This window comes from Passer montanus, unplaced genomic scaffold (genome assembly GCF_014805655.1).
Source record: "Passer montanus isolate IOZ18808 unplaced genomic scaffold, ASM1480565v1 scaffold10, whole genome shotgun sequence".
Lineage (NCBI taxonomy): Eukaryota > Metazoa > Chordata > Aves > Passeriformes > Passeridae > Passer > Passer montanus.
The window spans coordinates 14,681,217-14,825,395 of NW_024356505.1; the positions used below are offsets into that span (position 1 = coordinate 14,681,217).

Here is a 144,179-nt window from a genome sequence, read left to right on the forward strand (position 1 = left end):
ATCCTCTCGCTGGTTGCCTGGGAGAAGAGACCCCCACCTGGTTACGGCCACCTTCCAGGGAGGTGTAGAGGGTGATGATAAGGTTACCCTGAATCTCCTTTTCTCCAGGCTGAACAACCCAGCTCCCTCAGCCGCTTCTCAAAGGATTTGTGCTCCAGATAAGACATGCGCCCTTCCTTAGCATCTAGAGCAGGGAAAGCCGCGGAGCGCTGCGTACGTCACTGGTGGATGAGAGATGCGCTGCTGGGTCAGAAATTTAACAAAATATTTCGATTAGCGTCCGCAGCACAGTTGCCTGACACCGAAGAGCTGTAAGACAGGTCACACCGAGGGAGAGAGGGAAAAAACCCCGACCCGCAGTTTCGAGGTCCGTGCCCCGGCCGCACGGCCGGTGCCGGGCAGGCGCAGCGCGGGCCGGGCCGGGCGCGGAGCGGAGCGGAGCGCGGCCCCGGCAGGGGGCGGGCGAGCGCTGAGCGGGGCGGCGGCGGGGGCTGGCGGCGCTCGCCTCGCCTCCCCTCCCCGCGGGGTGCGGGGTAGCTTTCCGCGCGGCCGCCAGGCTTCACCATGCTGCGGGGCTAGAGCCGCCGAGGCGCCGCCGCAGCGCAGCGGGGTAATAATGTTAACAGAGGTAAGAGCGCTGCCGAGGAGGTGCGGGAGCGCGGGGAGCGGCTCGCTGTCCGCCCGAGCGCTCAGCGCTCAGTGCCGTGGCTCAGCCCTCCGCCGGGGCCTCCGAGTTGTCTCGGCGGCTGGCAGTTTTCCCCTTGGCCGCGGAGGGCAGAGCCACCGGCCGGCTCGCCCGGGGCAGCGCCGGGCCCCTCTTATCAGCCTCCGTCCTCTCCCGGCAGGGCGGGACGGGAGCGGGGCGCTCCGGCTCCGCGGCGGAGCCCGGCCCGCCGTGCCCGCTCCGTGCGGCGGCTGGGCCCGGTCCCTGTTCCGACGCGGTCCGCTGACGGCCGGGCTGCGCTGCCCGCTGAGGGCCCGTGGGGCCGCGCCCGGGCCCGTGTGTGGAGGAGCGGAGCGCACCTGGTGAGGGGAGCCCGCCTCGGCCCTGGGCCGCGCCGGGGAGATGTCCCCGCCTGGGCCCCGCTCCGGCTTCAGCGCCGCTGGCCTCCTTCTGCGCGGTGGTTTCGTAAAGGCTCCGTGTTTGTTTTCTAGGAGGGCTTAAGCGGAGCGGTTCGGCTGTGCTTGCAGGAGTTTGTGTCACTAGGTAATCATTAGAAGTTGGCTGCCCCGGTTCACCTCTGCCTGGTGGAGGGAGGGTTTCTGTCCCGGAGCAGCTTGACTGTGAGGCAGGCAGGTATTTGAGGATCAGCGTGGGCTATAAATGTCTGCTGTGTCCAAAGGCATTCTAAAAGGTGGAATCTGGCAGTGCTTTCCCATTGCTGGAAATTAGACTTTAGCCTGTATTCTGTTTTGTGTACAAAGAGCCATTGATTTTCTATTTTTATTGTCAGCAAGGTGTCCTGAGTGCAGATACTTCTGCAACACAATGACTGTGTTACCCATGTTTTATAATTTGTCATATTATTCTACAGTGGAGGTGATTAATCCAAAAGTGAGTTGTCTTAAGTCTTGCAGGGTAAAGGCTTTCCAACACCTGAACATTTCAGCTTTACTTTCCTGAATGATATTAAACAGTATCTTCCACGTTTTAATTTGCATCATTTCAAAGTTTTGGAAAGCAGTTCTGTGGAGCCATGAGCTCTCAGATTTCCCCAGGAGGGTAAAATTTTCAGAATTAGTTAAACCTGTAAAAATATATGACCTATTTTTGAATTGAGGGTATTTGGTGGGTGGTCAGGATTAATAAGCTGCATTAAAGAGAGTTGGTGTGATGGCTATGACTATTAGCCATAGTAATTTAGATTATTTTAAGGGCAGCATAGAATGTTCTGGGTCGGTGCCTCCTACTGGACTGTTTGTTCCTTTTGGTGGTGGCTGTGTGTGCCCATCCAAGACATGTTATCTTGGAGCTGAATTTTCTTTTTTTAACAGTGTTGAAATTCTGTGAATAGCAGTGTGGATGACAATCCACTGGCTTTTTGAGATAAAGCTTAATGATTTCATCTGATGACCAGTTATGACACTTATCCTTGATGTCAGGAGGAGAGGGTTCTGACGTTCCCTACTTCTAGTTCCTGTACATATGTTATTTGTAGACAAGATGCTTCAAGGTGAAGTGTTCCAGCCTTGACATGAATTGAAATTTTAAGGGAGTCTAGCAAAACTTCAGGCCTTGCCTGCCTGAAAAGCAGTTGTGGGGATTTCTTCAGGCTGTCAGGAACATCCCCCTGAGGTGGACTGGAGGAGTCCTTTCTCAGTGCCCTTTTCTGGGCGTTCTGATGGTGACTTGGTAGCTACAACAACCTGGGAAAACTGGACACGGTCGCACCCATGAACCCTTACCACACTTTGGAGGAATAGGCATATTGTTTCAAGTCTTCTGATATGTGATTTCTTTGTATATGAAAATTGAGATTGATTGTATGGTGAACTGATATTAGAAGCAAAAACTGTGCTAGTTTTTGGTGCTGTATATTTATGGCCTTGTCAAGTTTCCTATTGTCTAGAGTGGCCAGAATCACTGTAATTTTGTTTTTATCCATTAAAAATTTGAATAGACTTCCCCTACTATAGCTGCTAGTTTTATTACTTAGATACTTAGATACTTAGTTTTATAACTTAGATAAATATGTTAAAATTTTTTTCTTCAATATGTTTAAGAATGAAGGAAGGGCAGATCGATCAGGTTTAATATGTACTGTTGTCATGCAGTAACATAGTGTTGAGTTTTTCAAGGTCAGTTTCCTACATCCTATGACTGTATTGGTATATGCAGACCCAAGCAGATTTGTTTCAGTTTTGTGTGAATGCAGTTAGGATTAGGACTTTGTAATCAGTAATTTCAGGGGAAGATCACACTTCCTGTCAGGAAAAAATACTCTGCGTTTTTTTTATTTGGTCCTTTCTGCCCATCTTATTTTAGTTGCATTCAAAACCCATGCTGTTGGATGCCAAGCACATACACTTGCTTACCTAATTAGAAAATGCTATTTCCAAATTTTTCACCATAAAACTCATTTCTGCAGTAGTGTTGACTACATTGTCGGCATGTGTTTAGAGTCCTGCTGTGGTGATTGTTTCCCTAGTCTGTTGTGTTGGCCATTCCGTGCCTTTTCACTTGTTCCCCTTTTCTTGTTCATCAGATGTGTCCTCTGCTTTCCAGGCCTGTGTGGCCTGTTCCTGTGTGACTTACTGCCTCAGCACTTTCTCATCTGGCGAGGCCATGATGAACACAAATTGCAATGGTCTTTCTCTTGTCTTTTTGGACAACTGGCTTTGTCTTGCTTGCCTCTTTTGCTGTGGTAACAGCACTGCACAGACTGCGAGGAAGCAGTTGGTGTTGTACAGCTCTGGCTCTTGGTGGTCAGTAGTGTCTTAAATTCTGATGGACCAAACATTCAGTAGGATTGTGGCTTAATTTACAAGAAGTTTTAGATGTCTTTCAAATTGGTGGTCTGTGCTGTCTGCATTTGCAGCCTGTGTTGTCTCTGAAGAGGGTACTTCATCTCAGCTGAGAAGTAGGTTCCTTTTTTTTCTTCCCCAGATACTCATTAAACTACTTTGAGATGCTTAGGGAGGACTTCAGAATTTATCAGCAGCTAAATTTTTCAATACTTAATTCTCAGCCTTGCAAGAGTAACTTGTTGCAGTACTAGTGGCATTTGAGAATATTTTTGAAATTTGACTTTTTTTTTTCTTATCCGCAACTAAAAATGAGCCATACTAAATGAGCTCTGACATGTTGGTATTTCTTGTTATTGCAACTGATGATGATAATTCACTAACTACATGTAGTATTTCCTTTCCATTAAACAATCTACATTTTTTTTCTATAAGAGAGTTTTAACAAACTTTTCTTTTTTTGGTTAAATTTTGTTAACTACTAGCCATTGAGAACTGTTTCTGAGCAAAACCAAGCCAATTAGCCTGATTTCTAAGAATAAAGGTTGACTCAGCAGTTTAACTTGCTCTAGAATAATAGTGAATTAGCCTTTCTGCAACAGTAGCACATTGTAAAATATATTAGTACAGCTCTGAAAGACGCAGAACACAGTTAACTGCTTGATGTACTGTAGCATTAACTTTTTCTTTTCCTTGATATATGTCAGTGGCAGATTGCTCTGGTGCTTTATATGTCTGAACTGTGTTCTGGTGGTAGAGCCATTTTCAAATGTGTAGACATTTACCAGGGTGCTGAAATAAAAAAGTTTTCTGTCCTTTTGTGAAACTTGTGTGCTGGGGCTTTCTTTAGTGCCAGTGTTTTGCTAGATGAGATCTAGTTGGAGCATTAGCTGCAAGCCCTTGGGAGGTAAAAAGCCTCTTTCTCCTTCAGTGTTTTCTGTGAGTGAGGTTTTCCCTACTGCTGGTCTGTGTTGTGTCCCTAATTGTTCCTATTACAGCCCTTATAATAACTCTATAATTTATGAAGTGTCAGTTGAAAGTAAGTGAGAAATGATAAAATTAAGAAAACTAACCTTTTGCAGTTATCATATATTTTTAAGTACTTGCTTTTAAATACTTTGCTAGTAAAACAGTGTCTAAACACTCAGGACTATTCTTAGAGTGTACAGTCGGGCCTAAACTGCTAAGACTGAATGCAGAGTTCTGCAACAACTAAAATGTCAGTCTGGACCATTCCCCAAAACATCATGGAAGTAGAAAAGCATGAAGTTCCTTACTGCAACAAAAATAGTAATAGCTTGTTGGGTTAGATAGCTGAAGGAGCTTCAAATTATGATTTCCTCTGTCTGGTTGCACTCCAGGGAGTTATCTCTCTTTTAAATATGTTTGTTGTCTTCTCCCCACCCTTACAAAGATGACAAAGCATGTTTTCTTTGAGCTAGCACTGGGAGAATTGCTATTATTAGAAAAGAGAAGTCATTGATATTGTATCTGAGTTATTTGCAATGGTGAAAGGATTAATATTTAGCAGTCTCACTAGCAGTTTTCCCCATTGCTTGGTTGAGAATACCAAGGCTGGAATGATAGCAGAATCAATTGCAGTTATGTGAACAAGAACCTTCAAGAAGTGCAAGGCATTGTAAGCTTAGGCCTGATACTCTGATTTCTGAATTAATAGAACAAGGCATTATTTCATGATGTAAACATATTGACAAGTTTGAACAAGAGCACTCTAACCTTGTTTACATAATTTCTGTGGGATCACACCTCAAAATGATGATGGCATGATGGTGATTTATGAGTTTGAGGTGAAGTGTGTGTTTGTTCGTACTGTGAGTAAGCACAGATAATTGATATGTTCAGCCAGGGGGACTCCTTTTATAACTACCATTTGTTTTGGACAAGAGGTCAGTTCCTACTCTGTCACAGTTTGAGACGATCTGTTAAAGATTATTATTGCTCTAAAACGGGAGTGGCTGTAAAATCCTGAGAGAGTGGAGATGGATTTCTGAAGAAGTTGCAATGTTGATTGACTTTGTGTTCTCTGTGGAATGAGATGTGATCTCAGTGTTGCAATTAAAATAGTGTGAGTCAAATTTGTTACTGCATTCCAACACTGACATTTTACAAACATTTAAGAAGTCCCACCAATTTTTAACTAGTTTTTTTTCAAGTGGGATGTTATGAAAGATTCGTGATTTCCTAGCATGCAATATAGAATTTGACTGTAGTGGTTAGTACAGTAGTTTATTTTGAAGCTGTTCTACCAGTGATGCTGAAATCTTTTCAGTCCTGCTGTTTTGCCTATTTTCTCAGACAGTGAACACAAGACTAATTTGATTTGAACCTCACCAGTTTGTCAGTCCACTAGTTGCCAGCAGGAGACAGAAATAAAATCATCTCTGCTGGCTTGAATCCCATTAAATCCCTTCATGCATCAGATGGCTTGTGTGATGTCCTTTCTTCAACTTCACATGGAAGGATTTTTTGATAATTAGAAATACTAAATTTCAAGAACTTTTTCTTTATTTCACAGGTGGAAATGGCACTGTGTTTGTTCATTTGAGGGCTCATATGGCCTAATCAAAAGTTCACAGGTACCATTAATGTCTGAAATGCTTAATTCAGTATCCCATTGTGGTTGGAGTTCTGAGTAGGAGGACAAGCTTTGCATGCATTTTCTTTCCAAGAGCATTCATAAGTTTGGGAACATTTTTTGAAGAGTATTAACTGCTTAAATGCAGTTTTGCTTTTGTTACAATGTTATTTTTTAAATTCTTTATGTCTGTTCCTTTTCAGTTCTTCCCTTAATCTCATGCCTCTTGGAGGAAGGGGGTGATCGTGGTTCTATTTTAATCACATCTGTTTGTGTCAGAATGTTTTGATTTCAGAACTGTCACTATTGTAAGATTCTCGTTCATCAGTATATTTTTGCAATTCTAGGGAATGACTACTCAGCACTTCTGCTGGTGCCTCTAAGCCAGTGCACGTTAGGCTATCTCTTGTGATGTAAGGGAATGAACTTGAGCAGGAAGTTTGAATTGCTACATATCCTGTAGGGCACCCTGCATTTCCACTCTTCCAGTCAACGCTGTTATACAAGGCCAAGTAGAAAGTAATCTAGAATAGCAAAATTCTCGCAGCAGCTGTCCAGCTGGTTATGCAATAGTGCCTCAGACTTGGAATGATTTCTCACATACCTCTTAAGTAATACTAAAAGCAGTGGGGAATAAATGTGTATGGTGTTCTCAGTCACCCCTTATTCAGGATTTGGCATTGCAGACTGCACAGATGAATTGAAAATCTGGTGATGTACATGCCTTGGGAAACAAGTGTTCAACCTGTGTTACTGTAGAAAGAGTGATCGCTTTGAAGTCTCGCTGGTTGTCAGAATGGTCTTGGAACTGTCTGACTTGGAGAGATGAGGGAGCCTTGTTGTCCTGCTGCTGTTCTAGCAGTGGCTGATGCAGGCTGAGATATCTCTGAGTCTTGAGTCTTTTCTCCTTTGTGAGGCCTGCTTAAAGCTTTACATTCCATGTCCATTATAATAAATCAAAACTTTGTTTAGGCTGGGTTTCCCCAGAGGTTGTGGTGTTTCATACTGTTGTATCAGCTTACTTTTCTGAAGCCTATGTAATGATTTTTTGTGATACCTTGAAAATAATGGGATCAGCAAAAATTATATATATATTCCTTATTCACTGAAGAACCTCTTTGTGCTTCAAATCACATCTGTGTTTATATGTATTTGTGTGCTTTTTTTTTTTTTTCTAAAAATCTATGCAAGTGGTTGTACTTCTGTTCCCCTCTCCCCTGGTGTAGCTTGGTATATTTGTTACTGAAAAATACCTTAATTTTTAATGCAACCTATTGGAGATTGAGGTAACCAACCTCTTTTAATATGCTCGGAAGAAAAATACTAATTTTTATAGCTTATATACCCAAATTAGTATTTTTGATCATAATGCTATCAAATGGAAATTTCATTAATTTTGTAAAGCAAAATCATACACTGTGAAAGTTTAAATCCTGTAATTTAATGCCTGAATTACAAATTTAATTTGATGGTACATATAATAAAACGGTAATTACTTTTTGTGCTTGTTTATTTCTTCTATAAAATTTAAAGAGTCTTGTGGAGAACAAAGATGTTTCTGTGAATATAATTTTTATTGTTTTGATAAATATTTATTTATAACATTAGGCTAGGAGGATAAGGTTTTATTTAAAATTTTCACATTTACCAAAGCTTTTTCTCTTCAGAGTCAGCATTTTTTCTGAATTGAATAGAGTGCAGTAGGTGTGTTAAAAATAATTTGTCCTTACTGTGTGTATACGAGCACTTAATACTGGTACCTTGCTTTATGGTCTTACAACTATGTACTTAATTTCTTCTTTAGTGCTTCATGCTTGACTTGCATGTGTGCTTAAAACTTTGAAATAAATTTTATGTTCATTTCTTTAAGTTGTTTTTAATGTCTGGACTTCAGATGGTAGTGGTCTGTCTTTCAGTTGGCAGTTGCTCTACTGCAGCTTCTTAAAATTTCTTATTAAGATTGTGAGTTAGCAGTAGTGACACCAAAAGCAAACAGTATGTCTATGAATCTAAGCTCTTACATGACTTTATTGGTGATTTCCCTTTATTGAAGTCTCCAGTTAATGATGGTTGGTTGTTGCCAATCACTGTTTCTATTAATTTTGCTTTATTTTACTGGCACCTTTTTTTGTTTGAAATATTTTTTCTCTCTAGATTTCTAGAGAATTGCACACAACTCTAATTTCCCTTTTTTCTGTGTTTTTTTGATGCATTATGCCAAATGTTTTTTTGTTTTCCAGTGATAAAAATAGCTGCATTGTTTCTGTGTAGAGTTGTGTACCTGGGTTGGTCTAGGAATGCTTCCACCCTGCTGGCTGTGTGGTTTTTCTTTTGTTCGTTTTTTTGTTTTTCTTGTGTATTGTCCTCTTCTTTATTATTTTCTTCATATATTTTTGTTTTCCTGCTGCTGTCACTGGGATGGCCATATATTTTTCTTTAGATATTGTCCATGCATAAAGCTATTTAAGATGCTAGGAGTGCCATTTCATGTTTGACTTCACTGGATCTAGTTTGGCTGCTACTAAAGTGGTTTTCTCCCCTCCACCAGATGCAAGCTGGTCTGACAGCTTCTTGTTTCAGGTCTAGCAGCTAAGTAGCAACTGCATGAAGAATTCTTTTGCCTTGGTGAACCAGTCTTGTGGAGGGATATGAGGGTGGGAACCCAGGGTAAGTTGCCAAATCAACAGCTGCATGGTTTGGTGCTTTGGAAGTGCATAGTTTTAGTCTGCATTTCCTTCTGTGTAGATCTAAAACGAGTCAATACCCAAAATAATTCCCGTTCTTTTGAAAACAGGGACTGTCACTATCCCTTCTGTGACTTCTGAATGCATCTCTGCCTCCAGAAAAAATTACAAATAAGGTTTGGTAGTTCTACTTAGGTTTCTTTTTTTGTTCTTGGCCATGTGGCAATGATTGAAGTTTTTAGATATCTTCTCTAAACTTGCCCTAGGAGCTGGATATTCAAATGACTCTATTACTTTAATCTATAATTAGTTTCAGTCTGTAATCTTGAAGTGGCAAGAGTTGATATACCATTTCTGTGGTTTCCTTCCTCTCCAAATTCATTGAAATTTGTTGGAAATTTTCCATGCCCTTATGTATGAGAATGAGGTATTCCAGCAAGTTCAAAAAACTGTCCCTTTATGTAAATGTTATTTGTAGGTATTCACACTTCCTTTCTCTCTTCTGTGTCTTCGTGGGAGAGGTAGTATGCGAACCTGGGAGATATCCAGGAAATAGTTGGCATGCTGATTCTGGGCCCAGATTTTGTACAAGGAAGAAGATGAGTACTTGAGGCGAGAAGATTCTTCTGGGGTACTCTACAGGCGCTTTTCTTCCATGGAGTGGCCGGATGGACAGCGGTCATGGACCAGAGTCTTGGAAGAAGTTGTAGGAGGCTTCTCTCTACTTACACTTACCTGCATGCAATGCAGCAGTGTTCTGTAGCAAACCACTCAATGAAACCTGTGGAATTTCTCAGGGTTGTGCAGGCAGTAAACAGCAGTTTTCTCAGAAGCGGTGTTAAGGGAAAGGCAAAAGTGCAGAGAGGACTGTGAAAGAGATTCATGGAGTGAGCAAGCCTTCCTGAAAGGGATGGGGGGCCAAGCATCTCTGGAAAGCAAGCAGGTAAAGCACACAAACAATAAAGACTGCAGGAGGTATTGGAAAAGGGGAATATTAAATACATGAAGGAGAAAGATTTTATTTGTTTCTGTTACATTCCTATTACATTTGTCCCATTGGAAAAAGACAGTAATATTTAAACAATTTCAGCTTCGCTGATTCAAAGCAAAATCTGAATGCTAATTTTCTGTGTTGGCACTGTCCATTCTGTGAAGAGTTGGGCATCAGCTGCTTATTAAAGAGGTTGCAGATTTTTTGTATACTGTGAACTATTGGAAAACTTGCTGGCACTGAACTGATCTCTTTCTCTTGCTTTACTTTGTCTAACTGGGTGATATTCTGTCCCGAAAAACAGTTGAGAGGAACAGCAAGTTTTCAGGCTTACTCTAGCTTTGTAAGGGTTTGCGTCACTTTGTATAACAGCTGTCTCCATGGTTATTTTGTCTTCATCCAGTAAGCATACTTCATACAAAATTTGGCCATGTAGGAGTTCAGATGTACTCTCAGAGACCACTGGGAATTTGTAGTGAAATAGTGGTTCTATCACAGTTTCTGTATTTTATTTATGTAACTGGAGAAAACCTGTGGCACTCAGAGAACTGCATAAAATTTAAACTTTTGAAGAAAACAGTAGAGTAACATCACAATCTTCAAAGCAAGGTGCTAGTATTCTGTCAGTGGTTTTAAGTTTCATAAAAATGGACTATATTTACACCTTGGAATCCTACTTGTTAATTGTGTACTGACAACAACTTCTTTGTGGTGCATACTCTGATCTTTGGAGTTCTATTTTTAATATCCATTTAATTTTCTAGCTTGTGGATTATGATGCTGATTAAAAAGCACTCTATAGTTTTAAGAACTGTTGTGAAACTATCAGTACATTTTTGACAAAAAATCAGTTACAGTGAAGCGGTGATCATTGCAAGTAGGAGTAGAAGCTGAAACTAGTTCACGATGCTGTCACTGACTGAGCCCTTGGAATTTAAAGAACAAAACAAATCTGCCAAAATAGTAAAATCCGTGAATACAGTTGTTGGTAGCTGTTTCTTCAGAATCCAGTCTTTAGGCAGTAGATGCCCTTTATTATTTTGGTGGTAAGGGTCTAGAGACTACTTGTTTCTGTTTGACAACAAATAGTACCATGGAGAGGAGGAAGGGGGTAATACTTGAAAAATGGGGTTACATCTCAGTCATATAAAAGGGAGTCAGAATGTTAATTGGGAACACCAAAAGCTTTCTAAATCTACCTTTCTCTTGGTGGCAAGTGTAGCCAGTATGTGGCTTGATAATATAGATATATTTTATTTTAGCACAAAATCCTTTGTGGTAGAGTTGGATTTTGTGTATTGGTTTCTAGGTGGATTTGTATTGTAACAGGAAGACCAAAAATGGACACAGGACTCCAGGGATGGAGAGGAATGGTTCCAAATGGAAAGGAAGGTTAACTTTGCTGTCTCTGCTGGTGACACTTCTGCTGACAGAGGGTAGAATACTGTTGGCCACCTTTGCTAACAGGGCATGCTGCTGACTCGTGTTCACCTTAGAGCCCACCTTGGGGTGTCTTTCTGCAGAGCTGCTTCGCAGAGGGTGGCCTCAGACTGTGTTGTGGCCCAGGGTTAGTCCACCCCAGAGCAAACCTATGCTTGTTCTTGTTGAACTCGATGAGGTTCCTGTCAACCCCCTTCTCCAGCAGGATTCTGTGCACCTCTTTTACTGGGAGTTCACAGTGTCACATCACCTAACTTGCTCAGGCATCATCAGTCCTCTTTTCATGCATAAAGGCTCCCACCTAGTCACTGGCTGCACACTGTACTCTGTACCACTGACCATGTGTTTGCCACATCATCTGGCATTTGTCACTCACCTTTTAATGCTCAGGCATCATCAGTCCCCTTTTAATGCATAAAGGCTCCCACCTAGTCACTGGCTGCACACTGTACTCTGTACCACTGACCATGTTTGCCACATCATCTGGCAATTGTCACTCACCTTTTAATATACTCATCCAGCCTGTACCTCAGCAATTTAGTGATAAGGAAGCTGTGGGATACTGTGCTCAAGGCAAAGTGCAAACATCTTCTAAGGCCCCGCCCTTGTCCTCAGCATCGCTTGCCTCATCATAGAAAGCAGTTGGGTTGGTCAGGCATGATTTGCACGTGGTAAATCTTTTGCTTGCTCACATCCTTCTTGGGGACTGTGGTGATGCTGACTGGCACATATTTTTCCTTTCTCCTTGGCCTGGACCCTCTTTCTTGCTGATGGTCTTTGGCTGCCAGTACAGTCTGAGAAATGATTTATGGTGGCTTTCTGTTAAGCTTTGTTTTTTTGGATTCCATGACAGCAATTATAGTACTGTCTTCAGTAAAGGTGATATTTTGCATTACAGATGAGAAACTCAATGTGGTTTTCCTTTATGAACTCTGCTTTATTGCTTACAGCTTTTCTCCTCCTTTTTAGTAAATTAAAAAACAACAAAAAAAAATCAACAAACTTTTTTTTGGGGGTAGTAAAAAGGATAGTAAAGGTGATATTTTGCATTACAGATGAGAAACTCAATGTGGTTTTCCTTTATGAACTCTGCTTTATTGCTTACAGCTTTTCTCCTCCTTTTTAGTAAATTAAAAAACAACAAAAAAAAAAACCCAACAAACTTTTTTTAGGGGTAGTAAAAAGGATGGGGATGTTTTAACCACATTATTTCATTTGCCAAAATAATTCTGCAAGGGTAGGTGGTGTGACTGACTGTGTTTACAGACAACAGCCTTTATGACTAGGGACAATGTGGAAATCAATTTTTAGTCTTGTTGGATATGTCTGTTACTGGAGGATTCCTGGCAATTATGATAGATAATGTGAATTGGCTTCTTCCACTTATATTCTTTCAGATTTGTAACCTGACCTAATAAGGCAAGTAGAGTCAATCTTTATATTTAGTACAGTCCTTGATAAAAATATTCTAAAGTTATGTTTTTAGCTTAGTATTTTTAGAGTAACTTTTTCGTCTAGATGAGGAATGTTGCGTATTTGGGATGTATTAGATTGTGGTATGTACTATCAAAGAATACTGCATCCAAAGCTGTTGCATCTTAACTTTAGTGGAATAGTGCTGAAAAATTTGCTGCAAATAGCAACATAGTATTACCAATGGGTTAAAGAACTTAACAAAACTCTTTGACTAATTTTATAGCCTAACAAAACCAGAGTACTAAAAGGTTGATCAGAAATTAATGACTAAATCTTTCTGCAGTAAACTTACTGCAGTTCTGGATTTTGTGTGTGTGTATGTAATATTTGTGTATATGTGAAATATGTATAAACACATATAAAATGTATAACTCTCAGTAAAAAAAAAATCCCACATCCTGCTGATATGTATTGAAATGTATGGTTTATCAGTCTGTTTAGAAGAAACTACTGATTTTAAGGAATTTGCTTGAAAATAATTTACTTATTGTTATTTTCAAGCAAGTAATCAAGTGATAGAAACAAAAATCATAGTATTTTTGTCAGTACAAAATGTGAAGGTGTTGTCTGCTGTTTACATGTGATGAGTTGTTTAGGAAAAAGCTAAACAGTAAAGCTCAATGACTGCTCCTGCAATGTGCAGTTCCAAAATGTTCCAAATTTTATATAATTTGTCTTATTTTATACTTTCATGTCTTTGACACTTCTCCATTTGCAAAAACTGTGCACTTTTACTTCATTTCACTTTTTGTTATAGTGGAGCTATTGTTTGAAGATAGCAAGATTTTCCAAAGCAGAAACTGTATCATTGTGCATCTTTTTTGTATTTATTCTTTTTTAAGCTGATTCTATCAATTCAAGATTGCACAAACTGTTTTGCACACAGCCACTGCTATGAAATTGCGTGGTATCTCTATAGAAAAAAAAAGAATGGATTTATTTTAGGGAGAAGTAATCATTGTTCATCAGACCTCTTATAACCCATCTTTTCCACTTTGTTCTCCCTGTAAAGATCATAGACAATAATGCATTGCCTTTGAAAAGAAGACTCTGTGCAAAATAGTGTTTATATAAATAATCTTTATATAATTTTTTTATAGAAATGATATAAATTGGGCAAGTGGAATGGAGATTTAAGTTCCAGGAGTAGGCAGATGCTTATTGCTTGGTAGAAGGAATGCTGAGTTGAAATTACCACTACCATGGAAGAACAGCTTAGAACTAAAGAAATTTCTTCTCTACCTTCCAAAAGCTTAGCTTTTAAGGTATGAGGAAACCTTTTTACAAACGTGTCCCATGCAACTCTTTCTGTAGTATCCGTGAGCTCTGCCTGCATGTTTTCATTAGAATCATAAAGAGATGACCACTAGGTCTGATTCTTGTGGAGACTCATTTAATGCATACAGATGAATTTCCATACAGATAAATATTAGAAGCTGGAGTGGTTGAAAGTGTTCTCAAAGCAAAGTTTATGATTCTTAAAGTTCTTTCAGTGGAATCAGGTTTCTTTAGCAGTGAAAAAAAAAAAAAAGATGAAAAGAACTTTTAGATAACTTCTTTCCTTTCCTACAGGAAAGTAAAAAGTTTAAGATGCTGCTTGAGCAGTAGTCACAAATGAAATAGGCAATAACAGTTTCTTGACTTAGCACATGTGACCTCATTTTGAGCCATATAGGAGAACACACCTTTTTTTTTCACCTGCTAAAGATTTTGGAGGCTTCCCCCTCACTCCCCTTTGCCACTATTTTGCACCAGAAAAACTTGAAGTAGATGTAATCTGTTTATCTAGAGGCTGAATGTAGAACAGTCTAGATTATCTCATTGGCTTGCACTCAAGATAGAGTTAGAGGGATTACTTTATTCTCTTACTTTAGATCACCTTAGGCAATCCTGTCAAGCCTGGTCCTGTTTCAGTCACCTGAGGTGATCCAAAATGTTTTTATCTTTTTGTCTTGCTTTCTGTCGAAATAAATAAATTAGCTTGGATACAGTCAATATGGATTGTTACAAAGGAAAAGGATCATTTCCTTGGAATTTGTATTAAAGATGAGTTTGAATATGTCACTTTTATATTCAAGACAGTAGCGGAAATTGAGGCTTGCATCTCTTATTTCCCATTGCTATCCAGGATGCTCACGTGCTTCTTTTAAATTTGACCAAAATTCCATATTCTTAACTAGAACATGATTCAGACTGGGTTTTAATGCAAGGATGTTATCAGAAAGAGTGTGCATCTGTGAGGGTAGCCTCTTTATTTTTCACAGCAAGTTAAGTACTTGGGCCACTCAAGAAAAGGTTACGTGGAATGAAACTTTCTGTCCCTTGCTGATACTTCTATATAATAAAGTATCTGTTAGCACTGGAAATAAAGGGTAGTAAAATGAAGGTTAGTTCAAAATTAAACATTTCGCTTCCTAATTTCATGTAATGATGAGCAGTGGTGGCAAAGCCAGGTGTGGGAGAGGAAGAAAAAATAATGACTCTTGACTGTTCATTTGAGAAGAAAATGTGACACTGAAAATATTTACTATTTCTTATGGAACTGTGTTAAACAGAAGATTGGTCTTTTTCTTGCAAAAAAAACAGTTGTATCAAAATATGGAATGTAACATTTTTATTTTTAATTATATTACAAGTTGTATAGTAATATTCTGATTATTGCAAATAGTAAAGTTTTAGTAAGGGAATGTGTTATTCTCTGGATAAATACTAAAATTGAAGTAATGTGCACAATAACTTTTAATCTTTCTAGTTACACACTGTAATGTTGCATATTTAACGAAAGTGTTAGCATGTATTTTCATTTAAATGTTTGCACTTCTAAAAATGAGCTTCAGCAATAAAACTGCAAAACTGCAGTAATAGTGAATACAGATGAAAAATTGTCACCTATCCATTAGAGCCCTATCTGTTGGCTGACTTAAATAGCTGTAGGGCGGAGTAGGGGAAAGTGATCCCGAGAGCTTTGCTGTTCCATGCAGTGTGAGGAACAGCAGGAAAACCCAAGCTCAGAGCAGTTAGACATGATTTTGTTTGAATTAATGCAACTGTTAAGTAATGAAGCCATTTGACATCCAGAGTGTGCGTTAGCCGAAGGAGAGGAGGTGAGGTGGAGAGGGCACAGATGGACTCTTGCTTGCAACAGAGAGTTTCCAGCCTCTGTAACTGCGAGGAACCAGCGGGAATGCTGCACTTATCTAGAAGAAACTTCATTGGCCAAACTTCTTAACTCGTAACATTCATTAGCATTTCCTTCTTTATTTATTTAAAATATTTTAGAGTATACTTATATGCTTTAGTATTTTAAGCTTTCTTTGGAAAAAAACCCAAAACAATCTAAACTTAGAACGCTAAAAGTAAAATAGACTATGTAAAATCCTTTAATTTTTTTTTTTATCCCAAGAGTTTCCTTGGGAGTACTGAAATAAATTATTACGTAGATTCACCACAATTATTTTTCCATAGTATGAAGTAGGAGCAGAGTTTAGGGTGTTTTTTTCTTTGCCTTTTTGGGCTAAGAAAGGAAAAGGGCAAAAGGAAAGGATAAGAAGAAAGAGGTTAAAAAAGACCTTTAGTGTTGTTAGGAAGTCATGATATGCAGGAGTCAAAACCATGTTGACATATATTTGAGATGATCGCTTTAACTTTGGCAGATAGGAGAATGTAACTAGAAAGTTGTTAATGGTTTATTTCAAAATTGTTAAATATTTCTCTGAGTGGTGTAATGTAACAATTTCATTGCACTGAAATTGGCACGCTGGTTGGTACAGCTTTCCAATTTTACTTGTCATGCTAGTGAAAGAGACAGTAATTTGAAACCTAAAATAATCTTTTTAATCACTTGACAAAAGTGACACTCACCTTAATTATAGAAAGGTTTATATGTGAACATGTTCCATTTGCACTCAAAATGGAAGTCAAATTAAAAGGCAGATGTGTGGAATTAACAAAATTAAACTTGACATCTACTGTAAATGCAATCCCTGACAATTTTTCTAATGTGAGCCCAGAGGAGGCATTAAAAAAAAAAACAAACCCTAATAATTTAAACTACCCAAACAGCAAAAAATAGTTTTATCAGTGTCTGTTAGAAACAGGTCAGCTACTGTTACTTTTTAAATATTAATGGAAAAATGTAATTTGATCAACAAGAGTGAAAGAATTGTGAACAAACATCTTTTTGTTTTTAAATGTTGCTGTTCTTTCAAAGCTCAGATTATTCTGTTGTGACCATAAAATGTGAAAATAATCACAAATTATAATCTTCCAAGGTGGAATCTATTTGGATGCTATTGTAAGATTTAAATTACTCTTCTGTGTCAGCTTTAATAAGATTGACAAGCAGGTGATTCCAGAGCCCTGCCTTCCTGTATGGCATTCAAACTGTGTCTCCAAACTTGAAGCCACAATTCCTACCCAGTGTGTGTGGGAATTGTGAAGAGAGACAAGTGCCTGAAACAGGAGCTTCTCACTGGAGTAGGAGGCTGGTGGCACCCAGAGCCACATGAGTGGAAATACTTGTCCTCTGTTCAGTGGCAGAAGGGGCTGGAAGAACGTGTCATCTGAACTTGTGGAGTAACACTTGTTTTGCCCTAAACCTGAGGTAACACGTGTATTATCTCCCTGCCAGTTGCAAGCTAAAATTGACAGCATAGTTCAAATCCAAACAGCAAACTTATGTTACCTTGGTGAATCATTTCTAGAGAAAGATGTGTCAAGACCAAAGAGCTTGCTTGAAAATGGGTGTGGGGCAAAGGTCTGAAAGATTGTCAGATGGATTAAGCAAATAAGAAACCTGTTGAAGCTACTTTTTAGTAGGCATAATTTTGTTTCTTTCTGGAAGAAACAGTTTCTGTAAACTTCTGTGTGAATGGTTGTGTTAAGTGATGTAATCAGTCATAACTCAGCACTACTAGCCATAATGTCATGTAGCTTTAACCATCAAAACATTGCCTTGATTAGGAAGCAGAAACTAAAGAAAGAAAAAGAAAATATGCATAAGAAACAAATTATTTATGTACTATTTTTAGTACTTGGCTGTATACTGTGGAAAAACCATTCTGTGTGAAAAATGGACAAAACCTAGTAAAAAAACCCCCAAAACAAGCAGGTGTCATTGAGGTGGCAGTTTTGTTAGCTGTAAAAGCTGAATCAAGCACATAAGAATATTCACCTTTTTGTGTCTTCTCACACCTGATGTGCCTCTGCAGTGTACTTTTGGAGCTTACAGGCTCCCTTGTACTTCAACTGCAGTTTGTTTTGCTGAAGCGACTCCAACTGTGGAAAGAAAATTACTGTGTGTGACCGCAATTCTGCATTAACCCGTTATACATGTACGACCTTGGTAATGTTCTGCAGAAGTATTTGCAAAATCTTAAATTTGAAAGCTAAGAAGTGATGATGGTGAGACAAACATGGAGTATCTGTAGTGGTGGTAAGCAAAAGTGGCTAAAACTGATGAAGTGGAGCAGCTGCTGACATGGAATATACATCCTTCACCCATGTGTATGCACACAGTATATACCCAACCATGCCTAACACAGCACTAAGGCCTGTGTATCTCTTAGGCTTTAGGTAACTGTCCCTAATTCCTTGAAAGTCAGTGAACAGCACTGTGTCAGGTCAGCTTGGAAGTTTGCCCTGCCAATATAGGGCAGGTCGGCTTCTTTTAAAGGGTCTGTGACTTAAACACCAGCAATTACACCATTTGTTCAGAAGACTGGTTTGTTCTTTGTGTTAAGGGTGATAAGCATTCATCCTGCACCTGACTTTAGTATAACTAACAGAGCTTCACTAAATCTGTAAATCTTCTAAAAAATTAACATTGTAAATATAATTTGGAAATAAGCTCTTAGTGAGGTTTGAATTTAAATACCTGAACTATTTTCATACTGACCAGCTGTAGAGTCATATTTGTGTATGTTTGGACATTCTATTCAAAAACAGTTGATATTTATGTAGAAAGAACTTGAAGTTTTCATTTGTTTTCCTTGGAGTTTTACTGCTGAAGTCCCTTCAAGAAGTGTGGTGTCAGGGAAAGTTTTGTGTACAGTCAGCAGAAAGGGTACTATCCTGATGATTTAATCCCTTTGAATGTCTCAAAATCCGTAAGACTATAAAGCACTTATAAGAACAGACAAGAATTAGGTCAATATCTGTTGTGCTTCCTGCAGTGTACCAAGTTGTACAATTTTTAAGAAATCCTATTAAAATACCAAATGAGATTTGAATCTCTGCACCCATATACTAAATTGCAAAACTGGAGCATAGGACAAAAGGTCACTGTTTTATTTATTAGAGATATAGAGCTTTCTTTGTTAATTATGCATTCATCCAACTCTGACTATACATCCATCTCGTTTAATTAAGTCATTTAGAGTGCTTATCCCATATTTAGAACTTAAACTTTTTTGAATGATGTGATTAAGCATAATGGGTTTCTGACATAAAAAGGCCATCATTAAATGCTATCTTCTGTGTGCATATCTTCCTTATCATGCTTGTAGTGCTCTGCAGAGGTTTTAAAATGTATTTCTGAGGGTATGAATATGCTGAATTTTCTTTTTGTATTGAAATGTAGATGTGCAATGGGATCTCATGTTTTAGTTAATTCATGCATTTGCCATGGTTTTATGTTTCTTTTTTTTCAGCTGGTGTGTCCTAGAATGGTTTGGGTTGGAAGGGACCTTAAAGATCATCTAGCTCCAGCACCCCTGCCATGGGCAGGAGTGAAAAATTTCCTGCTAAACTGAGTTGCTGAAAGCCCCAACCAGCCTGGCCTTGAACACCTCAGGGTTGAGGCATCCACAGCATCTCTGGGCAGCCTCAGCCCAGAGTGCATTGAGCAGTGCCCACCATCACCTTATATCTAATCCAAACTTAGTCTGTGTTTGAAGCCGTTCCCCCTTGTTCTGTCACTACATGCCCTTGTGAACAGTTTCTCTCTGTCTTTCTTGTGGGCTCTCTTCATGTCCTGGAAGGCCACAATCATCTACTGCATTTACTTATTATGAGTCAACAAAACAAAACCTTCTACTCGGTTGTGATTTTAGTAGTGTGGATTTTGTGGTTTATATTATCTATTGAAGCAATTCCTCAGCTTAAAGAGAATTTAATAACTTGCAATGCATTTTTTTAATTGCTGCACTTTAGTTACACTCATCTACATACTTGTATGTTTAATTTTTCCCAGACTCAAACATTCAGAACAAAGCCAGTACAACTCATATCTCCAGCTAAGAAAGTTCAACTAGGAAGAAAATAGAATTTAATCTCAAGGTTCCATTAAACTTTTAACTAGGAAGAATTAAATAATTCTGATTATTACAGTTTAGATCTGTGGAAGTCTCTCTTCAGAGCTGTGATTTTGCTTTTTGATCTTGCTCTCAAAAAATAATCAAAGTTGCTTTATATAGGAGTCTTAATTTATATTCTTTTTCATCCTCTATAGGGTTTTTAAAACTTTTTTTGAAAAAGTTGATTTTTTTTTAATCCTATGCCTAAAATGAAAAGACAAAATCTAAATAGTTCCTTGAGAGAAATGAGCTGTAGCTCCTTCATATTAGAAGCTAAAAAAGGGCTCTCTGCAAATCTGGTGTTCAATCTCTGTTTGTTTTCTAAATGTCAAACTGCAAGACGAGTTTATTTAAGTACTTTCTTAGTGCTACTTGTTGACACAGTTGTCTGAGTTCCCATCATGGTGTCATTTGATCACTGTTAGGAAAGGTGTAAATTAGACAACAGCAGCAACCAAAAAAAATTGAGAATCTTAGAGCTGGAACAGTTTGGGTGGCCTATAAATACTTGTCATCGTTGTGTTTCACACTCTTGGGACTTGGCTGAAGCATGCTTTCCATATTGAACTAGAGACTAGATTGAATTAAATTTATATAAGCTTTGTTGACTGCATTGCAGCATTGTGATGATCTAAAAACTATTGTAGCTCAGATCAGCCAGGTTTTCACTGCCTTGCTTTTTTAGTTTAGCATGCATGTATGTACAGGCAGGTACAGGCACACATCTGTCTATATAGATAGATGGAGTATGTATGTGCATACATGGAGATACGTAAATGCAATTAGACTATAACCTGTAACTGGAATCTCACTGCTTTTTTTGTACTCCCAGAGTTTTGCCTGCTGCATTTATGCCAGACATCAACCCTCAAAATCCCACCAGTCACATGTGTGTGCTCTTGTGACTGACTTGAACTTCATCATGGGCTTTTTGAACAACCCTTGCCTCCCTTCCACTGCCCAAGTATCAGTTGCTGAAGTTCCCCTCCCTTTTATTTATATGGAAAAGTAAGCTTGTGCCAATTATTTGGTGCACCTGTTGACCCCCCTGTGACTTGACTGGAGAAAGGGATGCCTTTTTAGTCTTGCACCTAGCTTGATCTAGGGAAGAAACAGTATTGCTTGGTTGTAGAAAATAACATGTTTAGATGTGTAAAACAAGGCTGTATTGTCTCTTCCTGTTCTATCACAAAGTCTGCTTTTTCCTAGGAGATGGTGGAGAACTTTTCTCACGGTGGGGGTAGGGGAGGAAGTGAGGAGGAAGTGATCTTAAAAAAAATGCATGAAAGGAGAATAGAAAAAAAAGTGGCACCTTAAAGGATGATAGTTTTATCTGAAATAAGAAATGAGGAGCAGTATTTGAAAGAAAAATGCTCTAATGTTGGCTAAACTGGATTAGTGGCCTACAATATAATGAAGGACATATTAGATAGCAATATTATCTTAAAAACAAGGATAATTTTTTATTTCATCAAGCAGAGCTTATATCTGGTTAAAATGTATCAAACATTATAGAAACTACAAGTATTGCTCTGAGACTTAAAGTTGTATGAATATAATATTAATTATTCCTTTTCTGTATGTTCTTGTTTACAGACCAGTCTTTCCATATGGGGATGGGGAAGTCTTGGCCTTGTGCTTTTTCTAGTAACTTTTGGACCCTTCGCTATATTTTACTTTGCATTTTATATCCTCTGCTTTGTGGGTGGGTAAGTATATTACTTAGTGTTTTGTTTAATTTGTTGTGAAAGTAAAATTTTAATGGGTGTGTTAGCAAAGAGCTTGCTCTGAAAATCTGAAGTGGCCTTTATGTAATTGTTTCGCCATTTGAGCACCTCTTTATGAGCAAAACTTTTGTAATTGAAATCTCAATTTAGCTGGTTTTGGTGGATGTTAGAGGACAAATGCTTGCATTAAAACAGTGGTAATTTCAGTTCATACTTTTTATTAGTGTCCATTCTTTTCCCAGGTACTTCTAATACTTACGTTTCCTTTTCTACCACAATCTCATTTTCCTATCTAAGGCACTTCATTCATGGGAGTGGATTTTGTCCTGTGTGTGTGGAAATAATGATGTCTTTGAACAAGTAGATCAGTTCAGCAGCTGTAGACTTTTCACTTGTTATCTATATAGGCAGGAAGGGAGCAAATGTGAAGTTTAGCACCATTATTACATTGTATATTATGATGTTTGTCTTGTAACCATTAAAACATTTTTAATGGCAAGTTAGAATGTCTTAGTGGTATATTCTTTTTACCTTCTTATTTGATGCCATACAGAATGTATCTATATTCCTGCATATCTCATAAAAAATGTATATAGAATGTAGTAGCTAGAATTAGAGCTGCTATGCTTGGGTTTCAACTGTACTAGGCTTGGTATTTCATCTCTGAGAAATCAGCATAGTCAGCCTGTTAGAAAAGGGATTTAGTTAAGGTATAACTAACTTGAAGTAAATGCTTTTGTCTTGTTAAGTAAATCTTGATACAGGTATGGTTGGCATATTTTGTTATCTGTCCAGGGCATGAGTCAGAGTTTATCCAAAGGGCAAGAGTGCATCTGCTTGCTGTTTTGTCTTACCACTTCCTTAATACTTGCAGTATGGAAAATAACATGGGATATAATAATTTCTTAAGACGTTATCCTTCATTCTTGCACAGTTTCAGTTTGGATTTTCAAAGCTGACAGTCAAAGCAGAGTCTCAGAGCATGTCTGAAGTCAGCTACAGTTTGGCACCATTAAACTGCCTGTGGTGCCTGAGCTCATTCATTCTCAAGTCAGCTCTCATATCTCTTTGCTGTGGTTATCATGCTGCTTTGATTCATTTTTGTAGCTAGTCAGTAAACATTGAATTTGTTAAGGATAAATTCATCTAGTGGTAGTGTATCTGTTGGGGCAGAGTGTTTACTTACATATATAGATGTGAAGTCTCAGCCCTTGCAGTGGAATGTCATCACTTCATTACTTTAACATATACATTTTGGCTGTGTCTGTGATCTGGCCCTTTGTTACTCTGTTAATCTTTTTCAGAGTGATACACTTACTTTAACATTCAGCAGGCAGAACCATGAGTGCTAACTAGGCCAAATGGGTTTATAAATTATTCTTGCCTGCTTTTTTTTTGTTGTTGTTGTTTAATTAATTCCCCTGAAGTTTCACAAAGTGCATGGTCATGCTTCTGTTAGAAACAAACAGAAATTGTTATGAAGTAACTTTTGCATTTATAGTTAGCAATTATATGTTATAACATCATATATATAAATCTAGAAAACAAAAATTGGTCATAGTCGTGTCTATAATATTTACTGTACACTTCTCTGGAGTAAAATGGCTATTTTGGACATGGATTTTTGTGATTGAATTTTTTGTTGAAACTTGGAGTTCTTACCCAATTTCACACAGTTTTCTAGGTCTTTATGTTTCATTCAAAAAAGAAGTGGCCCATGTCAAAGGTTTCTGAGTCCCAGTAGCCAAAAGTCCAGTTTCTGTCCCATTTTGCAGTTTTAACAAAAGAAAATGCTGACTCACAGCTGGTCACACTCTTAGTATTGACCTAAGCATTTAAATAATATATCAGTGAGCTGTGCAGGAAGACAATGGTGATGCCACATCTGTGTGAATGCAATCAATCTGTTTATACTGTTTAACTCCTATTATGTGCTAATAATTTCTGTTTGATGTGCACTCAACTCTGTGATTGCACAAATGCCTCGTAGTAAATGTACTGTTGTTTTTGCTATACATGGAAGAATACTGAAACTACTTGTATATATGAATAAAAGTTCAAATCACAATTTCTCTGTATTTCATTTTGTTTTGTTTCAAGACTGATTTATAAAATGTTAGTCTTTTTCCATTCAGTGATCATTCACTTAGGGAACTGAGCTCAAAAGCAGGAGCCTAAAGATAGATACTGTTTACTTAACATGTGTAGAATATTACAGAGTGGTATTCTTTTTTCCTCTCCCTCAAGTACTGGTGTAGGCCCCTTTACCTGAGTGCTGAGCCTGTCTGTTAACATCTGCCTTTCCTATTAAGAGTGTTTCTTATCTTATTATCTTTCCTTCCCTCTTTCAGCCCATAGGAAGTAAAATAAAAATTATGTGAATTGTGGTTTTGCCAAATATAAAAATCGAAATTCCTTGGAAATTTCAATTGAAATTTCTTGAAATCAATTGCTTTGCCATTTAAAAGTATTTGCTCTGTCATCAAATCCCATCATTATTGATACTCAATTACATCCATGTCTATGTGACTGTCTGGCTCCATTAATGATTGTAACTGCTGACCAAATCAGGAATGGTTCCGTAGCTATTATTTGACTTTCACAAAGCATTCAGCTGAGACATTACTTTTCAGACTTGAAGGGAAAGTGATAAGATGTGGTCTTAATTATTTTATCTTTTACATTTGTTCTGTTGTTAATCTACCCTTGAAAAAGCTGGCCATCCAGTAATCTTTGGAATAATTTTTTTTTAAATGAAGAAAAATACAATCTTTTCATTTTTCTGGTCTTTTAATTTACAGAACACTAATATGATTTCTCATTCATGTATTAAAAATCATCTTGATGAATTAAATAAGCATTTACACTAGAAGATTCAGATTAGCTAACAGATGTCCTGAATGTTCAGACTATGTATCCTTCTCTAATGCTCACAAGATTTCATATTAGAGAATAAAATGTGTTAGTTTCTGCCAGAGAAGAAGCAGTTCCTAGCATTTAAAGCATAAAACTGATAATACTTCAAGGCATCTAATATTAGCCTTTTATTAGACCATATTGGTAGTATTAGTATTTTTGAATGAATCATTACCTTTAAAAGTATCTAAATATTTGAGAGAAAACAGAGATAATCTTTAGGTAGTTATTTCCAAGGCTTTATTTTTTTTTAATAAAAGAAGATAAGCAACTGGCTGATAGATGTTTGAAATTAAAGTTGATTTTAGGCCAAACTTGAGTATACTGTTTTCTTTAAAAGACAACTGAGGTTTCCAATAGCAAAGTGTAGATAATCAAAAGAAAATCCAAACTTAAATAATTAAAAAGAACCCAAAACATTAGTGAAACTAATGTTGTGATTTTTCTAAGCAAGTTCTTGTCTGTGAACTGTGGTAAGTGTTATGATTTTAAAGTTGCAGGGAGCAGGAGGGCAATTAATCCTGCTTTTATTTCTTGGTGTCATATGGCAGGTAAGGATGGCTGCAATGGAGTTGGAGGATCCAGTGAACTCCTCTTATGTGTTGTCAAGTTACTGATAATAATTTGAGTAGCTTTTTTTTTCACCTCTTTCATGGAATTAACCTCACAGCTTCTGAGTTACTGGGCCTCTGGGGGGCTTAAAAAGAAATTTTTTAATTTTGGGAATTAAAACCTTTAAATGGCATATTTTAGCTTGATAGGATTTTTTTCTGTAATCTTGTGAGAGTATCATATATCAACAGCAATCTGTATTAAAAGAACATATTACTTCAGCACATTTCAGGCCTGGAATAGCTTTGTGAGTTCCTGTGGTCACAAATGCTCATCAGCTGGCCTTTAAATGGAATGCTTTGAAATTTGTGTAAAAACTGTGTGTGTTTAGCCATCTCAAGGTTAATCTGTTTTCTTCTGTGCTTGATATTTCAAAGTTTACATCCTCTGCTTATGCTAGAACTAGGAGAGACACTAGGTTTTCATCTATTTCCTAGTAAAGCCAGCTTGATGTTCATGTGTTCTTGTGCCTTAGATTCATAAGCTGTGAATAAATTCTTGCTGTTCTAGAAGGGTAAGCACAATGTCTAAACATATGCAGTGGTTAGTTATGCTTACTGCATCAGTTTATTCCTGGACTGTGATTTTGTGGCTTACAATACAGTGGAGCAGCCTACAGAGTTTATTTCTTCATAGTGTTGGAGACTCTTCATATAAATGCAACCAAAGCAACTTCTGTATGTACCCCTCTTCCCAAGTGCTAATATTTGTGAGCACGGGCAGTGTGCCATCACAGCAGGCACACTGTAGCATAGACAATGCTATATAGATTTTCTGTGTGGTAAAAATATACCAAGACAGACCATACAAGACTGGGAAACTTCATACTTAGGCTTCTGTCAGTTATTTTGAGCAGAATGTTACAGTGTGGAAAAGCACAAAAGTAGACAGTGAGGACTATCATGTATTATCATTTTATAACTTGCTGTTAAATACTTTGTAGAGGTGAGAAAATGTGGCTGTTGTTGTACCTGGTCTTTCTTTTTCCATTTTAGGGGTTTTGTGGTTACTCTTTTATTTGGAAAAAGCAATTCAGAAAAATACCTTGAGCAGTGTGAGCATTCATTTCTCCCTTGTACATCAGTTGGGATCCCTAAGGTAAGGAAAGTTTTCTGGTCTTAACTTGTAGAGCAGATTTTATAACTTGGTAAAAAATAATCAGTTTTAATGTAAGAATTGTGCCCATTTCTCCAGGTAAAAGAGCCTGCTTTTATCTTTTGAGTCAGCTGCAATGTGTAAATGAAATGACATATTTTTCCTTTATGAAATACAAGTTTTTTAATAGGTTATGGAAGGTTTTATTTAAGTATTGTTTCTTCATTGTGAGAAGTGAGTATGATATGACTGGCTAATATCTGTGAGGAAATTACTAAACCATTCCTTTCTAGACTACTTGTGTGTCTTGGTTTGTTTTGGGGTGTAGCTCTTTCTTGCTTTTTTGTGCAAGATTGTCACGACTTCCTGTCACTATTTAGGTGTCGTCCACCACTGGATCTGTAGTCTCTTTACTTTTGATTGTGATCAAAAAGTTGCCTGCCTAACTAAGAAAGTCAAACTGTTACAAAATTTAGATTTGCAGTGCTTCAAGGTTGTAGAGGTCATCTTTCTCTCTCTTCAAGACCAAGCAAAAATTCTGGAAACGCATAGATGAATACAGAGCAGCAGTGAAATCCACTTTTCAGCTCTGTTATTTTCTGAATATCTAACAGGCACATCATTTGGTTGATGGATGCGAGTTCAGAGTTCCTAACTGGATAAATCTGCATCTGTTGAGTTCAGAAAAAGTTGTTAAAAGCCAGGAGGTAGAATTTCTAGCAATTCCTGGTTTATGAACTAATGCCATCTTCTTAGGTCAGAAGTTTAGATATATCTTGGTCTAATACATTTGCACTCATCAGAATAAACACTTCAACCCAAAGAGTGCTAATTATAGTAAATTTAATCTCACAGCTATTCTGACTGAAGCACCTTGATATTTCTTAGCTGTCAGTTCACTACACTTCATGTCTGTCAAAGGGGTTGATTGTTCAGCAGTATCAGTAGCACATAGAAATTTACCTTGTGATTCAGCAGTATGTTTTCTAGTCACAGAACTTTTTCTGTGTCTGGTTCATTGCTTGTTTGGTGTGTGGCCTTTTCACTTAAGTCTTCGAATATTTTAAAATAAATCTGAAAGTGTACCCTAAATTGCAAAGTAAGTTCACTGCTCCAGATGAAAAGTACAAAGTTGAAGGCTGAAAAAGGAAAAGTCAGCAGTCGGCTAATGTTTCTGTTCTGTTAATGAGACCTCATTGTGGATGGCTAAGATTCTTGGTGCTATATAGACTTTAGTGCTTCTGTTTTATAGGTTTTTACTTAATGTCCTGTGTTTTGAGGGCAGATTTAGAGAAGTTTTTCTGTTTTTTAAATTTCCTCTACATGCTGAAACTTTTTTTTATGTTAATGTTCTATTTTGAGTTCAGTATGTTGCTTTATAAAAGAAAAATCTTGTGGAGTTTTTGTGTACTCTTTGCAAATTCAGTAGTTTGACATCTGATTTGAATATGGACTATTGACACAGCGCTTTCCTCAACTGACCTGTCTCAACTAATCTCTGGATTTAAGTTTTGTAATATGAAGGTATTTGTTTTTAGCTGACTTAGGAAATGCTATTTGAAGCTGCTCACCAAATAAAATCTGCTTGTCTTCTATAATAGTGTTTTCTCTTTTGCCACTGCACTAAAGTAGCATTAACAAGGGTAGGTAAGCTTTGCAGTAGCACTGCTAGTAGAGATGAGTCCCAGCCAAAACCAAACATGTTGTTTTGTGATTCCTATTTGCTATTTCTTTATTAAAGTGCTGCTGACTTGTATGGAAAATAATATTTTTAACTTTTTTTTTTTGTGTTTAAAGTAATTTTGGACCTAAGTGGTCTTAAACAATGAATATTCTTTCTAGTGCCTGGTGTGTATAGATTATACTTCTTCCATAAACCGAGTACAAACTGAATTCACCTGAATATGAAATTATTTTGTGGTAGTCTGAGGAGTAATCTGGTTACATTTGTTCTTTAGAAGATGCTCTTTTCGTCAGAGTTTTATTGATAGTTTTGGGGCATTTTTGGTACTTAGTGATTTTTTTTTTATTTTAGGCTAAGATAAATGTTCAAATGCTTGATTTTACAGAAATCAGTAGTAATACAGAGCATCAAAGTTGTGGCTGGATGTAATGTGTAGAATGTACCATACATTACAACACCAGATCTGGTTCTGATAGGTTTCCTTGATTGCTGCAGGTTATACTTGCAAATATATAGTGAATACCTCACATTAAGGAGATAGATATAGAATAGATATAGAATCAAGGTACATTTGATGGAAGATTGTACACCTTTCTACAATTTATTGTAGATGTCAAACTACTTAAAACAGGGAGGCTTAAAAATTAGGCTTAGACTTGCTTTTCTTTTTGCGAGTCATATATAACTTCTGTGTCAGGAACCTACAGAATGATACAGTAATGAACTGGCTCTGCAACATACACAGTTGTCTGCAGGCTTCTATTAAAACAATGTTGAGTGAAAGGTAAGTTTAGAGCCTTCTGAACTGTTAACTTGAATGCTACTTTCAATTGAAATTACAGTTTCACTCCAACAGAAGTATGAAATGTTTGGTCCTGATAGTTGATATCTCTAAGCTTTACCCAAAAGACAAAGAGTAGGCTTGGTACAATATTGTCAAAGGACAGTAAGAAAACAGTGATAACTTAAAAGCAGTAGTTGGATCCCTAAATAGTCTCTGAGTTTCTTTAAGTCAGTGGATCATATCCTATGTCACAGATTTGAGGCAGATTTGTAAACACCCTATGTCTTGTCCACTCAAAATGTGACTGCAATTGACAGTCTAAATGAGCCATATTTCATATTTGGTAGTTACCTAATAGTTTCAAAAGAGGACTTCAAAAATACCCATTAGTGCAGTGAAATAAAAGTCTAAAATAACTCAGTGCAGTTAGATGCTTGTGGAGCCTGGATTTGTTTGTGCTGCATCTCACTTTGTGGAGTCTGTCTTGAATTCCTCCCTGCTTAAAATGAAGCAAGGAGGTGTCAAATGTAATAGTAACAAGTGATACCCATTCTTCCTAACCAATCTTTTAATACTGGTGGAGTGCATCAGCCTAATTGTGAGTGATGTGACAGTCAAATGGGACAGTTGTCATGTGAGTTGGGTCCTTCCTTTAAGTCTGTCTTCTGTGTCAGCATCTGGGAGGCAGAAGTAAAACCAACAGTGCTTTCCAAGTGAGACTAGAGTCAGCTGTTGTGCCTGTAATGGAAAAAAAGCACATACTCTAAATTTTAGATATTTTCAAACATATCAAATTAAATTATACTGCAGGCACAGTATATTTTTCCCACTCTTTAACTGGAGTTAAAGAGTAGGAAAAATGGTCTAACTTTGTAGTTGGCTCTGCTTTGAGCAGAAGGCTGGGCAAGATTAATTCCTGAAATCTGGGTCAAAACCCAGATCATATGAACATTCACATTTTCACCAAGTAGTCTTGCATATTCTCTGTGTCCTGCTCTTTCTTGTGCCTGCTGCTTTTTTTACTGCTGTATTTTCCTCTGTCCAAATGTGGTTTTATGCATGCAGTCCTTCAAAATTATTTTGAAAGTTTTGTCTGGTAATTTGTACTATGCTGTGTTTAGTAAAATGTTTAATTATTTGGTTCCATATAATTTTTACTTTGCAAATTCATTAACCTATAGGTGGAATATGCTGATTTTTGAATGTGACCCAGTCTTACTTATATTAAAGTAGCACTGAAGGTTTGCTTGCCTTGAAAGTTTAAAAAATCCCAGAATTTTGCAACAAAGTATTTCTGTGTTGTGATACAGAGTTGCTTAAATAGGAGGATGATTTTTTTTCTGGCCTCAAGTATTTCACTGCCATTCACTGTTAACTGGTTTCAATGAGAGATACTTAGGGTGAGTTTTATTCACATAGAATAAAAACCTTGGATATATGGTTTATAATTTCTTCATTTATGGTTTTGCAGGTCTTCTTTTTCCAATATGGTCATAACTTTCTCTCTAGATCAAAGAAATTACGGGTTTATTTAAACAATAGTGTGAGTTGTCGAGTTATTATTACTGTGAAAATAGAGGAGTTTGTTGCCACTTTCAATGAAATTTTGTAGAAAGACACTGCATTAGTCCACTTGAGAGAAGCACTGATAGAGGGAGTTCTTTTTCAGTATGTCACTTGCCAAAAGTCAGCTCTGATGAGGTAATTCTTGGAGTTAACTGCTTTGAGATGCAAATCCTTCTATAAAGTAATTTGTTTCCCTCCTCATCAATTACTTTCAAAAAGGCTCATCTGTTGAGTAGCAATGGTACAAAAAAGTAATTTCTCTTCTGGCATATAGAATAAACTGAGGTGGATAAAGAAACCAAGAACCCAACTGAAAACTCTCTGCCTGAGATTGCACAGTCAAGTACACAAACAAGAGGGGAACTGGAGTCTTGCACAAAAACTACCTTGTGCTGTTGTTGTGTCTCTCCCTTCTCTCCTTTTCTATTTGAGTTTTATTTCCTTCTGATTTAGTAATTTAACAAACACTTGCTGATTTATATTAAGCAAAAAGTAGGTTTTCAGGGGTTCCTCATAATTATGTACTATATAGAGAAAAATACAGAAAATATTGGTGCCCAGAGGTGGATGCCTCATCCCTGGAAACATTCCAGGTCAGGTTGAACAGGGCCCTGAGCAACCTGATGTAGCTCAGGATATCCCTGATCATTGCAGGGGGTTGAACTAGACCTGCCAAGCCAAATAGTTCTATGATTGTATCTTCTCTATAAATTATAATAATATAGAAAATATATATAGTCATTACTGGGTGTATACATACATATCATAAGTGGTAGAGCTGTTTTTAATTAGAGCTAAACCCTGCAGTTACATTTCCCAATCTCTTTCAAGTGCGTAGAAGAAATGAAACGTGAAGCCAGACCTATTAAGATTGACAGAAGATTGACAGGTGCAAACATAATTGATGAGCCTTTACAACAGGTAAGTTCTAACCAGGACTATTTATTATTTACTTTTATTATTTTGCAAGTATTGACTATGTAATGCAGGAGTTGTTGAGTGAAAATAGAATTTCAAAATTTTACCATATGTGAGAGTGATAAATGAGAAAACCATGGGAGATGGGCCAGGATATTGGGCAATATTTGAGTATGTTTTCAGTATATTTTATTTTCTCAATGTAGTAGTGATAAAAACAATGTGTGCAAACCAGTCTGAAAAGAAGTTTCAGTGTGTGAATTCTGTTGTTTCACTCCCAGTTTCATAATGGCAAAGGAGTATCATTCACTCTGGTAACCCTTTAGAAAAACTGCTGTTGTGTTACCAGGCACAAAAAACTGTTGTATCTTTTTTTGTTCTTTTTCATTAGTTCTTTTTTTTTTAAATTTTCTTTCCAATTTCAGGTAATCCAGTTTTCCCTGAGAGACTACGTGCAGTATTGGTATTACACACTAAGTGATGATGAATCCTTTCTTCTGGAAATTAGACAGGCTCTTCAGTACGCACTTGTTCAGTTTTCTGCCAGGTAAGATTTGGTTTTATTTACATCAATATACTGTGGGTTGTGTGGTAGTAGGTAAGTGGTTAAGTTTATCTGCTATCCTAGTTCAGTTCATTTTACAGAAAGAATATAAAAATTTAAGATTATAATATAAGAAATATGATCTTTTGCTGATCCCCTAGGGAAATAATGGAGATGACAGTGTTTGAAGTCATAATCTTTTGCAAAATGGCCCTTTCAAAATTTACATTGTCTAAAATCACTGAACTGCTATTTTTTTCTTTTTTACAACTCAAACATTAAGTTTGTGAATCATTGCTTCTTTGTATTCTTCATGTAAGAGTAGGGCAACTCCTAAGGTAAGTCTGAATACAGTCCCAAAGTCTGAATTCAACATATGTATCACCTCAGATGATTTTTAGAAGTGGTATGGCTCTTCCATATGTAAGAACAATGGGTGTTTTCTTAGAAAGAATAGTAGTCCAGGGAGTGAAATAGAATGTCACATAGGCAAGCCTTTTTTTTTTAAACAGGTTTCCTGCTACATGATTAGCAATTTGTCTGGGAAATTAATTTCTTTAGTATGGCTGATTTCTCAGCCCAGTTACTATGTGCCTGTATATCCATATACTTTATTAAGTTTTTATTTCAGGTATTCATCCCACTATGCTTATTGTTGCTTGCTTTCTCTGCAGAAGAGGTTGTGGGTTACCTAAATATAAGTAACTTCTTAGCAATTTTAAGGTGTTATCCCCTTCCTCTGTTGACTTGAAAATGTAGGTTAGTGTGCTTTTCTGACAGTAAGGGTCAAAGATGGAAGGCTGGGTTTCATACTAGGAAAAATTCATTATAATATAATTATAGGTATAATAATATATGATATAGTAAAATAATGAAAAATCCTAGGAAACAGTATTGAAATGGTGAAAACGCAGAAGAGGTTGTGGGTTACCTAAATATAAGTAACTTCTTAGCAATTTTAAGGTGTTATCCTCTTCCTCTGTTGACTTAAAAATGTAGGTTAGTGTTCTTTTCTGACAGTAAGGGTCAAAGATGGAAGGCTGGGTTTAATATTAGGAAAAATTAGTTATAATACAATTATAGGTATAATAATATATGATATAGTAAAATAATGAAAATTCTAGGAAACAGTATTGAAATAGTGAAAATGATGCCAAATAAACAGTTATAGCAACCAAACTTATGCATGAAATGGACCTGGCTACCCAGTTTCAGTGTTTTTGTCTGTTTGGTACTGTCCACTTCATTGGACAGTGTTGAGCACTGAGTTTGTGTCAAAGTAGGTCAAATTCTTCCAAGTTTATTTTTCTTTCCTACAGTACAATAGCTCTTCAAAAATAGGCACATTTCCTGTGCAGTTGTGTTCTGCTGTAGAAAGCAAATCAGTTTCACAGGCCTGCAGCCGTTTTGCAGAAAAAATGATGTAGTGTATTTATAATGCATGTAGTTGGATATAGCTGAAGCAGTTTAGGTTAGTACCATTACCTGTAGTTCCACAGAACCTGTCAGCTTCTGGAGAGAATGAGTACAGTGGGAATTTAGTATTCCCTGAGAGCTGCTGCTTTGGGAGCCTGGGGTAAGGCTGCCATCCAGAGGTTTTGTGCAGTTCTGTCTTGTGCGGATGGGGGATCTGGATTGTTTGATCAATGACCCTTTGGGACAGCTCTGCTTCTAATTTACACATCTAGATTTTGCAGTAGCCTTCCCGTTTTCTTCCAGAGTTCCTTATCTCTTTCTCTCTCCTTGAGAAAAGAAAGAGCAGGTAAGGGAACAAACACAAACAAAGGAAGTGTTGTAAAGGGATTCCTGTTATAACAAAGTGGTCATCTTGAGAGAGTTCATACAGTAAAATACTTAGTGTGGTGTAAGAACTATTACTAGCATCAAGGTTCATTAAACCGATAATGCACAATCATATTTTTAGGTTATATAGTAAGGCACAGATTCGTAAAAATACCTCTATCCTTTTCACACCTCTAAGGAAGTAGTTTTATGTAAATCTAACAGTAACTATTTTCTGGTCTAAACCTGTGTGTGTAGTCAGAAGAGTATGCTAAGAACCTCATATAAGCTGTGGAATCAGTTGTTGATAATATTAGATTGTATTTAGTTTCAGGTGAAGTGTGTGTTTTCTCACTGGTACATATTCTGCAAGTTCAGAAGAAAATTATTTTGATTAGATGCCTTCCAAAATGGTAGAAAGTATGGCTGAAAAAAGACCTGGAGAGTGTTTTAGTTTTATGTTTTGAACTGTTTAAATCGGGACTTCTCACAGATATTTGACAGTGTCACAAATAAGAACACTATTCTAGATTCAAATGTTGACTTTCAACTAAATTAAACATAAATATTAATGTGGTACAAGAGTGGTATTTTACAATATTTGGGTTTACAGTGGATAGGCAATGAAGAGACTGATTTATTTCTTTGCTTTTCCATGTTTACTATCAGTGTGGTTCTTGGCAGGAAGGAATGGGAGGTAGGAATTTATTATTATTCTTTGTGTTCACAATAAAATGATTACTTTCCATGGATGTCCTTTACTAATAGGTCAAAGGAAACAGACTGGCAGCCTTATTTCACTACACGACTTGTTGATGACTTTGGCACTCATCTTCGAGTTTTCAGAAAAGCTCAGCAAAGGATAGCGGAGAAAGGCAATCAGATGAAAGGTAATGTGAAGTATTTTTTTATTTGGGTCTGAGTAGGCTGGTATTTTATGTGTGTGAAGTATAGTTAGCTGTATTTTATAATTCAAGTTCTCTCTCAAGTTTCTGGTCTTGACAAAAACATGCTTTTTTAATTTTCTTTTGCTTAGATCAAGCTGAGGAACTTGTAGATACATTCTTTGAGGTTGAAGTTGAAATGGAAAAAGAAGTTTGTCGTGATCTAGTCTGCACTTCTCCCAAAGATGAAGAAGGTCTCTCAATATTATCTTCTGAGTAAATCTTTTAGTATGGGAAGCTAAATTAAAATACTAATAATTGTGTTCACAATATAAAATGCTTTAACATCTCAGCATATGACTTTCAAAGTGTGGTGATCTACTATGCGCATATATTTCCTCTGATTTGTACATATTAATGTGAAAACTAAAATGAAGTATGTAAACATGACTTACCTATGTAAGTCTTCCTTCTTTCATTGGAAAAATTTTAAGATTAAAATATTTTTTCCTGGGAGGGAGGGGATGGTTTTGCAGATTCTTACTGCTTTTTGGTAGAGGTGCCTTCCTTATCACTATTTTGTAGTTTTCCTGCAAAAAGCACTGTATTTTTAGGGAAAGTGTTGAAAGAGAGGAAAAAAACCTGAATATGTTAAGTGAGGAAAATGCATTTGAGTTAGGTTGTTGTGGTTTTTTTTAATCTTGGCTTTCGTTGTCTGGGATTTGAGGCTGATCTTTTTTATCAGTGCTGCTTATATTCCATCTGAAAGGTATTGCTGTAATGCTTGGAATGTAAGAGATACATGATTGTATGTTGGAACTCTGAATTAAGGATTTATCTATGGCATTTGGTTATATCAGGTAAGATGTGATGTAACATATTGTAAAATTGTGCTGAGGGGTTTTTGTTTTCCTTCTCTAGGATTCCTAAGGGATCTGTGTGAGGTTTTACTGTATATATTGCTACCTCCTGGAGACTTCCAGAACAAGATCATGCGATACTTTGTCAGGGTAAGTACAGATTCTAAAAGCTATCCCAATTCTTTGGTTTAATGTCATAAAAATTTTTTAAACTGCTCATCTTATTTTCTGAAATTGATCTAATTTAATTTTAGTGTATTTAAAAGCAGTAGAGTCTTGATAAGTATTTAATACAGTGAACAGTTTGTTTGAAATGTTTTTAAAGATTTTTTAGCTCCATCATGACAAAAGCATGAGAAAGTGGATGTTGTTTATTTTGAGGTTGTTTATTCTTGAGGAGGCTTTTCTTGTAATTTCTTGTAATTGCAAATTACATTTGTAGTGTTAATTGGAGGAGAATGTGGTAGTGCCTATTAAATGTTTTCTGTAATTACACTTCTGTGTTTTAAGCTCTACACAGTGATGTATAAATTGTTGCAGTTATACTAGCTTTATGAATAAATGTATAAAATGATGATATAAAAATCCTTTGTTTTTTAGGAAATCCTCTCCCGAGGAATTCTTCTTCCATTAATAAACCAGCTCAGTGATCCTGATTATATTAATCAGTATGTCATATGGATGGTAAGATGTAAAATGTTTAAAATCATTTGTATTTTCAGAACATAGGTGTCTGGTATAAACGGTACCACTGGATATACCGGTGACATAATGAATTTAGGGCTGCTATTTTTAGTTTTGTACACACATACACATAGAGTCTATATATCTGCATTCTTCATTTTGATTGTTCAACAGAAGTTGCCTGACTGAGGACTAATGTATCACAAAATGTAAAGTTCAGTCCTCTGACTGTTCTTCTTGGCTGTTTGGGAAGTATGGCAGTACCTGTGGAGGTGTTTTCTGCTGACTGTTTACAGTTTGGCCTTTCAGGCTTAAGAGGTCTCAAGAATGAAATCTAAGAAACATTTATTTCTTCTAAAGAATTTCAGGGCAGTTATTCTAGAACTGTTTGTATTAACCCTAAGTAATTCAATGGAATGGGCAGAAACAATTTTTTTACTTTGATAACTCTCTAATGCACCTGCCAGAAAAGCCCCAAACTTTTAAAAATAGTATTATATAATAAAGCTAACATAAATAAAATATTTGTGCTTTAATTACAATATTTATTCTTTGCAAAGCAAGTTAAAACTTACTCTTATATGTTATTATCCTGTATAGTTCATGAATCAAGTTTAATTTTTTTCCCCCCAAGTCCTCTCTTTTTATCGATATAATTTAGTCTTATAGTGTACATTCAAATTCTACGCTGAAAACACCATTGCATTTCAAAGTTCTTCTTATGTATGGAATTATGGAATAGCTTCAAGTGTATATGTACAATGTTTCCTTCACTCCAGCCTCCTTCATTTAATGTAAAAGTTTGTACGCATTCTAAAGGAACCTAGCTTTAGTAAGAAAAAATATTGCTCATCTGGAGCAGAATTTTAAGTTGACGATTCCCCTTTCCTCCTACGTGTGTTCTTTATTTGTAACTTGGCCTCATTCTTTATTTACTGAACACTGCCCCCGGCTGCATCCAGAGATAGGATTCTGAACTTTTTATAAAGCTTTCTGTTATGATAGTGATGTCCCAAATAACTAATTTTCAAAATTGCTTTCTGAGATGAAGAAGCAAATGTGCTGGGCAAAAGATAAGGAAAAAATTTAGTACAAGTCTTATGAAATGGAGATTGTTTCAGAAATTAAGGTCAGAAGTAGAGATGACTGAAATAAATCCTGGCTCCTTTTGGAACCTTTGACATAAAAGTCACACTTGAATGAAAAGATCCGTTTCTGGAAAAGAGAAGTTTAATTCCAGGCATACCACAGTCCAGTACTAATTCTGGTGCAATAAAATACAAAGCTTCAATAAAAAATCAGAAGTTAATTCAAACTTCTCTCTTCATTGTGAAATTTACAAAATGTTGTAAGTTCAAATACTGCTTGTACTATTACTTTTAAAAGCAGATTTTTAGGGAGATTTTCCCATTAACTTTGATCAATGGTGTCCAGTCTCCATTCTTTCTGCTTCTTGCATCTCATGTCAATGCACTTCTTCGGTACAGACCGAGTATTACATTTCCATATCAAAGTGAGCATTTATAAGAGATGTGGGTGAAGTAGCTTTTTTAGGTTCAGATGATTGAGTTCTAACACTGTCTTTACTCTCAGCACCTGTGTGCACGTGTTGTAAAGCTGCCAACCTTTCCCTGATCTCCATGCTGCATTCACAGCACAGTTTCCAGTGATCTTGGCAGCACAGCAGGCTCCTTTCACTTGCACAAATTCCTTTGAGTCCCTAGAGCAGGTTCATTCTACGCCAATACTGGTAAAATTGTGTGTATTTAAATAGCTAATAGTATTTGTCAGGGTATCTGAATTAGCGTTCCAGAGAGGAGTCATGTAGATTTGTTTTTCCCTCAGTAGGTTATGATTACATGGTAGAATATTTTGCCAATACTGGTAAAATTGTGTGTATTTAAATAGCTAATAGTATTTGTCAGGGTATCTGAATTAGCGTTCCAGAGAGGAGTCATGTAGATTTGTTTTTCCCCATAACCAGTAGGTTATGATTACATGGTAGAATGTTTCAATTCTTTTTGTAATTCTGTATCTTAAGAAGCCATACTCTGGGACCATGTATACTTGCAGGGGATCTTGGTAAAGGTGACCATGAAAGTGGTTTCACCATTTTCTACCTACTTAGCTAAGGAGATAATAGCAGAAGATGGTGGATTGGATTTTGGAGATCTTCATTAAGGAGGTTGATGGACTTTGTTGTGTTGATGTGTCTGTGTTGTACTTCTTGAAAACAGAAAGTGATGGTGTGAAATAGTTTTTGACTATGTATGCTTTTTCTGTTTTAGTCCATGTAAAATTTCAGTACCAAAAGGAAAATTTAGAAGTGTCAAAGAACTTTCAAAATGTCACTTCGCAGTGCTGTATCAAACTAATTCACTTGAAGAAGAATCACATCTTGATGTTGCATTTTGCTGTTTTGCATTACTTACAGTGTAAAACTTTGTGTTTCAGATTCGTGATTCCAACTGTAACTATGAGGCCTTTATGAATATTATTAAATTAAGTGATAATATAGGCGAGTTGGAAGCTGTGAAAGATAAAGCAAGTGAAGAATTGCAATATCTTCGATCTCTAGATACAGCAGGAGATGGTTAGTGCTGCATTGTTTTGCAAAATATGAAATGCATTTAGAAGCATGATCTCTGTAGAACATTGCAACAATTAAAAAATAAAAGCTCTGATGCAGCATAGTATAAAGTATTTTATTTTTTAAAAAATTGCATGAGAAGTGATAAAACTTGAGTTTTCATTTACATAAATGTTTTGTTGGTTGGTATGTGTTTGATTCCTTTTTGTAGGTATAGAGAATTTGGTTAGCTAAGTGTATTTCTGTTAAATCAAAACTGCCTGACTGGTGGTTCTCAATTTCAGTAATATTTAAGGTAGTAATGGTAGTCAGTTAACCATTAATGTGAAAAAGGGAAAAGAAAAATATTTCTTCTTGTTCACTTCCATTAGCAAGGTATTTAAACTCTAAAAAAACCTCAAGACTTTATTTAGTCATCTACATTGCTTAATTCTCTTTGTTTTTGCTTGCAGATATCAACACTATAAAAAATCAAATAAACAGTTTATTATATGTTATTAAAGTATGTGATTCAAGAATTCAGAGGTTGCAGTCAGGAAAAGTAAGTGCTTTAAAATTTTTTTCATTTCAAAAGATTGAGGTTGCAAATGACTGACTGGTTGTTCGTTTTGCTTGTTTTATAATTGAGGGTTGATAGAGCTGGTATGTTTGGCTTTACTTAGTTTCTTGAGTCTCTTAATTTGGCCTAGATGTGGTTCCAAGATAATGTAATATTCTGCATGTATTGAGTATTAAAATAATTAAGCATTCTATAGCTGTACCTGAAGGTATTGCTGTAATAGCAAGAAGTGTCATATAGGCAGAAGAAAATGTGACAGAGATGAATTTAAGTTGTGGCGACCTGTGGCCCATCAAATGGTGACATTAATTCTTGTTAATTAATTTTCTGCTACTGTCACTGCTGATGAGGTATTTGGGGTTAATTTGACCTGCAGAGTATTACATGAACAGCAGTATTAAAATACAACTTACCATGTAGTAGAACAGCTGCAGCTGGTTTTGAAGGCAAATAATTAAGAAAACATAACCTTCTAATCTGGAGTTTAATTTATGAAAGTCTAGATTCATGAAAATAGCTAATCATTGAGCTGCTACTTTATTATATGTATTGTAATTTTTTTTAACCTCTATGCTTTGTAGTAAGTAGAAGTTTTAAACGTCAATTTTAAAAAAAGCCTATGAACACACTGAACTGTGTCTTACAGGAAATAGATACTGTGAAACTGGCAGCAAACTTTGGAAAACTTTGCACAGTCCCTCTGGACCATATTCTGGTAGACAATGTTGCACTACAGTTTTTTATGGGTAAGTGTTAATTTGTCTGATCTGTTTTGTTTATAATGAATATGCTAACTCACAGGACTGTGTACTTGGAATTGTTAAATGTCAGGACTAAGGATATCCATCAGTTTTGTTGGTGACTGTAATCCTTTTAATGCAGGAGATGGGAGCAGTCCAGGAAGTTCCTGCAGTGCGTGGGAGGTACTTCCTGACACAGTTGGTGAGGCAGCCAATCTAGAAAGTCACCTGTCTGAACCTGTCATTTGCAAACAGGGTGATGTGTAATTGGAGGCTGTCTTGGGCATAAAATGAACACCCTCAGTCAGTTTGCAGATGACACTTAAGTTGGGGAGGAGTATTCATCTGCTGGAGGGTAGGAGGGCTCTCTAGATGGAAGAACGCTGAATTTATGGTCTGAGATCTTTGTATGAGATTCAGAAAATTGAAGTGCCAAGTCCTGCCCTTGTGTCAACCCCAGGCAGTGCTGCAGGCTGGGCGCAGAGTGGCTGGAAAACTGCCTGGCAGAAAAGCACCTGGGAGTGCTGATTGACAGCAGCTGAACATGAGCCAGAAGTGAGTCCAGGTGACCAAGAAGGCCAGTGGTATCCGTGTTTGGATTAGGAATAGTATGGCCAGCAGGATTAGGGTGGTGATTGCTCCCCTGTACTCAGCACTGGTAAAGTCACACCTCAAATCCTGACCTTCACTATAAGAAAGACAAAGAGGTGCTGCAGCATGTCCATAGAAGGGCAACGAAGCTGGGGAAGGATCTGGAGCATAAGTCTTGTGTGGGCTGTCCCAGGAAACTGGGGTTTCTTAGGCTGGAGAAAAGTATGCTCAGGGAGGACTTTATCCCTACAACTGCCTGAAAGGAAGCTGTAGTGAGGAGAGCGATGCTCTCTTCTCCGAGGCAGCTAGCAAAAGGGTGAGTGGAAATTGCCTCAAGATATGCCAGATGAGGTTTAGGTTAGGTATTAGGAAATATTTCTTCACCAAAAGGATGAAACACTGGCTTGACAGGCTGCCCAGGGAAGTGGTTGAGTCACCATCTCTGGAGGTATGTAAAAGACATGTAGATGTGGTGCTTAGGAACATGCTTTAGTGGTGGACTGGAAAGTGTTAGATTGGCAGTCTTGAACATCTTTTCCAATATAAATAATCCCATGATCCTGTGAACCTATTTTTTAGAAATTCAGTTTGAACTTCATCTCCATTTGTGTCGTGCTCTACAAGCCTGTCATATTCCCATGGTAATGAAGGATTCACTTTTTACATGTGCGTTTGAAGATTCAGTGCTTAGTTCCTAGACTTTGCTCTCAGATTTTTTTAGTGATTATCACCAATATGTATATATGTATACATATACACACATACATATCACCAGTATGTATATGTATTTTTTTCGTTTACTCTATATGGCAAGTATTCCAGATGTATAACCAGATCCTGGTATTCCATGTGTAGTCAACATCATAGAGAATTCCTATTCCATTTCTAAGATGCACAACAGTAATTATGATCATGTGGTGTCTGTTTTCTGTAGATTACATGCAGCAAACTGGTGGCCAAGCACATCTGTTTTTCTGGATGACAGTGGAAGGATACAGGGTTACAGCACAGCAACAACTGGAGGTACTTCAAAGCCGGCAGAAAGATGGAAAACATCAGACTAATCAGACCAAGGGTCTATTAAGAGCAGCTGCATTTGGAGTTTATGAGCAATATTTATCAGAAAAGGTAGGAATAACCTGATTCTGCAGTTTGTTTATTCTTTGTACTGATACTTCTTTGATATAGTTATGGCTAAGTTAACATGAAATGGTTGTTACGTAGTACAAGTTGCTTACATGTTGACACTTAAGCTATTGTATGTGTATCTTCTCTTTCTCATGTCAAGCAGTAAGGAAGTCTTCCTCTTTTGTGTTCCCCCTCATTTATAGACTCATATTGCCCTCACTGCTCTGACTGCCTTGTTAGATGCACTGTGTTCCTCAGAAGTTGGCTTTCTAGAACACACAATCTAGAGCCAATGTAAAGACAGAATAAAAAAGTCTCTCTACGTATGCTGTCCTTTTCCTTCCTTTTATTCTGCCCTTCGCCCTTGCCTGCCCCCTTAAGAAGTGTTATTTAAAAAATGGAACTGAGTATTTGTCCAAACTTGGATTCAGATTGGATTTTCAAATGAAATAGCTTCCTGTGCTTCTCTATAATTGTCTGTGTAAATCACTCAAATATCACCATTGGGTATCTTTTCAATAGGCAGTAAGGATTCCTCTGAGGAAGAAACCACTCATCAATTTGTATTGACAAAGCATCTTTGTTCTGAATTTGTGTGTGCATAAAAATCACCTCTCACTCAGAAATGGGCAATTGACAAACTGTTAGCCTTTCCTCACATGTTTCAGAACTTCATCCTATTACTTTTTTATTGGCTTGTTCTTGATTTCTGCATCTTAATCTTTTTCATAAATAAATAAAAGCTGTTCATAAGTCTGAGCAAATCTGATTTAGGTACTGCTTCAAAATGTATGTATAAATTGTTTCTGAGGCAATTCCTAGTGAAACTTCCAAGTTTTAACACAAACTCTGTACTTAATTTTGGGGGTGGATGGGACCTGACTCCTATTGTATGTTCTAGACAGTTACAGAGATACTTGTGAAAAAGAAATTTGGTTTACTTAGAGAGTTGCAGCATTGTATTGGATTTTATTTGATAAAGTAGAATTTTCTTATTTTTATGCTGCAAAAGTTGATTTAGATCTCTATGACAGGCATCTCCAAGAGTTAATATTGATGACAACTTAGTAGCAAAACTTGCAGAAACATTGAACCATGAGGATCCAACACCTGAGATCTTTGATGACATTCAGAGAAAGGTATACTCTATTTGTCCTTCATTTCATAAGAACTGTTAATGCTATGGAGTATAAAATATAACTATAGATGCTAGAAAAGAAGTCAAATATCTAAACCCTAAAAGCTGTGTAACCATTTTTCTGTTCTATGAAAATCACAGTCTTTTAAAATAGTCAATTTTTGCTTTTCCATTTGTTAGCTCATGGTTTTCAGAGCAGTAGACAGAAGGAGTAGGTGTCCTTCCTGTATGAATCCTAACTATGAAACACAGTTTAGAATTATCATGTTTTTATTTCTGTTAATGAACCAATTCAAGAAAAATGTCATGAGTACACTAAAACATACAGTATTTGTTCAGTTTTACTTCTCTTTTTCAAAGGTGAATGTAATGGCCCCATCTTAAATCCTATAGCTGTTCCCAGAAATTAGTTTGACTCGTCCATTTCTGCAAACTTGACCAGTGAAGCACTCAGAAGTAGCAAGTGCTGAAGAAAAAAACAGTGTATTTACTACCTGCTTATGTAGACTTTATCATTCAAGTCTAATATATGTGTTTAAAAAGGAAAAGTGAATTATTGATATTCTAGCAATAATTTACATACCCAGTCTGAAATGTTATTTTTGATCCTTACTTCAGTGTTCTCATTCATGCTACAAATTAGTGATACAAGCTGTAGAATTTAGAATCACACTATTGTATTAATTTAAGACTAATTAAAGCACCTTGTGAAATCTGGGCCTTGCTTGTGAATTCTGCTGAAGAGCTTAAATTTCCCATGTTACAAAAGAATTGAACTTCCTCAAACCTGGATGGATTGGTTTTTTTTCTGTTCTTACTAGATAGAGCAATGGTCCATGGGAAAAAAAATAATTAAAATATTCTAGAGTTTACATGAGTATCCAAACATTATGAATTAATTCCTGCTATGTATAGATACTTGTGTATATGCTGTGAAGGTAAATTGTTTGAGGCGGTGTGGTGAAATCTTTTTTGAGGTATGGCTATATTGTATTGACTAAACTAGAAATTTTCAGAAAGGTGGCATATGATGTCTTCCCTCCCCTTCTGTCTGTCTTCTCACCTCTTGCCCTAAGTATTTGCAGGTCTACATTTATAGTTTATCTATAAGGAGGGACTGAAATAACCTTTTATGAAATGGATAAAGACCAAATAGGTTTATACTGCATTTAGAAGGGCTCAGAGCAGAGGACAGAAGCATTTCTGTTGTGCCACTTCCCTTCCTAGATGTGCATGTTTGACTAGTTAGGTATTTTCTGATAACCTTTCCATTAAGAGTAAGTCAGAGACATGTATGCACAGGTACTTGTTTAAGTAGAATTTATGAAAATTAGTCTGATTAATTAAAAAATGCAGTAAGTATTTATGAAGCTGGCATTTTTGTTTCAATAAGGTGTATGAGTTGATGCTGCGAGATGAGAGGTTCTACCCTTCGTTCAAGCAGAACGTCTTGTATGTGCGTATGTTGGCTGAGCTGGATATGCTGAAGGATCCCAGTTTCAGAGGATCAGATGATGGTGAAGGAGGTGAGCTTTGTATCTGTAAGGGGTATTTCCTGGGACTATTCTTTTCTCTGCTTTAAAATGAAAATAAAAAAATTATCCATACTGTTTTTAGGAAATTAAATACTTCTGTGGTGTCTCATACTTAAATTCCTCCTTGTGCTTTTGTGTGTAAACTCACATAGGGATTTCACTGTACTAAGTTTATTAATCTTATATAAATACTTGTCAGTTCTTGGTAATTAGTTTGTCATTAAAATAATGTGCAGTTCTTCCATTCTATATTTTTTGTGAAAATATTTAAAACTCTTCAATGTATTGGGTTCTTTTAATACATAATTATACTCCTCTCTGGAAACAGAAATTGAAAGTGCATAGGAGATATGGCTTCTTAAAGCAAATAAAATCATTGTTCTTGTGAACTGACGTACAAATCCAGTGGAAATTGTTTTCACTGTTTAACCAGCTCCTTAACAAAAGAGTACCATGTGGAGATATAAACTTAAAAAAAAGTCGAAGTATTTATTTAGAACCTTTATAAACTTACATTTCTTAAAGTGTCCTTTCTGGAAATTTGAAACACTTGGATGTTGCATGCAGCATTTTGTCCAGTGCCACAGTTTTCCTTCATTCTCCATGTTTTGTGAATGCATTTTTATTTATGTGTGGCTCTACAACAGAGGAAAATCTTCTAATCTGGTTTTTCCTTCCCTTTTCTTCACTGCTCCCAGAATCTTTTAATGGGTCTCCTACTAGCAGCATAAATCTGGTAAGTGCCTTTTTTTTGTCCTCAACAGTAGAGAAAGTGTGATAAAATAGTTTTAACTTAATGTACATTAGAGGTTTCACTTTGCTGCAGTTGAATTTCTGAAAAAGTTTTTGAGTCAAATTGAAACACACAAGTTACTAATTACTCTGTAAGATAAAACTTCTCCTTTTTGTATTTTCCCATGTTTAATGACATTTTGCATTGTTTCTCACAGAAAGTTAATTTATGGAAAGCATAATTTATTACCCCATTTGCTTTTGTTAAATAGATATAAATTTGGAGTTATGTAATAATAGGTGAAAACAAGTACTTTGAAAAAGAATTCTCAAAGGATTAAATTCAAATAGACTGTAAAACAAGGTATTTAATTACATTTTTGTTAGTTGATTATTTTTTTCATTAGGACTTGATTTGGAAACATTAAAGTATCTGGAGTTTATTCCAACCATGAGTCTTTGGTTTTTTTATCTGTCCAATTTCAAGTTCAATTTTTTAAGTGATTCTTGACCTGTGTCAGTCTGTCAAAACGTTTTCTTTGTTAAATGAGTGTACCTAAACCAAAAATGCAAATACATTTATTTAAAAAGTCAAAATCATAAGAAGTTTGGTATATATCCTTCCCATGTTTCTGCAGACAGTGTGTGGCTGTGCCACAAAGTACATGAGATTCAATTGGGCATATGAGAGTTTCGAAACCTTTTAGTATCATGAAGGTTTTATGTGGAGATTTACAATCTGCATGCAGTTTCCTGGGTTATGTGATGCCCAGGCCCTTCTGTTTTTTTCTTGTAAGTTACTGTAGCTCCTTAGGAGTTCCACTGTCATGCTTGCATCAAAAGGAATGAGTGTTTTCTAAAAGAATACACGTAACATTAATGTTATAGTAGTGTTTCAGTGTGGTGGTTTGTTGTTTATAGAGTTTGTGTTTTTGTAGGTTTTGGATTTTTAATTTAAACTGGGATTTTCGTTCCTATTATTTTCCGGTTGTTGACATTTTGAAATGTAAAGAAAAGGGGAGGTTTTAGCTGATACAATTTATGCAAACTCCTGGTAGATACAGAAAAAAAATAATTAATTTAGCCATATTTTTTCACAAGAGCCTTTTAACTATTTCTTGAAAAGATGTTTCAAATGTCTTTTAAGTACTCTTTCTAATAATGTTGTGACATACGACAGTTATGTTTTATGAATGAGGATTTGTCATTGTGGTGGCTTATCTGGCTAGTGGTTTTCTGCTGCTTCATTTCAAGTGACTTTCCAAGCTAAGTTAGAAAGTCCTAAAGTCTTTACCAAGCACTGTTGCAGTGCTGATAATAGGTATTTGCATGGGACTTTTCAAAGACTTGATTTTTGGTTTTTTTGTGATGAGAGTATTTATAGAATGCTACATTTATTATAAAGAGTTAGGAACGTTCTAGGAGAAATACATAAGTAAATTTCTCTTTATGCAGAACTACTTTTACTTTTCTGTAGTCCATATTGTTCAGGGTGTTCAGTGCTTTTACAGGTGTTTGAATACTGGTAGATCAGTTTTTGCTGGCTGAATTCCATGTCAAGAGTAAGTTTCTGTACACATAGTTTAGCTCCCTTGTGTTAGTCTGTTACATAAGAAAAATAGACCTTGGAAAGGTTACTTCAAAGGTCAGGGAATTTCTGTACTTGCAGCTAATGACAATGTATTAAATAAGATTGAGTTGTGATATTTTTAGGTTTTTAATTAACTTGTGTTCCTGTGAATATATGTAATAGTAGAGATATTAGCTCATATTAAATGACTGCCTGTTATCTGTTCAGGTTTCAACCTTTTAATTTACTTGTATTAATAGTTGCTGTGTATTGCCTTGCCACAGTAGTTGAGTGTTTCCTAAAGTTTCTATTGTAAAATAAACTGTCTGCAATTCATACTTTCACTGGAAGAATTTGGAAGAGAGGTTCAAAACTGTTTTGAAGAAAAGTTGTTTTACAAAAATACATTAATTTTTGCCTTTTGATTTGATACATTAATCTACTATATTAAATCAATGGGTTACATGTTGGGAGTATAAAATTATTGTAAATATTTATAGACTCTTGCAGATTTCCTCTGAATGATCCATGATGGGAGCTTTGCATTGAGTAAATAGAAGGATTTATCCAGGTGTTCCAAGACCTTAAAGGGCAGCAGAAGTGGCTGGGTTGAACTTTTGGCAGTCATTAGCATATGTCAGCTTGAGCCCCACTCAGTAATCACAAAGAAATCTGAACTTGAGTGACAGTGAAGGGAAGCAGGAAAACAAGAACTAATTATGCCTTTAGAAATATAACAGTACCTTAATGCCAGTATTTTGTAGCAAACAAAACATTTGAGCAGTTGACAGTAACTTGTCTTCTCTTAAAACATCACATCACTTCCATCTTACTGATAATAAAATCCTAGAGCTTTCAGAATATCAAGCACTTTATCCAAGTTTCCACAAATGCCTTCTGTTAGCCAGTCTCAGGTGATACTCTGCTCCTAAATAGAACACTGCAGTGTAGAGCAGCACAGCTGACAGGGTCATGGCTGTCCAAGGGACTTGCACAAGAATGGACTAAGTCAGAGTGTTGTGTCCAACAATGTCTGAAAGCAAGCATAAAGATTAAAGGAATAGACCACTTATGGTGACACTTAACCAGAATAACTTTCCAGCATCCAGTAACTTATAGATTCTTGAGGTAAAGATGATGACTGCTGTCAAAATATTTTTGCATAAATTCATCTGTTATACTGTTCAACAGACATAAACTTCTAGCACTATAGCACATTGTGGCAAAACAGATTTTTCCAGAAGGGTTTTTCTTTTTCTACCTTTTCTCAGTCTGGGACCTTGGTATTAAAAGTCTACAGGCATATTATTCAGGAGAATCCCTACTGCAACACGTTATTCAGCCACTTATAAGCTGTGTTTTATTCAGTATCTAGACTTTATAACAGAAATGTTACCTTCAGTAGTAGACATTTAGGCACAGACTGATTGAAGTGACTGAGGCAGATGAGAGCCATTCCTTGAAGAGAACTAGAGGAAAAAAGAATGGAGTATTATGTTGGGATATTGTGAAGTTGATAAAGATTCAGATGAAGAAGGGGCAAGAGCAGAGTCTTTAAATAATTCATGTTTATGTCCAGCCTATCTTTTGATTGTAATCTTGTATATTGTTTTATGTTTAAGGAGACAGAGATTTAGAAACTTAATTGATGTAGGTAGAGATTTTAGTTTGACATGGGCATGGCACTGCTAACCAATAAGTTCTACTGTAGGCAACTTTTCATTGTAAGTCGCTATTAAACTGGCTTGGTTAAATTATAAAAGACAGCAAATAGCTATATTCATTCTGAATGTGTTTCTTTGGATAATTTTAGAATTATGGGGTAAAATACATAAAGTAACTGGGAGCCACCTAAGTAGAATTCAGAGACTCGGATCCAACTCTTTTATTTAATCTGGTAATTTAAGATTAGGTTGCATAGTGGCCCATCCTCTGTTTTTGTCAGTTGCATATGCAAGTCTTTCAAAACTCTTGAAGAGCTTTATTATGTTAAATCTTAGTGATCAGGTGTATTAATTTTAACTAAAATCAAAAGTTGTCTAAAAGACCCATCAGGCTTCTTTTGATCTCAGTTATTATTAAATATGGAGATAGAGCATTAACCAGCTGAAGATGTACCTGTTCATTTTTTTATGACAGAAAATATTCCTGAGAAAAATGTTGGCTGTGGTTTGTTTTTTTTTTATATAAAGCTGACCAAAAGACCTGTTACACATCTGTATCTCCCCAGCTGTTTGAGTCACATGAGTGGTCACAAAACTATGTGTGAAAATGATGGGGGAAGTGAAATGCCTTGTACTGTGCAAAGAATGGCTTTGGAAACCAAGTAATACAAACGCCTGCATTGTTACCGTGCACTAAGCTTTTCAGATAGTGAATTGAAAGTTGGAAAATTAAATAGATAATCAAAACACATCTCAGATATGATGTATTTTTGATCTTATTCTTTTTTTCACATTTTTCCTCCTGCATTATCTCCCACCCTGCAGTCCTTAGATGACCTTTCAAATGTCCCTACTGATGAGACAGTTCAGCTCCATGCATACATCTCCGATACTGGTAAGTGAATCTGTTATGATGTCTGCTAACTTTTTTGCCACCATTTATTTTGAATTTTGTAATATTACAGGCCTTTGAAATCCTGATTGTCTCTTTTTTTTGTCTCATAAAACATTTGAATGCATAGTTTCCATTAAGTCTTTTTTGAAATCTTTATAGTATTTGTTCTGTAGGTCACAGACTATATATATGTATTTAAAAAGTGATTTAATTTTTTTTTGCATGTGGTAGTATTATTATTATTACTACTTCTGTCTCTGAAGAATCATTCATTAAGCTTACTATTGAGTAGGATTTATTTTAGCAATTATTTAAAGAAATTCTGAAAGGTATCTCTCTTTCTAGTCAAAATTACAATTCTTGACTGTTTTTTAATATTTTTCCCTTATTATTTGTGCTTCCTTACTGTCTTAGCTTAAGGAAGCAACTTCTGTCATTATTTTGGTGGCATTTTTGGTTATTTTTTTAAAAACTTTGCCTTGAAAGAAATTATTTTTCTTTATTACATGAGATTAAATAACAAAAAAAAAATCTCAGCTATTATTTGTAAATACTCTAGTTATATGAGATTGTATTGGTCAATTAAATTGTGAAGTGATCTTCAGATACTTTTTTGGTAGATTTTACTGTGCAATATGCTCTTAAATCTATGCATTTATGTAGTGGACACATGCTGTCAGCAAGCACTGAGATACTTTACATTTTAATTAAACCTATTCCAACTCAGTATGGGAGCAGTGTGCAATCCAGGTGTCATGGTAGTCAGCCCTCAGGGAAAGGGGAAAATCAGTTGATCGTTAAGAACCAAATTCTGCTTTTTTATTAAAATGGCACGTGGTACTTTTTTTCTGAATTAAACTTAGAAGTTTCATCGTTCTAACCTAAGAAAGAAAGGTTAACTTAGAACCACATAGATTGTAACATCTATAATCTTGAGGGCAGCATGTATTGATAACTATCAGTCTGAATTTGAATACATAATGCTCCAGTTGTAGCAGGAGATCTGTACAGGTTTGTATTACAGGATAATATTAAACGGCGTCTGTGAGCAGGTCCTTTTCCTCTCCCAGTTACTGTCCTTTCCTCTGTGTGAGGGTTATATACAGACAGGATTATTTCTGTGTGTTTCAGGATTCACACTGTCTTGGGTTGCAAAATTAACACTAATTAAGAGGCTGTGACATAAGGGACAGCAGGACAACTTCCTTCTTTTTCTGCCTGAAGTGGTTCTGAAGATGCCACTTGGCAGTGCCCCTGGGACGTGTTCTGGTGGTGCAGGGCCAAGTGGTCAATGTCCATGGAAAGGACAGGGCTTGTGCAGCATCTGTGGTGCTGGGTGTTCTTGGCTCTGCTCTTTGGGCACCATCCTGGCTGCTGCTTGTTGTCCTAGAGATTCAGCACTCAGCATTCTTCTTTTAGAGATTGGATGGCAAAGACAAGATGCTCTGTGCCCACTCTTCACCTTCCTAGTGTGTAATTCTTGCATTGGCAGCAGCTGCCACTATCCTACAGGTGCTCCCTGAGTGCTTAGACAAAAACAGTATACTTCAGAGAAATCAAGACTGAAAGTACTACAGAGGATGGTATTGATGGTTTCTCAGGAGGATTGTATTTTATGTAGTGTGGCTGCATAGAAAAATTCAGACACCTTGATTAACAATATTTTCATCTAGCCACTGGAAAACTGTATGTACTGGATAGTGGCTCAGTAATTAGAAATGCAACGTGTTGCCAATTTAAATGGTGTACAGTGTAAACAATATTGGTTCTAGGTTATTCTCTAAATAAAATGGAAGGTTTTGAAACAAACTGTACTGGGAAAAATTCTGCGAGGGAGGAATGGCCCGGAAGACTTAAGTATTTAAAGGAGATCAAAAAGATGTTTGCTTGCTGTTTCAGAGAGCTATATGTGTTCTTTTCATGGAATTGACTTTTCCATAGTGTGTGTGTACACACAGAGAATGCATTACATATATATGTACACACGTGTCTGTATGTATAGTTGACTAAAATAGCATGGGGAGTCTTTTTTTATCCTAGAGTTAATAACAAACTATTGTGGCCAATAACAAAACTGAATGCTTGCAGCTTGCAATCATTGTCTTTTCTGATGGGCAGACTTTTGCAATGTGATCAGACTACTTTGCAGACTGGAATTTCTTCTGGTTTCACAGTTGTCTTTCACCCCCATCTTTAGAGTTCTTTAGGTTAAAATATTTTTTTTAAAGTTCTGTTTACTGTTTAAAAGTTGAAAATTTTTCTGTTTATGTTTTGCATGTCATTGAAACCTGTCTAGCTTTAAAGCCGCTTAATCTCTATTTAAGTTTTCATAGTAAGTTTTGGAGGGTATCATACAGTTTAAGGGATAATTTAGTCTTCTGCTTGCATGTCCATTTTTGTCTTTCAAGTCTGTCATTCCAGACATTTCTTCACTTCACATTTGTGTCCTTTCGTCTTCCTTCTTTCTGTTTGTTCCTTTTTTATTTTTGTTTTTAAAACTGCTAGTCTATGCTGACTCTGACCCATATGCTGTGGCAGGAGTGTGTAATGACCACGGCAAGACATACGCCCTGTACGCCATCACCGTCCACCGGCGAAATGCCAACAGTGAGGAGATGTGGAAGACATACCGGCGCTACAGCGACTTCCATGACTTTCACATGAGGATCACTGAGCAGGTAACCAATCTCATGAAAACCTTTACAAGTGCATGTTTCTGTAATTTAATAACTGCTGACTATACAATTGCTCTTTGAAAACAAAATGGGAGCTTAGGAAGTCTCCCCTCCTTTCCCCATACAGCTTAATTTTACTTTAAATCCTTGTATGGAAGTGCTGTTGGTCTCCGAGAGAGTTAGTTATATTTGTCAGAGATTAAGAAATAAAAGCTGAGGTTGGGAAATAGGTATTTAGGTTTTAAATGAATGTTAAGAGTTGGTGGGGTTTCAAAAGGGAGAGCTGGTAGCACTTCACTATACTACTAGCACTCTGCCTTTTACTGCTGTACTTGTATTCTCAGACTCTTAACCCTCCTAAAATGAAAGAAGGAAGAAATAGAGAGTTGTAACTCACCAGCTGGTACAAAGTAGAACCTACTGACATGAAAAAAGGATGAAAACACAGTGCTTTTTAACCAAGCCTTTGGAGAAGTCAGATTTGACTGCATAACCCTTGAACTAGTCAGAAGTGTCAGTTTATATCCCTTTACTCTGTTATTAATTGAGAGTCGTAGAGAACAAATTCTGTGCAGGTAAGTTAGCATTTTAAAGTTACAGCAGTAATAAAAATTAAAAAGGCTTTATTAAAAAAGCAAACATGTTGAATACTTGGATTAATTACAAATTAAGTCCAACTTTTTTTTGAATTTCTGATGGTCTTAGTGTGCTGTCAATAAATTTGAAATACCAATTTTTGTACTCTTTCAAATTGATTTTCTTAAATTAATTCAGTGTTTTGAAGAATGCTGGATCTTAGAGTGAATTAACATTCTGCTGGTATGGGACAACCATTTAAAATGAACATAACTTTAAATTAGTAGAAATAAATGGCAAAAGCAAAGACGTTCAGAATATAAAAGCTCAACATTTCTGGTTGCTAAGTCTGATTGAATTTACAGAGACTAGAAATGCTAACCTAGAGCACTAAGAATGTAAAAAATAAACAGATTTCTGTGATTCACTGTGGCATCTCAGATGTTCCCAGCAGTTCTGCTTAGTCTTGACAAGAAAATAGATGTTCGTACTGTCTTGTGTACTTGTCTAAGACATTTTTATTGACATGTTAAGGGTTAAAGTTAGAATCATTGATTTAAAACTAATAAGAAGGGCAGGGACTGTTTTTCGGAGAAAATAGATAGTTGATCCAAAATGGAATCAGTTAGCAGTTCAAAGTACCTGAGGTTTTTTCCCTTAGAGCACTGAATAGGTTCACACATTAGTCAGCCATGTAATAAATACCATTTGAAGTAGATACTTAGATTTAAAATAGAGGCTGTTAGTTGCTTGTATTGCTTCTGGTTAGATAGAAGAGTCCAAATGAAAACTAGACCATCTTCTGTTCAGTTGCTTTCCCATATGACCTACTTGCAAAGGAAGGGATTTCTAAAGTAGTACAGAACTATTCTTTGGTGCTTCCTACGGACCATAAATTTTATATAAGCCTCATTTATATGGCCTTCCAGAGTTTAATGATGCAAGAAGAGTTCTTGCAGGGACTGAATGGAATCCATATCTTTAAATCTGTAATGCTGTGGTCTTTTCTAAAGAGGAAAAGGATGCAACCTGTTTCCAGATTGTTTCTTAAAACCTATAATGCTGTATGTTTCTCTCTTTACCACCTTAAGGATAATATTTGCAGGGAGTCTGCATTCTGTATGAGGATAGTCCTGATTCTCCAAGTTTTGTTCTTGTCACTTTTTAATTTTTTGTGCATTTTACCAAATATATTCAGCTTTATTAATGTTAAGGCCTCTTCTTTCCTTTCTCCTTCCCTGGGACTGCCATTCTTCCTGCAAAAGTAGATCACAGTATATGCCAACTACATACAGTGTAAAGAGTACAGTGCCAGTTACTGTCATTACCTGGAGAAAAGGCACAGATAATGATATATAGAGCAAGCTGTGATAACCTGTGTGTAAACTGGATGCTGCCATCTCTCCAGGGAGAAAAGCTTAATTACTTCCTTGAGAGGCTTGATCAGGATAGGAAAGGAGAGAGCTTTTAGAAAGATTTACAAGTTGTCTTGAAAATCTTTACTCCTTATGTAGTCTTATAATCGAAATAACTTCATTCCAAATAATAATAATGATAAGTTTTGAGCCTTTTGCACACTCTATTTCAAAAGTGTACTTCAAAAGAGAGTTTGACAAGAAATTAAATTTTACTCTTGATAGTCTCCTGGGAGTTTTCATGCAGATTTTATTGGCAGCGTACCTCTCTCTTTGACTTCTCCAAGAATTCTGAGATCCAGGCACGATGCAGATTCTTCTTGTCAGGTGTTGGATGATACATAAGAATAGGTGAATAGAATGTCCTTGTATGAAGACTTGAAACTCTTGAAAACAGAAAAAAAAAAAATCTTCTCATTTTTTCTAGTTTGAAAACCTTGCAAATATACTAAAACTTCCTGGCAAGAAAACATTTAACAATATGGACAGAGAGTTTTTGGAAAAGAGGAAAAAAGATTTAAATGCTTATTTGCAGGTAAGCTGTTATTGGAGTTTTGTTTTTTTTTAGCTCTGTGCTTGGAATTATTTTTTAGAGGTAGCTTGTCTTTGTGGTTTTTTTCTTTAAAAAAAAAAGCTGTGTTGTAGTTGGTATGCAAAACTAAATAATATGCCATAAGAACTTGATACTGTATCATAAGTTTGCATTTTCTTTGGTGTTTTGGTTTATTCTCAGACAGTTCTGTCACAGCTTTTCTGAGCTGATGAGGTTCCAGGTATGTTGGTTTTAAGCTTTATGCCATTGACCTTCTCCTGCTGACATGTTTGTGTTCATGTTCTCCTGTGCTGCTGTGTAAGGATTTCTCTGGTACCCACTCCAGCAGTGTAGAAAATCACACAGTTCCTCTGTTCAGATAAGGCTTGTACCAGCCCAAACAAAAAAATTCAATTGTCTTCCTTCATAAAGACTTTCTGGTCATTTAGCACTAAAATTTGTTGACCAAGTCAATAAACATGTAAATAGTAAATAATGAAGATTAGTAAAACACTGTGAAATGACTGTTTGATGATAAAGTGTATATTTTTCTGTGAGATGCTATAATTACCATTGTGGTTAACATTATGGTAATTACTAAGAAGCCCATTGTTTCTATCTTGAGACTAGTGTAAGGTTGGAATAAAATTTAGGAATGAAAAAATGCATTGCTACATGTGATGGCTTTGATTGTGTCTTGTTAATTAGGTATTAAAATAACTTTTAAAAATTATTTTACTCAGCTCTTGTTAAATCCTGAAATGATGAAAGCTTCTCCAGCTTTAGCCCATTATGTGTATGACTTCCTGGAGAATAAAGCCTACAGCAAAGGGAAGGGGGATTTTGCACGGAAGGTAAGAATGTTTTGTACAGTCAAAGAGCATTCATTCATGCAATGATTGCATTAAACAGACATGTTGAACTGATTAAAGAGCTATACAGCACTTTAAAAACATCTTGCAAATGAGTTGCTTTAAAACTTTCAGTGGCAAAGTGTCTGAGGACATACAGAATCAAAAAATGACCATTTTTATAATAAGTAAATCTCTTTGTATGACAAGAAAATTAGCTTTTGAAATTGGACACAGTAAATTGCACTGAGACTTCTCTACTAGTCTTAAGTGTGTTTACTGCAAGTTGCTTTCTGTCAGACATCTGTGATTTTTTTTTAATGTTCTTATTCTTTCTGATTCCTTTTTTCAGTTCTTTACTCTGTATTTGTTGCTGTTACCGTGCTTTCCACTCTTCAGCCCCAAACACAATATGCATTTCCCTTCAAAAGCACCTGCTATGTATTTAGGTGTAACCATTCAGAGTCATTGGTCAAATTCAGAGCTCTGGGCTCTGCATCCTTTTTGTTAAGCCACCAGACCTGTCTTCAGACAAGTGGTTCTTTGTTCAGTTGACCAGTCTGTGTGAGCATCTGCTTTGCAAATGTAGCCATTTCTAAAGTTTAAGCAATTTAGATATAAAAAACATCTGTAACTCGATTGTCAGCTCAAGTTACTGTCCTGCCTATATTCCTTAAATAATTAACAGTGAAATAGTTAAATATTTATCAAGGTTTCTATAATGACTAAGATGTGTTTTCCAGCTTACAAGTTTCTTCATAAGCATAATTTTTTTAAAGGGCATTACTCTGGTATTTTTGCTTCTGTTTGGACTGAATTCAGAGTATATGCTGAAAGAAAAATTATAACAGTTTCTGTGAATCTACTTTATATTTTTAATTATACTTGCCATGATACATACTATTCCAGTGCTGTTTAGAAGGGGCATGTTGCAAAGATGAAGAGTTGAAAGCAGAATTGAAACATCTGGAAGTAGAAAGCTTGGAAGGCAGAAATGCTATTGAATGGAGGAGAAAAGGAAAATAAATTTAAGCTAGGAAAAGCCAAGGGATGGGAAATGAAAATTACTCAGGAAAACATCTGTTGAAAGATGTAAATAGCTGCAGTTGGGCTGTAACAAATGAGAAATATAAATGGAAGTAAAAGTAAAGCTGTATTCTGCAGTCTGTAATGAAGTTAAGTAATTTGACTTGTAAGAACAGCTATTATGTTATTGTTCTCTGTGCTGTGCTTCTCATAGTTTATTAACATGCTGGTGTCCTCATAGATTATACAATTCTGGTTAAACATCTTCCCCTTCAGATGGACACGTTTGTAAATCCACTGCGTAACTCTATGAGAAACGTATCAAATGCAGTCAAGTCTATCCCTGACAGCTTGGCAGAGGGAATGACTAAAATGTCAGACAACATGGGTAAAATGTCAGAGAGATTGGGACAAGACATAAAGCAGTCATTTTTCAAGGTAAGAAAATACTGGTGGTTAATACATACTAGTAAATTAACAGAAGAGTCACTATTGGCTTGCTGAAACTAATGTTAGATAGAAGTCAAGTCATTAAACAGAGCCAATCTGTTTTGTACCTGCACCTTTTAATAAGGTTCAGCAGTGATTTTACTGCAAAAAATGGAGGTCTTTGCAATTAAGTAACATGTTTTAAGATGGCATCTACAGATTGTTACAGTTCTCCACTTAATTTGGTGATGTAACTTGAGAAGAACATGAGATTCATGGCTTATTTTTTAACCAACCATTCTCAATCAGTTAATTTCCTGCATCTGCTGTTTTTGTTAGGGAAAAAACCCCATATATTTTGAAACTTAGAATAAGGAGATAGCCTCCTTTCTGCTTTTTCCTTGCTGAATTCTGTTTAAATTAATTTTTTTCTCTCTTTTCTGCCATCTTCCCTCATCTCTTACATTCATAAAATATAATAATTTAGAGGTGAGGAATGGTAGCATGATATGCAATTTGTAGGTCCTATGAAAATAGTTCTGTTCAGAACACATTCATTTTCCCCTTGTTTCTCTGCTCTTCCTCTTTCTGTAGCTGTAAGGTTTGTGGTCAGGCGCTGTTCCATTTTGTGCTATATACGGCAGATGTAGAACAGCAACTGAGATGGGTGAATTAATCCTTAAATCATGAAAGAGAATAATAAATTGGGGCCTGGGGGGATATGTGAACTTTTTTATTACTTCCAGGGTAAAATGACTGTCTCTGGACTTGATCATTGCTAGTAACTTCCCTGGTGTGTGTGTGACTGGCAATAGAGTTGTACTCACTAGGCAGGAGTTAAGATCAGGAAGAAATATCAAAAGAAATATCAGTCTCATAAGAGTTTTTAGGTATTTTTCAGTTGAAGCACTAGGCACTTGATAAATTAGATGTGAATTGTCTTAAAGATGGAATTAATTTTGGTAACTGTACAGAAATGTGTACAGCCTTGATTTTGTAATTTTGCAAGGTGAAGGAGCTGCTGTGTATTTATCCACAGCAGTGTATATATTAGTTTGAAGTTACTTCTTTTAATGAAATGTTTTCTATTTTGATTACCAAACCGCTTATGAAATTTTTTCTTATTTATTTGCATTCTAAAGTATTTTTTTCTTTCATTAACATAGCCCTTTTTATTGTAGGTGCCACCTCTGATGCAGAAAACCTATTCAGATCCTGACCACTGCCGTGTTGCAGCACCAATTGATGATAACGTGAGTCTAACATTTGTCCTTTCAAAGTTGACACCTCTAAAACCAAACAAATGAGTAACTTATTCTGCTTTGAGCTACACTTTTTTCCTTTTCTGACACTATACCAGGCACTTTAAAACAGTTCTAAGCTTTTTACAAAGAAATATGCATACTTCCTTTTAAAATTAACATTTTTGCTATCACTGGAATGATTTGCACAACATTGGAATAACTGTGAAGAGTGCATGTACTAAAGTTTCTGTGTATTATGGCTGAGACTTTCTTTTTTTTTTTTTTGCTCTTCTCCCTCCAACATGTTTTTTGTTGGCCAATCTGTGTAACATTATCTACAAAAAAAGTAAAAATATGATCCTTTTCTTAATCTTGAAGTATAAAAGCACAGGATAGTTATGTAGGTTACAATGATGCCTAAGTAAAAAGTAGTTCATTGCAGCGAAATGCCATTGGTTTTAGTATCCATAAGAAAATTGTACCCAAGAAAAGCTCCTTCCTGAGTTTTTGTGTAAGGCACCTGGAAGCTCAGCAACAAGGAAGAGGTCAGGGATGAGGTCACTCTTTAGGACATACTTACATGTCTTAATTTTATTCAACTTCGGTAATAAATGTTGACTTTTGAAATAGCTGCTTCTTCCTGTCATATTCTAAAAATTCAGCGTATTTGGTTTTATATTTAATTTTCAGTCTTTCTTTGCTACTAATGATTTTATGTAAGATTGAGGGAAGATTTCGTATTACAGTAAAGTGTTTGTCATGGTTGTACTTATACTGAAGTATTTGACAGATAAAGTAGCTTCTAAAACTGTAGCTTTCTTGAACTGAAATAAAAGTTTGCTCTTCATTCTTTTACTTGGTGGTCAGGTGGATGACAATATTCCGCTGAGAGTAATGCTCCTACTTATGGATGAAGTCTTTGATTTAAAGGAGAGAAATCAGTGGTTAAGAAGAAATATAAAAAATCTGCTTCAGCAACTTATCAGAGCAACATATGGTGACACAATTAATAGGTACTGCTTTTCTTATATAGAGCAATGATGTGAGTGATGCTGTATAGTATCTGTATACGTCCTTCTTGGTAATACTAAATTGTCATGCTTTAAATCTGCACGCATTCCTCCTTGGAGAAAATCAATAAACTAAGTTAAAATGTGGTGTAAAATGGGGATAAACACAAAACATTATTGAAAGAAAAATTCTAGTAACTCTTACATGCCAGAGAACTTATAAAAGAGCTTTCACATGTAAAATTTCTTGTTTCTGTGAATTAATATTTATGCTTTTTGCCCTGTTTTAGCACTATACCTTTTTTATTAATATTATTTATTATTTTCTGTACTATTTCTGCTTATATCTCTTTCAAATTATATGAACTGAGTTGCTGTGTTAAGTTTTTGCTCTCACACTTAAAAGATGGAAGTGGGAAAGGAAAAGGACTCCTATGGGGTCTGTTTTGGCCACTCCATGTTCTTTGTAATTTACATGTACTCTTATTCATACCAATGCAAAGCCAGGTAATAGTGCTAATTAAGTCACGTTTCTTGCCCTCAGCTTAGAAAGATACAGTTTCCAGTCTTGCCTTTTAATAATTTGTTTCTGAAACGTGAACAAGTATAAAGAACAACAACAAATTCTAGATACAGGTTTAGAACTCCATTGTTACTTTCGATTTAGTGCCATGAATCAAAAACTTAATTTCTAGATGTGAGAAGTAGCTTCCTATTATTTTTTTCCCACTGTATCATTTCTTTTTACCCTTCACAATTATATATGTGATGTTTTCATAATCATTGTTAAACATCTGGACTTGTGGTAGCAGTAATGAGGTAAACATGTGATAAAATAGCACTGGTATTTTTCAAGTAATTCCTTATGGCCAGTTCATAAGGAATTACTTGAATTCCTTATGAAATGAAGGAATGAAAACTGTCTGGAGAACTGTACTTCTAAGAACATGCTGCCCTGTTGAACAACTCTAAATACTTTTTGCTGTTTCCAGATAGTAATAAGCAGCAGAGTTTCTGCACAGGCTGCTGCTTCCTTATTACAGAAGTGGCTGTAGTGTATTACTGATTTACTTCTGCATTTAGAGCCATTTCAGATACTCATAGCTTCCTCTGGTCAGCCATCACACCTTGCCCTGGCAAGTTCTCTGGATTTAATAGCATTCTGCAGAAAAATCATGTTTTTCTGTTTCTTAGAAAACTAAATTCAAATTGTGGTTAGGGAAACAGTCCTGGGATTGTGGTGATACACAGATGCATGTATCATTTCTCTTAGCATCCTAGATTTGGATTTAGAGCTGTGTGTATGAGTTGGTAAATGAAGGCCTGATGAATTACCAGTCTATATCTCCTGTTAAGGATTGTGAAATAACTGTACACATTGCAACAAGTATTTTGAGATTCTGAGTAAGTCCTTTGCTTACAGAAGCAGAACTTAAGAGTACTCCATAAAGAACCTGAAGAGGTGTGCTCTACAAGCAAACCAGTTATCTAATGCTGACAGGAGATGCAACAGCAGCTTTGAAGATAAGCTTTATCCAAAAAGGAAAAAGCTGTATCTTTGGGGAGTGATCAGTGAACTTAGATATCTGTCTTGAGAATCAGTGTTTGCCTTCCTATTGGGCAATATTATAGAACCTACTTTACAGAGTTGGAGAAAGTTGAAATTATGCTTTGTTTTCCCTAGAATGCTCATTAAAATGCTACACTTATGGGTTCTCTGCTTTAAAAAATAAACAAGAGATTTGTTGTTTTGATTTTAGAAAAATAGTTGATCATGTTGATTGGATGACATCTCCCGAGCAAGTAGCAGATGCAGTGAAACGCTTCAGGTATGTCTTTTATCGCAGATGTTAAATACAAAGCACTCACCAATTGATGTCTAATATCTACGTGTCTTTCTTTTCCTCTTACATGAGGAAATTATTATTCTCCAAAATACAGTTGGATCATACACTGCTTTTTACACATGTTAAGTGAGAGCAATTGTCACATGGAAAAGAGTATTTTTAAGTTTTCTCCTTTGCCTTAAAATTTGTCAACCAGTCTAGAAGAGCTAGCGTACAGGTATACTTAGAATTTCATCATTTATCACTGTAGTAATGTAATGTCTTGTTTGCCTTGATGAAGGCATGTATGTGCCTTGCTTTTAAAGGCAAACAATGTGCTGAAAGAGCCCTAGCTCTGAGATAGTGTTTCACTTTGGATAGATACAAAGGAACTGAAGTCTGAATTTGAAACTATCAATTTCCTAAAAGTTTTAATGGCTTCTACATTGGTGTTGAGAAAGTGTTACACACTTTTTCCTTATAGTTTGAAGTTTTTTTTTTGTTGGGGCAAAAGTCAAAGTAGGGTAATGTATTCTCCAAAGGATCATACTTTACAAGTGTACTGTTATTCTTTGATTAAACTGTAAGAATGTGTACTTTTAATTCAGAAAAAAATTGTCTTTCACTGAGGCAAAACAGCTTATTAGAGGCATGTCTTTTGCATTGGACTTTCTACTACACTGGAACTATTTATTCTCAGCTTTAGCTTCTTGAAAGGCTAACTGCTAGTGTCAAAATTTTGATGAAGCATTTAATAGACCTAGAGTCTCAGTAGCAATAAAGCCTGGTAAAAGCAAGGCTTAGGTTTGTTTTATGTAAGAACTACGTAGTATTTGAATGGTTTTGATTTGCATTATTTTATTAAAATTTCATTTCTTCCAATTCCTGTAATAAAAAAGTATATGGTAGCTACTGATAGGTTGAGTATATTGTGCTACTTGCTTTTGATTTCTTCATCTTCTTCCTCATGCTTCATTTTTTTTCCTCTTCTGATATTTGAAATGTGTGTTAGGTTGTGTGCAAATTACTTCCTTGTATTTATTTTATGAGATAGCCTTGAGAGATTTAAAAGAGCTTTTCATTTGATAAACTGTTAATGTACTTTGACAGATTTGCTTTTGTTACAGAGACGCTTTTTGGCCCAATGGCATTTTAGCAGAATCTGTTCCACGAAGGGACAAAGCTATTAGAATGAGAACAAGAGTGGCAGGGAAAACTAAGTTGCTGGAAGTAATGCCAGGTAAGTGAATCTGGGATTAAAGCCAAATAATCTGTACAACATATTGTTACAAAATTAATGTCAGTATTCTTGTTGATTGTTTTAAGTACTGTAAAGAAACCTTGATATATGAACTGTATTTAAATAAAAAGGTTTCTAAGTATTAAAGCATTGGACATTTTCACGTGGACTTTCAGTAGTTCTCTTAGAGTATTCCAAACCAGTTCAATTTCTTGCAAACATGGTTTCCACATGTGTAGGGCAAGAGTGAAGTAATTTTCAGAAATGCTCACTTATGTAAGAGAACTTTTAGTTTAGTCATGTTGTGTAGGGGCACTGTTACCTCGAATTTCAGGGTACAGATTGAAAGACTTAATATTCAGTTTAAGTTTGTTGTTAACATGGAATTAGAACTTAGCTTAAACTTCTGTGTGACTTCTGTTTTTGTAGATGAACTGAAGCACATCATAGGCGCTGAGACTACGCGGAAAGGCATTCTTCGGGTCTTCGAAATGTTCCAGCATAGTCAGCTGAATAAGAGAATGGTGTATGTGTTTCTGGAGAGATTCCTAGAAACCTTGTTTCCACAAAATAAGTTCCCTGAGCTGTTCCACAAACTGCATTCGAGGTCAAAGCAAATGCAGAGATATAAGCAGAGACTACACTCTACTCAAGCGCCTTCGTTACAGAAAAGGTGACACTTCAAATCCATTAAGCTGGTGTTTGTTTGTCCAGGATTAATTACTTGGGCAGATTCTCTGGGGCTTCAAACTCACATGCCGTCATTTCTGCACCAGTCTTCTAGTGTCACATATTAGATTATTAATGCATCTGTAAGACCTGTGGATCTTCTCATCTTCACTTGTAGTTCAACCACGACCAGAATGGTTTGTGTGTCTTAAATGATTTGGTGCGTCTTCATGCAACATTGGGAAGAAAACTGGCCCAGTATATCAGAATGCTGATCCCTTCCGTTCCTGAGTCGATGTTTTGCCAGCAATGCAAAGTGCCAGACTGTTCAAGTAAAGCACAACTATGGTGATACAATTGAAGAAAAGGGTGTTTTGGCACTGGGAGATAGTGCAATGTGTGAGAGTCAGGTGGAATTGTTCAGCGTTACAAGTGTTGAGGCTCTGTAGGGCTATTTTAACATTCCTGTAAAGGCTGAATTAACCAGAAAAGCAGTCTGTGGAATAGCAGGTTGATAGGAGCAGAGAGAAATAGCTACAGCCCCATAATAAAAGTACATTTAGTGAATAAAAGTGGAGGTAAGGTGGCTTTTATGCCACATTTGCATCACCTTTCATGTTTTGAAAATTAAACTAACCTTATATTTAATGGGGGGCTTAGTAAAAGCAGAGGTGCAGTAGAAAAAAACCCTTTATTCTGATTATTCTGTAGCATTTAAAGGCCATATGCTGCTCTTACAGCACCTGGCATACATTTTGCATGTAACTTCAGTGGAAAAGGAGCATCATATTTATGTTCAATTGGTCTATTGGAACATAAGTCAAGTTGGTAGTTGTAGAAGGAAAGGAGTATATGTTTCAAAGAGGATAGATATTCTGTTAGAAGATGAGGAAGTTGCACTAAGACACAGTTTACACACAACTCCCCACTAAAATCTGGAGCATTTTTGGGATGTGAAAGAACTATGTCCTACTTAATTGAAAGATTCCTTACCTTTTAGTGTGTAAACCTCATATGGAAAAATGTTAGAATTACTTGGTTCCTCACAGGTAAAAGATTTCATTAGTCATATGCAAACACTTGGAAATTTCTGAATGCATCTCAGTGTATATATGAAAATAAAAAGGAATAAAACGACAATATTTTTTTAAATAATTTTTTTATTTTTTGCATAGTGTAAAATTTTAATAAAAATTTGACATCAAGGCCCCACATCCATCTGTTTAGTTTCATGGAAGAAGTTCTGTCTGATTAAAAATACAGTAACATTTTAATAATCCTGTTTGGCCACAGCATATCTCAGTTTGTGTTTTCTTTTTCATAGTCCCAGACTGTTTGAGCACTATCTTGAGTGAATAGAAGGTAATTTTTTAGAGTCCCCTTTTTTTCTGAACACTAAACACAGGGTAAAATACAGTTATGGATCAAGGATCCCAAGGATCCTTATTGTAATTTGTGTCTTAATGGGAGCAAATGGTCCTTTTATGCAAGAGAGAAACATAGATCTTTGATGAAAGCGTTCTGAGACAAAGATAGAAGGCTCTCAAAGGACCTCATTAAATTGACTGACACTTCTATATAGATAATTTTTCTCATGGACTCTATTAATGAAATGTAGCCTTTTATCATACTACTTAATGATGATCATATTGTACTGTTAACATTCTCATACAGTATGCATGGGCTCAAGTGCACTTGTTATTTTCTTTATTGCAGAACTAAATGCTGTAAATTAAATCCCATTATTTTGTAATCCCTAGGAAGACAACTTGGTAAATATAGAAGAGCCCCTCTCCCTTCCTCTCTGCAGGTTCTGTGGAAGTGTGATGGTTAAATGCTTTTGAATTTAACAAAATTCTTGAGTTCTGTATGAAGTAATCAATATAGCCAGCTCCTATTGTTTACATGCCTGTATCTTCCTCTGTCAGGGTGCTCATGCATAACTGATATCTGACTGATGAAAGATCATTCAGCAGTTGTTCTTGGTGATACAGTAAATATCTCATTAATCCTACCAAATCTAATTTATGTCTTTTAAGTCACTAAATTTGTTAAGCAGTATGAAATTGGGAAGTTCAAATACTGTTTTGTCAAATCTGTGGAACCTTTTGTATATCTATAGGTACCATGAAAAATTTCAACAGGATAGTGATGATATATAAATTTGGCTCTTTTTTTTATTTTTTAGTTATCTGGTACATTTCTGTACAAAGGTAAAATAATATTTCTAGGAATGTGAACTAAACATATTACACCATACTTATTAGTCGTTTTACATAATGAAGTTATTACATATACCTATACACACATTTATATCCGCATGTGTGCATATGTATATATGTATTGAAGTTTTATCTTCTGTATTTAATTACAGAATGTGGCTTCCTAATTCAGTGGTGCCTGTTGGCTGGCAAGAACCATCAGAAATGAGCACTTTTTGTTAAAGCGAGTTTGTATGTGTCTTTATTTAAAAGATTTTCCTGTCGACAATTTGAAGTACCCATGCTGTCAACCCATGCAGCCTATTATCCTAGGAAGTCTCCAAAACTGAATGTTAATATACAGCACTTAAGTGTCTGGGTGTATCTTCTGGCCTTTAGGTGCTGTGACTGGCCGCTAAAAATTGTGCCACTGTCAACAAATGCACTTGTTTTAGCCTTAATTATTTTTAAGAGAAAATAAGCAATTGAATTTTTCATTTGGTTCATCCTCAAGCTTGTGCTGCTGGTGTTTGCTAGAACTAAACAGTTAATTTTAAGTGCTACCAGAATGTGTACCAAAATGAAACTATATAAATTCCACAATCTAAATTTTAATTTTGTGCAATATTTTCATTTAATGCATGTGTATTTGAATAGCTGTAAAATAAATGAATTTTTAATGTTCTGAAGTCTAGGTTAAAAATGTCTTCTCAGGTGAACAATTCTGCATTCTGTTGTTACTTTAGTTTATTTAAGGACTTGTTTTAAAAGTCTTACTTGTTACTCCTTTGTTAATTCCTTTGTTCTCAATGATCCTTGCTCTCCTGAGCAAAGCTCACGTGTTACAAGGGAAGAATCTGAAGAACACATCTCATAAACTCATAGAGCTGTTATAAATTACTTGTGCATATCATTGTACAGTAAGTGTCAGCTGTGTGCCTAATTGTTCTATTGATGCTTTCCCCCTCCCCTCCCTCTCCTCTTGTTTCTGTAACAAAGAATGAACATGAAATGGACTGCCATGGTCACTTCTACTGAGTGGCAGAGGACTCTGAATTTTTTTTTTGGAGTTTGCATTTATGTTCTGTCCAATAGAAAGCTAAAAAAATTACACTAATAAAGTATTAACAGGATTAGTATGAGTCTCCATTTGTTTTTTAAATAACTTTCTCCCTAGCAGGTACGAAAGGTCGCTAAAGATAGAACTATTAGTGTTTCAATAAAACAACAATTCTTTGAAGTTTTTATAATGTTTTATCTGGGCTTGCTGTTTTACTGGGTTTTACTGGTTTTGCTTCTAACAAAATAATCTCTACATTAATTTTTGATCAGTGTTTGCAGAGAGTCCTGTGTTTTAAAAAGAAGCAGAAACAATAGGATTGTATGATGTAAGAGGGGTTTATATTGCAGGTTTTTTAAATCTTCAGCTCTTTCCCCCTGGGTTTATTTTTGCAGCAGCTGGGTCTACCATGGGATCACAATTGTTACCCTTGATCTGTTTATTCCAGCTGCTTCACATTCATCAAAAAGATGTCCTGAGCTGGAGAGATGTTAATTCTTTGACCCTTGAGTAAAGTGTTTACCACTTTTGCTGCAGGATATAGACGCATATCAGGAATTTTGCTAGCTGCTTGGAAGTTCTTAATTGTTGAACCTGTTATCCTAGGGTAATTTCATGGCAAAAATACACTCCAATATAAGCTTATTTTTTAAAAAACATCTTAAAATTATCTGCCCTTTGCTAACTGAGGGTTATATGTGTCTGTGGTTTATTTAAATCTTCAGCCTATCAGACTGTTTAATTTTGGTTTTGATGTCTAATGCAATGTGATTGCTAAAGTTTTTGTGTCAGCATCAGTCTTCCTTAATATGACTACAGATTCCATAATTTCTCTCTTGGAAGAAGGCAAATTATGTCATGAAAACAATTAGTTCACTTTTGTTATTATGTATTTCAAAAGAAACTAAGCTTTAGTAAACACTCCCCAAAATATGTCTGCCTACTTTTGTATTCAGATGTCTCAAATAACTGTTTCCCAGTTATTTGAGATATTTGCCATGTCTGAATTACTGTGGCATGATGGGCTTGGTGTAATCTGCATGGGTCAGTTAAATAATTTGATACCTGGTTCAGCAAGGGCTAACTGGAATTCTCATTTGGCACATTAGAATTGGGTTAGTCTGCAAATTAATTCTGAGGTTGGGTTTAAGTAGAGAACAAGATTATATTGAATTTGTTGGCAGTCAACACGTACTAAATGAAAATAAGGAATGTAGATTTCAAAAATTGTATCTTTCTTTCTAACCATAACACTTCCAACATGACTCCAAAGTAGTCTTTAGAGGTTTTTGTGCTGAATTTTCTCAGCTTGAGCTCTGATAACATATTAATTCCGAACTGAATTGAGAGATAATGATGAAATTTTTCTGTTACCAACTTCTAGGAGTTTTAGGTAAGAAATTATAAAAATTATTTTAATTGGGAACATTTCATTTGGAGCATGTCGAATATAGTTCTGCAAGTTCCCGTGTAATTCCCTGCACAGAATAGCCAGAACTTTCACTTCTTTTGTTCTTTTTCTTGAAATAGCCAGCCTGTATTAGGGTAAGTCCAAAACTTTGCAGATGTCACCTCCCCTACAGGTTTGTTATTTTTTCAGTGTGACAGTGAAGTTGGAATTTGATTATCAAAGGCAGTGTTTTTGTTATCAAGAACTTCATACAAAGCATTCCCTATAGTCTGTTTTAAAAAGTTTCACATCTTACTCAATTTTATGTTATCTATGTTGATTTAAAACACTGACTTCCCATTACTCCCAAACATCATTTCTGCAGACAAACAAGACCTGCTTATGTCTAATGTAAAAACATTGGTATCTGGGGGAAAAAAGGGATAGGACCTCCATAAAATGTTCTTCTGTCTTGTATCAGTGCAAAAGTGGAACTGGGATGTCTTGCATTTGGAAATTCACCAATTTTGCTGACTTTGTACAGTGCCATGTAAAGAAAACATGGACTCATGGTTCTCTTGTGGATGTCAAGGAAAAGTATTTTAGTTTTCTTCTTATTGCGTGTGTGTTCTAAGTGTTGCTGAGGCTAGAGGTGAGTAGTTGTGGTAAGTGCCTCTGAATGGGTTGGAGCCTCCCTGTTCTGCTCATGAGGGAAATGCAGCATGTAGAAATCTGTAGAACTGACAGGGGTTCTGTAGAACCAGCACATGGAGCTCTCATCACTGAAAGAGCTTGCTGAAGCACCTGAGTGATACTGAATGATTCCACGCAGAAACATTTACGCTGTTGTACTTGCTATAAAATCCATCATTTTTTATTTTATGTCAATGGTATTGCTATTGCCAAGAATATTCTGGTCTCTAGAGGGTTTGTCATCCTGAGCCTCAGGGGTGTAGCAATACTGGATAGAGGTCTCTGTGTAGGTGGACTTTTGGCTTGACAGTCGTAATACTTTTCTCCTAGGATTGTGGACTACAGCTGAAAAGCATCCATAAGAAGCAATAATAAGAATAAGAGGAATTCTAAATAATGACTCATTATTAAGAATAATAACTTTAAAATTATTTTAACAATACACTTTTTAAATTGATTTATTTGTTCAATGCCAAGTCAAGTGATCCCTTACCCAACAGAAAGATGTGGCTCTCATAGTGGGTCTATTAACCCATTTCTTAGAAAACAAACAGTAAAATTTTGTTCTCATTTAGCAACAGCATGTGAAGTACAATATTCTCAGTTAATTAACTTGAGAGAGAATTGAATAATCTGAAAAGAGAGCACTGCAGAAGAAAGATTGGTAGATCAGAAATATCTCTCAACTTAAGATTTATTTTGAAAACTTAAATCAAACCTCTATTGACATCCCATTCCAATATTTTAATACAATTAACAATACAAATAACAATACTGTTAATAGAAACTAGACAGTAATTTACTGAATAATTGATTTTTTATGCATCCTAATATTATGCATTTGTGCTTCTTACATTTTGTATTTAGTATTTCACATCAGAAAAATACTAGTACACATGCAATACTTGTTTTCTTTCCCATTAGCTGCTTGCAGGTTTTACCAGAGATGAAGGGAAGCACTCTCCAAATTAACTGCCTAGTCTTTGCAAACTGTTTTGGTAGATCACATCAAAATTAGTTGCATTTTGTTAGCTGGAAAATGCTTCTCTTTTGTTAAAAGACAGAAAAGACTTAAGTACCACCATTAGGAATTGCCAGAGATGGTGTTTGTTTCTTCTGATTATTTTTATCAATCAGCAAATCTCATGTTCTTTCTTACAAGGAAACCTAAATCAAGGAAATCTAACATGTAACATTAGTTTATACATATGTACATAAGTGTATGTTGTGTGTTGCCAAGAACTAGGTAGCACCCTCCTGACCATTTTGGGGGAACTGTGCAGTTTTAGAATAAAATACGGAGAAATGAAAAATTATGCTTTTTATTTTATTCAAATATAAAATATGCCAATCTTAATGCCTTTTTTTCTGTATGATTCATTAATTGCTGTATGAGCAATGTTTTGACCAATCCTTTTGCCTTCTACATGGTGGCCATTCCTCTAAGTTAAATAAGAGAGAAACCCCAGTTAGGACTTCTGTTTCTGTGCCTATTTTTATGGACCTACAATAATTTCATTTAAATGAATCTTCTCTCTCCTATTAACAATTCCACATGTGAGCTAAATTCCATTCTTAACAGCCTGCTGCATCTTTTAGGTAATTTCAATTTACAAGTCCTAATAAAAAATATTGCAAGGATTATTACTTGAGATTTTCCATACTTCCACAGTGTATTACCCTAACACATCAAGTTAAAAATATTCTACTCTTGATTTTTTTAATTTAATTATGTTTGAGTAAACCAGACAATTCTAGTATTGTTTGTGCTCAGCAGGTTTTACATCAACAAATGTTTACTCAGTGTAGGAATAAGTTTGAAAGACTGTTTTTTGGGAAACAAATGTAAACTCACAAAAAAAGTCAAATATTTCCAAATGCAATTAAACCTGCTAAAACACTTTTTAAAATTTGGTATTTTTCAACTTTATAGTGAAAAATCACCATTTTTGTTGTTGTTGCTGTTGCTCAAGTTGTTTTGTCATAAAGCACAAGCACTGGATAGTATGTTTCTAAAAGCAGATGTATTTTGAAGGAGACGGCATAGTGCATATGTACAGTTGAGTGATGCATGTGACAAGGTACTTGTGGGCAGGCAGCAAAGTTACTGAGCTCAGTTAAGAAGTGGAGTAGAAGAGCTGAAACCCTCTTGAACTGTAGAGGTTAAAAAGAGGTCAGGCGCTGAAGTTCTTGGATGTATATCCCTTCCTCTTGTTCATCCTTCCCACTCTCTGCAGTGCTTTGGTTATGCTTTATGGCTTCAAAATTCAAGAAGCTTGTCTCCTGGCCTGATATGCTGCTGGCATTTCATAAGAATAATTGGTTGTATGAGACGAAAATAAATACTTCAGAAATATTTATGAATTTTCATCCAAAGCTTCATGGCAGCTCGTTCCAGACCTCTGTTCTCATTTATTCTAACCACGTTCCTGGTCTACATTCCTCTCTTTTCACAAAGTGTTTTATTTCTATGGTTTTTATCAGTGTGTGATGGTCCAATAGTGCCTGAGATCTGCTTGGCATAAAGAAAGTGGTTATGTATGTCAGTGTGATCAGTGCATGCGGTAAGGGAACTCCACTGGGAGAAAACTGACACACAGCAGGTGTGCAAGGAATAAGCAAAAACATTTTACTATGATAAAGATCATGAAACTGAAGGCCAGAGAATGTCAACTATTTCTAAGACCCCTGACATTTTCATAAAGTGGTCTTATGGTACACGCTTGCCATCGTCTGTTCAGCTGTGGAGGGTTTTAGAAAAAAAAATGTTAACTCAATGCTGCTGTCCTTGATAGAGTCCCAAAACTTCATATTATTGCACAAAAGTCTGTAAGCTTTGAAATTAGTGGAAGGTGTAATTAGTAGAAGTATTTTCTTCCAAAGCACTTGATCTTTATGCATTGTAGCACATTTGTGGTTTGTGGGTGGGACCATGCTTTGAACTTCAGTTTGAGGAGCACAGGAGTTTGTGTTTCTGAGCCCCACAGGATAGGGCTGAATACTTGCTACAGCCAGGTGTGATGCAAGATGGGCACCGCCTCACACTGACAGAGGTAATCTCCACCAAAGGCATTCATTCTGAGAATTCTGGTGTTTTTGGGAAGAGGGAAAGGTCTGCTTTGAAAGCTGCACTTCCGAAGTTTTCCACCAAAGGCATTCATTCTGAGAATTCTGGTGCTTTTGGGAAGAAGGAAAGGTCTGCTTTGAAAACCACTTCTGAAGTTCTCTGTTCCCACAGACCTGCCATCCCTTTTGTGTCAGAAGAGGTGTTTCTGAAATTATGTGGGCTGTGGGTGTACAAGGATGTCCTGGATTTAGCAGTTGGATATGGCATATCTTCTATTTAACCTTATCCTGCCAACAGTCATGGATCTCCATAGCATCTGAGTCATCAAGAAGTCAGAAGAGGTGTTTCTGAAATTATGTGGGCTGTGGGTGTACAAGGATGTTGTCCTGGATTTAGCAGTTGGATATAGCATATCTTCTTTTTAACCATATCCTGCCAAAAGTCAGGGATCTCGATAGCATCTGAGTCATCAATAGATGTGTTTGCAGGTCAGTTTGCTGAAAATCTGCCATAGTTTCCCTCCTAGGAAAGAAGATTTGAGTAGGAACAGGTTGTGTGGAACTGGCGCTGAGCAGAAGCCTTGAGGAATATCTGTAGAGTCCCCCCAGCTGAGAGTGGGTCAGGCTCAGCACTGAGCTAATGGGAGCCTCCATGTCTGAACAGGAGAGACTGCCCAGACAGTGGAAGAGTTTTGCACCCCAAAATGTGGTGTGACCAGAGGAATGGCATTCAGATGTAGTGGTATTGGGGTGATCTCCTGAACCCTCACAGGTGCTCCTTTCTTTCACGGAGCCCCAGATTGAGCCTATACAAAATTATGGTTCTGCTTTCAGGGGCACAGAAAGAGCACAAGGTTCTGCAGGGAACAAATTCATCCATTGCTTTTCATTTTAGTCCTTCCCAGGAGCTTTAGGGTGGTGCTCGTGAGTTTCAGCTTATTCTCTGAATGATAACTAGTGGAATAGCCTTGAATGATGCAGATAAATAAATCCATGACTTTTCCAGCCTGGTGCTATTGATGCCTTGAGAGGCATCATGCCTAGAACAGAAGCTAGACAGTGTTAAAGGAATAAAGTAGTAATTTCTTTAAAAGGCTTTCTAAGGATACACCTTGGGCAGTACAAGAACCCGGCCATGGCTATACCCAAGATGGATGACAGGTGACAAGTTTTCACACATCTGTAAGTTTTGCTCCATTTATATATTTAGGTTAATTGTCCAATGACAGTTTCAGGTGATGAAGTCCCCTCCTCTCAGATTGCTCTCCTCAATTTGCTGTTGTTTACACTTTTTGGTAAGCTGCAATGATGTCCTTGGTTCTCAGGATGGAAAAGGATTTGTCTAACTAAACTGTGAAGAGAACTTGTCAACACTTTATATGAAGTTCAGGGTTACATACTAATGTAGTACAGAATTTGGAAAATATGAAAGCTAAAACTTAAGGCATCACTACTTTAAATCCCTGTCTTTAGTGCTCTTTAAAAAAAAATAGAATTTAACTGGTTTCATCACTATATTTTTTGCTTTGCTGTATCAGTCTTGGCCAGTCCAGCTTCACAGTAGTTGACACTTTTACCCTCTTGGAAAAAAACTTTCTTGCTACAGGTGTTTTTCTTTTTCTGTAGGGGGGTTCTAGAAGGTCACAGAAGCATGAAATGTATCCTAATTCAGCTTAGCTGCTAATCACAGAGAGAGAAAGGAAAGTGTGACTGAGTATTGAGTAAATGTCAGTTGGCACCTGTTTTCACAATCTCAATTTGTTTTTCTTCTCACACTATATTACACCTCTTAATTTAATTTGTGACTAGCCTTTTCTCCTTCCAGCTGTCCAGGGCTGCAGGGCACACGTTCCAGCTGGTGTTTTCGGGGGCTTTCCTTAGCCTGAGGACTGAGCTGAGCAAATCACCCAAGTCCCGCAGCCGCCCAGGATCTGGGCGCTCTCTTGCTGCCTTATCTCACTTACAGGCTGGTAACTTGATTCCCTGGACCTGAAATGGAATATGCATATTTCAAATACCTTTAAAAAGTCTTTCCTATCCTAACTATGTTGTTTTGGGATTAAAATGGACTTTAGGTAACAGAGTGGCCCATTCATCAACTTTGCAATAATTATGGTGCTAATGTTGATTTAAGTTTGTTTTTTTGAAGAGGAAGGTTCCTAATGGCATTTGCAGAAGGGTAGGCTGCCTGGCAGTTGTACGCTGAGTGTGTCACGTGTAAGGGCTGCATTCTCTTTCTCTCCCATGTGAAAGCACATGAAAAACAGCAGGGCTGGAGAAATCCAACATCCCACCCCCAAGCCCCAGAAAAGTTTAAGGCAGTCCCAGAGTGACATTCAGAGAAGTAGCAAATTTAATTTCTTGGACCTCAGGCTATGAGAGCTTAATCCTTCCTCTCCAGAACAGCCATCTTCAAAAATAAAATGCATGACTGGCAAAATTAACAGACAGACTGAGAGATGATGAATTTGTAAGATACAGAAGTCAGAGTTATCTCCAGAGCTTGTCTTTGTGTAGATCTTGCATTCCAGGTCAAGAAGGAAGGAAATTGCTCAGCCCTGTTCTCCCTGAGCATTTTTTTCTTGTCCTCTGTCAACTCTGAATTTCTAAAAATTATCCTGTATGTTGTAGTGCATATTGTTAAATAAACTAATTTGTTGTACAGATGCTAATAGGTTAATTTGTTGTACAGATGCTTATCTGTTGCCAGCTCTGACTACCACTGAAATCTGCTGGCTAAGGATACTTCCATCCTGAGAAGTTTGTTTTTTTTTTACAAGAATTGTCATCACAATTTCTCTGACTACTGCTAGCAATTTATCCCATTTTATTTTGGGAAACTCCTGTCTAGTATTGCGGTACCTATATTAAATGATACTGCTTCTTTTTCTCTCCATAAATTGTTCCAGAGTGAATATGTTAGCAGTTGTATTTGAATTTGTATTTGAATAAGTAGTCAGATTGAAAATGTATTTCTGAAAACAGGTTCTAAACAGAAGAGTTGTATGAAGGGTTTTTTGTTGACAGGGTTTTTTTTTGTTTGTTTGTTTAGTTTGTTGATTTTTTTTGTGAGGGAGAGTGGTTGGTGGATTTGCATGGAAAAAAAAAATTGGAAAATCTTTTCTTTAGATGCAGTTTTGGTCAGCACAGGCTGTGGTTGAAGGTGGTATTGGCAGGGCAGGCATCAGAAACGTGGTCTTGGAGGTGGAAAGGGCAAAGACCTTGGTGGGAGTAGCTGTCAGCCCTTCCAGCTCACAGAAGTTGTTTAAGGAGGTTCTAGAAAGTGTTTTTAATTTTCCCAAAACCCAAATAATTGCAACGTTTGTATTAAGGAATATTGAATATTGAATTTCATTTCAGTAGGTCATTCTCTCTTGCCCTTCTCTATCGTTTTCTTGGCTTTATGTAAAAGCTCCTGGTGGGCAAAGGATCTGACATCTATTGAAATGTTACCCCCATTCTGCATGTATTTCATGGATGTGGGATGGATATTTGAGAAGAAACAATCTTTCAGTCTACAGGTTTTGATTTTTAGTAAGTCTCTGCTTGCACATGATGACTAAAGAGGAATTTTTAGAAAAGTCACTCTTGTCACAGCTGGTGACTGCTTGAAGCTTGAAACTTAACACATGTTGAGGCTATCATCATATAGGTTACTGCAGCTTGCTTTGTCCCCCAGCTTTGACAAGGGCAATCTTACCTCTCCAGAGGACTGCCACAAAGACTGTATTTTTAACAGGAGCTATTATAATTTTCTGCTTTTCCTGCTGTAGCTGTTTTCAGAGTACATGATCTTTTAGTCCCCCAGAACTCGTAGGAGCAGAAACAGGAAAAATTAAACTGCAGAGAGATCCCATAACAAAGTCAGAAAAGTAAACGTTGGCAGTTTTTGGCAAATGATCTTTTTAAAAACCACCACATGCTCATTTTGATTTGTAAGAGTCTTTTTTTTCCCAAAAAAAACTGTCCCAGCTGTACTACTTTGTATTTCTCATAGACCTACTTCCTGTGTACAGCAAACACTGAGCAAATGTGGAGAGTCTGGTGCTCAGGCCCAGTATGGTGGCTGCTTCTGCAGCTGGTAGAAAACCTGGGTCTGCTCATAGCATCACCTTCCTAATCACCCTGGGGCAATGCATGAGATAGATACATCCACTGAGTGATAGAGATTAATTTTTTTTTCTGATGTTTGCTCTCCTTATTGTGCCTGATATTCAGCAAAATTATGTCACAGAAATTGGAAGTCTCTCTGTTTTGAATTTCCATATTTTTTTTCAGATCTCCCAGTTTGCAGGTTTGCCATAATAAAATTATTAGGCTCTTCTTTTTTTTGCCTATATTTACTTATATTTTGTGCTGATTGCCACTACTTTGAGTCAAAAATGTGCAGATGGCAACACCTGATTTTCACAGATTTTCAGCTAAACTCAGCAAGTAGGTTTTCATAAAATGTTGGAAGAGATCTCTGACTTTCTGACAGTCTTCCCTCTCTCTTGTCTCATGTTTCCATCTTTATTTTAACCTTACATTGAAACCTGCCCCTTCAAGAAGTTATCATAGGGCTGATATGGCAAATAATTTTAGTTGTGTGCCTATTGCTGATGACAGAAATGTCAGGTTAAACTTGAGCATTTGCAGATTAATCTGTAGAGGCTGCTGAATTTCTCTTCCATTCTCTCTAATGGAGGATTACTGCTGCCTAAAACTGTCACACTGAGATAGGGAAAAGTGAAGCTTGGAAGAGAAGTAAACACTGGGAAATTAATTATGCCTTGTGGGAACAGGCTGGATTGAACTTCCTAAGATCCTTCTGTGTTCTGGTGAACTTTATTTTTCTAAGTGCAGAGAAATTCCTTAACAATAAAGCAAAGACTAAGGCACTTGGCTTTAAAGTAAGACCACTTAAAAATAAGTATTCCATTTTTCCTGCAGTAAAAGTTGCTATTCTGAGTATTTCAGGCCCAGCACACCTTGAAAAGTAATGTGGAACAACATCCACATTACTTACAAGTGACAAAGTCTGTAAGGAGAAATGGTGCATCCTTTTCCTGCAAGGAGAAGAGGCTTCTCTTGAGAGGAGTTGAGAGAAAGAAGAAGGTTTCCTGGTTGAAAGTGCAGCAAGATTCTTTGCAGAAGAAAATAGAGAGATTTATTTTATCAGCTCTGAATAATTGACTCAAATCAATGAAATGAGACTTTTAAAATAATTACCTGGTTTAGAGGGTGCCTGTTATATGGATACTGCAGTGTCTATAGGACTTTTCTGTCATAGACCTGAACAAGTCTTGTCCTGTGTCACTTATATGGCTCACATACAGCTCCACTCCCAGCCCTGCATAATGGGGGAAGAAGGCAGTAAACCTTTTCCTGTGTGGCAAAAGAAGAGCTACAGAGCTGGGGAAGGGTCTGCAGAACAAGTCTTATTAGGAGGGAACATAGGGAAACTATGGGATTGTTTACCCTGGAGGAAAGGAGGCTCAGGGGAGAGAGACCTTATGGCTCTCAACAAATGCCTGAAAAGAGGTTGCAGTGAGGTGAGGGTCAGTCTTTTCTTACAAGTGACAGGACAAGAGGAAATGACCCCAACTTGCACCAGAGGAGGTTCAGATGGATATTAGGAAAAATGTATTATCCGAGCATGTTGTCAAGAACTGGCTCAGGCTGCCCAGGGAAGTCTTGGAGCTGCGATTCCTGTGAGTATTTAAGGGAAGTGTAGATGTGGCACTTAGGGACAAGGTTTAGTGGTGAACTTGGTTAATGGTTGAACTCTGTGATGTTACAGATCTTTTTCAATCTAAATGATTCTATGATTCTCTGAAATTTGTCTGAAGCCTCTGCTGCTGGAGGGACATGGCCTGGGCACTCCCTCATTGGTCTCTGCCTGAAGGACTCCAGTCCTGCAATATTTCACTGATTCAGCCATCTGTGTTCACTTGGTTCTTTTTGCACGGCTGAGAGTTACAATTGGTGTTTAAGGTCTTTAGATGGCAATACCTAATACCTGAGAGCTGCTGTTTGTTCAAGCTACCTTTGTTAATTGTGCCCCCTGCCTCTTTAGGTTTGGGTTTTGTAAACATGCATTTTTAGGTTAGACAAATCTACTCATTAAAGGAAATTTTTCTGCCTCTGTTTTTTATGGCTGACTACCCTGACTTAAACAGAGATTCAGGTTTTCCTGAAAGAACATCTTTTCCAGGGTAATTGTGACTTTGCTTTTGGCTGCTGACTCCTGTGCCAGTATCATAAGTGTTTAACTAAGGCAGGAAATACATGACTATAGTTGTTTCCTGTCTTGTATTTCCCTTGTCACTGGCAAGCTCTCAGACAAATTACATGTTCAGAGCAGTATGTTTCTCCCAATGTTCATTGGCAAAACAGGGTTTATTAACTGGTAATATTTGGGTGCCTATAGACAGAAATCTGTTGAGCTAAAAGTGCAATTAATAACAGGAACTGCATTTATTTAAAAAGTTAATCTTTTATGTAAAAAACTTCTTAAGTAATACTCAAACTGAGGGATATCAACCATTTATTGAAAAGTGACCTAGATTTTTCATGTGCAACTACGCCTAATCTAAGCACACTGAAATATATTAATAATATTGTTATACTATCTAAATTCAAGGGGAGAAATTATATTGGGTTTTTTGTAAGGTTAGCACAGTTGTAGTGCCCTCCCAACATTTCCCCTCACAGAGGGGTTGCTGCAGGGCCTTCTGGCAATGCAGAAAGAAGTATGCTGCTGCTTTTTTCTTTTCTTTTATTTACCAAGAAGGAGGGGTGCTGTCAGCAACCATAACAAACTTGAGCAGAGGGCATTTCCCAATGACCTGATGACTGACTGGTTTTAATGACCCTCAGCTTTTCTCTGGGTCGTTAACTCTCCTAGGTAGTTATTAATCCCCAGGAAACATCCTGGGTCTCAATGTTCACTGTTTATAGACAAGACAGTCTCTTGCAGATATTTTTCCTACAAAGCATCCAAAACACATATTCAACTTTTTTTTTCTTTCCAGATGTTCCAGTGTTTTTCAGTCTCCAGGAGGAATCTTCTCTTATCTTAGTGATTTATTTTAGTCTTATGTTGCATTGGTATGCAGCTAGTGTACATCTGTGAATTGAAGATTTCCACACCCTCTGGTCTTGGTGCCTTTACTCTCATTTCATTAAGTGAACTGCAAACGTCTGTGCACAACATAATGATTGTTGTGCTTTGAAACATGTAATTTATTGACCTAATTCTTGCTTTTTGTCCTTTACAGTCACTATGTTGTACTGGTGCCCAGAACAGCAGCCTGTTGCAGAGAACAGAGGAATTGATGCTGTAACAGGCACAAGCCCATCCATTAACTACAGGAGCCAGGGATGAGAAGCCCTGGACCTCAGCAGCCCCAGCATGGCTTCAATGCATGGTGTCTCAAAGCACCAGAAATTCTTTGGTTCTACTCTTGTGTGCTCTTATTTCCTTTAATATAGGCCTGCTTGGAGTTATAAGGACGGTTCTTTGAAAAAATTTACATTATGATGAAAAAATATCTGCTGCAAGGCATAGCTGAGTCCCAGAGAAAAGAGCCCATTTCAGGTGCTGATCTGGGAGGTGCAGCTCTGCATTGGTGCACCAAACACCTGGCCTGGCAGTGGTGGGGATCCTGACACTGAGCATGCCATGGAACACTGCTGAGAAGCCTCAGCTCCTGGTGCTCTCTGTGAATAAGCTCTTCCCTTAGTGTTGAATGTTTTGGAATCTGCAACATCAGAAATTAAATGGTTTGTTACTAATGGTAGACCTCCGTAGAGGCTGGTCTATTGGTTTTTCACACAGCTTGCAAGATGAAGTTCTTTTCTCCAAACTTAGAACTTCTTGAAACATTTCTGGGGTGAAAAATACCAGGTTATGTCATGTTGGCTGTGTTAGAGTAATCCCTCTGGAGAGCAGAAGCACAGCTGTGATACCTGTGAGATCTCCCAGCCAAGCTGTTCTCTGTGATCACCTCTGTCTCTTGGTGTGTCTCTGTCTACACCCAGGACCTTGGAGAGCCACAATGGCCAAACTTTCCCAAAATGTCCAGAAATGCTGTGGCAGAAGAGTAGGGCTCAGGGAAAAATCATCCCAGACTTGTGTTTCCTCCTGTTTAATAGTGATTACAGAGTTTGTTGTGGTAAATCTTCAATTTCCTTCACTGGGTAAGGTGTTGGTGGGTGGGATCAGGCTCTGTGTAAGAAGTAGCACCTTCCTCTTTATTTATAGGATTTTTTTTCAATTTTTTTTTTTTTTTTCTGCAGACCAGGGCTGAATTTCTTTGTAGTGTATGCATTTTTTTAATATCTATTCAAATATTGTTTGTGTGTGTTCAGACACTTATTATTTTTTTATTTTATTCCAGGTTCTTCCAGGAAGCCAAATTTACAGCATCTTTCCAATACCAAGCTCCTCTGTGCTCATTTTGTGAGGAAGGCAAATCCCACCTCGTGTAAAGAAAGAAGAGCTTTCCATTGAATCTACTTCCACTTTAAAAGTTCTGCCTATGAAATAAGCCCATGGTAAGTTTCTCCACTCTAAATGTAATTATAAATAAAAGACCTGTTGCAAAATAATTCTACCTACCAAGAACAACTTTTTAAAAATGTTATTTCCAGTTGGAATGCTCAACTTTAATATATCTTTATTTCTAGAGATGAGGAGGTTTTTTTCTCTTTTGATGTTGTGCCTGTAATAAGATGTAGCTGCCAATTTAAAATTGAGTTGGTTTTCATTATTTATTCTGCAGGCACACATAGGTCAAAGTTCTGATGCTGCAGTCTGACTGAAAACAGCACAAGTATGAAACAAGATTGCCACCTCCTGGTTGGAAACTGAGCTGAATTGGACGGATTGCAACAAATTTAAACAGATTTTATGCAACAATATTGATGCCTGCTTTTCTGGCTCTGTGCTAGCTAACTGCATTCCTGATCAACGACTGTGGTGAGTCAGGATCCCTGGGAGAGGGCGTCACACAGGGAAACCACCACAGTCCTTTTTATTACCTTTAGTCAGCTCTGCAGCCCCTTTTAAGCTCCAGAATCCAGGGGGAAATATATATTGAAAAATTTAGAGATATTAGGTAATTATAGCTGTGGGAAATCCAACCAGTTAGAGCTGTCTTTTCTGCATTAAAAATGGAAAAATAATTGTAGTGCCTGAGATATTCCTGTGGTGACAAGACAAGGCAAATACTTAAATGCTAGACCTTTTTAAACTATCTTTTGAAAAAACAGTGGTGCGCAACGTAGATCTTTACCAAAGTAGCACTTTGGTTTCAGAATTTTGTACTAATTCCCCAATTTGATATCTGGAAATGAAGCTTAAAAATATTGTTTTAAACACTGTTAAATATCTCTGTATTTAATGTACAGTGGTATGGATAAACATTTGCAGGCCTATTGAGCTCCAAACCAAGGGTGACTTCCCTAACAAGTAGGAACTGCAATATCAAAATGGAATCACTTCACTGATCTGATATTTTTCTAGTGGAACAAGCAACCTTACGTTTACATTCCTACTGCACATACTATTTTTAAAGACATATATTTAACTGTTGGCATAAGTCAGTTTAAAGAAACAGAAGCTCTAGACCTTAAGACACAATATTTTATAAACAAGCTATATCCCTAATGATTTTAAAGGGGGTGTTTTTTCAGAACTGTCTGCTGGGACCACTGTGGGTGCAGAGCCTCTCTGCAGGTCCCCTCTCTTGGCAGGTGCTTTGTCTTGACCCCTGCAGCAGGGGCAGTGGCCAGTCCTCTCCCCAGCTGCCCAGTTATGTGTGTGCTGCTTCTTGGCTACTGGTTCTCCCTGTGACTGATGTCTCCCTCTGGACACTAGTAGCAGAGACAGGCAACACTCTTGGTTCTTTGCACCATTTTCATTAAAATTGTCTTCTTGCCCTTCTTGCCCATGCCCACCATCTCAATGGGCCACACTTACTGTCAGCTCTTTTCTGCCACATAAATGGCATCTGAAATGACACATTTGCTAAAATATCTTAATTAAAAATTATTTATGAAGGCTGAAGTCACTTCCTTGACATTTTCTCAACTGAAGAACAGACAGACTGTATGGAAGTTGTATAGACATACATACAAACTAAGGATAAATCCTCTTATCCAAAATGTATGAGCAGTGGTTAAATGCTTTATTATCTAAACAAAACTAGGTAAACTCCATTTACCTTAACCACCCTCTAAATATGTTTGATATATTGTGCTCTCTTTTAATCTCATGTATTTAATTTGAGCAAGTACAAATATTGATATATGGCTGTAGATTACAATACCTCATTTCAGGTTAACTGAGCTTTTCCCTACTCCCTACAGCCTACTGAAATTATCTTACATTGCTACCTGGCCACAAGGAAAAACTGCAGAAGAAAACTTATCCATGAGAGAAACTTTTCCAGTGTGCACTTTGTTAAATGGGGTCTATAAAATGGATGTAGAACTAATACTGGGGGTGCTAATTACTTATTATTGCTTATTGCTGAAATAAGGAAGAAAAGAATTCCCTAGCTTTTGAAAATTGGGCCCTTCCAGTGCTCAAAGGTGACTCTGTTTTTGTCAACCTTTTTTTTTTTTTTGGAAACTGAAATATCCTCCTGCAATGTGTGAAGTGCCAGGTAATGTGCTATCTGGAAGAACCCTCGGTGTGGAGGAACTGGGCACAATACTCTGAAATGTGTTTAAACTGACGGGTGTTGGAGGCTGCTAATGCTGCTGGGTGGTTTGTGTGGCAGGAACATGCAGTCACAGCGTGGCTGCAAGCTCTCAGCTGCAGGGTTAACCTCACTCTGGCCACTGGGGTACAGCTGGCTGTGTGCAGCTACAGCAGGACAGGGCTCTCATGCCCTGCTTCCTTCCCAAGCCTGGTAAATAGCTGAAGGGAAGATGTGTGGTGTCATTTATCTGCTGGGAGTTGGACTGAGCTGACTGAGTCACTTAGCAGAGGTCATTACTTGGAGATTTGCAGCTGTCTCAGTCACATTGCTGGAAGGAAGACTTTAGACTCTCAGCCATGAAGCACTTGCAAAGTAATGCATTAACTCCTATTAAATTCAGCACTTGTTCTTCCTTTTTCAGGGTTTGCTTGGTGAAAGAGCAAAATGAAAGTGTATGCCTGGAGACAGAGCTGCAGCTCTAAGCATTACTGCTGAAAATTTGAGGAGAGCTGCCAACTAATTAACACATCCAAGCCCCTAAGCTGTCCTGCTGAGTTACAGCTGCCAAGGGACTATTCAAGGAGCTGGCTGGGAGCACAGTGGTGCTCTGTGCCTTTTTCTGAACTTTTGATATGTGAGCAAGTGGCAAACTGGAAGAAGAAAAACATTCAAATAAATACTTTTAAAGTACCCCAGGAATTACTCATAAGCACACGTTCCTGAATAGTAATGTATGATTTTTTTTAAAATATCCTGCTTAGAAACATTGAAGATATGCTCAATACAGAAGGGTTGATTTAGGCAGGAGGGATTTTTTTCTTTCATGTTTATGATTCTGACACCTTCTAAGAGTCAGATTTGCCCCATCTCCTACTTCATCACCTGAGATCCAGATTTTCAGAAGTAGTCAGACTGGTACGTGTATTTGAAAATGTAATTCTAAAGGGCTCTTGGTCTTTTGGAAACCCAGTGTATGATTTACTGTCTGAGCAAGGCTGGAATTTGTCCTGTGGGAAGGCTGGGACACACACATATTATAAATGGGCCTTTCTTTTCTGTGGCACACAAATGAGATAGGAATTGCAGCCTTGCAAGAGGTTGTGCACCTCTGCCCCGTGTCCTGGGTACCTGTCAGACCTGCCCTGGCATCCTGGCTCCTCCTTTTCATGTCCCACACGCAGGTCTGCCATTAGCTCTGCTTTGGAGCTAGATCACAGACCACCCGAAAGTGTTGCTTGTGATGTACATGACCTTTCCATCAGGGAGAAGACCCCAAGGGGAGTGGGCTCTGGTCTTTCATGGGCAACCATTGGGTCTTCATTTTGACAGAGCAGTGCCACAGCTGTTTCTTATTTTGGCTTTACTTTGTGTTTTCTTTGCTTTTCCTCTCCGTGGGCTGGTGCTGGGTACAGACCATGCCAGCTCCTGGCTGCACTCACTGCATCCACAGCTCATGGACAGACAAGCTGGATGGGTCTTCAGGAAAAGTTTCTCACCAAGAGTGCTGGAGAAACAGCACAGGCACACAGCAGGGCCTGCTGCTTTCCTTTGCTGTCAAAACAAAATTGGCTTTTGTTTCCACCTTTCTCTTGGTAACCAGCCTCGTGAATCACTGGCCTGCTGGCCAAAGCAGTGTTGGAGATCAGAGCAGGTTTCAGTGTGTTTTGTTGTACCATCAGTCCTGCTGCAGGCTTTTGTGGCAGACCCTTGGGCTGGCACATCCACTCTCCCTGAAAGTGCATCACCTTCACTGGAAAGCACTGGATGTTGTGTCCCAAGTTATTAGCTCTTCAGGTTAAGAAAAGTCAGGCTCTAACTTCAATTCCCATCATTTTCACTTTTTTTTTCTCAATAAAAAATCAGCAAACCTGCTACATGGACTATTAGTTTAAGTTTTAGTAATCAGTAAGTAAATAAATACAAACAAAATAAGTAGCATCCATTATTACTATTATTGCATCTCAAATTCTCTGTCTAAACATTTAGAAATGTCAAGCTTAAGGCACAAATTTGTTGTTTCTTCCTCCCCCCATGCTGGATCTTTCAGTTTATGAATTTTAAGCACCATTCAGAGCAATATAAATATAAAGTGATTTACATGGTGCACTTTGTGGCTTTAATATCTTATAGAAAAATTACTTTCCTGCTTAACAGGACAAAACATGTCAAGTTAAACCCCAGAAGAACTCTTAAAGAAGGCTTAAAAAGATAATATTGCTTTTTCAGACAGACAATGCAACAACTAAGGTAGAAAATACTGAAGAGCTTTAAATTCACTGGTGGCCTTGTAGTGCCACCTAGTGAATAGGGAAGAATTAGCCACCTTATACAACACTACTAAATGAATTTATTTTTTACAAATACATCATGAGTTTGAAAGAGTGGCTTTGAAAGTCAATATATTTTCATTGGATTTCAAGCTTGTAATGCTTGGACATTAAATACACATATTTAGCTTTGTGAACAGGCTTGTCTACTTGATAAAGTATTGCCACAGGGTGATATATATCATGTAATGGACTTTATTCCCAGAAAGCCTATGCAAGTTATTTTTTGTGGCCTCTTGAAAGTTTTCCCATGCTGTGTCTGGGTAAACTTATTTTATGCTCAATTCTGATCACAGGGGTAGCTTGCACATTTAATATTGTTCCTAAGTGACATTTTCACTAGAGGGATTTAAGGATATGACATCAGGAAATCAAGAGCAGGTGAGCTATTTTTCTGTTTATTTGGTTGTGTGGGTTCGTTTTGTTTTGGACTCAGTTTGTTTGTTTGTTTGTTTTTTGTGCTGCAGGTTTGTTTGTTTCTCTGGATTTTTTTTTTTAAGGGAACTCTTAGATGGTAGACTTTGATTTGCAATATTAATCCATATTTTGTGTCTGTCATTCCCACGGTGACTGCTTTCTGCCTTGTGGAACTTTTCACTGAGATATGTGCCGTAAATATTTGGTCTTACACACAGAGAACACAGGCAAAACACTAAGTATCCTTTCTTGTATATCACTGCTGGGTTGAATGCAAACAGCTTTCAAAAGGTATTTGCTTTAAAATATGCAAAGAAAACGGGGAGCATTTCAAGTAACAGGGAAGGAAAAGCAAGAAAAAATATGGCCTCTTTGTGTTTGTCAGAAGTATTTTCTGTGTTTTTTTTACTTCCATTTAAGCCATCCGAAACACACTGAATTCTTACTGGAAACAAGAACATTTACCATCAATAACCTTGATGTGTCACTGTGTTTGCTTCCCGCTTTCAGCTATTTGTCTTTTGCAAGAAGAGAGAGTCTTAAAAAAGAAATTTTTTTGTAGTTTTCTTTCATTTGTTTGAATTATTCAGGCGAAAAAAAGGTCTGTATTTAATCCCTGCATTTTTTGTTTATTTTGGTAATATTTGCTGGCATTTCCCTCATACTGTTGTCCATATACTGGGAGCTCTCTGCCTGTACTTGATTGCAAGCAAAAGCTCCCTTGTGGCTTCCTTGTATCTCACTCTTGTGGGACAGCTCTAATTTAGTTGTATATTATTTTGGGGGTTTCCCCCAAGGGACTCTGAATAGAGCCCTTTGGTTAATTTTACTGGGATGTAAAATTTTGTGACTGCTCTGCTGTAAGTTCTTTCTCAGCCAGAAAGGATGGAGCAGACCCTGTCCCCAGGTGCCTCAAAGAGCACTTCCAGGTTGGATGAACCCCTTTTTGAATGGGGCCATGGCAAATTGTTGTAGAAAGGAAATGCAATTAGGGAAACATCAGCCCGAGCTCTTAGATATGAGTCTTCAGGAAAACCAACCAACAACAGATGCACAGTCTTTTGCTGACCTCCAAGGTAAAAAACTGGCACATTTAAGAGAAAAATGCTTTGGTGACTAATGGAACCCTTGCAGTAATATCCTTTCCCAGCCCTGGAGAGTGGCCATTTCAGCTTTGTCAGAAAACTGCCTCTGAATTTTACCACAGCCCTGATAACCAACTCTTTCAGAGTAGAAACAAATTCTAAAACATTCAAAAGCATCTCTGGTCTTTTATCTTTATCCATACTGTGGTGAAAAGAGTGTGTGCACTCTGGGTACACTATGAAATGGGATGCAATGAGTGTGCTGGCAGGTACTTTTTTTCAAGGAAGCTATTCTATTTAATACACTGAATCCAACTCCTATGAGGTTAAATTTCAGATATAAAACTAAAAAGTGGGAATTTAGAGGCTTGTTGTTTCTTTAATAACTCCCTTGTGAATAATGTGCATTTGTTTTAACGTCAGAATCTTTCATGGCATAATCATGTAACACTGACTAACCTCACCATTTCTGATTATACTGATCCTCATGTAGTTTTTCTTTTTCAACATGTGTATTTTTAGGGTGTAATAGGAAGACAGTGGGTTAAAGTTCTTAAGATTTTTTGAGTTTCAAAATGAATGTACCATTTTTCTTTAATATTTTAGCAATGCTTTAGCAATGCTGAAATCTGAGGTTCTAGTCCCTAGACAATGCCAGAAAAAAAAGCAAAGTAGAAAATGGTGAGGATCTCAGGCTGGGGAAATGTTCTGGCACTCAATGTTTATACACACAGCATGGAACAGGCAGCTCCAATGGGATGCAGACAGACACCTTTCAAGCCTGTTCTTACTGAGAGACAGCAGAGGCTTTGGTGTGGGATGACACAGCTCAGACACTCAGAGAGGTTGTATTTGTTTGACTGCAAAGTCAGAAAAAGGACATTTGCTTGTGCATTGATGAGTGAAACCAATGGTTTTCCAGGTGTTGTTGAATTAATGGCCGGTTCCCAGAGCTGGGGAGAGAATCTTGTGTTGTATCCCTGTTCCTAAACGCCCCTCGCATGCTCTCATTCCTACCCTGTCAACCATCAAGAAAAGTGGTGTTTGAGCAGTTTCTCATCATGGCTGCATAGAGACCTCACTCAACAAGTACAAGCCCCCTCATGATGCTCCCACCCAAAGTGGTGGCACTTTTTTCTTCCCCTGCTTGCTGGTCTGAGTCCATTCTGAAGGAACAGGTCCACTCGCCAGAACAGCAGCTTGGCTCTTGACATCAGCCCTGCAACCCAGCCCATCAGTCCACTTCACACCAACATAATTGTATCAATCAAATACTAAATGAAGTTAAATTAATGTGTTTGAAATGCTATGCTGTGTTTTGCTAGTTTTGCTACTTTTGGTGTTAGCAATAGTTTCAGAGGCACTTCTGTGTACTCTGTCAGCTTCTGTTTGGTTAGCTGTGTAAGGGCTGTCTTTTTAGAAGACAAAGGACAGAGACTGCCAATAAGATTTCAAGGCCATTTAATTTTTGTCCTTGCCAGCTGAGATAGCTCTCTTTAGTCCTTAACAACTGTAGTCAAGTGGCAACTAGGGACTGAAATAACTTTTACTATGAAAAACATACTGAAGGTCTTGTATATTCACCACTGGTTTCAGGCTACAGTAGGCAGCTTGCTTCAGTACTCTTCAGAGGGTCAAAATCAGAAGCCTAGACTTTCAAATGCAATGCAGATGGATACAGATATTAACTATGCATAGCCACAAACAATCACTAGTGCTGATGGGACTCCAGGGAAAATTAGTCTTGCTTCCTTATCTTTGACTTGTATGCCAACTAGAGCTGAGATTTCTGTATGTCTTTCTTGTTTATATGCATGCACTCTGTGTTTCTGTTCTTAGTGAAGGAAAAGAATTGTATTTTTGTAGTACTGCATTTGTTTGCCCTGCTGAAGCTGGTGCTAATGGTGGAAAGCATGTAAAGATTAGACTGATTTTCCTGAGCTGTTCTTATCAAGCAATGCTTCCGCTTTGGCATCCAGTAAGTGCCTTGATACATACACTTGCACTTCACAATAATTCTCTGTGACTCTTGCTGAGAGGCTCTCAAGAGCTATTCCTACTGGACCAGGATTTGCAGAGAGATGTTGGGAACATCAGCCACTGGCTGATACCATTATCCTGTGGATGCATGTCTGTGCATGCCTACACTAGCTGATGGCTGAAAGATAACTCCTTTTCCCCTGCTAGATAGCATTATGTCTTAGGGCAGAAAATTCTGCACAACTCTATGCTTAGTTTTATCAGCACATCATCTCACTTTGTTTTAGCAGCTGGTTTTGTTGTTGTTGTTGGTTTGGGTTTTCTTTCCAAACTGAAACATGTTGTATTCTGATGCAAAATACCTATTCAGTTAAAGATGTGTTATTGCCGTGATTCACAATATGGGGGAAACTATATCTCAGATGCTTTATTTATAATCACTGCTTTCTAAAGGTAACTTGTAGCCTTAGGCTTGAAACGTGGTTAACTAACAATGTGATGATGGGCAGAGTTGTGCTTTTGGAAAGCTTTCATTCTGTTGCAGAACAATTCAAAAAGTATGACTGTTTGAGAAGTTTACTGGGTGGAAAAGATTACTTGGGTACTTGAAAATGTACCTTCCAATTGAAGTCATCCATTCACACATCTCATATGATTTGGCAGGCTAACATAGAAATGCATCTAGCTCAAAACTAACCTTGCCTCATTGAGGGCTGGGGTGGGGAGAGAAAGGAAAAGTTACACAAGGAGTGCAGCAGAAAATTTATAGCTTCAGCTGACAGAGGTTTGGCATAACAGGCTGACTTCAAAGTGTACTAATACTCTGCAGAGATCAGTAAACATGATTAATATATAGTCTGTGGGATATTATTTTCTCTGTGTGTGAAGTTGTATAAAAACAAAAACAGCTTTTATATTTAATGTCTAATGTGTTCCATATGAGGCAGTGTGTACCAATATGTCCCTACTAAGGGACACATCTGGGACAAAGTGCACATGCTGAGTAGTAACTTAGTCTGCAAATAGTGCAACAGTACTTTTCTAATGAGAAAATAATTAGCATATGAGTTTAAATCTCCCATATCAATATGTTTAGAAAACCAGCAACACGTTTCTCCAAGTTTTCTCCTCTGTGGTCTATTGGTCTCCTATACTGGTTTTCTATGCATTTTCTCCCTGGGGTCTCCTATTGGTCCCCTTTAACAGGCAGCCTGGGGAAACGTGTAACTCTGATATTAATTTTTATTCTGTGGTGGGTCTGCTGTGTCTGACTATGTGGTCTGTGCTACTCATGCAGGGGTGGCTTTACTGGAAATTCTTTCCCAGAACCCACTCTTCCTTTGTGCGTCTTTTTTTAGCTTGGTGAGTGATACATCTTCTCATCAGCGGATGTCATGAGCCTAGAGCAGTGCACTGGTGGGTCTTGTGTCTCACATGGTAATCATGCTCTGATTCAGGTGTCCTGAGTCATCTCTTCACCTTCCTTAGCTTTCTTTAAATGTAAAAATTTATGAATTTTGTGAATTTGTATTTTGTAGACTAAGCAGGGTCTCCTTTAGATATTTTTAGAGGAGTTAAACTCCAGCTGTTCTCCTATCTAGCTAAGGGTATAAACTGTTCTGTTCTGTTATTATTGGTCTTTCAGCTGGTACAGAAATTTGGTGTCTGTAAATGGCCATGTCATTTCCCTGCAACTCTCTTTCTTCTTTTTAAAATGGTGGGGGCAAGGGGGAGAATGTATGTTTAATGTGTTTGCTTTTTTCTTCCATTTCTCCTTGAAATTATTTGTACTGAAGCTATATGCTGTTAAATTGTAAAATTTCCCTGTTTCTCCTCCTTTCCTCAGCAGCTGCTAAACAGTTGGCATCCAGCTGTAGCTTAAAAGGAGAATTTTGATGTCATTTGTGATTTTCTGCTGGCATTGAGGCCAGCTCTGCCTGCAGCCCCACTTGGGTTTGCTGGGCTTTGTGCAGCATATGTGTGCTCCCTGTGCCCTAACTGTTGTAATAACTGTGAGCCTGGAGAACACAGCCTTTTCCTACTGTTATATAAACTCTCCTGGCCAGCCTGTGTCAGCTGTCCTTTCATCTACAGGCATTGCTTGCCATGGCCTGCCAGTGAATGTAGTGAAAGGTGCTGTATTTTATTTCATTCAACTTTTGTAAAAAGCTGCTATCAAATGTAAGCCATTAACTTATAAAAACTAAATACTGAAATACTGTAGATCCCAAACTGAAGCCCACAATATGCTTGTATGCAATGTGCAAAGAGTTGACCAGTTCTGCAGTATGGATTATCCCCTTCTCAAAAGGCAAAGTAAATTTCTGTTCTTTCTAATAGGAATGTGGCACAATGAATGTTTATGACAGCAATAAGCAAAAGATCCTTTCCTTTTTGGGACTATTATTTAAAACAAAGCATTTTAAGGTGTAAATCAGGAGGTGTCCAAGTGAAGCCAAGCAGGTGGGTTTTTTGATGACTTCAGTCCATTCTTCACCTGTACACCACTATGACATGCCAGCTGGCAAGGGTGGCAAGACTGGGATGTGGGTCTTTGTTGTGATCTCCTGCCACTGGAGAAAATATTCCACTCTCTGACCTTCATCTGTCCATTTAGAGATGGGCCATGGCTATCCCGGATGTTGGAGCTCTGACTTCTGACTTTCATACTAACATTGACAAGAGGAAGACATCCAGGGCTGAGTTTCTGGAGAAAGACCCTTCTTTACTAGGCAGAAGGCTGGGATTGCTGTGGAGCATGGCTTTCTTGCAAGATGGAGACAAATGACTTAGGGTGTTTACAATGCTGCAGAACTTCCAGGAATTGTGAGGTTTTAACCAATGCTGGTGAGGCATTATGTGGGGACTTTTATTTCTGATCCATGACATGAAGTTAGAATTACAAAAACAGTAAGCCCTTGCAAGAATTTGGGTTTGCTAGAGTTGTTTTCATTTTTTGTCCATTACTTAAGTTTGTAACTAAATTTTTAAAATATATTTTTATTTTCCTGTAATTTGCCCATGGATCAAAATAATTATACCTATTACACCATGTGCTTGACAGCATGTTTGGACTGGAAACCTGTTTGAGATCCATTCAGCATGCTAAAATCTTATAACAATCAGGTGCTTTTCTCAATAGCAACAGTCAATTAACCCAGAAACTTAATAAAAGTAACTTTTTCAATGGGTTTTCCTTGCTTGTGCAGGCAGTAGCATGCATCATGCTTTGACAAAACACACCATGTAACCAAGATCAGCAGAAAGTGAATATATGAGGTTTCTGCTGAAGACAGTGAGCTCTGGGAGGGAAATATTAACCATATTCCATCAAAACCAAAGTGATTAGACATACAGTATTAGTGTGAGAAATATCTCCTCAGTGGAGTAGTTACTTCTTCAATGGGAATCTTCTTTTGCAGGTGGAATTAAAGTCTCACAGCATTGGATGGACAGAGATCAGGCAGTGAAGTTTTCCACAATCTGCAGGAATCTTAAGGATTGAAATCCATTCCTCTTTGCCACTTGTTATACTAATCTTGATTTGAAAAGCCTTAAATGATCCCAGGTTGCAAAGAGTTAAATATCAAGATGTTTTCATTAAGGATTTCAATGCTCTGGATTTCACAGTACTCTATCAAAGAGAAATACCACAATGAACCAAATATTTTGGAAGAGATTTCTCCTCTGGGACAGAGACATCTACAGAAATTCCGTACATGAAAATGTCAAATGTTACTCATCCTCTCTGCGGCTTTTTTCCCCTTTTTGAAGTATATTTACTTCCACTTGCTAGCTGAGGGTGTCACTGCTTGTTATTTGATATGTGGAACTGGGGCACACAAAAGGATGACTAATCCCATTTACTGGAATTTTACAGTTTTCATCAAGGCCACTGTTTCCATTTCAAGCTTTATAGTAAAAGAAAAATGTCAACTGGCAAACTGACTTCTGGTTATTGTTGCAGTAAATTAACATGGATTACTATTAAAGTAAAAGTGTTCTTTTTGAAGGTTTTTTTCTTGAATTGAAAAGAAACTTACACTTAAATATTTTCTCAGGGGCAGTTTATAGTAGCTACACTGAGAGTACAGAAGGTTCCCTGTCCCGTTACCTGGCAGCATATTGTGTCCTTTTGCAAAAACACAGTCTCTCTCTCTCTGTGTCTCAGTCTCCCTCTCTCTTTCTGTGTCTCAGTCTCCCTCTCTCTTTCTCTCCTTCATTTCATGATTGAAATGTCAAGACCAGTGGTTTGCATCCAGGCTGAAATAAACTTCTTGTTATAGCTATGTGACTGTCATATTCGTCAATGAAAAATGCATACATGCATACCTTGTAATAATTTTTCTTTATAATTCTTGAGGAAAAAGACCTCATGGTCACTGTCTTAAGCTGTTTCTTGCAAAAGTCTTTCCTTCTTTTAGTTTTTCATGCTTCTGTTGCAGTGGTGTTTCTAGAGCCTCAGTGGGGGCAGCCATTGTAAACTGTTCTGAGCTTATTTGACAAATTTGACTCCCCTTTTTAAAAAAAAGAAATCAAATGTTAAGAGCCACCAGTCTGCATTCCAGCTCTAAGCCCCTTTAAATTACACTGCTGTGGTGAAGTCTCTTCATAGGCCTGGATCATACCTGCAGCTTCTCCTTCTTTCCCTTTCTGGTCCCATGAGTTCCAGTGAGTCTGGTTTTTGCTTCCTTCCATCTTGCTCTCTCCATACTACACCTATTGTGCACCACTTTCTGGACTCCTTTGTAGTGGGTTGCTACAAAAGACCACAGACTTTGGAATAACAAGATAGACAATAAGAGATTAGATTTATATAGAAACACAATCAGGGTTGACTCAGTCTTTGCTTTATTGAAAATTCTACAGTACATGGTATTTTCTAAACCCCAGCTACTGCAGGTTTCTCTACCTAAGGACCTGACCTGGTGAAGCTGGAGGATTTAAATAAATAAATTCTAAGGATTGGTAGTCACAAATTTGGAAACTTCATCCAAATTAAACCAAATCTGTTTGGATTGATCAGTCCTGAATATATGACAACTTCTTTTATTCCTCAGTGGATTTTTCTCCTCTTTTCCTCTGGAAACCGGGTCTCCATAGCAAAGTCCCTTTTTTGTGATGTTAAACAGAATTTTTTTTTTTGGGGGGGGGGAAATGGTTAACTGCCCTTTCTGGTGTAATCAAATAAAGAAACTACCAACACACAAAGGAGAACAGAAATCTTTGGAAATAAATGAAAAATTGGGCTAATCTGCACTGGAAAGATCTCTGTTGTAAAGTCCTCCAATTCCTGAAGACTGAATTCCTCTTTTGCTGGCAGCACTGGGAAAATTTTCAGTTTATTGAGACTGAATGCAGGTTTTGGCCACATGCTGGGACTAGACAGATTAATTGTGCAGGCTGAGTTTCTTTGGAAGTGGGAAATGTGGGATGTCCCCCTGTCAGGTACACCAGGTACAGCCTGTGTGGGTGGCAGGTCCCGCCACACTGCCAGCCTGCTCCATCTCTCAGGGCAGAGACCTTGGCAGATGCATCCCCCAGGTGTGTTTTGCTCGGGGCTGTGTCAGTGTCAGTTTACCTGGTGGCTTTGGGCACAAGGGTCAGTCTCCTGTAGGTACAGCCGAGCTCACCTGATTTATTTTGATAATTGTAATGACTCTTTCCCATGTAATACAATTTCCTCTCCCACATGATCCTGTGTCCAAACTAAAGGTCAACCCTCATCTGGTTTAAATCATCAAGGCTGTGCTGATTTCATGCTTGCATATATAACTAATGAGCTGGAAATTTACAGCTAGCACTGTTATACAAATGGATGGAAACTCATGGCACAAGGGTCATCAGTGACAACGTGAGCAAGGATGTTGAGACATTTGGGAGTTGGTTCTTGTGATGTCAGTAGTTGCGAATTTGGAAAATCACCCTGCCATACTTTTTGTGGGGGCCTAACAGCTCTGTTTTCAGTTAGATTTCAGCTTTTCATAATAAACTGTCTATACTCCTACACCATTCTCGCACATGCTGTTCATCAATGTAACTCTGCTAATGAACCAAACATGGCCATCCCCAGATCCCAGCTCTTCCTTGTAAAACTTTCATTTGCTTAAATGGCAGCCAGCCTCAAAGCCTTCCTTTTCTCTAAGTCTGGTGAGACACAACACAGCCACTCTTTTGACAGTGTTTTGAGAGTGGTCTCAGAAACCACTGCTGATGCCAGTGTTACTCCTTTGTGTGTTAAACATTGAGGGAGCCTCCCAGAAACTGGAAGCTCTGCCATGACAGTAGTTGTCAGCAGCTGAACTGTTCTGTAGAAGTGGAAACTGTGTTTTCACATCTTCTGCTAGTCTTCTCTAATGAACTTTGAGGGTTTTTTCCCTGCTTTGCTTGCCTGATCAAGCAAGTTGACTAATCAACTAAACCTGTGTACTACAGCCATTGTTGTCCCTTAAAGACTTGGTATTAATACAAATGTCTCTCTCAGCATATAGAAATATTTTTAGACAGTATTTCAAACAGAATAAATTTTAATCCAGTAAAAGTAACTACTTCTAGTTTTCTTTTTTTTTTAATTTTCTGTGAGATGAATGATTCTATGACTACCCTACACTTTAACACCATTTTATGGAAGAAGACAAACATGACCAGATTAATGACACAGCAATAGATTTGCTTTCTTAGAGAGAGCTGAACTGTAGGGTGTCTGTAACAGCACTGTACATGTACCTGAACATCAAAAGTCCGTCAGGAGTAAGTGCTCCAAAGCTGATCTGTGTTGATTCACATCTCTCCCCTACACACTCTCTCTTTATGGAGCAGCTTTCCCTCTCAGATTTTCCAGAAGGTGTCACTGTAAGGCAGTGATGGTCAAAAATCTGTATACTTAAAATTAAATGAGTAAGAAGTACTTAATGGCTTTAATTTTCTTGCAATTATTATTATTTAACTCCTAATAAATCAACAAGAATAGTTTAAAACATTAGAATAAGAACAAGAATTGGGAGTGTCAAAGTTTCCATAGTTTGAATTTACAGCCTGTCTGTTTTGTCATCCCAAACAAAATTCAGCTGCTCAGGCCATTAGTTCAATAGCAGAGAACAAAATGACTGGGCAGTTTTAAAGCCTGCTCTTCTAATGCTCCTATTATGTGTACACAGGGGCACATCTGAGAAGCACATGTGCACACCAGTGGATGCAACTTCGTAAAGAAAAACTGGAAAAAAGAATATCTATTTTTCCAGGTATTCAGTGAGATGTGGTTTGCTTGCTGGGGGCCCATACTGGTGTGGAAATGATGCTGTTGTGGGTAGAAGGATTGGAGGGTAGTGCTACAAGAGTAGATGAGAATGAGGTCTCCAGCCATCTGAAGGTGATACACATATTAAAATGGAAAGTAAAGGCTCAGATTTAGGAAGAACAAGCCAGAAGTTTGTCTGTAGGCTACAAGTGAAGACATGAGAAGGAGGCTTAAGTCACACTGGAATCTATATATTGTGGGAACTCAGTACATCACTCCGGATGTCCAGAGCTACCGAGACAACCCTTGGGGGGCTCGGAAGCCCTGGAATGTTGCCAAAAGTGCCTGGTGGCTTGACTTTGATCCTTCTAAAGAAATGACACCTGAGTGTGAGGAGATGAGAGAATTTCAAGTTTGAATGGTGAGGGGATGATATTCACTAGATGAAACATAGATTATAATGCACTGTACAGGGGGGTTTTGTATGTTGTACAGAGGGGTTTGGAATCCTGTACATGGGGGTCAGGAGTCCCAAGATGGAGGGATTTGGGCGTGCTCTGTCCTTCTCCTTTCTTTTCCTTGGCATCCATGTTCAGGATCATGTTGGCATGTGTGGATTGGTTCATGGTGAAGGTGCACTTGCCAACAAGGGTGAAAAGTATTGGAAATAGAAGGTAAATATCTTATACGTAGTTTTCACTATAAAAGAGACAACCGCCCTGTGGGCAGGAGAGAGTGCCCTTGGCTGTCTTGCTGATCAGACCTCGGCTGGACAGACAGAAAAACTTTGTAGATAAGAAGCAATAAACACGACTGAAGACAGGAAAAGCAAGAGTCCAGACTCCTTCTTCAAAGCGTGGCCTGCCCACCTTTTCCCGTGCTGGGGCAGAGATGAGTAACAGCCGACCCCGACAATATATCTATAATCAAGGTATAGAATCAAGGGGAAGAGTTTCCAGTGAAGCTGGAGGAGCTTGAGCATCTCTGACCTGAGGCTGGCTGAGCACTCACCTAGAATGTTGCACCTAGCTCTGTTCCTTGGCCTTTGGAGGTGGTGAGTGTGGGCTGAAATGCAAAGAGCACTGGCATGCCGGGGGGCCAAATGTAACATGCCAGAAACACAACCTAGGGTGTGGGAAAGTGGCAGCACAGACTAGTCAGGGGAGCGTGGCCATTCAAGCTGTAAAGTAGACAAATATATTTTGTGGACAGCACCCTTTGATTACTGTAAAATTAACTAGAGATCATATGACGTCCATAATTATAACTCAGGACTAAAAGTAACAGTTCTGGAGTTGCCTGTGTCCTTCCTGTTTCCTCACAAGATAATAACATGCAAATGCTGGATCATTCATTCCTCTTTTTCCTGGCAGGGGGTGGGTGCAGCCCCAGATGTGATGCTATGTGACCTATCATCTGTTTCGTGCTATCCCAAGCATAAACCTCTATGGACTGCTCTTGGGGAGGAGGAAGAGGAGAGCAGCCACTTTGTTCTGGTCTTGGCAGTTTTCCTGGAGGAGCTCTGTCTTGTGAAAAATCCATGTAGCAGGAACAGTTTTGGGGCAGGGGGGGATTGGTGAACTCCTGGGGCTTCATCAAGTGGGAAGGGGATCCCTGCAAAAAAACCCCCAATGGATACCACAACAGACCTGGTTGTACTTTGTGCAGACTTGGTTTGTGGGTCCTTTGGAGTAAAAAGCTGACCTGAAAGGTGGCCACAAAGCCATGATGCTCCTTTGATTTCTGCTTCCCCAGGACAGTCATCAGGGTGGAAAGAGGAAAGGAGAGCAGCAGAAAGTGGGGGGGAGACAAGGGAAATATTGGAGTTATGTCCCTGAAGGACCCCACTGGGGCAGACTTTCAGGCATTCATTTTTACAGCACATTCTTTAGTAACAAATTTTCTATTTAACCAATGTGTTGACAAATAAATCCTGATTTGAATTTGTACACTGCTTTGATTCTTCAGGCAACTCTTGGATACATAGCCAGATTCTTAATATAGAAGCAACTGGAAGTAGGTCATTTCCGCCCTTCAAATACCATTAAAAAGTTTCTCTCTGTTATGGAAGAGAGGAAAAAATTTCCCTGTCTTTTTATCTTCCTAGGTTTCTGCTGTGCAAAGCAGCCTATGAAAATAAATTGGCATCAAATAAAAGTTGTTATTTCCTTTTTCCTTCGATTTTACTCTTCATCAGGAGAGATTTAATGAAATCCATCCATTTAGTTTGTGGGATTCTAGTAATGTACCTTCTCATTATACCATAAATAATGGCAAAGTAAGAATCTTATGACTATTACTTTTAAATCAAAGTTATGGGTTTCCTAATGGATTCCATAATACAAATTTCAAAGTTTACAGTAGTTTAACCATACACAAACATTGTGTCCTCCCCTCCTTTGTAATTCAGCTGCTCTTTATTTTCTTCTGCAGCTTCACATGGTTTAAACATCTGGGCTTTCAGAGCCGTTCCATGCCTGCTCGCCTTGTTAGAGGGTTTGGTGCTGGAGCCTCAGACTGAATGCCAGAATCCTTCCCTTTGTGTTCCTCAGTGACGTACACAAGAACTTTGAGGTGGTGTAAGAACAGAAGGATTTGTGGCTAATAAATACTTCATCTGAATGGGTGAATGTTCGAGCTGGGCTGTTAGCTTAATTCTAACCATAAGGAGAAAAAGCCACAGCATACTTAGGGTGGGAGAAGATATCAATCACTGTCACTTTTCAGCAGAGGAAAATGAGCAGAGAGAGAAGAAGCTGGGGTAGATTTTAGCTTTTGGAAACCAGGATATAAGCTTCTCATCTAGGCTAATTCTCCTCTGGGTTATTGGTGTTCCTAATGTTTCATTTCAGTAGTAACATTACTCCTGTTACTAGGTAAAATAAGATGATTAATACATGTATAATGACCAAGGCTGCTACAGTTACATGATTCAATTGTGTTGGATCTTAGGAAGACCATACTGGTGCCTGGGTGTGTACAGAGGTTTTCAAAGTAACTCACTTGACATACCAGAACTGACATACCTCTGCTGTGCTCAGAAGTTTATTCAAAATTATTCAGCCTTGGGAGAAGTACTGTGAATCTTGTCACAACTTAACATACTGCCGTATCAAGCATACAATAATTCTAGAAGCTTCTTTCTCATGGTCATTTTAAGCTTAATTTACACCTTTTGTAGACAATGTAAAGTTTGCTTTCAAATCATCATGATATGTTTATCAGGGGCAGTAATTCCCTAACAGAATTTTTTCTGAGGTGGAAATTATTTATTCCCTTTAGTAATTTTTGCATTCACTGTTTTACATACAGAGGATGAGCTTCTGGCCCTGTAGATGTCAGGAGAAGTTTTGCCTTTGACTCTAGAATTTCAAGATATCACCTTCAGTCTTCAGCGCAGTCTGTCTCCTCATAACCCTCATTTCCCTGACAATCTCCTCAGCATTCCCATGATTAATAAAAAAACCTCATTGACGCTGTCACTTCCTATTTGGTTTTTGGACACTGTGTGCACCCAGGGAAATCTCATTTTTGTCAGCAGCATCAGTGCTGTCACTGGCATGGGGAGGGGGGCAGCTGTGCCACTGCATTGCTGTCTGTGCCCATTACCAGCAGAGGAAACAGATCTCCCATATGTCTTATTCATTTAGAAGGGAGCCTTCTTCAACTGCAAAACTTCAGTCTCCTAACCATAATCACCATAGATGTTTTTTTCTTGCAGACATATTCTGCCACGTTGAAGCAGCTGAGTCTTTTGGTAAAGAAAATGCATTTTCCTCTTCTGGAAAACTGCTGGCACTCAGATGAGTTTCTACTTCTCTTAAATCTCTCCCTCTGCCCAGCTTGAGAGCCAGCTGAGTAACATAACAATACATAAATGAGAATTAAGTGACAAGGGCTTTTGCTTTAATTTCCCCCTAATCATTATTACTCTATCCATGTCAGCTTCAGATTTACACCAGATTAAATTCTGAATAGAAGGAAAGCTGACACAATCCTGCTGACACAGCAGGATCTCCTAAAAAAAACTCTTTCAATCAGTCATATTTTTCCACCTTTAGGTTTTAACTTTTCAAGTTTAGTGGCCTGATCAGGTTGGAAACGTTCTGCTTGTATCTTTTGTAAAAGCATCAATACCATTTCTGTACATAAATTGGCATATCTGTACAAAAACTGGCAACAGTTTTTCTGTTCACTTCAATGGAGCTAAGAAAATTTTTTTGTGTCAACAGATACTGTAATACCCATTGATAAAGGTAGAAGGAAAAGATACACTTATTGCTTTTTAAGTGGAACAAAAATAAAGGTTCATCATGTATTTTTTTTCCCAATAAAAGCATTTTCTAAACAGAATTTTTAGTTGAAAGTGTTGGGTATTTTCACATTTAATTTCGGCCCGTCTGATAGAAATATAATTGGTTGGAGGGGGTTTTTTAATACTTTTTTGCTTTTTTCCCCCTTTTCAACCACCATTTCTTAGAATCCTCTTTCTATTGTAGTTTGTTTTGTTTTCATAGTGGTTTCCATTTTTATTTGTTTATGTATATCTGTATGTATGTATATGTTTTTTTCTTTTGCTCTTTGTATCTTTCCTTTTTTGGAAGGCTACATTCCCTTCCCTCCCCTATCATCTTGTCCATGCTTCTGTTCCTTCATACTGAGGAACTGACTAGAACCTCAAATCTATGTTTAAGTCCATAATTTTACTCTTCTCATTTGAAAAATTCAGTTCCTTAGTACCTCCATCTATCATGCAGCTGCTAAGGAAGGAAAGTAATTCACCAGACATAAACATCTATAAAATGGATATGGGATATTGGATATAAAATATCAATATAATGGATATAAAATGGAAATTGACAGTGTAAAGCACAATTCCTGAGCTGGTGTTAATAATGTGAGTGTCAGAGGAAGAGAAGATCACCAAACATTGTATTTGACCTCAGTTGTGGAGACTCAGCATAAGGTGGAACTCCAGTGGACACATGGGGCGTGGAAATCCAGCAGAAGCCTGGGAGGGTATTGCATGGTTTTACTGGGCCTTTCTGAACACATCTGTGCATGCAGAAACTGGTGATTTGCTTTGATAACTTCAAAGATGTAAATAAGTAGATGGTGAGCAAGTTTTGCAGTAGTAGGAAAGCTGCAATTTTGGTGCATGAATAGAAGATGGAGAACTAGAAATATGATGGAGCCACCAAGAGCATACCTGATGCAACAGCTCCCAGAAAGGACTGGAGAAAGACAATCTCAGCCTCTTCAGCTGGTAACTGGGGTGTGCACCAGAAGCTCATCTGGTTTGAATAAATTCCTGTCAGTAGCCTGCCTTCTGCTTAATGAGGTTTGGGGTCAAGAAATTAGACTTCCTCTTGCCTTAGTTCTCAGAAAGTTTTGTTTCTAGTTGTGTGATTTTTGGGGCTCCTAATACATAGTGATCATATAGGATTCATCTTAATACATTGTGTGTGTGTTGAGCAGTCTTTTGAATAATAGCCAGAGTGCTTTTTCAAAAAGTGGGAGATTTAGAGTTCAACTCAAAAGGTTTTTAACAGCACTGTACACATAAAAGAGTACTCTAGTGATCTTGCCTAAGTATCCTGATAAAGTCTGACCCATTTTATCAGCAGGGTTTTGCTTTATGCAAGTTATCTGAATATTTTTTGGAGCACATAAAAAATTACTTTCTGGCCTCAAAATCTGGTCCATTGCCTTGGGAGATTGGAAAGCAAATTTCAAACCTGTGATTATTTGCAGTCATTTTCCTGAGTTTGAATACAAAGTGAGGAAAAGCAATAGGAGTTCGAGGGTACCCTCAAAACCAGTCTATAACCTGGTTGTTCAGAAACTAATTGCATTGATTTAAAATTCCTTAATAAATGGAATTAAATTCCCTACAGCTTTAAACATTTTTTTATTTTATTTTTGGCTATTAACAGAAAGCCTTAATCATTTTAAAATGTAGGTTTTGTTTCACAGACTCTTACTAAAGACACTTTGGGGCATGTACTCTCTAAGTCAAAATTTTCTTTCTGTCTGTGGCACCTTCTTTGAAAATTTTGTTGTTTTTATGGTTGTTTTTTTTTTTAAGCCAAAACAATATTTTTGTTTCTAATTATTCTGTTCTGTTTTATTCAAATCAGTTATCAATTTTTTCTGATTACCTGCTTAAGTCATTCGCTTTATGGACGTAGTAAGCGAAGCAAAGACTGACTGACTGCTTTGAAAAAATCTGTTCCTTTCTTCTGGTACACAAAATAGAGGTGGCTGGCCAGACAAAGCCTGTTCTTATGCTTGAAATAGTTCTCAACTGGGAACATTCAGCACTGTGGTTGATGGGTCAATGTATGTTGCTACTGAAGAATAAATGTCTCCATGTTTACACTGTAAATAAAACTGTCCCTGTCCCAACCACCCAGGATCTTCCTTACTGACCAGACACTGAAAAAGCATGTCAGCACTGAGAGATGGAGCTGATTATGTCAAAGGGAGAATTCAAACCACATACCTAAAAGCTGTCTGGAAACAATTTTGATGTATCACTAAACCTGAAGACTACTTGTCTTTGAATCTCTCCATAAGTGACCACCCCTAATCCCTTCCAACTAAATTATTAAAAAGATTTTGTAGTGTAATCTCTTGCCTGACTTTCAATTCATTAGTTTTGGAAGCATAAGCTCTCTTACAATAATAAGGAAATTGATCTTGGCATCTAAATTACTTCTGCCTATTCCACACTGGATCTCTTCAAATGACTATTGCCACTAATGCTCTTGTAATTCATATGAGTTACCACATATCTTTTAATCCTGTTAAAAAGAGAATAGTGATTATTTAGTTAAGCAGCTCATTGGAAAAATGATCTAAATTCTGCTCTGAATCATTAAACAAAGCCTATAACTGAATTTTGCAACACTGTGGAAAAACTGTGATTATTTCAGTGGGTCAGCAATGAAGATCAGTTTCAAATATATTAAACTTTGAATACAAGCATGAAGAAGGATGTTGTTCTCTGTCCCTGTTTCTTATTTTTATCTGTGTCACTTTTGAATTAATTTAAAAATTTGGGACTGGATGGGTTCTAAAAAAAAACCTGTCACTCAGTTGTAATTCTTCTGAGCAAATTAAGCATCTGCTAACTCAGAAGGATAACAGTGTGATTACTCACCTGCTCATAGACATAGTCCAGTTCTTAGTGCATTCAAAAATTCAAACTTTAATTGTATTTTTCTGTCAAATATATAAACTTCTTTGCTTTTTAATATAGAAACTGATGTATTGTTTCTCTCTGAAACCCCATTCCCCCCAGTTCCCTAGTAGTTTTTCTGCTGAAAAAGCCTGTATTGCTCTCCACCAAGCATCGTGCAAAAGTCAAGACGTTTGAGGAACATTTAAGAGGAATGGTGAAAATCTGAAGTGCGGTGGTGAGTGTCTCTTGAGATCTGACCAGTCTTGCAAGAAGAATGTTTTTCTATTTACCTAGTACTAAATGATGAATCAAACCCTGCTTTTAACTTTGCTTTTCTAAGAATATTGCAGCACCAAGTAACAGAACAGACCATGACAATTGGTTTTGTAAATAACTATTTTCAACATTAGAAAAGTTATAGGAATTTCTTTTTACCTGTTTCTTGAATCATAAAATGTTTCTGGAACACTGAGCCCTCTACTGAACCTACCTTGCTAGGTAAAAGGGAATTTCAAACTCAGTGTTAATGTCATTGTTAATGTTTAGCCATACATCTTTAGCAAAATTATATTAGGCATATCAAAGCAAAAGAGTGTTCAAACAAGCAAAATATGTAAAAAACAACTTCACATTCCCTCTCTCTTACTGCTTTGAAAGAGCAGTTTCATAAAGCTGAAAACAATTAAGAGCTAAATCTTTGGGGAAAAAGCTTTTAAACAGAAAAATGTGAATGATAATTGGGAGCTGCTTAGGAATATTTTACCAAATGCTTCAAAAACCACAAATGAGAGAGAAGGCCATATTGGTTAAAAAAAAATACCACCCAAACAAAACAAAACAGAATGAAACCCTGGCTCAAAGGGAAAGTGGAAACAGATATGAAACAAACAAACAAAATAAACCCAGGAAGAATGAAAATTTATAAAAAAAGGGAATAAAGGCAACTTTGATAGTGGTACAAGTCAGAATCATAGAATCATTGAATGGTTTGGACTGGAAGGGACCTTAATGAGGGTGAGAATTTTTCTACAATTATTAAGGGAAATAAAAACCCCGCAGAGACAGAACATGAAGAGTGTAGAGGGAAGTTTTAAAATATGTTAAGAAAAGTTGCAATTATATTGTTCCATTGCTAAAAGAAAGTGTTATTATTGTCTATAATAACCCAGAGAGGCAGAACTGCTCTATAAGCAATCATGTTATCCACTATTTAGGGACATCAAACACATACCATTCAAGTTAGATTTTTTTTAACTAAATAGTTTGATAAGCCTCCCTGTAAACCTTTATTCTAATCTAGAGCTGGGAAAAATTAATACTGTACTAATGTTTTAAAGGAACAAGAAAGTGACTGCAGTAGGTGGAGGATTTATGGGAAGCTGCTGAAGAACTTCTACACGGAAAATGGAAGTCTTAGTGTCAGCATCAATTGACAAATGTTTGCAGCAAACAGCTTCTTCTGTCTTGTTTTGAATAAATTGAGATGTTTGGTTGTTAAAGACAATAGCAGTGAAGTGTTTGTCGTTTGGAATTCTGGTTAATACAAAGGGGCAATTGGTAATATAGCATAGACTAAAACCTCATTGTGATAGCTCACATTTTAACCATTCTGGCAGCTGTCAGAGGACAGGTGGTTCCTGTCCTATGACGTATCAATGCAGAAAGAAAGAAAATAATTTATTTTTGTATGGGGAGGTTATTCATCAAAGTATGAAACAGTGCACCGATGCAACAGAGGAGATAATGGCTGAGGGAAAGTGGTGACAATCCTGTGATCAGGATTAGAGGATGGCTCTCCTGAGAATCTTGGTTTCTGCTTTTCTATCTACAAAAAAATTCATTAGTATGGCCAGAAAATATTGTCATAGTTTGTCTACTGCTGCTATTCAAGGCAATTTTTTTTCAGGACTTAATTGTGGGAAGTCCTGCAGCCTGTGAGAAGGTCAGGCTAGATGGTCCCTTACAATCAATGAAGTTACAAAGGAAGAAAAGACCATCCAAACCAGGAAACCCATAGAGGGAAGGGGAGAGAACTACCCAGGTTTGAAAATACTGCTGCAGATGTCACAACTCAGAGAACATTTGGAGAGTTTTATGCTAATGTAATCCATCTCCTTAAAAATGACACATCTGTTTCCACTTTCTGTTTCTTATATTATCTTTGTAACATCACCGTAGACTCCATCTGGAACTGAAATTCTCTTTAATTTTTTTAAAGCAGCGTTGCTGATAAAATCTGGCATTGTAATGATTTGAAGGCAAGGGTAAGCTTGGAAAATGGAACATTTTCTGTTTCCTGCCCATGTAACTATGGTCCTTCCTTCTCTGCAGGCATGCATGGTAAAGATATACAGATATATGAATGCATTTACACCACACGTATACTGTGAAGGGAAAATCAACACAATTAGACTAAGATGATAGATCCTTTCTTTTTTTATTGATAACATTGTACTAATCCTAAAGATGAATTAAAATGTGTATTTGGATAACAGTTTTAAATATTAAAAGACATGATTCCTAAATTCTTAGTATTAATAATTGTTGTACTGTTCCTTCTTATTATTACCCATGTTTTAAAATCTCCCTTGGCTTTGTAGTAAGTCCAGTCTGCTGGGACTTGTTCTTGTCTTACTGCAGTTTAAAGGAATTTTGTCACTGACTTCAGTAAGGGCCAGCGCTACTTTTACTTTTGCTTTGCAGCCTCTTTTAATTTCCTTTACTGTACACATTAGCCCAGAGGTAATATTCCCAATCCTGTTACTGGAAGGTCCTTTTTAAATTTCAGCATTTAACTATTTCAGTGGTAGTATGAATAATATTTTTGTGTGTGTTTTGATGATTAGTACTGAGAGGAACTATTAAATTGTATCCTCAAGCTGTTTATCTATGCATTTAACAGTGCAAAATATATTTGGAAGTATAAAAATATTCTTGGTTAATATGGAGTAACTTTGGGTGTATCTTATTGCATTAGGAAAAATGAATAAATGTGATTACTGGAAAACCTGTTTAGTTTCATATTATGTTTCCCCTGGAGGTCCCAGTACAAAGTCTCCTGGAGTCAATGAAGGCTTGGAGTGCAAACATTCTTCCAGTGTCTTTGATTTAGCAACAACAGTGACTTATTAATTTTCAGTTGCTAGACAGTTGCTAGACTAGAGTGGATATCTTTCCAGGAAAAAATGAACAGTAATACTTTGCTCAGGGAAAAGGAGGAAAAGAAAAGCAATTTAAAAAAAAAAAAAAGAAAGGATTATATTTTTAAGCAAAAAAATCTATTGAATCCCCTTTAAACTGAGAGGGAGATAATCAGAAGAGTTTTCTAGTAACCTAGAGAGCTCTCTGTGTCTTTTTCCTGGCTGACTAGTCAGGCACTTTAAACTTTTTGCTGGCCAGGAAAGGAAAGAATAAGCAATGCCAGTCATATGACAAAATTTGAACATGGAGTATAAGAAGGCAGCTTCAAGAAGACTGAAGACTATTTCTTGTCCAGGTTCACAGCTCAGTTTAATTTAGATTTTTTTTTCCTTATAGAGGAGAGGAAGTATTTTGCAGTGTCACATGTGGTTATAATGGAGCTATCTCTGGACTTTTCTTTCTTCTTTTGTTTCCTTGCACTCCCATTTCCTGCCTCAGGTTTGGGAAGGAAATGCACTGCAGCCCCAACACAATGCCTTAGTCCTTCACAGCATGCGGGAAAGGTCTGAGAACTTGTCCATGGTAGTGGCCTGGAAATATCCTTTCTCTCCCCGTGAGAGTTGGCACTACATAACTCATCCTTATGACTTCACTCCTACTTTTTCCCAGCACCTTATCTATGTGACAACAGCACTCAAAAGGTATTTTGCCTCGTAAGAGTCAAATAGGATCTTGAAGCTGTGTGCATTCTTCACTTTTGCCATCAAAGAGGGTTTTGAAGTGGTTTTTTTGTGCCCCAAATAAACAGTTATCTAAAAATGATGCCATCAGTACACTCTATCCATTTAGAACTGGTAATTTTACCCTCTCCCTCCCTCTGTCCTAGGCATATACTTGTTTAATCTGGATAATCACCTATCAGTCTAACCTAGTGTGCACTTTGATGGATGCAAGTAACCAAGGCCACCATGACACACAGCTGAAGTGCAAAGAGTAGGTTTATTCCATCACCCTGCTGGCTGGAGGATTCCAAAAACAAGAGGAAATACACACACTGCTATGCTCAGTCTGTGTTAGCAGGGGCAAAAAGCTGGGAGGACATTCCCACCCTCAGCATCCCCGAGGGCCTGGGGCACGTGCAGTACTTCACAGTGCTGTGCTCTCGGTGTGCTGTCCATAACCCCCAGCTCCTCACCTCTCTTCCAAGCCTGCCCATGAAGAATGCCCCAAGCCTTTGGCAGCTTTCTGTAATCCTCTACAAAAACTCCACCTCTCATGACAGACAGAAAACAACCCAAAGTGAGCACAATACACAATTAGTGTCCCCCAGCTGCAAGGTCATTCTTCAAAGAAGACCACTCTACTTTCTCCTCTTGCCAAATCTGCTTTCAACCCTTTCCCTGCAACACCTAGATAGATAGATTGACAGATAACTATGAAAATAAAGGAGTTATTTTAGCGGTCAAAGCTGGAGTCAGTAGAGTCTGGCTGAGTGCTCTCAACTCTATCTGCTACAAAACTACCATTGCCATATTATTGAAAGAATTTTTTAGTCAGTATAACTTAGATTTACAGTTTATGTTGAGATCCTTTAGAACCTTTCCAGGAGGGACATGGAAAACTAAAGTGAAGATAAATTAGAAAGAAATGACTACACCTTAAATTGCTACTTTTTTCCAAGCAGTGAAAAGAGTACTCACTACAAGTGGGAATCTGCTGTCCTTAATCAAGACTCAGGAGTATACATTTTCTGTAAAGTTCCTTGAAATTTCCTCTGTTTAAATGAGAGAAATATTTAAGGAATTAATCAAATTTTCTGGACCCCATTATTCATCTGTCATGAAGCTGAAAATTTTAATTGATTTTAGTGTTTGAGCAAAATTGATCCATGGAAGGAGAATGTATTATTACTTTTTGTACTCTCACATGCTGAATTCAGTTGTGTACTATATTAAACTGTTTGCCTTTATTTCCTTTCACCACAGAAATGGAAGCGACAACTTTATGTAAGATTTTCCCATTTGCAGAAGGTTCAAAGAAATAACACATAAATTTTAAGTTTGTTTTTGATAAATTTAGCACTTCTCTATGTCAAAAAATTAGTTTCAAAATGAAAATACTTTCTCATTGAAAGACCAACATTGGAAATGTTTGGTCAGGCTAAACACAAATTTGCAAAAGCCTTGGGTTTCCCAGAAGGTTTCATAGAGCTTCTGCAGCTTGTCAAAAAATCTAATCCAGTGCTAGTCTTAATTTGCTCTGAGTGTGAGAGGAAAGTTAGGCCACATGTTTCCATTTGCTCATTTGAAGCCATTTTATGAAGTGTCCAATTTCAGTACAATCATATCAGATTTGAGATACCCACAGACACACTGTGGGATCAGCAAGCTGGAAGCATTTTGACAGGTGGTGATAGGTGTGGATGTGTGCACACTCACGCCTTTGGCGGTTTCCTTTGAGGCTATGAATCGTGATTTCATCCAATTCTACATAAGCCACTTAGTTTTAATGGAAGCTTTGATCACTGATAGAAGAAAATAGTTTTCTTTATTCAAATTTAGAATGCAGATGATGACTTAACAGTGAAGTGTATGCTCAATGCTCACACCACTGTTTCAGCCCCAGTGTGCTGTGCTTGTCCTCTCAACCCAAGAACATCACGTTCTGTTCTAAAGATTGAAGTTGATAAGACATTTAGACATGTCTTTCAGTACATATTGAATCCAAAAGTTCATTGCTGTTTGTTTCTCCATCCTACTTTGAAAATGTTCAGAAGCCATCAGTTGTGGAAATGATCAAAAGCAAGAGCAGTGACATTACAGAGAAAGATTTATTGTTTAAAATGAAGGAGAATGGTCATTCAAGAATTGCCTAGGGCCAGGGAACCATGATACAATTTCACAGACAATGCATATTTTTTTGCTAAATTAATAGTTAGACTACTAATAAATAAAAACATTTTAAAATCTCTTTAAGAATTTTATGATAATGAATTTCATGCTTGTTAAAGCATATTACACACTAACAAGACAGTCAAATAGCAGGATATTGGCACAGCAAGATAGAAAGAAAATACTAAAAGAAGGACCTGGTCTTGTTCCCTGCTCTGCTGTTGGACCAGTGGATAATCTCAGCTCCAGTAAAATCAATGTGGTTTCAAATAAATTCATATTAATTCAGCTGATTCTTGTTTTTATTTTTCTTTCTCTATTTTTTTACCCCCAGTGTGTGATGCATGAAGAATTAAATCTGTAGTTTCATACATTCAGTGAAGAAATTACGACATTAGCAAATCCCCTCATGTTTTTTAGTCAGGTGATAATACGAATGGAAGAAAAATTACTCAAAAATTAAATTAAAAACACCTGTAACTGTAGTTGTTTGCTCAGTATGGAAATGCACATTTAGATGTATTTCTTATCATTAACTGGGTCTGCAAATTCCTAAATATATAAACATCCCTGCCTTTTCACAGGAGTCTTTGAATATTAATTGATGCTGGAGTTTCAACCATACTTCTTGATCTCTAGTGCCTGTATGTATACAAGAAAGAACACTAACATTGGGTTTTGTAACTTTTCTGTCTTTGACTATGATTTGTACAGCATGTAGTCAAACAGCCAGGTCAGAGTGTAAGGAGATCAGCCTCTCTTCCTTTTTGTTTCATATATGGCATGTGTCAGCAGAATGGGCACAATATGAGGGCTGCCAAGATGTTTGTTCACATTTCTTCCAGAAAGCACTGCTTCTCCTGTACCTTCTGAAGATAAATCACTTGCATTTCCAAAGGTTTGTGCTTATTACTGTGTAACAGGGTTTAGAAGACACTATTGCATATAATAATTTTCTTCAGAATGGTCTTTCTGAACTTTTCAAAGCATTTCCTTGGGAGCCTGCTGCTAACCCAGAGGAAGCCAAGCAGCCAACCAAGATCTGATTCTGTGCCACCAAGAGTTGTTCATTGTGCTTGTGCTACTACTACACAGTGCCATAATAAGCGAAGCCAAGCAGCCAACCAAGATCTGATTCAGTATCCCTCAACTACCTTGTGCCACCAAGAGTTGTTCATTATGCTTGTGCTACTACACAGTGCCATAATAAATTCTGAAAAAGAAAAGGAACAGAAAGAATGCTCACCGGCTCTAAACTTTTTTTTTTCTGGTTAAATTTTGTTACCTTTCATTCTTAAGAAACTTCAAAGAGCTTGTAAAGGTGATGGATAGGAGAGACTTTCAAGGGAGATTTATCATGTGGTTAAACTATATACCCTCTCACACAGGTGGTTTTGGTTGTAGTGGAGAGCTTGTGATATGCTATAGCTGCTTGAGTATTCTCAGCAGTGGATCTGCTGTGATCTCAGAGCTCCTGACCAGAAGTCATCCCTCTGATGTGACCCCAGGGGGAGTGATAGGACCTGTCCTTCCAAGGATCATTGCTGGTAATTGCAGTCCATCTCCTTTCTGTTATCAGGGTGTTGATCTCACAATTCATTTACTAGGGAAATAGAGGAAAACCAGCTGCTGTAAGACTGCTTCTGAAACAAGTCCCCTGTTATGCCCACATTCTGCAGTTTGTTCACTCCAAGACGACATTACACTATTTGACCAAACAGGGGAGCTTTCAGTGAGAAGAGATCCAGCTGGGTCCTCGTGTGCTTACACCCTTGGCCAATTGGGCCAGACTAGACTAACCCGCTGTAAAATCCTCTTTGCTGAATGAAGTGAAGAAGCTGGCTCTTCAGGAACAACTTTGTCTCTCTAAAGGTCTGCTTCTATTACAATCCATCACCTGCCAAGGCAGACACAGACAGATCTCAGTTTCTTGTTGTGAACATAGATATACATTGGCATTTGCTGTAAACTGATGACAGAGCAGCTTTGATTGATAGTGCTTTCTGAGCACAGCTTTCCTCCAGAGCTTGACCCAGGCACATCCATGATTTAAGCATGGATGCTTCCCTCCTTGGCTGCTTCTCGTGACTCAAAGTGAAGGCTACGGCTTCCTTCCTGCAAGACAGCAGGCTGACCAGCTGCCACACCTCTCTGCTGATGGATTGAAGTGTTTTCAGGCCTGACCTTGCATTCCCTCCAGCTGCTACTATGTATACAATTTTTACTAGGCAAGAATAAAGGGATTTAAGGGAAGAAGGAATAAAAGTGAATTTTCAAAGGAAATCCTGCTGTTGGTTCCCACTATTTCCTTCTATTGTTGAATGTCGCAGATGCTGAAGTAAATGTCTACTAAGATGGGAATCCCACATTAACTATTGTCATCCAAGTTTGGACATGGCCAGCAGTTAAATCATTCTTCCTTCTCATTTGAACAGCTGGAGTCTACAGTGGTATTTCAGATATTTTCCTGAGTAAGCATGCAAAATGTTTCCCACAGGTCACCGTCCTCTGAAATGGGCCAAAAAGATTTAAATAAAAATGTTGAACCCTCCATAAACTCTCTGGCAGTTTCTATGGAATTGCATAGAGCAGGATGCTTGCCAAAACAAACAACTTATAAGAGCCATTTTTTTTCCTTCTCTTCCCTATATTTTTAATTTATATGGAGCACAATTGAATACCTCAGTCATGCTGTTGATTTTCTCCCTGATGAGATGGCTGGAAAATTTCTGAGAATCCCTTCCAATCCTAAAACGTTCAAATCACTCACCCTTGAAGACATAAATTCAGTGTATGGGGCAATCTCTGTTTTAACATGCTGTGCTTAAAAGAAGATTTAGAAACCTCATTGTGCATCACTTCTAATGGGGCTGTGACAGTAAGAGGAGTGCTTGGGCCTCTTCCGCTGACCAGGCATGACATTATTCTTGCAGACCTGATTGTGTTTTCTCTCCTTCAACAAGAATTCACTTTACTAGGGAATGTGGATTCCAAGTATTCACTCTGATCTGCAGTTCTGTTCACAAAAGGCACAAAAATGATCCCAGTGAGAATCACCCAAAGAAAGAATCCAAGCAATAGAATTAGCTATAATGCTTGTTAAAACTTATAAACTATTAATGCTTGTTAACACTGAAGATGCAAAGAGTGGAAGAGTAAAAAGACAAACATCAAAACAACTTGCAAAGTGATATGATAGGCAGTGTATTTAATAACTATTTTACTTGAAAGAGAGTAAGAATTTAAAAGCTGTCTGAATATGACCTGTAGGCATTTCCTTCAGGGAACAGTCTCCTAGCTGTGTTAAATCTGCTGACTCTTGGCTTCCCGCCCCTCCCTCCCCTACAGTAGTCAGCAGCACAGGGACTGAAGTGGGGCCAGCTGTGCCAGGACATGCTGTGAGCACAGGATCCATCTATGTCAACCTCAGCCCTCTGGCTGAAATTACTCAAGACATTGGCATTGCTGGAAAGGTTTGTTTTAGAAGTTTCCAGTCACCCCCTCTGCCCTGGTGCCTTGTATCTCCTTGCTGGTGTTTACCATACCCTCAGGTCACACTTCTGTGACAAATCAAACAAAGCTGAGTCAGCGCAGTCATGGTCCCATCTTCACACTTTGCTCTCCCCTCCTCTCTTGTACTGCTCCTGGCAGCGGAGTGCCAGCCTACAGAAATTTCTGGTAGCTTTCTGTTAAGCCCTTTGATGCAGCTCTGAGCCACTGGGAGCTGCCAGTGCCAGCAGCAAAGGGGTGGAGATGGCAAAGAAAGACAGGGATGTTGGTGGCAAAGTTGGTTTAAGCTGTTGAGAAACCTCATCCCCATTGCACAAGAATAGCATATGGGGCTACTCAGTGAGCTGAATTACTGACATGAACAAAACAAAACAAGCAACTCCCAGAAAAACCCAAATCAAAATCCCCCTTCCCACAAAGGGTTGGTTTTGGTGTGGCTGAAGGGGTAGTGAACTACTGCAGAGTTCCTTTGGGGTCAGTGAGGCTCTCGTTTCACCCCATAAATTTCATCCCATAAATTGCCCCCAGAGCTAAGAAGATAATAAAAAAAGAAGGTTAGAAAGCCTTTTTTAAACTGAAAGTGGTATGGTTTTATTTGAATTTGAGTTGCTTAATTAGAATACTGAATTTTAACAGCCTGTTCAAAGTTATTGAATTTATGTGTTGATATTCTGCACCGCAGTTGAGTCAACGAAAACCTGTTGTGCCTTTCAGAAAAGATAATTAACTCTCCTAAATGTGTTTGCCAGAAATATTGGGATATAAATCATCCCAACAGAGTGGTTTGAACAAATTAAAACCAGTCTGTTAGAGTGACAACATGCTTACTTAACTCAAGATACAGTAATAAGCTCTTTGATGTTTTTCTAACTGAACCAGATTCCCAAAATTATTTTCTACATTTAATTTTAATGTCTTTAATTTTGTTTCTATGTCTTATTGAAATAGAAATCCATGTGTTTTGTATTTTTAGATGCAACACCACCCATTTTGAAATATTTTTGGAAAAAGTATTTAAAATTTTGACAGAATTTTACGTGGTGGATTGTTATGCTTATTTATTTATTTATTTATTTATGTGAAGGATAGAAGACCTTTCTTCCTTATCAAGTATACAGATAATCTAAGTGGCTGAACAAATATTTCCTTTGTTTTTGAACATCTCTGTGTGAGGGTAACATCTTGTGTTAAGAAGTTGTGTTAATAGTTAAGTGGATCTTTTAACATTGTACACCTCCACTTCCCAGGACAAGCAACACAGCAGAACTGTCCTTAGGGATGTTATGCATCTTTTTCTTTTGCTGTTTATTAAAGAAGGACATTTTGACATATCACCTGCCTTGCTGGGTGCCTAATTATGGATTTTACCCTGCCTGTTCAAGGGTCTGTGCATCTCTCCCAGTCTCATTTATTCTGTTCCATTAGTACCCATATCATGAGATGTTTTAGTTTCCAGAGGAACTTTCAAGTGAATTTCCAGAAAATGAAAGTGCTCCATGGTACCTGTTGTTTAACTATGCTGGTTTGGTTTGACTGTATGGCATTATTTCTTTAGTACAGCCATGCCTCTGTGTTCCTGTATCTTGGCATTAAAGCACAGCTGCCTGTCTTTTGTAGAACAGAGTGGTTAAAACAGCTGCACTCCCATTGGGGTTGACAGCAGCACTGTATAATAGGTGTGGGCTTCAAAATTCAGATTATATCATGCCTTTTTCTTTAGGAAAAATAATAGATGGTCAAGATGTTAGTAGCATCTTTAAAAGAAATAGCATAATCTGAAATGAATGGAAAAGGGGTGTGCCTGGTTCTCACACTCTGAAAAGAAACCTCCAGAACTCTAAAAAATAGGATTCATCACAGGGCACAGCTATGTCCAAATCCCTTCCTGCTCTGATGATTTCAAAGAAACAAATGAAATTCAAAAACCAGCCTTGTGGCACAGTGAGCTGGAAGAGATGCATTCTACTGAGATTTATGCTTATATCTGGGTAAAAAGTCTTTCTTTTCTCTGTCCTAAAGGAAACAGCACCTACACTTATAGACAGGCTGTGGGTGCTGGCTCCAGGGTATTTCTTTCTTGAGTGAGGGAAAAAACAAAGAAACCCTTAGTGGAGGTGAGAGAGGATGTGAGCATTTTTAGTGCTTTGTATTATATTCTTCTGCTAATTGTCAAACAATTCTCATTCTTGTTCTATTCATAGACTACTTACCAGAAAGCAAACTGTAATAGCATCTGAGAAATCCATAGGCAAAATAGGCTTTAAGGTTCTTTTGAGCCAAACCACAAAACATACAATTTATTATGTTAATTTGAATTAATGTACTTTGACAACAAGATTCAGAGTTGCAACACTTTAAGTGGAATAAATAACAGAGGCTTGTTTTCACTGTTTCTAAACTTCTGCTATTCCCAGTAAATTCAGCAAGAAAACAGAGCACTAGAGAAGAAAATATTTTTCCCACACCCGTTCCCAGTTCACACTTCAGAACAAAAAAATCTCCCCAAGATAATTCATAGTCTGTGCTTCAACTAAATATACAATAAAAATCACACTGGATAAGCTAATTACCAACTAATTAAACTCTCAGGACAAGAGTTTAAGGTGCTGTTGGCTAGATCCCAAACCAGGGAATTTATCTTGCATGTGTCAGAGCACAGTAGCTGTGCTCTCCCATGTTCTATTGAGTTTATCAGATGACAAAAGTGTTTTTCTGTAGACTTATGCTACAGAAAGAGAGTGCCTGTCCAGAAACAATGGAGAGTCACTGGTTTACTTTATTTTCTCTTATTACAGTAATATTGAACAGGTTCTTAATGAATTCTTTAGTGTGTGTTTTCTGTGGCAAGTATGGCATCTCTAGAGCTATTTCAGAGGTGCCAGTTACTGCTGTTGTCCTCAAATGCATATACATCCTAGGAATGACTCTTCTCCTATTTGACATAAAATTGTCATTTCTAATCTTAATTTGTAATATATTTGTTATTACAGTTATGAATTATTAAGATTACAAATAATATATTTTTCAGAAGTTTCTGCCATCCTAAAGCATAGAAGAACATAAAAAAATTTACTGATGGAAAGTTACCTTAAAACACAACAAAACATACTTCATTCCTTTTCATATAATTGCTTTTATACATTTTGGTTTTGTATTGTACTTGCTCTCAGTTTTTGAGAATTATTCTGGGAATTTTTTGATTTGAAGCAACCAAGACAAGATGGTAGGACTCAGCCTGACAATGCAGAGCCAAAACTGTGCCAGGCACAGCTTCAGGAGCCTTTCTGAATTTAATTTTTAAAGGGCTTGAGAATAGGCAGAGGAGAATGTAGTCTCTGAAGTTCAGCAAAGACAGGCAGTTGCCTGAATCAAGAGTTTTTATGCTGTTTGTGAGGTTAAGGTGTTGTTCTCTAATCTGCCAGAAGTGTCCGTAAGGCTCTTTGTTCCTTAAGTAATTTCTCTTTCATTTGACTGAACTGAAATCTAAAAAACAGATAATAAAGGTGTTCTAGACGGAAGGAGATTTGCAGGAGGACCTTTTGAGTCTGTGCTATCTGTGGGCATGTAGCATGTAGCTGTGTATGAGTTTATGCCTGTCTGTGCTACGAAACGGAGAAAAGTTTGGAAATAATCCTCAGGTGCAGCACTTTTTATGATGCCTAAATATTAATGTAAAGTGAAGTTGACTGTGTTTTCTACCTGCAGTCATAACACAGCAAGGTTACAAGGATAAAAAAACATGACAGCTGCCTATTTTCCATGCTTTTTTGACTCACAGGCTGCTGCAGCTTTCACCAATACTGACTAAACCTCACTGAAAATTCTGGCTATTAACTTGAATAAAAGGGTCAGAATCTCACCCCTAAAGACTAAAAGATAAAACCCATAGACTGGACTGCTCAGTTCTTTATTGAGCTTGAGCTGTGGTGACATTTTTCTATTAAAATCTATGCCAGAGTATGCACATATGAAAATGGATGTATATATATTTCACATCCTGAATACTGTTCTCCAAAGAATGGCATACTTTTGCTCCAACAGCAGAGGAAAGTAATTGATGAGGTTTAGATGTTTAGAAGATTAGCTGCCAAAGTCTGGCTTTGGTTAAGCCTCTAATAAGGAAAATAGTTCTATATTTTCTGTGCAAGAATTTTGGTGTGGGTGCCCAGAAGGCACCGTGATGTCTTTTTTTTTTTCCTTTTTTTTTTTCAAATAAAAAATCTTCTTCCCTTGAAACTGAAAAACCTGACAGCTGCTATTCAAAGATAATATATAACAACACTTAACATTCAGTGAAATATTCTTAGCACCAAAGTAACTCTTGTTAACATTAGCACTGACTATGTGAAAGATGAAGACAGTAGGGACATTCCAACTATTAAAAAATTCAATGCCACTAAAAAAACAGGTATGTGAATCTTAGGAATGCTCATCTCAAATTTGGGAAAAATATACGCATTAAGATATGGTGTTGAGAAGCTTTAATTATAAACTTTAATTAGTTTGATGATTGAGTCCTGAATATAATATCTATCTTTTCAATATATTTTTTTTTTACATTTTGTTGGGAAATTTTCTGCTTTTTTACACATGGCCTAATACCGTATCCTCTGTTTCAGGGAGTGGTGTTTAGCCATATAAATAGCTGGGATTAAGTGCATGCCTAAATACTGATGTTGAACTACTTGCATAAGGAGCTACCACTCAGTGGGAATAAAACAGAATTGGGTGTAGAATTATTTGTTTATTACTCATCAGACAGAATTACTTGACCACCCAAATGGAGTCCCTGAGGCTGTATCTGAAAGCCAGTAGTTAAAAAACCCAACCAGATTAGTCTCTTATAAGTGGTCTGTATAGTGGATTTTTAATTTAGTTTTGTTCTGGAGAGATTTTTTACAGTTTATTAATGACAGTGTTAAGAAAAGAACATTTGAACTTAATTAGTGATGTAAGATAATACATATAATTACAGTATGAAGAGAAGCTAAAATATTGTTACACAGTGGCTGTAGCTATTCTCACAGTAATTTGCCCATATATAAAATGACTTTTCAGACCAAATTCTTGAAGTCAGTGACACATTTGGATAGCTTTCTAAGACTATGAGAACCTCACTGGCACCATCCGACTTCCTCTGAAGTCAGTGGAAATTTTGCCTGCAACTTCACTGGAAGTAAACAACGAGAGTTTGGAAAACAAGATGAAAGTGTTGCCATTAGTGAGTCATGAAAACTGGAATCAAACTCTTACAGTCTCCATGTCCTTCAGTCTTCATGTAAGCGTACAAAGCAGAACTTCTGAATTCTTTCTTTTCCAGCAGTGCTGAGATCAGAGCAGTTGTGTAGTACATTCACATATGTGAACCCTTAAGCAAAGGCCCATGCTGTTGTACCCAAAACTCTGGTTCTGCATTCCTGCCTTTTTGAGCCTGACGTTTCTCATGTATGGCCAGAGATGTGGGTGTTCAGAGCCTAGAATTGTGCAGAGGTCTGGCAAAACTACGGTCACCTCCATTGATTTCACTTTTATTAAAAGAACTAGAAACAAAAGTCGTAGTTTTTATACTTTATATGTTTTCCTAATTAGCTTTTCAGTAACCTGAACAAAGAAAAACTATGGTCCATAAAATTTTGAGAGAATTCCTTGGAATAAGCATACACATAGGACATGGGATTAACACAATTAACAACATAATTTTTCAGAGTGAAAAGACTTTTCTTTGTAAGGTATAAAGGGAAAACATTTTCCCACACAAGATCCCTTGTTACTCAGAGAGTGAAAAATGCTCACGTCAGGATAGAAGGCAGGAGAAAACATGACTGGCATGGAGTTAAACCCCCTGTGAAAGTACTTTGGGAAAGGCCAGTTCAATAAGTGCACGATTGTGCAAATAAAGATTTCATCCACTAGTCTGCCATGATTCTCTGAATACAACAGTGGTTCAGTTTGAATGTATTGTGCACATACTGAAAACTGGATGTCAAGGCTCTCTCTTTAGACAAAGCCTTATTGTTTATTAAAATGTTTCATAAGTCCTTACTGTGGGAGCAACAAACCTCTCCTCCCCACCAAAGCCAGATCCCGTTCAGAGCACGATTTGGAATGCATATCCTTTTTAATTTAAAGTACAGAATAGCCTCTCTGTGGTCTGTGCTAAACATCCATCTGAATGCAATATCTTTTCCCTAAGCTTAAATGGGCCATGATGTTTTGTGTCAAAATAAAAGCATACAGCGACCCTGATGGTCTGCTCTGGCCAAACCATTTTCTGTCTAAAAGTGGAGGAGGATTTAGAAAGAAAGAATATTCTTGTCTTCTTCTTAATCTACCTTATTTTGCCCATAGTATAGGTAAGTATAACTTTAATCAGGACTCTGCTAAATTTTGCTTCACTGTTTTTTCTCCAGAAGATGTTGAAGCAGAAGAATCTCCCCATACGTTGGATCTACCATAAGCATCATCATTGCAGGATTTCTATACTGGGTCCCTCAAGTGGGCAGCACAGAAGTATTGTGCTCCTTCTCCTTTTTCTGGGATTTTGTTCCTTTGCAGCACCAGAAATGCTACAGAAGCTGTAGTATAGCAGATTTAACCCTCACATTTTCTCCGTTTTAATCTTTTAAGTAGAAATGTGAAGCATTTAGTAGAGATGTTATCTCATCATAAGTCTCCTGTAATTACTTAGACTCTTAAGACTATTTTCATTGTTCTGGTAGCCTAAAATCTGTTTTTATGTTTTTACTTACAGTAGTTAGATATATTAATTAATGAGTATTAGGGTTAAAATCTTGTTTCTATCAGTAAATAGAAATTATTTATGGATAAAATTATTTTACAGGGAATCAGAAGCTGTAGAGTGGCTAAAAAGTCTTCTATTTTTTGTTGATACACAATATCACACATTTGTATTGAATCACGGCCCACTGATTCCCTTACTGTTTACCAAGAGAGCTACACTTAACACAGCAGCCCATGGGTGAAACAACTCCCTTACTGCTGGAGAAGTGGGATGTATAAACTCTTGGGTAAATGGCATTATGATTTTAAAGGTTACAAACATTTTCATGGTACTTAAAATAACTTACTTTACCTAAGAAAATTGTTTGGATTCTTGATTTCACTGTTTTCCAGAGTCTTTTCATCCAAACCAATTCTGTAGGTGGCTGGGGCTTTATCATATTACCCTGTCATTTCCCTGAGATTAGGAACATTACTCAAGACAAAATAACTTCCCTGTTATTTATTGGCAGGGGGCAAAAGGGCAGCAGAAGGTGAGGTAGGAAAAGGACAAATAGACTCCCTCAGTGACCCATACCTTATGTTTTAGGTCAAAGACTTCAACAAAAAGTTACAGGACAGCAGGATAAGGAACTAAAAATTTAACCATAAAGTGCATCTTGGATAAATGTACAAAACAAGGGATTCTGCCTTTTCTTCCTTGGAAGTATATTTTAAACAAAAATATAAACTAACATTTTTCTTCTGAAAAACCTCAAACCCCAATGCAAGCATGTTCCAAAATAACTCCTGGGGAGAACAGCTCAACATAAACAACAATGGCCCACAAAAAAACATTTTTGGGCCATTGATGAACTTTTAATTTTTCTTCAGAATGACAGCTCATTCCAGTGAGATTCCAGTTCTGTTGGTATGTGCAGCTCATCAGCTAGAGAAGAAATGCTGTCATGTATCCCATCAAAATGAGAATGCACCAACCTCAGCTCCCCAAAGTCACTTATGGGCTGCTGCATGGAAAGTGTGTATCCCTGAAAGCTTGCACATTTCAGCGCAGATTTCTGCCTCTCTGGAAGTACTGTGTGACCTCCCAGTGCAACAAATGTGCAAAGGACTGGTTGCTACTGTGGGAAAGCAACATGCTGTGCTCACTGCTGAACTGCCTCATGTCAAAAGGGAAGATTACTTACAGGTTAGCTTTTCTTTTCTTTTTTTTTAATTTCCCATATCTCAGCTTTAGAATCACTGTCGAATGTTTGTTTTTATCCCAAGAATTACATAGGTTTTGATTGAAATTAATAGTTTTCACCAAAACCTTTTCCTTGTGCCTTGCAGGAGGCTGTTTATGTCATCTGTTTTACTTTGATGGCTTCATCACCTGAGCATTAAGCTCTTGCTTGCTAAACTGGGATTTGTCTGGCTGTCTGGTTTTTTTTCATCCTTCTATTATCTAGTAATATCACAGGACAGACATGAACGTGTATGAGTATGAGTAAGTACCCGGGCAGCCTGGGTGTGGGAATGAGGCATTCTCCTGGCCTCAGTGGGAAAATGGTGTCTTACCTTTTGTAGCTTTTTTCTTGGAAATGAATAAACTTCTTTTTCTTAGTGAAATATGCGCCCTTCCTGCCCTGCAAACCATGTCTGGACAACACTCCTCATGCAATTAGCATAGAAGAGGCTGAGGAAGCATATCTGAGGGGGAGTTGACTTTAATTTGGGCTTTTGAGGCCAACTGTAGTGTTTCTGCCTTTGTTTGAGGATCCAGCAAATACTGTCACAGTTCCTTCTTCCACTACATGCCTGCTTTGCTCCTGACCTTTGCCTGGCCAGAGGAAGGAGAGGAAGGGAGTGGCAAGAGATCTTCATACCCAGAAAACATTTAATAAATCACCACAGCTTTGTTTTCTGCATTGTGTCCACGGAAACACCCACAAAATGAGAATCCGCTCAACTACAAAACACCACAAGAATGTCCTGTTCCTGTACAGTGTATATAAATTGGGTGTCTTTACTTAAAGGAAAGTTAGGGGTTCATAAACAGACTTTCACAACCACTTAATATCTCTCCCTGAAAAATCCTACGCAATATCCTTTTTTTTTGGTAAGGCATATGTTATTTGATGAACAAAGGAAGCTTTTGTACAGGTGTGATTTAAAACTTTGTGAACATTTTCAATCACATTCCTTGTTTTTAGGAAGGCTCAAAAAGAACAGTAAGAAATTAATATTTACTGTGGCATTTAGTAATTAAATGTATTGAGGGAAGTTTCAGCCTAAAAGGTAGTGATTCCAATGTGAGCCTAACTTTAATTCATGTACTGAAAGAGCCATGTGTGTGTACTGAAAGAGTGATGTATGTGTCCAAAACAGCACAAAAAGCCTTCCTGCTCTCCTCTCCTCTCCTCTCCTCTCCTCTCCCCAATTCTCTCCCAATGACTGATGCTGTTGCAACATCCCCACTTTGCCCTGTCAGGTACCAGTCCCCACCTCTCACGCCAGGGGCTGTGCCCGTTCAAACAGAGCTCCTTGTGCCCCTCTGTAATTAATGATGACAGCTTTCCAGAGAGAGGGAGGGCCTGCAGCATGGGCTGGCCTACAGCCTTTGACTCTAAAGCCTTTTGACTTATTTACGCAGGACATTTTTTTCCCGCCTACTCCTCTGTCAGAGGGGTGAGTCAGGCTCCTGTGCACGTCCATAACATCGTTAGACAAGCTGCCTCATTAAGCTCAGTATGGCGACACACACAAATATTTTCAGACTGTGGATGCAGGACTACAGGCCTTGACTCTGATGTGGATATCCTTTTCAACATCTTTGGGGCTTCTAAGTGTAACTAAAAATACCTCCAGACTGTAAAGAATATGGATATCTCCTGGTCTGTCAAAACAAAAAAAGAAAGAGAACAACTCACTGCTCTACCAACTCAGAGTTAATCCTATATTTCTGGGAAGTAAAAATGGTTAAATATGAACCTGCCAAGGCCATATGTTCCTAACACATGTGTTGCTTCTTCATGTAGCTGCCAAAAAAACACGTGTGTTTGACTCCAAAAGTGCTGAATAGTTTCTTCAAAGGTGAAGCATCTCATATGAGGTCTTGAGGATAACAGTTTTGCCAGGTCTCATGATAATAGAGAATCAAATCAGACAGCTGAACTCTTCTTCCTTCAGGGTCACTGGGATAGCAAATTCTGATTCTGGTAACAGAAGAGTAAGTTGAAAATTTGCCATCTCTCTCTAAACCAGTGAATTTCACCCTGGTGACACTATGTTAGGTACACATAACATTTAACTTATCTCAGCAACGGTGCTTTTGTTTTCTGGTTTGAAACTTGATGTTGCCAAGGTTTTGTGTGTTGTACAGAGCTGTGGGAAGGGAGTTAAAGAACACTGCAAATATTTACTATAGGCTTTACCAGCAATTAAACTTTATATTAGTCCCTCCTTCCTGAGTAGTGTCAGATTATAAAGGGCCTGAAGTTATATTCTAGCACTGCAAAAGGCAGAGAGCGAATACTTTTTTTTTTTTTTAATCAGGAATATTATCCTGCATTGCAATTCCTGCCTTACAGCAGGCCTTTCTGCCTTAAGAGATAAATTCCTATTGCAGGAATGAAAGCAGAAAGCAAGCTCCCCTTTATCCAATGGCCTTTCTAAAAGTATAGCATCTCAAACTACAAACAAAGCAGCATTTCTTCAAAGACTGGAATAAAGACCATGCACCAGAAGCAAAAAAACCTGTGAAATTCTGTAACAAGTTTAATGTTACAGAAGGTCATACTAGCATGAAGATAATTATGTTCAAGACTTTAGTTTTATTTACATTTTAATATTTTATATTTAATAAATTATTTTTTTAAAAAATCAAAAGTTATGTAGACTCTGGAGGTATAAAGAGGAAAGTGAATAGTTTTGTGAGTGAGATGAAATTTATGTTCATCATCTCTGAGAACACAGAGCAGATCTCTATCATAGATTAGGATGAGGAAGGGAACAAAACCTGGAAGAAATGAGGTTATTTCAAAAATATTTGTAGAAGAAATGGAAAGGCAAGGGCAATGGAGTCCTTTGCTGGCCCATCACACCACAAAGCCAGGCCCAGAGCACTCCTGGCTCCCCTGCTCTGATGGCAAATAGATTTGAACAGGCTGTGACCACTCTAGGCAGTAGCAGGGAGGGCTTGTACAGAAAAGCCTGCTACCCTTCCCTCCCCACTGTTCTGGCACAACATTGTCCCAATGCCTCTATGACTTCACCTTCTAAGCAAACTTAGGCACCATCCTCCCTATTCACTTCCCAACAAACCCACAGTCTTTCTCCAAGGAATGTTATTACAGAAGATGCAGGGTCACTATTTACCATATTCAGAACACTGAAACCAAGAATAGTCAGGATGGTAAAGGTTTTGCACTAGCGAAAGAAATCAGTGCATTTTTCACGTCATCTGTCAGCTTAATTCTACCATTTCCACCACAAAAATACATTTGTCAAAGAGCAGCTAGTGTATTTAGTCTCTTTAGAATACTCTCAGCTATTGGTGACAGTAAAATCTAAATTATTTTTTGCCAAATGAAATTGAAGCTGCTGCCCAAGGCAATAATATACAGATGGCTTGACCATTCAGAAGAGAAATGCCACATCAGCTGCTGAGAGCTCTTACTACATATATAGTTAGAGCAAATAACCTGTAAAAAGAAGCCATATGAGAGAGGAATATTATTTTTAACTTTTACTATGGTTTCTTTACTTAAAACCAGGCTTGATAGAATCTTGCTTTATGATACACAAAAAAATTTCCTGTGATACCTGCAATGGGATGAAAAAAATCTTTCCTCAGAAACTTCTCAGGACTAATATCTTCTGTTTAGAGGTCCAGCAAACATCTCTACTTATTCTGCTTTGCATGCTCGTGTGGGGACCTCAAAGAAGGGTCTTTGTGTTGGTAATTAGGACATGCTCTGTCCAGAAGAGGATAACACTGTACAGTACCATTAACACAACCTGGTCGTGGTGGCTGCACACAATTCTTCCCTTATTACAGCTTCAGGGCTGATGTTTTCTGTGCTGTGCACTGCATAGCTCTTTCTCTTCTGCTTTTTGACACAAATATCTTCTTTAACTCACTACTGGCATTCCTTATGTCGTGCTGCAGCCTAACAAAAGAAGACAAAATTTAATATTTTCAATGGCATGCCATATACTCACAGTTTGCATGATTTTAAAATCAATGACTTGAAACATGAAAGATCCTAACAGAACAGTGTGTTTCCAAAGGGTGTTCTCCCTGTAAAAGAGGTTCTTTCCACTTAGCCTGGTCCCATCCTTTCCCTGTTGTTGCAAAATCTGTTTCTCCTCATAAGATCTGTCCTTATTTATGCTTGCATTCTTTATTATATCTAATTATAATAATATGACCACATAATATAATAATATCTAGCTGTAGTTCTACATCAAATAGAAAGCTTTTTGTAAAAGAATACAAATTTTCAGTGCAATAGGGAAATGAAAACACAAGCTCACTTGAAAGAAAGTAACATTTTTGCTTTGTTAGCTACACATATCTACTAGTACATTTAATGACTTATTTTTTAGAGCTTGGCATTAGATTGAGCTGTTTAGCAAGCAAGTTTTTGTTTCCAATGTTCAGCTGAAGCTAGACCAAAGTTAGTTAAAAGAACATTGGACGCTCTAGCATTCAATAGAAAAGTAGAAAGTTCTTAATCAAAGACACATCTTGGCTGAAAGAAAAAAAAAAAGAATAAATAACTATTTCCTGCTTACCTGATCCTTGGTTGGGAATGAAAAAATTGATGCTATGCTCAAGGGGAAACTCATATAGGTTTGGTAAACCTAAAAGGAAATATTTTTAAGTGGGGGGAGGGAAGAAAAAAGTTTCTTTTGAATAGGAGTTTTTTTTTGATGAATGAGAGTTTTCAGTCTAAATTTAGCATTTTCTTCAGAAGCATCCTGCTCTTCTATAAATGACTAAGACTGTGTACACACAGGCCTTCCTGAATGGGATGTTTACTTGTAGATGCCAAGATGTCCTTCAGACAAATATCTAAGACAATATTATAGAAAGTGGATGCAAAACTAACTCTTGCTGTCAAGGACAGCCAGCTGGGCCCCATGTGTCCAAGCCAGAGAGAGATTCAAACTTGAGGGAAGCTGATGGGAGGTCCATCCTTCCCAAACTGCTAAGGCTGTGAACATCTTAAAAATTCCTCTGAGAGTGATTTTGTTTAGAAATTCAAGAATTTAAGATTTGTGCTTTTAATATGTGAACTGACTGTGCCCAGAGTGTCAGTACAGAGTGAAATCCCTCTATGGAAGCCAAATTAGATTTAAGTGGTTTTAAGCACAAAAGCTAGAAGCTGTTTCTTGAGTGGTGACAACACAAAGCAGTGAAGGAAATCAGGTCACAGAGAGCTGAGATATGGTTTTGATATGGAGGGATCTCTATTCGAAGCACAAAAATTATATCTGTTTTTGGGAGTGGCTGAGAACCCAGAACTGCAGCTCCAGGAAACAGCAGGGCAGCCTTTTAGGAGGTCAGACCCAGAAAGTAGCTTACACTGTGCTGCTGTGTTTTGCTTCAATAGTAACAGAAATCTAAAAATACCTTTTTTTTGTCATTGAACTTTTTTGCAAACACAATTAATTAAATCTCTATCTCTCACTTTCCAATGCAAAAACAGAAATACCAAATTTTTAAGGCACAGAGATACCAAATTTTGTTGTAAATGCTACAATATTTGTCAGAGAGCATTTTGTTGAGACCCTATTGTACAAGTGTCATCTCAGAAAGTGCAAAGTGGCAGAGATGATCAGACCTTAGAATTCATTTGCTTCTCCTCTGAGAAAACTTTCTTTCCCTTTTCAGAGCTCTAAATGTGAGATGAAATTTACCGAGGCAAAAATTGTATTTTAAAAAAGAGATATCTTCCTGCAAACTCGTGTCAGCATCACAGGAATGTCTGTCATGTTAATATTTTTAATATAGAAACTTTACAGCTGCAAAGAGAGCCTTGGCAAGCAACCCCAAAACGTCTTGGATTTGGATGTCAGAAATAACCTGATCATAATCTCAACCACTGGATCTAAATATTTCTTGCTGATGATCTCCTAAAAGAGCTCTTCTGCATTATCTGATCCTGTAACTATAAACTCCAGAAATAGCCAACATTTCTGTCTACAAATAGCTATTGAAACATAGAAATGTAGTATTTCATCTTCATGCAGTAATTTTAAATTTTAAATCATTGTTTCTCAGTCAAAAAACTTAAATTTTTTACTGGAATTATGTTTAAATTTGGTGTTCCCAAATTTTATTTAACATTGTACTTTATATTCTCGATAGTTATTATTAGAATACTTATCGTTAACATGTGACTTGTGTATTTCCTTTTTGCAAATTCGAGTGTTTTCAAAACTTTGTGACTTTAAAAAAAAAAAAAGAGAAGAAGAAGTAACCCCTCCCCCCCCAAATGGGGAGGGAACTATTACATTAGGAATAATATATTTTAGCTTTTTGTATACTATATTTCATATACTAAGCTGAAACAGGCTTGTTCCATTCTATCACAGCTAATTGTTTTTAAACTTCACCTTTTCTCTCTTCTTACAAATCTCACTCTATTTCTCCTTTTTAAATTGCACCTTTTAAACACCTAGTGAGATGGAGGTGGTTTGTGTCTCATTCATCTCCTGTACACATCCTACAAAGCAAGGAGTAATTGCTTCTTTTGCCTCTCCACCCCCTTCAGCTAGTTCTGTGCCTTCTAGGATTATTCTTCCTTCCAGCTTTTGTTCAGAATATTCTTTCAATTTCTAACATTAGCCTTACCCCCATTCCTGATTTACATCGTGTTCTTTGGGTTCCTGCATGCCGTTCTAATTTTCTGCTACATGCCATCCCCTCACTTTCCCTCTGTCTGCAAAGCCAGGTTTAGTGAGCTTTGTGGGATCTATTTAATCACTAAAAAAGCTGTGCAGTCCAGCAGTAAATGTAATATGTATTCCAGAAGACCTACAAACAAGTTTTACTTGGCACTCACAGCAATGAGGTAAGAGGATAAAATGAGTTTGTGGTCACATTACCAGACCACCAGCAGTGAGTTATGAGAAAGCTAGACTCATTTTAATTAGAAAAAATATAAAAAGTTTACATGATAGCCATCATTCTGGTCTTCTATGAACCACAAGCTGTAATTATAAACCCAAAGTATGAATTTTCTTAGTTTTATTCTTGGATTTTAATATCAGTGTGTGAAACAAAAGTTGAATTTCTTTAGGTTATTCAAAGTATGCCTTTATTAAAGAAACATTTTTTTCCAAAAAACCCTGCAGGAGATTAGATTTGATAATCTGCATGGTCTCCTTTAACTCCAAAAGTGGTCCATGCCATGCTGTAAATCTGTGCAGTATAGGTTTTTAATTATTTCTGTGGAAGTAGAACTGTACATCATGAAAATTGAACCATTTGTGTTGTGTAAGTAGGAATTAAAATCTTCAGTATTTCTCTCAAACAGTTATGTCCTGAGGAGTTGTTTAATTTTTACAGTGATCTTATGACAGGATGGACTGTTGCTTGTGCTGAGTGAAAGTGATTTCTTATCATGCAGGAGTTAAATGCAATGTTTTAGTCCGGTATTGCAATGATAGGCTCAAACTTTTACTTTGAGGAATTGCTCAAAAGATAATGAATTTGATAAAAATATTCTCATGTAACACAGTCTCTGGTATTTGTTTACATGAGCAAGAATATGCCTAGATGGAAATAATTCAATACGGTGTTAGAAAGCTGAAACTGTCACCAAACAAGCTGGTATGAGTCTGTGGCATAGTGCCACACTTTGCTCAGTCACTAGTAACCAACTTGGGTTCCAATAGGAATGTAGCTCAATAAACATGATGTGGTACCTGAATTATTTAGCCTCAAAACTGGGTTTTCTGATGATAGTGGGGCAGTCTTTGCTTTCTTTGAAGCTATAACTCTTTAGCCATCTTCTTCTTAGGAAAAGCATGGACGTATGTGTTCTAAGAATGTGTCATCTCTCTGCCAAGTACTTCTACACCATAATTTATAGGAAAATATAAAAGAAAATATGAAAAATCATTACTGTGGTAGATTTAACATCTGAAGCAATGGAACTGTGGGACCTGGAGTAAACTAGGAGTAGAATACTGACTATTAGATGTAGGGGAAAACTCCCCTGAAGGTGAAGGGGCATCACTATTGGATAGCCTTTCTTGTGTACCTGTTCCTCATGTAGTAGCTGTCATGACACTGCCCATCTTTAATTCAGTCATGATACTGCCCATCTTTAAATCAATAATTCAGTGATTTGGACACTCATGTGAATGTAAGATAACCAAATAATTTCCTCCTACTGCTTGCTGAATTTTGGGTCTTTGCCAGCTTGCAAGCAAATGCAATGAACTTGTGATAATTCTATCAATGTACATTACTGTGGAAGAAGGGACAGGCAATGACTGAAAGGAAATCTCTTGTTGAGGTTGTTTTACTTCGATTAGACATTTGTGGTCTCACAAAAGTGACTTCCATAAAGATCCTCAATGTCACAAAATTCAGAGAATGAGGAAATCTGGATTTCTTTCTGTCAAAAATAATTTAGGTTATTCTACAAGATGGCACAGGTTTAGGAACAGGGACTGAGAACCATGTGAGGAAGACTTCTATTCAGGATACTTCAGTGCTTGCTGAGAAATTTTGCCTATATGTACTTGGTCTTCTGTACTGGGTGTCTTGGAACAGCTGTTTGTGCAAGGCTCTGGGTAACCTGCTTAGTCTGGTGCCATCAGCACATTCTGTTGCTACAGCACTTCTCTGGCTTCTCCCACTGGTGCTTCCACTGCCCTCGATGGGTAGGATTTTTTAGAGTAACCTGGGATGTTCATCAGTATGACTGGTAACTCAATAAAACCCTAGGTCCACAAAAGGAAAAAAATGGCATTTTTCTAAATGACATTTCAAAGTAAGATTTTTTTGGTCTTGCTCATGTAAATTCACTTCTGTTCACAACAAAGATAAGCTGCTACAAGCTAGGGGACTGGTCTAAATTGCTTTTCTTGATGAAAACAGAAGAATGCATTGTCTAAGGTAAAGAAATGGAATCCTAATAATTACAGATTAAAAATTACATCTTGATCACAACTAATAATTAATTTCAATTACTTATGTTAATTTCTGAAAGTGACATTTCCTCTTCACCATTAAAAAAAAAATCTTTAATATTAGATCTCTGATCTCATCTGGTCCAAACTGAAATCCTTCTATAAAGTCAGTTAGACTGATTTAGACCAGCTGAGCCACTCCACCTCCTTTAACATCCAGACTTTGTCCTTGCTCTCTCACACAGCTTCCAGCTGTGTGCTGCTGTGTGCTCCTGTGTACGATGGCCTCCAACAGCTCACAAAGAGTTATTTAAATTTTTGTGCTTTCCTTCCATAAAAATCCTCATGGATGAATGTCATTAACATGGTGTAGAAAATTCTGAGCCTTCCTGACTAGAAGGAACACCTTTGCATCAAGTTTCAAGCACAGCATTGTATATCAAACTTGTGTCTGCCATGTAAACTCATGGGGTCTACCAGTGAGATCTACCATTGATCTTGGTTTCTACCAGACCATAATTCTGTGGTCAGTAACGTGAACTTTTACTCTTTTGGATTGCTTATTATTATAAATTTGATAAAGGCAAATTCCAGACTCTACTGGTCCTCCCAGCAGACTCAGGGATGTCTACTCTTTCATGCCATAGAGTTGTTTTGGGATGGCTTTCATGGAATCCAAAATATTTGTGACAAAGGAATTAGTGAACATCTTCAACAGTTATGGAGAGGTTTATGTACTATACACACACATATATATATAAAATCATATGTCCATATCTCATGAACTATATTATAAAGGTACATGTAAACACTTCAGTTTGAATTATACAACCATACATCATTTTGAGACAGAAACCAGTGCTGAAGAATTCTCTGACAGATTTAATACTCTTGTAATTTAGAGAATGCAGAAAATGCACCTACTTTGTGTGCTTTATCTGTAATATTTCAGGAATAGCCAAATTGTGTGGTTAACTTTGTCACTGGGCCAACATTCTCATTCCTTGTATGTGCTGTAGGTAACAGTTGCTTATGGATTCCTTACCCATACAACTTCCCAGACTTACACAGTGTAATTTCGTGTTTATGGGCCAACTAACCCTTGATTGCAGAGATTCACAGAGTGGTTTCATGGCCCACAAGTTATGGTTTAACATAACTAGAGGTAAAATGAATACTAAAATTTTGCTCATCATGATGTCTCTCTTTCCATCCAATTGATAGATGCTTAAAAACAGTAGCAATTTTAATATTAAATGTCTTTGCCAAAAATCTCTGTAAAAAGAAGGTTTCTTGACCAGTTATCAGTTCAAGGTATCCTGGAGAACTCAGAAATATTTTCATAAACATAAGCAATTACTATATTTGGTTTGGTTGGATTTTTGTATCTTATACTTGCAGTCTAGGAATACTTTTATGGCTCTTAATTGTTCACTAAAAAAACCATGAAGATTGAAAATATGGTGAATATTAATAAAAATTCTCTAAATTTTTATGGCATACTTTTAATTTCCTAGTTCTGTTGCTCTAAGGGCCCATGCTGTTTTTCAGTCCTATTAAGTCTTTTATCCAGACATTTTTTCTTCATGATACACACAAGAGTGAATTCTCATATGCATGCTTCCTCCCTTCTGAAACCACTTCTGTGAAACAAGCCCAGAAAGAAGAGATCCCAATTAACTGCAGCTAAATTTAGTTATAAAATACTTCAAAAAAAACCCTTACACACAGATCAAAATTGGTCAGGTAATAATTGACAGTCCAAAGAAGTATAAAAGTGTGTGAGGTAAATTATTCATGTCTTTGAATATAAAATGGGAAATTCTGGCTTGTGGTAATGTAACTATGAGCAGCTGCCTTGTCTTGTCAGAAATGCCTTTAATCCATCTTCTTAAACTCCATCTGTTTTTCTCCCCAAAAAATGGTTTCAGAGGCAGATTCGACTTTAAAGCACTTTACAGGAAAAAACTTCTGATCATTAGCAGCAGACATACTTAGTTTAAAGAAGGTCAAAGACTTCTAGAACTGGAATGTGTGTTGTCCTGTATGGAGAGGGAATACCTTTAGCCTTTTGCTATATAACTTTTGCTCTTATCAGTTTGAAAAACCACAACCACAGGGGGGATGATTGTTTCTAAATTGTCTATGTCTTTCTTGCAGCTGTACATAGACAAGCTCTGAAACTTTTCACTCATGGTGATAGATTCTCCTGTGGGAAATAACAAGCAAGCTCATTTACTGCACACTAGAAATGAAATTGTCTTGCTGTGGCCAGATTTCAGAATAATTTTCCTGCTTTTCAAAATTCTATCCATAGTTCTTTTCCCAGATTTCATCACAGTCCTGGCCTTAAAATCCAACCTAGTCTATTGTCGGCTCCAAGGATAAATAGCCACAGAGAATCACACACCCTGTTACATCCTTTAATGTCTGCTGACATGAGCCATAGTCTCAAGTAAGTCAGAGAGGCATTTTCATGCCATTTAACTACATTTATGTATTTAAGTAAGGGGTTTTGTTTCATCTCACTTTGGATGTCCAGAAGTTGGTATTCTGAACTACACGTCTAGGTAGTCAGTGGAGAAAAGAGTAGGATTACTTTGCTTCTGGAACTAGTGATTTATGGCTCCTACCCTGAGATTAAATCATTCCTTTGGGGGTAAAGAGCTCTTTATTAACTAGGACAGTGAATTTAGCTAAAAGTTAATTTTTAAATAGTGAAAAATATGTAAGATAAATCTTTTTCTCAATGGCAAGCTCTGAAGGCAGAAGCTGTGCAAGAATTCTTTTCTATGAAGACAATATTAAAGGAATTGTGATCCCAGAGCACCAGACCTTAAGTCTCTGCTCTCATGGACCATTTGCATTTTTGTCCCTGACCATGACATTTGCCTTGGTAATGTTTTTTCGTTCACTTTCTGAACTTATAATAACAGCATATGTAAAAATAACCGGTGATAATCTGATTTAATGTACTATTCAATTAATCCTATACTGCTCATGTGACCTTTCACGAGATACGGATGTAGAAGCAAAAAAAAGTTGCATAGTACCCTAGAAATTCAAAAGAACAGGGAGGAAAAAGAGAACTATTCCAAATATTTACTTAAAACACTTGAAAGCTTAGTTATAACATTTAGATGGGCTATTTTATAATCATACTCAAGGGCTGGCTGCTTCCTCTCATTTCTTCCCAGTGATGCACAGTTCCCTGTCTTCTGAGCTGAGGACAAGCTATGCAGACAGGCATGGCAAGTCTACTGCACTTTTGACCTGCTGGTTGCCTTTGTTTCCTGTCTACCTGCATTAATTTTGGTTCATTTGCACAAGTCTTCATGCACAATAAAATAAACACAATCTCACCGTGTAGCTTCTGCCTGCAATTAAGTTGAATAATTAACAAATATTTCTCCTTAATTTCTTTATATAGCTTTTACATGCAGAATAGATATAAAAATCAAGAATAATGCCAGAGCTCTCACTGTTCGAGGTCATTTGGCTTTCAGACTCTGAAGCTGGCCTCTCTTGGGAAGGTCTGATGTCTTCCAGTGGAAGGCAGGAAGAAATGAAAACAACCCTGTGGAAAAAGAAGAGAGGAATATTTTTCCTTCCTTGATGGATTATATTCCCTTAAGGCTCAGCAAATGTTGGTACTGCATACTAAATATGAAATAGATGATTTTTCTATTGCTAATTCTGTGGTAATAACCCAGCAAGATAAAAAGCTAATAGGCTGCCCACATGTTTAAAATAGTCTTCCAGAAACACATTTTAAAAATAAATGTATTCCAGACGATGAACTGGAGACTTTTTTTTATATCCTAATCAGAAAAAAAGGCCAAAACCTACATTAAAATTGATGTGAATTTCTCTACTGAATTCAGTTAGAGCAGAATTTTAAGAAGCAATTCTTGAGAACTGGAGGAGATGTCTAATATTAATGCAGAAGCAGGTTCATGGCAAATCCAGACACCTGTGGACTATCTGCTTTTTCACAAGTGTAACGGAACCTAATAAATAACTACTGAATACTACATGCCCACATAATTCTGTTTGTGAACTTCATTACACCTGAATGTAGTAAAAGGTTTGATGGGCTTTCTGTATTGATAGGTCTTTTGCTGCCCATCTATACCAACAAATATCAGTGATACCATCTGCTCCTTTGACAGTTTGCATTCACTTCTGTGATCTTATAGCTTCTTCAGCAGTTTTTGCATTCATTTGGTGTTTTGCCTTCCCTACAATCCATATGTTCCTTGTAAATGTTTCTGTTGGCTTTTCCTTGATGCCTTCTTCTTGTGGTTCTGTGTGGCAGCACACAGCACACCCTGTTGTGCTTACCCTTCAGTAACAAATACCTCTACCTTCCCTTATTATTAAAGTCCTTCCACTCCCCTTCCTGCCATCTGTAAAGGTGTTTTCTGTCCTTTTTTCCTCTGTAGACTTCACTTTCCATATTGTTTATTTTGTACAACAAAATACTAATTATGGTTGGCTAAATATAATCCACCATCTGCGGAATTTCTGTCAAAAAGACAGGCTAAGCAATGGCTGACAATTAAGCATAAAGGTATTTAATAGTTATATAAAAGGCATTAAAGTAAAAGTATTGTCTGTGTGTCTCTGCAGTTATGGTTTTTTTAAAGTATTTTAGACTGTCATACATAAACAAGGGGGAAGCCATCCACCATTGTTCAATGTTGGGGTCCAAAGTGAGCATTTTTGCATATGAATCACTCTCTCTTTTGTATAATTTTATTAATATTTTTGCTGTTACTATTAATTTTCTTATTTCATTGCTGTTTCCAGTAATTTTTTCTTATCTCAAACCATGATCTTCACCTTTTGTGCCTCCAGTTCTAATTCTGTACCACTTCAGCAGGAAGGGGGAGTGGGACACCAGTGTGTGGTAAGGGAGAGTCTTGGTGGGGACACTGAATTTGGGAGTACAATTCCTAGACCACAACACCTGACTGCATAAACTAATGATAGGTTCATATGTAAGCAACAAAACTTGCAGATTATATTATTCTGTGATCAAATTATCATAATATTTGAGTAACTTTGGAATGTACCAAAAGCTGAAAGGTTACTATTAATGGATATATTAAAATCAAATATTTATAAATACACCTATATTTTGAAAGGCTTTTTGTCGAGTCATTGGTCTGTATTAATTACAATCACATGACCAGATTACACAGTCTTGCCAGTTCAACAAATGAATATGATTTAATTTTAATTTGAACCATTCTAACATTTTGTTTTAAATAATAACTTTTTGATCTCCCAGTACATTCATAGCATGCTAACAAAAAGAAAACTGTTACTCTAGAAAAATGAAATGTGGTTAGCTTTTCTCATACGGATGCAATAAAGACCAATTCTGGTGGCTTGACATTGCACAGCTGAATAGTTTTTGACAGGGAAAATAACTATAGTTTAGTCTGAGCTTTGGCAGTACTACAAGTTATTAAATATTTGCAGTAATCCAGTAAGTGAAACTTTATTATAGGCAGGTTGCTTCAAAGTGTATTATCTCCATAGTTACAGGCATTTTCATTATGTTGGCCTTTTTCTGTATGGAGGCAATATTTCTTTCTTTATTTTTCTGTTGTTTCATGGACTGATCAGTGGTCTTTTAGAAGTTTTTGACTTTCCTTATTTCTCCTCTTTTATATGTAGGTTGACATTTTCTGAAATGCACAAAGCAGAATAGTCTGGCAAATAAAAACCCCAAAGCTCAGACCTGCTGTTCAAATCAAGCATATTTGAGCTCACTTGTATGGTTCTTTTTTTTCAATATTGAGTTTTAACAAGTTCTTTCATTACTTTATTCCACAAAAACAGTACAGTATCACTCTGCATATGTTACCTTAGCTGTCCATTGGGTTTCCAGTTCCACACATGATAGTTCATCAATCTTAATGTACATCTCTGGTGTTGCAGTTGGGAATCTGTCTCCAAGTGAAGATATGGAAATGGGGACACGTGTAGGAGTGTAGGAGTATACAGCACCCAGCTCAGATGTGGGGACACCTCGGGGCAGTCTGAACAGCAGAACTCTGGCATTACCATGGGAATGGCTCCAGTGCCACATGCCAAAGCTGTTCTACCACATTCAGGATCTCAGGGAACATGTCTTCTGGAGAGTTGTGTAGCGTCCTGCAGGTGCACCACCTGCTCAAAGTGCTGCTCTGCACTCCAGCTCCACGTTGGTAAACCCCATCTCCTGGCGGACAACCACAGCCTCTGCTGCTTCCCTTCTGAGCTGCAAATCAGAGCTGAAGGTCACTGAAGCACATGAAAGGAAACTTTTGGTTTTGAATAATATCTGTTCAGGCCTGCTGCAGAGACCTGATTCAGTAAATCTTACAAGGAGGTCTCGGCTAGGGGAGCTCTACTCTTGTTCCATGTTCGTGCCTCAGGATTTGAAAGAAGTGCCTTCACACTTTGTAGAGGGGAAAATAAAACCCTGTTCTTTGGATTGATTGAACAGATATTGTGAAAAAGGAAAGAAATATTGATTTCGCAGATTATGTGAAAAAGTGAAAGGATTCACATGATGGGACTTTCTTGCTAAAGCAGGAGTAATCTGTGAATGAAGGCAAGACAACTGTGATTAATATACGTGCATGGAAAGAGTAATGAAGCATACTAAATATGAAATGTCCAAATCATGATGCCAACATATTTTACCAAGTTCTTCCCCATATAGCCATGTGTTTCATTAAATTTTATTCATTTCATAAATGTTTCATTAAATGTTTATTCATTTCATAAATCATTATAATTAATATGTCCTTGTACTGATGACTAATGAACTCAATTCACATGTAGAATAATTTTTTTCAATAGAAGTTTTTTCATTAGCAATTACAGTTATTTTCTGCCATACATAAATGTGATATGAGGTGTTATTGAAGGTAAAAGAAGGAAAAGGTGAGGAATGATCAACTTAAAATTCCAGCAATGAATAGTGGGAAACAGATTGTGATGGAACATTTTTCAGAATATTATTATTTTTCAGAAACAGAATCAATTCCTCCATTAGGCATTTTCCTCATGCTTCATAGAATCTGATTTGTTTTGTACTACAGAGAAGTATCTTCTGTAAAAACAGTAACAGAAAAAAATTCATAAATTGGATTGTATGCAGTGAAATAACCATTGCTGAAAAACTTACTGAAGGTCACTAAACTACTGTGAGCCAACTTATAAATATGATAAATTAAATATGAAAAGTTATGTGATTTTATAAATGGCAAGTTTTTATAAGATAATTCTATATCTTATTTTAAAATAATGAACGAATAATTCATTCTGTTTCTTTTATACAAATTTTTTTTCTTGAGCCATAATAGTTTTTAGCTTTGGTCACATTGCCATGGACATGACAGGCATTTTCCACAATTATATATAAAATAGATAATGCTAAACTTTATATTCATTAGAATAATCAAATATTTTTCATACAGTGGACTCTTGTATAAGCCCAGTCTAAGGACACCTAATGCTGTCTATTGGGGTATTTTAAACTCAATTATCATGCTTATGGTGCAAAGTTACTCTTTTTCTTGGCATTCAAAAGGGGCCAATATTAGCTTTCCAGAGTGGAGCTATAAGTGTTTTAATTTAGTTGTAATTGTCACAATTTACAAAAGTCAATTAGATATTTAATAGAGCTGCAAAAAATTTTACAAGTGTGTCTAAATTTTAAGAGAGTTGCTTATGTTTTCTGCTATTTTTAAACAAATACAAGAAAAATAGTTACTAATTCTGTAAATCCTTAATGGATTTAATGAGGGAACATAGCATGACTCAGTACCACAACTCTAAGGCTTGACTATTGCAAAGGAAGGCACCACTGCAGGTAATTTCTGCCAGGTACCTGGTAGGTGATAAATTGAGGGACTGGTTAGAAGAGGACAGGACTAAGCTTTATGGCAGTCATGATGAGAGCTGAGGGATGCTGATCTCAGCCATGCAGAGCAGGGTGAGGAGGGGAAGGTGGACCTTTGTACTGACCTGAGAGACTGGTGCCAGGTTACAAAGGTCAAAGGTTTAATAACACTCTTTTATCTTACAACTCTATTCCATGTGTGAAAGCAGTCTAGGAATCCAGATTTGATAAGGAAAAGGCAGAAACACATATTTTGCTGTGCTTTGATTTTGGATGTTTTATGTTTCTTGACTATAATTCTACAGCCTCGAAGAATGCCATGTTCCTGACTGAATAACCTAAAATTGTGACTTAAACATCTATACTGCAGTGCACTGCATTGAGGGGGAAAAGGGAAGAACCAATTCCAGCAATTGCAGTTGCTCTGGACATCCTGTTGGTGGGCACAGAGCATTTCTTTTATTCTGATTAGAAAAATTGCTTAAATCTACAGAAATTTCAGTGCTCTGTAGGGAATCTTCCTCACACTTAGATAATATCTAGTTATAAAAGCACAGCTGTCCATCAAACGTTATTGAGCTAATGCCTTAATTAATTGTACTGGGTTTGGCTGAGGTAATTTTCCCACAGCAGCCATCACAGTGCTGTGCTTCGTATTTGTAGCTAGAAAGGTGTTGATAACACATCAGTATTTTGGCTGCTGTTGAGAAGTGCTCACACAGTCTCAACATGGTCTCTTCAATGTTTTCCCCTTAGCAGACTGCAGGTAGTAGACATGATTTTTGGAGGCAACATATCCAGGACAGCTGACCCAAACTACCCACAGGGATATTCCATACCATATGAATTCTTCTCAGCAATAGAAGCTAAGAGAAAGAGGAGGGGGGCATTTTTCATTATGACATTTTTCTTCTGGAGCAGTTGCTACATGAACTGAGGCCCTGCTTCCCAGGGAATGGCTGGATATTGTCTGCTGAGTGGAAGTAGACAATAATTCTTTTGGATTTCTTGCTTCTGCATGTACAGTATTTTCTTTTGCTTTATTAAACTGCCTTTTATCTTGACCCATATGTTTTCTTCCATCTTATTTTCTCCCTGCCCTGTCCTAATGAGGAGGAGAGTGACACAGCAGCTTGGTTGGCAACTGGCGCAGTCAAGGTCAATCCAACACATGCTCTAAAAATATGTTAAATATGTTTATGAGCTTCTATCCATTTCTCCCCATCTCAGAGAAAAGTCACCTAGTAAAAGTTGCATCCAGACTAGAGAAAGGAAATAAATATTTAAATCCTTAACTTACAGTAGTAAACAGAGTACTATGACAGGCAATGTTTCTCTGAAGGTCATGGTGGAATATATGAACACAGGAAAGAGCAGAAAAAAAACCTGTACAGAAGTTTTGTCCAACTTGGAATTGTAGCAAAATGCTGTTGGCTGCAGTAACATTTTGGTTGCATGCCAACGTGGAACCTACTTTTTTTTTTTCACCTAAACTACTCAGCAGTGTATTGGTTTTCCTATGGAAGACGTTTACCTGGAAATCTGGATGGTGTCACCTTGCAATCAAGAGAGGATGTGTGGGCTCTTGTTTGCTTCATCCTGTAGGAGACCTCATCTCCACTGACACAGCGAATCCCTTGAGATTAGCAGATGGCTTCAAGACTCCTTTTAATCTTTTGACAGGGAATTACCATGACAACCCCAAATGCTACAGTCACCCTCTATTCCCTCAATGGAATTACAATGGTTCCATCATACAAAGATAGATTGTGTGTTCATGTGGGCCAGAACAAACAATTCCTTTGCATATTTTACATGGCCTAGCTCAGTGGATCTCCATGATAGCTGATTCTTTTCCAGATTAGTGAAACATAAATCTTTAGCCACAAGTAAAATATCTCTAGCATGTTATGATGCTCAATTGCATGTGATTTTTTATCAGTTTCTTGAAAAATGGCAATATGGGATCAGTATCACAGGTCACATCTATAAACAACAGGACACAGCTCTGTGAAAGTATTCAGCACTTGTGCAGATCAGCAAAACTGGGAGTCTTTGTGCTATATGAATTAATGTTATTAGCCCATATTTCCAATGAATTTACATTTTGTCCCAATAAGTTTATCAACACCTTCTACAACCATAGTTGGTTTCCTACACTGAACTAATCTGTGAGAATAGATTTACTCAGAGAAATGAATCCTTGCTCAATCTTACCATAGACCAGCCTACTTATGGAGAAGAGAGGGAGAAAAGGAGAGAGGAAAGTGCATCTGTCTTCGTGGCTGAGGACTCCATTTGCTGTTATTGAGGTTGATGTCATGTACTTCTATTTGCTAAAAGAACTTTTAAAAAAGAACTAAAAAACTTTTATTTGCTTTGACCTGCACACTAGAACATGACTGTTAATAAAAGGTCATGAAACACATTTGAAATGGTAATAAAATGAGTGAGCAGAAATTGCAAACATTTTGCAAGAATCCTTTTTTCCTTGATAAGAATGGACTACTTTAGAAATGTTAATACTGAGAAATATAATCATGTGAAAGAAATGCATATTTTAAGGCAAAAGCTTGTTCACTCACTAAATTTCCATGTCTTCAATCTTGACGAGATTTAAACTTTCTCAGGGGTCTACAGAAACAAGTAATTTATGTTTATGTAAAGAGGAAGGGATTCTTTGCACAAGCACAGTGGTAATAGCTCTGGTATGCACTTTGAGGTCTGCAAAATTGCTTTTTCTGGGGAAAGCAGTTTATGAAATTTCCATAGCTAAGGCAAATTTGCACAATCCAAGTAAATGTCTTGGGTTATTCTCTGTGGTCTAAAGGGCAACATACCTCATCCCAGCAGCAAGCAGTCGTGGAGGCCCAGGGTAATCAGTGTCTGCTCTTACACATCCTCTGAAGTCATCTCACTTCTGAACCCATATGCATGCCCCACCCTCACAGAATTATAATTAGTAATAATTGTTCTATGTAACAATATTGTATCGCTCAATAACACAAAGGCTACATGCCGACTGGTTTCCAGAGAATCAGATTAAAATCTGCATAATCTTTAGGGTGGTGGCAAGTTCTTACACAGTGGGTATTGATTTTTTTTAGGATTTTGCATTATGTTCCTTGCATTCAGTACACATGAGGAAAGGATGGGAATTATACAACTTCCCTTCCCACTATACAGTGTTAAAAGACAAATATACCTTCATTTTTTTAGCTTTGCATTCAGCTTTTTAGCTTAAGCATTCAGCTTTCACCTTCCATATTGTCCAACAATCTCCTAAAATTTCCAGCAGCTACGTTTTCCAGTGAAGCCAAGTACAGGATGAGGTTTTCCAAAAGGTGAATGAAACAATCCATTGAAAATGTCAGTCAGAAGCCAGAAACGTAATTTTATTTGGGATTTTTTTTGATCCTTGTTCAGAATTCATATGATTAGCATGTGGTGAACTGTAAAATGAAGTGGAACAAAAGTGCCTGAAATAAATTTCACCTTGACCTGATTTCCACTTGAATGAATTTGTTGTAGTAAACTGGTGACACATAGTGGATAAACAGTAACACATGTCTGCATTCAGAAAAGGAGAACAGATGGTAAACACACTGATATAAGGGCTGTTACACAAGAGCTCTTTGTATAATTCAGAAAGGTCAAATCCCCTGAAAGACAAGACAAGTTTGATGAGGGGAAGGGATTCATTGACAAGAAGGAGTCAAGTGGGCACAACTGAAGCAGATAAGGCTTCCAGTTCCTCAGTGGGTTTCACTCAGAAAAGGCATCTGGCCACATCTGTGTTCTTGTGTAAAACCACTGCCAGAGGTGTTACTCACTTGCTCTGAAAGGCGCTCCCTCAGAGGACAGCACTGCCGGTCCACTGGTTGAATTTGTGCCACTGTCCTAAAACCCATCACTTCTGAAATAGCTAAAACTATACTTTTCATGGTTTGGGAATATATTTTGGACTTCCAAAGACCTCGATTCTTGATCTTGTCCTCTGAGCACAGGTTATCTGTTCCAAATTGTTCCCACCACTGTCTGTGACTATTTGGGTAAAGGACTCTAAACTGGGTTTGGGAAGGCAACTATCTTTGAATATCTTCCCTGCCTGCATGTCCACTGGTGTGCAAGAAAGGTTATTGTCCTTGTTTCTCATACTGGGAACAAGCAATTTTTCCAGTGGCCACCTGGGGTAGAGTAATGAGTAGAACAGAGATCTCTCAGATCCTAAGTAAATTCCCTGCACACTCAACTGCCGTCTGTCAGATTGATGCTGAAGGATTTGGTCAAGATGGACTTGAAAATGAATGGAGCTACTCAGCCTCACATATAGCTGAAGCAAGATGGCCAGCAAATCACAAAGAAGGAGACAAAGGAAAGATGAAAACCCAAATAAGAAGTCATAGGCCAATGGCGGTGGTGGTGCTCAGCTCACAGGCTGTGCTCCAGTAGCAATTCAAGTTACCTAAATTAAAAAATTATGTACATGCAAATATAATTTTATTTGTAAGCACTTATATTTTATCTTGTATGGTTCTAAAATTGGCATTTTTGCAACTCAGAAAGCATCAAAATATATCAATAGGGGACACAGATAATACGTGATTTAGGAGAAAATAATTTCAACAGATTATGAAGATGTTAGTTTTCAAAAATATTCAGAGGAATTCTATTAAAATGTACTTCATGTTATAATAGTTGCTTTATTTTTAAGATACTTTCTACTGTTAAAAATATACCTAGAGAGCATTATTTTAAACCATATTTTTTCAATAAATTCCTGGCACTAGACAACAGATTTAAAATTGAAGTTGTTCTGTTTAAGGACTTACAGAAAACAGAGATGGAGTGAAAAATTAGGTGCTGAAGTCAGGCATGTTGAATGTTCAGCTTGTATCTGTTTTCAAGAGTAAGCAATGCCAAAGTCATTTCACTTGTGACTTATTTAACAGCTGTCTGCAATTGGGGATCCAAATTTAGTCTCTTATCACATCTTTTACTCCAGGGGCTACTTATTCCCTTAAAACAAAAGCAATCCAGGCAAAAAATTTTTACAAACAACACAAGATTTTCTCTTCAGCTAAAGCAGGGACCTTGCCAATGTTCCTGCCAACCAAAAACATTTTTTTACTCTTCACCAATGTGTCTGAAATTTCTTTGATGGTTACAGCTCCAAGCCTAAAGGATTTGTGGCCATGATATTTGTAGAACATAAGATGGGTAGACATGCTGTTCTGTTTTCTTCCCCAGCTACTCAAATGTTGAAAAAATCCCTCTATCTCCCCTACATCTCCATAACTGGCTTCGATTGGGCATTTTTCATGATGATTTTTGCATGTTACTTGGAGGACCCAAGAGAAAGCCAAAGTGCCCAGAACATGGCACATCTCTGTACTTCCTGGGAAATTTGCAGAGGAAAAATAAAATGTGCCTCTCTGTGCACGTCTCACGTGCAGCCATGCCTACAGCCAGCCTGCATTTTCTGTGCACCCAATCAACTTCTAATTCAGCTTCATTAATAAGCACCCCAGTACCTGAGCTGGGTGCTTATTAATGAAGCTAAATTAGAAGTTGATGAGCCCAATCTGGCCTCTGAATGAAAGCACCAAAAATGCAAAATTGTACAAGTTTTTTATAAGTGAATTTGCAATCTAAACTGAACTAGATCATCATTAGCCGAAGATTTTGTCACAATTCTAACCTTCAGATAATGAATATTAAAGAGTTTATTGACAATTCTTTGACTGAAATGTATTTATGCAGAGAAGGTCCTAAATGGGAAAGCAAATCAATACAAATCTAGCTCTGCTTCTGGAGGATTTACAGATACAAGGACTGCTGACTTCATGTCATAGTTTAAGGCCAGACTGAAATAAAGCACCCCACAGTGTGGGTGTTAACGTACATGAGAAATCAATGCCACTATCAGAGCAGTCAGCACATCATAAAAATCCAAATTTCACTTTCTGATTCCCCTGGGTAATACAGGTAAATATTTAGATTGTTGTGTAAAAATCATATAACTCAAATATCAAATCTACAAGCAGTTGTTAAAAACTGGTAATCTAATAAATAAATCAACATTTTTACACAAAGAACAAATTAAATAACATTTAAACTCTCCAAGGTAGAGAGTTTGCATTTGCTTTGAGTGAGCATATATAGAAAAGGATGCCTCTAAATTAGAAAATATAGAGGGCCTCTGGAATCAGATGTATTTAACAACAGTGATATAGTCATATTTCTGTAGCAGAAAATTAACCTGAACATAATATTAGAGGTAGCTTTATTCTATAAACCTGGAAATATACTGTGATTTTTTTTTTCCTCGAATGACATTTAAGAGAGAGGACCACTGGGGTTACCTGAGTGCTGCTCTTTCAGAACTGCTTATTAGTTCTGTCTTTAAAGGTCACCAGTAAAGGGTAAAGTTCCTGGCTTTTTGCTTTTAAGAGTATTTTTCCTTTATTTTCACTTAATGGAGTATATTTCAAGTTTCTGTATGCCAACATAGGGATTTAAAAAACCATGGCATGGTAAATGACTATCAGATTTGCCATGTATTTCATAGAGAGACTGTGTTATCAGTGTATCATATAGATTGTTATCAGTTCCCAAAAAGGACATGTCATCAAATTAATATTTTTTCGGTTCAGCACTTGTATGTTCCATCTGTGCATCAAGCATCTCTATGGCTAGGTTGAATTAATTATAATTTCAGGCATAAGCTTATAGTAAGGAATATTGCTGAGTTCCTGTGAGACCACATGAGGACCACATTTATTTTCAAGTAAATCTTATCTCTAAAATTTGTTGATTTGGAATAGAAATCCTGCTTGGACAGAAAGAGAAGACAGAGTTCTCAAAATACTTCACTGCAGTATGAAGCCATAGCTGGTATGCAAGAATAGCAACCCATTTGGGGAGTATCCCAGGAAAAAGGCAGAACAGCATGAAATGGTTCCAATAGAGATTAAAAGCATTTAGGACAAGGCAATAATCTACGGCTTTGAAAGGAACCGGGATAATTCTGGAAGTTTATCAAGGGCAGAAACTCTCCGTGTCTGTGCAGTTCACTCCAGTTCCCATCTGCATGGAATTGCTCCTTCCTGACCAATTTAAGCAGCTGCTTGTGACTCAAAATTACTTTTTTTTGGTACCTAGAGACTGTTGAGGTGAGAAAATACTTTGCTATTTGAGAAGCAATGAGTTGATCTCTCGGAGGCCTGGAAAGGTAAACAGCAGATTTCCAAATTTTCCTTTGAAGTCAAACACAACTGGAATAAATTTTGTCACTGCCACTCTCATTTCACCCTCATTTCATGCAAATTACATGATCAGAATTTTAAAAATACCAAATGATAAATTAAGTCATAAACCAACCACTAACACCTCTGCCAGTTCCTTATTTGATCTATGGAAAACTATTATTTGGACCATCCAATTATCAAGTAAAGCAAATTGATAACAGTTGTTTTCCTTTTTGGAGATAGCTCACAACTCAGTGAGGCCCAGATCAGCAAATTGTTACATGAAAATATAATATATTTTTCCATTAATGAAGCATACAACAAAGGTTCAACAGCTGTTTGCTTTTTGGATGTTTGCAACATCCCAACCACAGGACGCCAACAGATATATTGAACATGTTATATTTCAGCAATTTGATCATGTACTTTGCAATACATGCTTTAATAACTTTGCAATTTTAGGGTCACATCAAGAGGCCACTAAACACCAAATTCTGAATAGTAATGGTTGTAACCATATAGCATGCACATATCTTTAAAGGTGCATGGAATATATATCACTCATCTTATTCACTAGGCTCAGGCACTAAGAGTCTCTGGCCCATGAACATGTAACTTGAAATTCTGTG

At 37.3% G+C, this 144,179-nt stretch overlaps 1 protein-coding gene across 4 annotated transcripts; it reads left to right on the forward strand.

Annotated features, from left to right (window-relative positions):
* Positions 1–437: 437 nt before the first annotated feature.
* Positions 438–65,972, forward strand: SNX13 (sorting nexin 13). 4 transcript variants are annotated; one of them, XR_005627307.1, is made up of 26 exons: positions 438–628; positions 21,544–21,656; positions 26,198–26,300; positions 31,163–31,252; positions 31,675–31,796; positions 34,344–34,465; positions 34,612–34,713; positions 35,381–35,469; positions 35,920–36,003; positions 38,458–38,596; positions 39,046–39,134; positions 39,799–39,898; positions 41,418–41,611; positions 42,646–42,750; positions 44,143–44,275; positions 44,983–45,020; positions 49,076–49,145; positions 51,651–51,823; positions 54,239–54,346; positions 55,087–55,197; positions 56,497–56,658; positions 57,831–57,902; positions 58,761–58,906; positions 60,664–60,732; positions 61,840–61,969; positions 62,399–62,536. XR_005627307.1 is itself a non-coding variant. In XM_039707792.1 (26 exons), exons 1-26 carry the CDS (start codon positions 617–619, stop codon positions 62,644–62,646), a joined length of 2,907 nt encoding a protein of 968 aa, XP_039563726.1. In that variant the 5' UTR covers positions 438–616; the 3' UTR covers positions 62,647–65,972. The 4 variants fall into 4 exon arrangements, 3 of the variants coding, with proteins under 3 accessions (XP_039563726.1, XP_039563737.1, XP_039563746.1); XM_039707792.1 differs by having other exon boundaries at positions 61,857–61,969; positions 62,399–65,972; XM_039707803.1 differs by having other exon boundaries at positions 51,684–51,823; positions 61,857–61,969; positions 62,399–65,972.
* The last annotated feature ends 78,207 nt before the right edge of the window (positions 65,973–144,179 follow it).

What these genes read in the sequence shown, in the direction of transcription:
- SNX13 (XM_039707792.1), top strand. An exon ending in TTGATGAGCCTTTACAACAG is followed by an intron (nt 31,253 to 31,674) that starts GTAAGTTCTAAC and finishes TTCCAATTTCAG; the next exon opens with GTAATCCAGTTTTCCCTGAG. An exon ending in TCTAGATACAGCAGGAGATG is followed by an intron (nt 38,597 to 39,045) that starts GTTAGTGCTGCA and finishes TTTTGCTTGCAG; the next exon opens with ATATCAACACTATAAAAAAT.